This window comes from Bombina bombina, chromosome 8 (assembly GCF_027579735.1).
Source record: "Bombina bombina isolate aBomBom1 chromosome 8, aBomBom1.pri, whole genome shotgun sequence".
In the NCBI taxonomy this organism is placed as follows: domain Eukaryota; kingdom Metazoa; phylum Chordata; class Amphibia; order Anura; family Bombinatoridae; genus Bombina; species Bombina bombina.
In genome coordinates, this window is record NC_069506.1 from 142,164,154 (window position 1) to 142,308,332 (window position 144,179).

The 144,179-nt window shown below is 38.0% G+C and overlaps 1 protein-coding gene across 1 annotated transcript; it reads left to right on the top strand.

Moving 5' to 3' along the window:
• The first annotated feature begins 42,426 nt into the window (after positions 1–42,426).
• Positions 42,427–109,165, top strand: LOC128638046 (serine/threonine-protein kinase SBK2-like). Its single transcript, XM_053689917.1, has 4 exons — positions 42,427–42,558; positions 78,291–78,468; positions 80,035–80,237; positions 105,301–109,165. The coding sequence occupies exons 2-4, from the start codon at positions 78,294–78,296 to the stop codon at positions 105,862–105,864; spliced, it is 942 nt and encodes a 313-aa protein (XP_053545892.1). The 5' UTR covers positions 42,427–42,558; positions 78,291–78,293; the 3' UTR covers positions 105,865–109,165.
• The last annotated feature ends 35,014 nt before the right edge of the window (positions 109,166–144,179 follow it).

A 144,179-nucleotide genomic window follows, 5' to 3' on the forward strand; every position in this document is an offset into this window, starting at 1 on the left:
TGTTTCGAAACCAGAAATTTAATATCAGCTTTAGTGGCTGGGATCAGATCATCCGTATCTATTGGTGAGCTAGCATCTGAGTCAACCTCTTCTTCAGTAACCACCGCCTGCTGGTCAGGGGGTTTCTCTCCTTTAGAGGACTTGAAAAACAAACTAGCTGCAGCAGTTTTCCCTGATGCAGTGGTCTTATTTTGTTTCCTGGCAGACATGTTTGAATGTATTGTAGATAAATTCTTGTGTCACCTGAGTGCTTCACATCTATGAAAGTGAGTATCTTATTTGGGGTGAGAACATTTCTTAACTGAAGACGACAGAGCAGCAAAGGTAGAGACAATGCTGATTATAGTTTTTTTAGAAGGAGATCACTTTATAGGATAAATAACAATATGTATTCACATAAATTAGGAGATAGTGCTAATTTGATCTCATATGATATTCTGTAGCATGATCACTTAGCTATTGTGTATGGACAAGCTCATGTATCCCCTGTCTTCTTGGGGCCCACCATTATTCCTCATATCGCCTAAATGAAACCGGATTCATATTTAACTTCACTCCAGATCTAAGGGCAGTGAGTTTGAATGCTGTGTGTAGTAAGAGTCCTGAAGTGGTATAGAGAGATAAGGCTAGATAGGATTTGACTCTTTTGCTTACAGCAGTGGATTCCCTTACATATAAAGCGCTAAAGGTTAAAGGTTATTGCACAGTTAAAAAGCTGTGTCAGCCTGATCATTGGCTTAATATTGTCTATTTGAGTCCAAATAGCCTTGTATATTCACATCCCCACACCGTAGTGATTTTGTGGCTCCCTCTTCATACCTTTGTTTTCTGGTATGTCTCTGCGGCCGCCCACCACTCTCTCTGCAAATATTATGACCCACATGTCTGCCGACTCTATGCTCCGGGTCTCTCCCTGTTACTGGCTTTATTATAGAGCCTCCGCTCACATCTCCAGTCGGATCTTGTATAGTATCTGTTTGGGGCAGTGATCCACTCCCAGCCTACAGCTTTTAAGCGATTTTAGCAGATGTAGCTTGTCTTTATCTTATAACATGCACGGAGTAATGCGATCAAGCTGCCATCTCCGTTCCCCTCCAACATGTTTCCATTTATAAAGGGACATGAAATTCCAAATTTTTCTTTCACAATTCAGATAGATCATACAATTTTAAACATCTTTCCAATTTACTTATATTATGAAATTTGCTTCATTGTCTTGGTATATTTTGTTAAAGAAGCAGTAATGCAGTACTGGGAGCTAGCTAAAAGCCAATGACATGAGGCAAATATGTGCAGCCACCAATAAGCAGCTTTTGAGCCTAACTCGGTATACGATTGAACCAAGGATATAAAGAGAACAAAACAAATTAGACAATATTAAGTAACTTGCGGCTAGATTACAAGTTTTGCGGTATGAGGGGTGCGGTGCTAACTTGCACGTTATTGTCACCGCTCACTTACCTACAGTGCTGGTATTACAGGTTTTCATAATCCCGGCATTATTAGGCAAGAAGTGAACGTAGAGCAAAATTGTGCTCCATACCGCACTCCAATACCACCGCTGCTTAAGTCAGCGGTGAGCTGGTTTTACATGCTTGTGCACGATTTCCCCATAGACATCAATGGGGAGAGCCATCTGAAAAAAAGCCTAACACCTGCAATAAAGCAGCGTAAAGCTCCGTAACGCAGCCCCATTGATTCCTATGGGGAAACTAAATTTATGTTTACACCTAACACCCTAACATGAACCCCGAGTCTAAACACTCCTAATCTTACACTTATTAACCCCTAATCTGCTGCCCCCTACATTGCTGCCACCTACATTATACTTATTAATCCCTAATCTGCTGCCCCCAACGTCGCCAACACCTACATTATACTTATTAACCCCTAATCTCCTGCCCCAATGTCGCCGCAACCTACCAACACTTATTAACCCCTAATCTGCCGCTCCGGACATCGCCGCCACTATAATAAACATATTAACCCCTAAACCACCACGCTCCCGCATTGCAAACACTAGTTAAATATTATTAACCCCTAATCTGCCACCCCTAACATCGCCGCTACCTACCTACATTTATTAACCCCTAATCTGCCGCCCCCAACGTCGCCGCCACTATACTAACTTTATTAACCCCTAAACCTAAGTCTAAGCCTAACCCTAACACCCCCTAACTTAAATATAATTAAAATAAATCTAAATAAAAATTGCTATTATTACCAAATAATTCCTATTTAAAACTAAATACTTACATGTAAAATAAACCCTAAGCTTGCTACAATATAACTAATAGTTACATTGTAGCTATCTTAGGGTTTATTTTTATTTTACAGGCAAGTTTGTATTTATTTTAACTAGGTAGAATAGTTACTAAAAAGTTATTAACTATTTACTAACTACCTAGTTAAAATAAATACAAATTTACCTGTAAAATAAAACCTAACCTGTCTTACACTAACACGTAAAATTACACTACAATTAAATAAATTAAAGGGACAGTAAACCTTAAAAAAAATGTTATATAATTCTGCACATAGTGCAGAATTATATAACATTACATTAGCCAAACGTTTTAAATCATAATATTGCCTTTTTATTTTTAAAAAATATTGCCGTTTTACAGACCCGCTCTATGGGCTCTGCTGAGCGGGTCTGTTGTTTTTACTGAGCGCATCGGGCCAGCTGTATAGTCACAACCCGGCCCGACCGCGCCATTAGACACAATGCAGCTCGCTCCCGCTGTCAGACAGAGCAGGAGCGAGCTGCATTGTGTCTAATGGCGCTGTCGGGCCGGGCTGTGACTATACAGCTGGCCCGATGCGCTGAGTAAAAACAACAGACCCGCTCAGCAGAGCCCAGAGAGCGGGTCTGTAAAACGGCGATATTTTTTAAAAATAAAAAGGCAATATTATGATTTAAAACGTTTGGCTAATGTAATGATATATAATTCTGCAGAATTATAAAACATTTTTTTTAAGGTTTACTGACCCTTTAAATTAATTAAATACAATTACCTAAATTACAAAAAAAACACATTAAATTACACAAAAAACAAAAACAAATGATCAGATATTTAAACTAATTACACCTAATCTAATAGCCCTATCAAAATAAAAAGCCCCCCAAAATAAAAAAACCCTAGCCTAAACTAAACTACCAATAGCCCATAACAGGGCCTTTGTGGGGCATTGCCCCAAAGAAATCAGCTCTTTTACCTGTAAAAAAAACATACAAACAACCCGCCCAACAGTAAAACCCACCACCCACACAACCAAAACCCCAAATAAAATCCTACCTAAAAAAACCTAAGCTCCCCATTGCCCTGAAAAGGGCATTTTGATGGGAATTGCCCTTAAAAGGGCATTTGGCTCTATTGCTGCCCAAACCCTAATCTAAAACTAAAACCCACCCAATAAACCCTTAGAAAAACCTAACACTAACCCCCGAAGATCCACTTACAGTTTTGAAGACCGGACATCCATCCTAAACGAAGCCGATGAAGTCCTCAGTGAAGCGGCAAGAAGTCCTCAACAAAGCCGGGAGAAGTCTTCATCCAAGCCGGCAGAAGTGGTCCTCCAGACGGGCAGAAGTCTTTATCCAGACGGCATCTTCTATCTTCATCCATCCGGCGAGGAGCGGGTCCATCTTCAAAACATCCGGTGAGAAACATCCTCTTCTTCCGATGACTAAAGACGAATGAAGGTTCCTTTAAATGACATCATCCAAGATGGCGTCCCTTTAATTCTGATTGGCTGATAGAATTCAATCAGCTAATCGGAATTAAAGGTGAAAAAATCCTATTGGCTGATGCAATCAGCCAATAGGATTGAGCTTCATTCCTATTGGCTGATCCAATCAGCCAATAGGATTGAGCTTGCATTCTATTGGCTGTTCCAATCAGTGGCGGCGATGTTAGGGGCAGCAGATTAGGGGTTAATAATATTTAACTAGTGTTTGCGAGGCGGGAGTGTTGCGGTTTAGGGGTTAATATGTTTATTATAGTAGTGGCGATGTCCAGAGCAGCAGATTAGGGGTTAATAATTAATTATCTTTGGGATTAGGCTTAGTTGTGCCATCATGTATAACTCCCAGCTACATGTGCATTTTAGTTTTACCATTACGTTTTTAAGATCTTCAACTAAATTAAATTGCAGACATCTCATCTGATTGCATGGTTAAACTTTTTTATCTAGCAGATCTTCTTTACTTTTTTGTGCCTCTTGATAATTATCTGAGCGTGGACATTGCGCCTCCTAAAAGGACCCATAGCCCAAGACCCTTATCATAAGCATCCCACACTGGGGCCCCCACTACAAGACACACAACCTAAACTTAAAGGGACATGAAACCCAAATATTTTCTTTCATGATTGAGAAAGAGCATGCAATTTTAAACAACTTTCTAATTTACTTCTATTATTTAATTTGCTTCCTTCTCTTGTTATCCCTTGCTGAAAGGTTTATCTAGGTAAGCTCAGGTGCAGCAAATAACCTAGGTTCTAGCTGCTGATTGGTGGCAGCATATATATACCGATTGTCATTGACTCACCCATTTGTTCAGTTAGAAACCAGTAGTGCATTGCTGCTCCTTTAATAAATTATACCAAAAGAATAAAGCAAATTTGATAATAGAAGTAAACTGGAAAGTTTAAAATGGTATGTTCTACCTAAATCATGAAAGAAAATTTTGGGTTTCATGTCCCTTTAAGCCTAACTTAAAATATGATTCATTTCAACCTTAAGACCTCCCAGAAACCCCAAAACTAAAAAACAATAAGGTAAAAACTAATTCTATTGGCTGATTGGAATTTTCAAATCAACCAATAGGATCAATGACCATTCCTATATGCCTATATTAAAAAAAAATCATCCAATAGGAAGAAAATAATGTCCAGAACAGCTGCATACATTTGAAATGAAAAGAGGCAGAATGTGTTAAGGAACAGCATGACAAGGAAGTTATGCTTTGCTGGAAATAGATATGCGACAACAGCAGCAAAGGAGGATCCAAATTCTGCACAACTGATAAAAGGTGAAGGTTGGCGTTTTTTGTAAGTTAAGTATTTGTTGTGGTTTTGGTAATAGTAACTTATTTAGGGCTAGATTATAGTGGAGCGCTGTTTATCACTCTCGCTCACGCATTAATAAAGGGACATAAAACCCAATATTTTTTCTTTCATGATTCAGATGGAGCATGCAATTTTAAACAACTTTCTAATTTACTTCTATTATCAAATTTGCTTCATTCTCTTGATATCCTTTGCTGGAAAGCATATCTAGATAGGCTCAGTAGCTGCTGATTGGTGGATGCACATAGATGCCTCGAGTGATTGGCTCACTCATGTGCATTGCTATTTCTTCAACAAAGGATATCTAAAGAATGAAGCACGTTAGATAATAGAAGTAAATTGGAATGTTGTTAAAAATTGTTTTCTTTATCTGAATCATGAAAGAAAAATGTTGGGTTTAATGTCCCTTTAAGTCCGTTAGCAGTAAGTTTTTTGCGCATGTTGGGTAGCATGCATATAACAAGTTGAAAGTAAAGTTTTCTGGACCTGATTTGAAAACGTGAAGTTTATCATTACTTTAACACACCAAGACCTAAAATTAAATAAAAATGCTATTAACCCCTAAACCACCACAACACCATCAGTAAGAATTCCTATTGCTATTAAAGTCCTTATTACCACCAAACCCACCAAACATTGGTTCTTTAAACAACCAAGAGGAATAAAGCTAATTTTATTAGCCGATTTGAAAGTTCAGATTAACCATTAGGATTGGGGATGTTTCCTATTGGATAAGTAAAAAAAAAAAAATATCTAGTGGGGAAAAAAGAGCCAAAGCAGCTGTATACAGTGTAAAATGGCAGAGAAGAGTTTAGTTTGTGGGGTCTTAGGTTATGGTTCATTTCAGGTGGAGGTGTCTTGTAATGGCGGTATAAAGCAGTGGGTCTTAGGATAGTGGGCAATTTAGGTGAGGGTGGTGGGTTAGGATGAGCTAAATCCCAATGACATTATTGGTTTATTCATTTTGTTATTTCACTAGATCTAGGGAGGTTACAATAGTTACATTTTGGCAGGATCAGACATTATTGGCAGGTCTCCAAATGCTAGAAATACAAGATAAATAAGAAAATACAAAATTTGCTCAACAAAGTAAATCATATGGTCACTGGGAATTTGGTTTTATTAGCAAGCATTTCTAACTTATTTGTATCACTATGGTGAGATAAACCATAGAGCTAAACCTTTTTCTGGTTGTTTATATAGCATGGTTTTTATAACAAAACAGTACCCTATCAATAGCACTCATTCATCCACAACACGCATTTATAAATCAACTTTATACCAGAAGTATTCATTTGGTATAGGTTCAGCAAAACTACACTACAAGCATTAGTTACTTCAACTAGGCCTTTATCAACAACATTTATCAAATACCGGCATGACCTCACATAACCAAAGGACTGGATCACAATCAATCAATGAATAATATTTGGCATGTTTACTGCTGCAGATAGGCTGTTTTCAATGTTCACGCAATCATAATCAGTCATGTTCATTGTTTATTACCGGACTTTTTTCATTATGTTTTTTGGGGGGGAAATGGCAAAATAATTAACATGTGCCAGTCCTATTTTTCTGATCACAATCAAAATGATTGATACTTAACACATTTGCAGGGCCATTTTTCCCTTATCAAAGTCAACAGCTTAAAAGACTGATAAAACCCTGACAACACTTTTCAACATATTACTGTTTTCCCCAAAAGTCTTCTAATGTAAATAAAATGACCGCCTCTTTACAAGATGATGTTATGAAGCAACCTTACACAAAATGCTTCCTGGTCGATCAGTAAAAGTAACAGTAAGCAGCCAATAGAATGTGAGTTCAATCCTATTGACTGATTGGATCAGCCAATAGGATTGAAGTTCAATCCTATTGGCTGATTGGAACAGCCAATAGAATGCCAGCTCAATCCTATTGGCTGATTGCATCAGCCAATAGGATTTTTTCTACCTTAATTCCGATTGGCTGATAGAATTCTATCAGCCAATCAGAGTCTAAGGGATGCCATCTTGGATGATGTCACTTAAAGGTACATTCATTCCGAAGAAGCCGTCGATTGAAGAGGATGCTCCGCGCTGGATGTCTTGAAGATGGAGCAGGTCCGCGTCGGAAGGATGAAGATAGAAGATGCCGTCTGGATGAAGACTTCTGCCCGTCTGGAGGACCACTTCTGCCTGTCTGGAGGACCCCTTCTGCCGGCTTCATTGAGGACATCATGCCGCTTGGATGAAGACTTCTCTCGGTAAGTGAATCTTCGGAGGTTAATGTTAGGATTTTTTTTAAGGGTGTATTGGGTGGGTTTTATTTTTAGGTTAGGGCTTTGGGCAGCAATAGAGCTAAATGCCCTTTTTATGGGCAATGCCCATCCAAATGCCCTTTTCAGGGCAATGGGTAGCTTAGTTTTTTTAGTTAGGCTTTTATTTGGGGGATTGGTTGTGTGGGTGGTGGGTTTTACTGTTGGGGGGTATTGTATTTTTTATTTACAAGTAAAAGAGCTGATTTCTTTGGGGCATTGCCCCGCAAAAGGCCCTTTTAGGGGCTATTGATAGTTTAGTTTAGGCTAGGGGGTTTTATTATTTTGGGGGGGCTTTTTTATTTTTATAGGGCTCTTAGATTAGGTGTAATTAGTTTAAATATCTTGCAATTTGTTTTTTATTTTTGTAATTTAGCTAATTGTATTTCATGTATTTAATTTTATTTAATTTAGGTAATTTATTTAATTGTAGTGTAGTGTTAGGTGTTAGTATAATTTAGGTTAGGTTTTATTTTACAGGTAAATTTGTATTTATTTTAGCTAGGTAGTTATTAAATAGTTAATAACTATTTAGTAACTATTCTACCTAGTTAAAATAATTACAAACTTGACTGTAAAATAAAAATAAACCCTAAGCTAGATACAATGTAACTATTAGATATATTGTAGCTACCTTAGGGTTTATTTTATAGGTAAGTATTTAGTTTTAAATGGGAATAATTTAGTTAATGATAGGAATTTTATTTAGATTTATTTAAATTATATTTAAGTTAGGGGGTGTTAGGGTTAGGGTTAAACTTAGGTTTAGGGGCTAATAAATTTAGAATAGTGGCGGTAATGTTGTGGGCGGCAGATTAGGGGTTAATAAATGTAGGTAGGTTGTGGCAATGTTAAGGGCAGCAGATTAGGGGTTAATAAGCATAATGTAGGTGTTGGCGATGTTGGGGGCAGCAGATTAGGGGCTAATAAATATAATGTAGGTGGCAGCGATGTCCGGAGTGGCAGATTAGGGGTTAATAAGTATAATGCAGGTGTCGGCGATGTTGGGGTGGCAGATTAGGGTTTAATAAGTGTAAGATTAGGGGTGGATTAGGGGTGTTTAGACTCGGGGTTCATGTTAGGGTGTTAGGTGTAAACATAAAATGTGTTTCCCCAAAGGAATCAATGGGGCTGCGTTACTGAGATTTACGCTGCTTTTTGGCAGGTGTTAGACTTTTTCTCAGCCGGCTCTCCCTATTGATGTCTATGGGGAAATCGTGCACGAGCACATACAACCAGCTCACCGCTGACATAAGCAGCGCTGGTATTGGCGTGCGGTATGGAGCTCAATTTTGCTCTACACTCACTTCTTGCCTTTTAACGCCGGGTTTGTAAAATCCTGTAATACCAGTGCTGCAGGTAAGTGAGCGGTGACAAAAAACTGCAGGTTAGCACCGCACAGCTCATAACGCAAGACTCGTAATCAAGCCGTTTATTTTCGTTGGTGCATTCATTTGTTTTGTTTTTTCGTTAAAGCAAAACGATTATTTGATTTCTTGACGAATGTGCATTTGTCCGAAAAGGAATGTGAATCTCTGTATAGTTTGTGAAAAGGTGTTTGACTGCAAAGAGCTATAATGTATACATACATGTCTAAATTTGTGTATGTATGTATGTATATATACACACAGATATATATATATATATATATATATATATATATATATATATATATATATAAACATCAAAGAAAGAAAATCCAGCGAACCAACTTGAAAACAAACTTCTTCTTTATTAGACATCAGGTACAAAAAATCCACACTTCATCATAAAATAGAAATAGCTTGTGTCTCCAGATTAAGCCGTAGCCGGTCTTACGCGTTTCGGCTTAGAAATGCCTTAATCATAGACCATACTGCTACATCCGGCGTTAACCCTTAAATAACCAAAGGAAAATTAATCACAAGGGTCAACAGCTGTTTCTGGGCATACAAGCTAATTGGGACATTTCAAATTGTAAACATCAAGTGAATGTTACTTGTTTAATTCTACACAGTAAATGAACATAGACCTTTAGCTGGAGTGGTCTCTCGCTAGAAACTTTATAATGGCAATGAGAGTTATACTAGAGAGAGCATCATTGAAAAATAAATACATGGATGCCAAACATCAAACAATTCAATTCAGGAATATCAAAGCCTTAACACTTTAACACAATAGTCCCTAGTATAACTTGGCTATTCAAAACTAAATATGTGTCACGGGGATAATATTAAACTTATAGCACTGATAATTCCAGTAATTTGATTAGTTCTGTACTGATCTGTATAAGACCCTATTATCATATTGGATGATCTTATGTTAGATTCCTTAGTATTATAAAATTAATGTTATTTTAACCCCCTGCTGACTAGATTTGTTCATGTTAAAGTGTCCTCTTTAAATAGGTATCCTTGCTATACAGTGTACCAATAACCCTATCACAAAACCAGGACCCTAATAATTGGATACACTTAGAACTATTAATAGTGCGTTGTGTCACTTTCAATTAGAATTGCCAATGATTAATTATATCTCCTGTGGCATTGAATCCCTGCGGACGTCTGGTCCGCAGGGTGAAGATCCAAAATGCCTCCCTATGCAATAATCTGGCAGTTCTGTCTCCCCCACGTGGAGTATTTCTTATAAGTTCAATAACTTGCCACCTAAATGTTTTGACCACTTTATTATGTATTGTTATGAAGTGATGAACCAGATCAGAGACATCTATATCCTTTTCAATGTTATTCAGGTGTTCTCTGATCCGGAACCTCACCTCACGGGTCGTGCAACCCACGTACTGTTTGTTGCACTCTGTACACTCTACTACATATATAACATATGTGGTTCTACAGTTTGTGCAGTTAGAGAGAAGAAACACCCTTTGTGTGACCCTAGACTGAAAGCGATTAGTCACACTTGTATGACTGCAAGCAATACAAGCCGTGAAGTGGCACTTAAAGTGCCCTTTTACTGACAGCCAACTGCTCCCACTCGTGTTTGGTTTCTTGAGCATGCTCGGGGCTAAGATGTTGCCTATGGTTCGTCCTCTTTTTGGGACAAAATTACAGCCTTCTTCTACAAAGCATTTGAGACCTACATCACCCATTAACACTGAAAAATGCTTTTCTATGATACCACATATTTCTCTGAATTGTGGACTGAAGGTAGTAGTGAAGGTGGGTCTATTTAAATCAAAAGTTCCACTTTGGTTTATACCCTTCTTCTGGAGCATACTGGATCGCTCCATTCTATTAACCTCCACATACGCCCTCTTTATTATTTTCGGGTGATAGCCTCTTTCAAGCAATTGTGTCTTGAGATTGATAGCTTCCCTCTGAAAATCAGAGTCAAGGGAGCAATTTCTCTTTAGTCTGATCATCTGTCCTTTTGCCACTCCGAACCCAGTATGTCTTGGATGACTGGATTTGGCATGCAAAATTGTATTAGAGGTAATAGGCTTCCTATATAGAGTTGTTGTTACCTTCTGATTAATTGTATCACCGGTAAGAGCAACGTCCAGGTATGGAACTGTCAGTTTCTCCCAAGCAAACGTGAACTGCAAGTTCACTGTGTTTTTGTTAAGATATTCGTGAAATTGCACAGCTTCATCCCTGGACCCAGTCCACACGAAAAGCAAGTCATCAATATACCTCTTGTATGATTTGATCTTGCTTCTCTGTGTATTCATTTCTCCAAAGACGTGGGACCTTTCCCACCAGCCCATGAAAAGATTTGCATAGGCTGGGGCGAATTTTGCACCCATCGCGGTCCCACGCCTCTGGAGAAAGAAATGATCCTCAAATTTAAAGTAATTGTGACTCAAGAGAAATTGAAGCACTCTTAATATGTAAGCCTTTAAGTTCTCATCATAGTTGCTATACATGTCTAAAGAAAATCTGATAGATTCTTGACCAAATTCGTGAGGAATACACGAATAAAGGCCTACCACATCCACCGTAATCCATGAACAGTCTGTATCCCAAATGACTTGTTCCAGACTGTTCAACAGATGGGTGGTATCCCTAAGGTAGGACGGCAACTGCAGAACCAATGGTTGCAGGAGGGACTCAATCCAAGAGGAAATCCTCTCGAATAGGGACCCAATGCCTGAGACAATGGGTCTCCCCCTCACCTCCTCCAAGGTTTTATGCACCTTGGGGAGGTGATGGAAGATCGGGATGGACGGTGTCTTTACATTTAAATATTCATATGTATCTTTGTCAATGAGACCCTCCTGCAAACCATCATCTAGAAGGTCCAATAACTGTAATTTGTAAGTCTGTGTAGGGTCCCTGGGGAGGGTTTGGTACACTGTTGTATCAAGGATTTGTCTTTCTGCTTCCTGTATATATTTTGCTCTGTCAAGCACCACAATGCTGCCCCCCTTATCCGCCTGTCTAATGACTATTCCATCTTTCTCTCTGAGAGAATCTAAAGCTAGTTTCTGTTGATGGGTCAGATTTGGGGGGGCAGCCCTGTGGTATCTTGACAAGAGTATTAGATCATCCTCTACCAACTTGTGAAAGGCCTCAAGGAAAGGACCTCTTTCTTTGGTAGGATAGAAAACTGAACGTGGTTTATAACCAATATGTTCAGTCTTCACAAAAGAATTCAAATCACCTGACTCAAAGAAAAGATCCTGTAGAAGCTGGAAATCACATGCTTCCGTGAAATCCATTGTATCTATTATATGGGGTATGTCCTCATATGTCTCTTGTGTGGTTAAAGAGGGGGTCTGATCCTCCCCAGTGTTCCCCCTTGTCAAAAAGAACTTTTTAAGTGTGAGATCTCTCACTAACTGATTCACATCCGTAATCGTCTCAAACAGATCAAAGGGAGCACTGGGGACAAATCCTAACCCCATACCTAAGAGGGAGATTTCATCCTCACTAAGTATAGTTTCAGACAAATTAACAATCTTTATATTTTGTACTTGTTGTAACGACCCCTGCCTCTCCTGCCCCTTTGGGCTCTTCCTGCGCCTCTTCCTCTTCCCCCTCCTCCCTCTGTTTCCATCCCCACCTGTCCTAAAGGGTGCTGACTAGAGCTATGTGGTTTTAGACATGGCTTAATGGGAGCACTACGTACAGAAAAATCACTCTCTTGATTACTAAGAAACTCTCTGCATCTCACTGAGGTTTCTGCTTGTATTGTGTCTCGCTGACTGTTTCTAGTAACAATAGGTTCAAACCTAGGTTGAGCCTGTTCAGTAACTGCTCTTTGTGTTTTAGGTTTGTGTTTTATTGTTTACCTAGTTCCTTCTTCTTCTGACTGTTCACTTGAACCACTCTTAGCTACATAGAGATTATATTCCTGGTCACTGGCATCAGAATCAGAGAAGGTAACTCTCTTATCTACACTTGCAGTTTTAGATCTATTGGTGTTATTGGGCCCTTTCTTCTTTGATCTATTTTTCCTTTTTGAAATATGCCAATCATAGACCCTATTATTCATATAATCGTCGTTATCACGATTAAACTTCCTGAGCTTGAAGTTGTCTAACTCTGTTCTGAACAGATCAACACTCTCCTTCAACATCTTATCCAGCTCATCATAATTAGGGTGCTCTATGTACTCATTAAGTTGTAATTGTATGGCCTCTAAATCCTCTCTGACTTTAATTAACTGCTTATCCTTAATTCTGATAATAATGCCCATCAAAACTTTAGAGCATTCTGTAAGTGCTCCATTCCATTCATTTACTATTTCAAAATCATCTACTTGAAACGTGGGGAATTTGTTTAATCTAAGTCCCCTGGGTATCAGTTCAAGCAGTAGATACTTTTCAAGTGATTTCTTGTCCCACCAGATACGATATTCTTTTTTAAGGACTTTCTCCATCTGTAAAAAAATATCACTGATATCAAGAGTCTCATGTTGTCTAATAAAAGTATCTTCTAGTGTGAGTCTGCATTTGTCAATGTCCATCAATGATTGTTGTGAGAAAAAACTCATAATGTTGGAGTGTGTGTGTACCTGGGTCTAAGAGACACTCTTAATCTCTTAAACCTTAACTGTAAAGTGCGCCAAAGTTCTCAGGGAAATTAGGCTGATCCCACGCAGGGAAGAAAACACACAATTTAGAAACAAACTTAAGCAAAAGTCAATCCACTGCTCGAGGGCTCCAAGCCACAGTATCCTCTGTCACAGAAATTATTATTAAGGACGTTACACCGGGTATTACTGCATCACCAGCACCACCTTTTCCACTTAGGCCGACAAACACTCTGGCTAAAGGGACTGAATAAATCTTATGGACAGTATATCAATGTGGCTGTAATACAGCGTCCTCACCTATACCACGTCCATTGCTTCTAGTCCGCCTTCGTTTGCCCAGTTGTGTATCGGCTGTATCCCTGCCTCCTCAGGGATGCCACCAACCGCGGCTCCGATCTCCAATCAGCTGTATCCCTTGCTCCTCAGGGACGCCACCTAGAGCGGCTCCGATCTCCGTTCGCGGTGCGTGGTGTGCCTCCTTCCCGTGTCCTCCTGTGATGACGTCAGACGCTATGCGTATTCACTGACCGCGCACCTCCAAGAATGGCTCCAGCCGGAACGGGGGAATCAATAAACATCAAAGAAAGAAAATCCAGCGAACCAACTTGAAAACAAACTTCTTCTTTATTAGACATCAGGTACAAAAAATCCACACTTCATCATAAAATAGAAATAGCTTGTGTCTCCAGATTAAGCCGTAGCCGGTATAATCTGTTTGTTTTCAAGTTGGTTCGCTGGATTTTCTTTCTTTGATGTTTATTGATTCCCCCGTTCCGGCTGGAGCCATTCTTGGAGGTGCGCAGTCAGTGAATACGCATAGCGTCTGACGTCATCACAGGAGGACACGGGAAGGAGGCACACCACGCACTGCGAACGGAGATCGGAGCCGCTCTAGGTGGCGTCCCTGAGGAGCAAGGGATACAGCTGATTGGAGATCGGAGCCGCGGTTGGTGGCGTCCCTGAGGAGGCAGGGATACAGCCGATACACAACTGGGCAAACGAAGGCGGACTAGAAGCAATGGACGTGGTATAGGTGAGGACGCTGTATTACAGCCACATTGATATACTGTCCATAAGATTTATTCAGTCCCTTTAGCCAGAGTGTTTGTCGGCCTAAGTGGAAAAGGTGGTGCTGGTGATGCAGTAATACCCGGTGTAACGTCCTTAATAATAATTTCTGTGACAGAGGATACTGTGGCTTGGAGCCCTCGAGCAGTGGATTGACTTTTGCTTAAGTTTGTTTCTAAATTGTGTGTTTTCTTCCCTGCGTGGGATCAGCCTAATTTCCCTGAGAACTTTGGCGCACTTTACAGTTAAGGTTTAAGAGATTAAGAGTGTCTCTTAGACCCAGGTACACACACACTCCAACATTATGAGTTTTATCTCACAACAATCATTGATGGACATTGACAAATGCAGACTCACACTAGAAGATACTTTTATTAGACAACATGAGACTCTTGATATCAGTGATATTTTTTTACAGATGGAGAAAGTCCTTAAAAAAGAATATCGTATCTGGTGGGACAAGAGATCACTTGAAAAGTATCTACTGCTTGAACTGATACCCAGGGGACTTAGATTAAACAAATTCCCCACTTTTCAAGTAGATGATTTTGAAATAGTAAATGAATGGAATGGAGCACTTACAGAATGCTCTAAAGTTTTGATGGGCATTATTATCAGAATTAAGGATAAGCAGTTAATTAAAGTCAGAGAGGATTTAGAGGCCATACAATTACAACTTAATGAGTACATAGAGCACCCTAATTATGATGAGCTGGATAAGATGTTGAAGGAGAGTGTTGATCTGTTCAGAACAGAGTTAGACAACTTCAAGCTCAGGAAGTTTAATCGTGATAACGACGATTATATGAATAATAGGGTCTATGATTGGCATATTTCAAAAAGGAAAAATAGATCAAAGAAGAAAGGGCCCAATAACACCAATAGATCTAAAACTGCAAGTGTAGATAAGAGAGTTACCTTCTCTGATTCTGATGCCAGTGACCAGGAATCTAATCTCTATGTAGCTAAGAGTGGTTCAAGTGAACAGTCAGAAGAAGAAGGAACTAGGGAAACAATAAAACACAAACCTAAAACACAAAGAGCAGTTACTGAACAGGCTCAACCTAGGTTTGAACCTATTGTTACTAGAAACAGTCAGCGAGACACAATACAAGCAGAAACCTCAGTGAGATGCAGAGAGTTTCTTAGTAATCAAGAGAGTGATTTTTCTGTACGTAGTGCTCCCATTAAGCCATGTCTAAAACCACATAGCTCTAGTCAGCACCCTTTAGGACAGGTGGGGATGGAAACAGAGGGAGGAGGGGGAAGAGGAAGAGGCGCAGGAAGAGCCCAAAGGGGCAGGAGAGGCAGGGGTCATTACAACAAGTACAAAATATAAAGATTGTTAATTTGTCTGAAACTATACTTAGTGAGGATGAAATCTCCCTCTTAGGTATGGGGTTAGGATTTGTCCCCAGTGCTCCCTTTGATCTGTTTGAGACGATTACGGATGTGAATCGGTTAGTGAGAGATCTCACACTTAAAAAGTTCTTTTTGACAAGGGGGAACACTGGGGAGGATCAGACCCCCTCTTTAACCACACAAGAGACATATGAGGACATACCCCATATAATAGATACAATGGATTTCACGGAAGCATGTGATTTCCAGCTTCTACAGGATCTTTTCTTTGAGTCAGGTGATTTGAATTCTTTTGTGAAGACTGAACATATTGGTTATAAACCACGTTCAGTTTTCTATCCTACCAAAGAAAGAGGTCCTTTCCTTGAGGCCTTTCACAAGTTGGTAGAGGATGATCTAATACTCTTGTCAAGATACCACAGGGCTGCCCCCCCAAATCTGACCCATCAACAGAAACTAGCTTTAGATTCTCTCAGAGAGAAAGATGGAATAGTCATTAGACAGGCGGATAAGGGGGGCAGCATTGTGGTGCTTGACAGAGCAAAATATATACAGGAAGCAGAAAGACAAATCCTTGATACAACAGTGTACCAAACCCTCCCCAGGGACCCTACACAGACTTACAAATTACAGTTATTGGACCTTCTAGATGATGGTTTGCAGGAGGGTCTCATTGACAAAGATACATATGAATATTTAAATGTAAAGACACCGTCCATCCCGATCTTCCATCACCTCCCCAAGGTGCATAAAACCTTGGAGGAGGTGAGGGGGAGACCCATTGTCTCAGGCATTGGGTCCCTATTCGAGAGGATTTCCTCTTGGATTGAGTCCCTCCTGCAACCATTGGTTCTGCAGTTGCCGTCCTACCTTAGGGATACCACCCATCTGTTGAACAGTCTGGAACAAGTCATTTGGGATACAGACTGTTCATGGATTACGGTGGATGTGGTAGGCCTTTATTCGTGTATTCCTCACGAATTTGGTCAAGAATCTATCAGATTTTCTTTAGACATGTATAGCAACTATGATGAGAACTTAAAGGCTTACATATTAAGAGTGCTTCAATTTCTCTTGAGTCACAATTACTTTAAATTTGAGGATCATTTCTTTCTCCAGAGGCGTGGGACCGCGATGGGTGCAAAATTCGCCCCAGCCTATGCAAATCTTTTCATGGGCTGGTGGGAAAGGTCCCACGTCTTTGGAGAAATGAATACACAGAGAAGCAAGATCAAATCATACAAGAGGTATATTGATGACTTGCTTTTCGTGTGGACTGGGTCCAGGGATGAAGCTGTGCAATTTCACGAATATCTTAACAAAAACACAGTGAACTTGCAGTTCACGTTTGCTTGGGAGAAACTGACAGTTCCATACCTGGACGTTGCTCTTACCGGTGATACAATTAATCAGAAGGTAACAACAACTCTATATAGGAAGCCTATTACCTCTAATACAATTTTGCATGCCAAATCCAGTCATCCAAGACATACTGGGTTCGGAGTGGCAAAAGGACAGATGATCAGACTAAAGAGGAATTGCTCCCTTGACTCTGATTTTCAGAGGGAAGCTATCAATCTCAAGACACAATTGCTTGAAAGAGGCTATCACCCGAAAATAATAAAGAGGGCGTATGTGGAGGTTAATAGAATGGAGCGATCCAGTATGCTCCAGAAGAAGGGTATAAACCAAAGTGGAACTTTTGATTTAAATAGACCCACCTTCACTACTACCTTCAGTCCACAATTCAGAGAAATATGTGGTATCATAGAAAAGCATTTTTCAGTGTTAATGGGTGATGTAAGTCTCAAATGCTTTGTAGAAGAAGGCTGTAATTTTGTCCCAAAAAGAGGACGAACCATAGGCAACATCTTAGCCCCGAGCATGCTCAAGAAACCAAACACGAGTGGGAGCAGTTGGCTGTCAGTAAAAGGGCACTTTAAGTGCCACTTCACGGCTTGTATTGCTTGCAGTCATACAAGTGTGACTAATCGCTTTCAGTCTAGGGTCACACAAAGGGTGTTTCTTCTCTCTAACTGCACAAACTGTAGAACCACATATGTTATATATGTAGTAGAGTGTACAGAGTGCAACAAACAGTACGTGGGTTGCACGACCCGTGAGGTGAGGTTCCGGATCAGAGAACACCTGAAAAACATTGAAAAGGATATAGATGTCTCTGATCTGGTTCATCACTTCATAACAATACATAATAAAGTGGTCAAAACATTTAGGTGGCAAGTTATTGAACTTATAAGAAATACTCCACGTGGGGGAGACAGAACTGCCAGATTATTGCATAGGGAGGCATTTTGGATCTTCACCCTGCGGACCAGACGTCCGCAGGGATTCAATGCCACAGGAGATATAATTAATCATTGGCAATTCTAATTGAAAGTGACACAACGCACTATTAATAGTTCTAAGTGTATCCAATTATTAGGGTCCTGGTTTTGTGATAGGGTTATTGGTACACTGTATAGCAAGGATACCTATTTAAAGAGGACACTTTAACATGAACAAATCTAGTCAGCAGGGGGTTAAAATAACATTAGTTTTATAATACTAAGGAATCTAACATAAGATCATCCAATATGATAATAGGGTCTTATACAGATCAGTACAGAACTAATCAAATTACTGGAATTATCAGTGCTATAAGTTTAATATTATCCCCGTGACACATATTTAGTTTTGAATAGCCAAGTTATACTAGGGACTATTGTGTTAAAGTGTTAAGGCTTTGATATTCCTGAATTGAATTGTTTGATGTTTGGCATCCATGTATTTATTTTTCAATGATGCTCTCTCTAGTATAACTCTCATTGCCATTATAAAGTTTCTAGCGAGAGACCACTCCAGCTAAAGGTCTATGTTCATTTACTGTGTAGAATTAAACAAGTAACATTCACTTGATGTTTACAATTTGAAATGTCCCAATTAGCTTGTATGCCCAGAAACAGCTGTTGACCCTTGTGATTAATTTTCCTTTGGTTATTTAAGGGTTAACGCCGGATGTAGCAGTATGGTCTATGATTAAGGCATTTCTAAGCCGAAACGCGTAAGACCGGCTACGGCTTAATCTGGAGACACAAGCTATTTCTATTTTATGATGAAGTGTGGATTTTTTGTACCTGATGTCTAATAAAGAAGAAGTTTGTTTTCAAGTTGGTTCGCTGGATTTTCTTTCTTTGATGTTTATTGATTCCCCCGTTCCGGCTGGAGCCATTCTTGGAGGTGCGCGGTCAGTGAATACGCATAGCGTCTGACGTCATCACAGGAGGACACGGGAAGGAGGCACACCACGCACCGCGAACGGAGATCGGAGCCGCTCTAGGTGGCGTCCCTGAGGAGCAAGGGATACAGCTGATTGGAGATCGGAGCCGCGGTTGGTGGCGTCCCTGAGGAGGCAGGGATACAGCCGATACACAACTGGGCAAACGAAGGCGGACTAGAAGCAATGGACGTGGTATAGGTGAGGACGCTGTATTACAGCCACATTGATATACTGTCCATAAGATTTATTCAGTCCCTTTAGCCAGAGTGTTTGTCGGCCTAAGTGGAAAAGGTGGTGCTGGTGATGCAGTAATAACCGGTGTAACGTCCTTAATAATAATTTCTGTGACAGAGGATACTGTGGCTTGGAGCCCTCGAGCAGTGGATTGACTTTTGCTTAAGTTTGTTTATATATATATATATATATATATATATATATATATATATATATTTATAAATATGTATTTATGTGTGTACATATGTTTTTAAGTATTTATGTGATTTGCTGTATATATACTGTACATATTTCACATTCCAATGTTCTTCACTTACGGGAATATGCTATTTTTATTGTACATATACATATCTATATAGAACTACATATATATATATATATATATATATATATATATTCCTATAGATATGTAGGTATAGATATCTATTTTATATTAACATTACCATATATATATATATATATATATATATATATATATATAATAAAAATGGGGAAAAAATTCTATATGAAGAACATAGGAATGTAAAATATGCGTAAAGCCCTTCGGTTTTGCGATTTAGGTCTAACACGCGTGAAATAGTATAATTTAATATTTGATATGTTATGTTTCAAAAACAGAGATTAGCAATTCTTCATGTACTCTAAGCCAACACCGCGTGAGACCTAAATCACACAACAAGATTAGTGTTATGAACATTTTACATTCTGTACATAGAAAAAACTCCTGTAGAGTTAGCGCATATGCAAAACCTGTTATGATTTTTCTTCTGCGCTCTCCATTGACTTCTATGGGGAGAATACGTTAAAGCGATTGCGATGTCTCAAAGTCCTTTGGTAAGCGCACTAGCGAAACTTTTACTTTAAACTTGTAATACAAGCGCAAACCAACACGCACAAAAAGATTACTTCTAGTGAAGTTTACACTCGAGTTGAAGCACTAAATAAGTAACATTACAAGTTTAGTTCTTCGACTGGAAGCACTAAACTTGTAATATAGCCCAAGGTGTTTACAGTTCGAAAATGTTTTAAATAAATAATAATAAGCTCTTTTACACCAATAAAAATGAACAAAGTCGATAACCCCACAAACATGCTTACTCATTATACCGATAATTCCCCTATTCATCCCATAAAGAGACACACTCACTTATCTCTGTGATTTTCAGCACAACAGGTTAATTGCACACATCACTTATTATTATCATTACACAGTATCAAAAGGCATTAATCAACATGCCGGCCCTTTAAAACTGTGATGTAATCACTAAACTATTTTGTTTGTTGTTAATCAGGTAACTATGAAAGAGTGCAAGAGTAACAATACACATAATGATTTAATGTTGTTTTTGGGAGGTAACGAGAGCTGCAAAAAGGACACAGCTTCCCTTTAAAGGGACAATTTTCTGCCCTTGAATTTGTTCCCAATGATCCACTTTACTTGCTGGAGTGTATTAAATTGTTTACAAGTATTTTCATTACCCTTATATTGGCATTTGAAATAGTTTATTTAGCCTGTGGTATCCCCACTCATCCTGAAAGTTTTTGGCCTCAAGGCCAAGCTGTAATAACACAGCCAATAGAATAAATTACACTCCCAGTGAGTTATAGAAGAGATAAGGTAATAAAATGTTAATTTTCCATTGTTCCCTCAAATTATTGGTGATTGGTTTATGGACAGATATAAGATAAAGAAACATGTACAGTATATGTACACAATGTGATAAAGTAATGAGATCTGATTATACCTATAATCTCAACCTATTTTATTAGGTTGTGGCTTCAAAACACAAAATCAGCTAATTCATATTCACAAATAAACCTTAAAAAAGAAAATCTAATAAATTTTATACTCTGCAGCTGGTAAAAAAAAGTAATTGGAAACACATTAAGGGAAAAACAATTTTATAGTGTACTGTCCCTTTAAGCTCACAAACAAAGTCATTAATAAATATTTTAAGCTAAAATTTGCCAAAGACCTCTCCCCTCAGGAGTATCACAAGTGATTCAGTTGACTTAAACACAGCCATTTACCTTTCAAGTAGAGCGTGTCCTTTGTAGAAATGTTTCAATTTACTACTGTTATTAAATTAACCCCATTCTCTTGCTATGCTTCGTTGGGAAGTATACCTACTTATATAGGCTCAGGCCTATTAATGCACTACTAGGAGCTAGCTGAGGTTGGTAACCACCTATATATGCCTATCGTCATTGGCTCATCTGATGTGTTCAGCATGTTCTCAGTAGTGTATTGCTGTGCTGCAGGTGGCTTTAGCTATGTGTTTAAGCACTTTTCAGTGGTCAAACATATTGCTATTTGCAAGCAATAGCTTAGTAATAAAAATATCTGACACACTTTTTGAACTTTTATGTTCCTTTAAGCCAACATTCTACCAAGTTAAGTATTATTAAATTTTAAACAACCTTCTAATTTCTTCTATTATTACATTTTCTTCGTTCTCTTGGTATCTTTTGTTGATTATCAGGAACGTAAGCTCAGAGTGTGCATATGTCTGGAACATTATATGGCATGTAGTGATGTCGCGAATAGTTCACCGGCGAATAGTTCCCGGGGAACATAGCTTGTTCGCGTTCGCCGCGGCGGGCAAACATATGCGATGTTCGGTCCGCCCCCTATTCGGCATCATTGACTAAACTTTGACCCTATAACTCACATCCACCAGACACATTCCAGCCGATCAGCAGCAGACCCTCCCTCCCAGACCCTCCCACCTCCTGGACAGCATCCATTTTAGATTAATTCGGAAGCTGCATTCTTAGTGAGAGGAGGGACAGTGTAGCTGCTGCTGATTTAATAGAGAAATCGATAGCTAGGCTAGTGTATTCAGTGTCCACTACAGTCCTGAAGGACTCATCTGATCTCTGCTGTAAGGACAGCACCCCAAAAAGCCCCTTTTAGGGCTAGAGCATCAGTCTGCTTTTTTTTTTTCCCTGTGTAATCTAATTGCAGTTGCCTGCCTGCCAGCGTGTGTGTCAGGCTCACAGCGTATACTGTGCCCACTTGCCCAGTGCCACCACTCATATCTGGTGTAACAGTAGTGTACATTTAAAAAAACAGCACTTTTTTGACTGTGAAATAATAGCAGTCAGTGGAGGGGGGGCGGGATTGTGGGCGGGGATGTCCGGGGGTGGGCACGGACGCGTGCGTGCACGGGAGGGCGGGCGCGTGCACAGGGAGGAAGCGGGTGGGAACCGCTACAGTACAGAAAAAGTTGGTGTAAAATTTAAAAAAAAAAAAGGAATAAAAATTAAAAAAAAAAAGATCAGGCAGGTGGTGGGGGTTGGTCTGTGGGGGGGAGGAAGCTACACTACAGAAACCCCCCCCCCCCCCCCCAGAAAAAACTACTGCCAGTACCCAAGATGGCCGCCAATAAGGCAGATGGGGAGGGTTAGAGAGCTGTTTTGGGGGGATCAGGGAGGTTGAGGGCTAAGGGGGGGATGCTACACCACAGCATATGTAAATATGCTAAAAAAAAATAAAACATTTTTAAAAACCTTTTATTTTAGTACTGGCAGACTTTCTGCCAGTACTTAAGATGGCAGGGACAATTTGGGGAGGGGGAGGGAAGGGAGCTGTTTGGGAGGGATCAGGGGGTCTGATGTGTCAGGTGGGAGGTTGATCTCTACACTAAAGCTAAAATTAACCCTGCAAGCTCCCTACAAACTACCTAATTATCCACTGCTAGCCATAATACACGTGTGATGCGCAGCAGCATTTAGCGGCCTTCTAATTACCAGAAAGCAACACCAAAGTCATATATGTCTGCTATTTCTGAGCAAAGGGGATCCCAGAGAAGCCTTTACAACCATTTGTGCCATAATTGCACAAGCTGTTTGTAAATAATTTCAGTGAAAAACCTAAAATTGCGAAAAAATTTAAGTTTTTTTTAAATTTGATCGCATTTGGCGGTGAAATGGTGGCATTAAATATACCAAAAATGGGCCTAGATCAATATTTTGGGTTGTCTACTACACTACACTTAAGCTAAAATTAACTCTACAAGCTCCCTACATGCTCCCTAATTAACCCCTTCACTGCTGGGCGTAAAACACGTGTGGTGCGCAGTGGCATTTAGCAGCCTTCTAATTAACAAAAAACAACGCCAAAGCCATATAAGTCTGCTATTTCTGAACAAAGGGGATCCCAGAGAAGCATTTACAACCATTTATGCCATAATTGCATAAGTTGTTTGTAAATCATTTCTGTGAGAAACCTAAAGTTTGTGAAAAAGTGAACAATTTTTTTTATTTGATCGCATTTGGCGGTGAAATGGTGGCATGAAATATACCAAAATGGGCCTAGATCAATACTTTGGGATGTCTTCTAAAAAATATATATACATGTCAAGGGATATTCAGGTATTCCTGACAGATATCAGGGTTCCAATGTAACTAGCGCTCATTTTGAAAAAAAAGTGGTTTTGAAATAGCAAAGTGCTACTTGTATTTATTTCCCTATAACTTGCAAAAACAGCAAAGAACATGTTAACATTGGGTATTTCTAAACTCAGGACAAAATTTAGAAACTATTTAGCATGGTTGTTTTTTGGTGGTTGTAGATGTGTAACAGATTTTGGGGGTAAAATTTAGAAAAAGTGTGTTTTTTTCCATTTTTTCCTCATATTTTATAATATTTTTAATAATAAATTATAAGATATGATGAAAATAATGGTATTTTTAGAAAGTCCATTTAGTGGCGAGAAAAACGGTATATAATATGTGTGGGTACAGTAAATGAGTAAGAGGGAAATTACAGCTAAACACAAACACAGCAGAAATGTTAAATTGCCCTGGTCCTTAACCCCTTAATGACCGGACCATTTTTCAATTTTCTTACCCTTAATGACAATGGCTATTTTTACATTTCTGCAATGTTTGTGTTTAGCTGTAATTTCCCTCTTACTCATTTACTGTACCCACACATATTATATACCGTTTTTTTCGCCATTAAATAGACTTTCAAAAGATACCATTATTTTCATCATATCATATAATTTGCTATAAAAAAAATACAAAATATGAGGAAAAAATGGAAAAAACCACACTTTTTCTAACTTTGACCCCCAAAATCTGTTACACATCTACAACCACCAAAAAACATCCATTCTAAATAGTTTCTAACTTTCTAAATTTTGTCCCGAGTTTAGAAATACCCAATGTTTACATGTTCTTTGCTTTTTTTTCCAAGTTATAGGGCAAAAAATACAAGTAGCACTTTGCTATTTCCAAACCACTTTTTTTCAAAATTAGCGCTAGTTACATTGGAACACTGATATCTTTCAGGAATCCCTGAATATCCCTTGACATGTATATATTTTTATTTAGAAGACATCCCAAAGTATTGATCTAGGCCAATTTTGGTATATTTCATGCCACCATTTCACCACCAAATGCGATCAAATAAAAGAAATTGTTGATTTTTTCACAATTTTTTTCACAAACTTTAGGTTTCTCGCTGAATTTATTTACAAACAACTTATGCAATTATGGCATAAATGGTTGTAAATACTTCTCTGGGATCCCCTTTGTTCAGAAATAGCAGACATATATGGCTTTGGCGTTGCTTTTTGGTAATTAGAAGGCCGCTAAATGCCGCTGCACACCACACGTGTATTATGCCCAGCAGTGAAGGGGTTAATTAGGGAGCTTGTAGGGAGCTTTTAGGTTTAATTTTAGCTTTAGTTTAGTGTAGTAGACAACCCCAAGTATTTATCTAGGCCCATTTTGGTATATTTCATGCCACCATTTCACCGCCAAATACGATCAAATAAAAAAAACTGTTGGGGGCGGAGCCGACCAGCGCCAAAGATGGTCGTGTGAGTGAGGAGCTCCGTGTAGATAACAACTATTACATCTACAGTTAGCGACATCTATGCCTATAACTCACTGAAACTACCCCATACCGGTAAGCTGCACACGGCAGAGTTTGGAAAGGAGACCGGAGGTTCAAAGGAGGAAGGTGCCGTCACTATTTTGGGCAATATAACAGAGCGACATATGCGGCCTGCCCTCCCCACCTCCGCTACGCTACTAAACTCCCGCAACCTTCACAAACGGGCACTGATACGATCGGTGGCCTTACTACTACAATCAGAGAGCTGGAAGTTTGCGGTCGGACCCAGTGAAGATCAAAAGACTAGCCGCAGAAGCAGGTATACATTAACAATATGGGACTTTGACATCAAACAAAGGGCGCGAAAGACGCCATATTGCCTTGTTTGCTGACACAGCCGTGACCGACAATCAGAGCATATTACACAGGATGCCTGCATGAGTGAACGCGCAAGGAGCTTACAGTATGTGAATATCTTATAACATGTTTTTAAACACACTGTGGGTTACAACACTGGGACTCTATATTCCACATTGCGTTCAAAGAGCTTAAGCTTTCACATATTTCCTTCAGGGAACTTCCATTATAGCTCAGAGAAATCACGCCTTTTAGCAGCAAAGTCCGGTGTTTACACTCAGCAACAAAAGACATTTTACTTATATGATAAACATGTCATCAAAACGCCTTCCAAGAGCAGACAAATCTTCTAAAGGTGGGAGTACTCCTAACCCTAGATTACATAACTTTTTCAAGCCAAATGACACGGCTTCCACAGAGCCTAAAGAAGGGGAGGAGAATACCACTGATACCACAGAATCTGAGGTGGACATGGAGACGCAGGCCCCGCTAACAAGAGCGGACCTGCAATCTTTGCCGACTAAAGATGACTTTACAGCTCTGATTTCCCACGTCACCCAGATTATGAAGTCAAGTATAGCAGAGGTCAAAAAAGAAGTCAATGAGATTGGGAACCGCATAATGGTATTAGAAGAAGATGCAGAGCAGACTAACTCACTCCTTGACCTGCATGCTAGGCAGTCCTCTCACCAACAGACTCTAATAGCACAGCTTCAAGACCAGGTAGAGGACCTGGATAATAGAGGGCGCCGCCAGAATGTTAGGTTAAGGGGTATACCAGAAATGGTCAAATCAGAAGCACTTCTTCCCTACTTGCAGAGACTGTTTAACTCTATCACCAACAATAAGGAAGAAGTTGACTACCCCCTGGATAGATACCATAGGGCACTGAGACCGGTCCCCAAGGAAAACGCACCGCCTAGGGATGTTATTATTAAGTTTACTAGCTTCAGGGATAAAGAAAACATCCTTTCTGCCGCCAGACAAAGACACCCTATCTCATTTGAGGGTCACACCATCCTTTTCTTTGCGGATCTCAGCCCCATGACACTCTCTAGACGAAGAGAAACAAGATATCTTACGCTGCATCTAAGAGATCTAGGGATACCATACAGGTGGGGCTTCCCCTTTTGCTTGAAAGTAGTTAAAGGAAACACTACAGCAATATACAGAACACAGGAGGACATTGATCACTTCTGCTCGCAGCTGAGCATACCAAAACCCACTTTACCAAGTCTGAGGACTGGGACTGATAACAAAATGAACACTAATGAGGCATTACCGAAGTCCCCACTCACCGGATGGAATAAAGTGGTCAAGAAGACAAAGAGTAAAAACCAGGAGAGAGGACACACCCTTTCTCCAACACATGCAGATCCCACTTGACAATATAATGTTTATTTGGTGTTACATTATAGTTAAGGGAAGTAACCCTAGTTGGTAAGATCACTGAAAAGGTATATTCTGGACATGTTTAGGTTTATCCTATGAATTGCCCATAGTAGTTTTTTTCAGCTAGACACTGCTGCAATATAGGCCAGTTTAAAGTTTGTTAGTTGCAAAACTGTTTAAACAATGCGATTTTAAATATGCAGGTTGTTATTTCACGTCACAAAGTGACTTGAACCCCCCCCCCCCCGTGTTAACATTCAGTTTGAGACCTTTAGTTGGAAGAGATCTCTTATTGTTTATTGTTCAATGTATCAGAGTATTTTTTTGATTGCAATTTTTTTGTTGTTTCAACACAGACCCTACAGGACCTTCAGATGCTTTGCTCTTTCCCTTCCCTTCTCTCTTCTATTCTATCCTGCTTCTCTCTCCCCCTCTAGGTTGCTACACATGCTAAAGACTGGGGTACACAGACCGTCTGTCCGGATGATAACCTGTGAGTATGACTTTGTTCAGCTTCACTGTATGGATACACTGTTGACACTTAGCTACACTTTCCACAGCACAAATGGTAGATAACAAAATTAAACTAATTTCCCAGAATGTTAAGGGGTTAAACTCGCCCACTAAAAGATCGGTAGCTTTATCGAGTTTTAAAAAGATGGCAGGGGGAATAATATTCGTCCAAGAGACGCACTTTGCTAGAGATAAAATACCCCACTTTCACAACAAAGAATTTCCCGTAGGCTATTTTGCATCTAACATACAGAAAAAAAATGGAGTGGGCATATTATTTAAAAAAAAAATACCCTTCCAATTACTACATAAAGTGGAGGACGTAGAAGGTAGATGGATCATTCTAGTAGGCAAATTATACCATAAGACTATTACTCTAGTTAACGTATACGCCCCAAATCATAAGCAGGGAAAGTTTTTTCAAAAATTGACTAATGTAATACTGGCAGAATATAAAGGGGCATTGATTCTCGCAGGAGATCTCAATGTAGCTATTGAACCTGACATAGACTGCTCAACTGGTCGCAGCCCGGTTGCCCCAGCATCAATCCGCAAAATCTGCACGAATCTTAGGAAACTGACTCTGTTAGACTCGTGGCGAACAAGCCACCCAGGACAAAGAAACTTTACCTTTTATTCCCACCCCCATAAGAGTTACTCCCGTATTGATTATGTGTTTACAGACCAAACAACATACAGCTTAGTTTCAGACTCCAATATAGAGACTATCAGCTGGTCTGATCATGCTGCGGTTAGCATAGACCTTAGATGGTCGGAGAAGCCTCTTACACCTTATATCTGGAGGTTAGACGAAACACTCTTACATAAGCCCATAATAGTGGACAAAATCACAACCTCTATGAAAGAATTCTTTGGCTTCAACCCACATCAACACACTTCTTGCCTAACAACATGGGAAGCCCACAAAGCGGTAATGAGGGGAGAGTTTATTAAACAGAGGGCCATACTCACTAAAAAATACCGCACAGCATATATGGAAGCTGTGACCACCTTGCAATCGACTGAAAGCTTACATAAGACCAACCCCATGGACCCTTCCCTAAGTCAGCAGCTTCGGTTAGCTAGAAGAAATCTTAATCACATATTATACAGGGAGGCTCAGGATAAGGCTTTTTACATCAAAAAAGTATATTATGCGGAATCAAATAAGGCAGGAACTCTCCTGGCTAGGCTGCTGCGCACAAAGAGAAATAATTCATACATACACAAGATAAGAGCACCGGGGGGTGAACACATACAAGATTCTAGGGGGATAGTTGAAGGTTTCAAAACATACTATAGAGACCTGTATAATCTACGAACACCGACCTCTTTAAACAGGAGGGAAGACCAAATTACATACCTGAATGAGATAGACCTCCCAACATTGCCGCCCGAAATCAGGGAGGAACTGGAAAACCCCATCACACAACAAGAAGTAGTGGTGGCAATCAATAGTCTACCAGGACATAAAAGTCCTGGCCCGGATGGTTTTTCTAATGCTTACTATAAGCAATTTAAGGACATATTAGCCCCACACTTAACTAGCCTATTCACCGCGATAGATGAAGACACAACATGGTCTAAACAGATATTAGAAGCACACATAGCGATTATACCCAAACCAGGGAAAGATAACACTAGAGTAGAGAATTATAGGCCCATATCTTTATTAAATTCAGACATAAAGATTTATACAAAAATCCTGGCCAGAAGATTAAACAAAATCTTACCCCAACTTATACATGTAGATCAATCGGGTTTTGTTCCCGGCAGGGAAGCCAGGGACAACACTATACGTACAGTACACCTCATAGAACATGTAAATAGAACTAAAGAACCAACAATTTTCATTTCCACAGATGCCGAAAAGGCGTTTGATCGCCTGGATTGGGGGTTTCTTGAGGCATGTTTGATTAGGTTTGGCTTTGGAACCAAAATGATAGCCAGAATTTTTAGTGTCTATAACAAACCCTCTGCTAGGGTGAAAGCCAATGATACTCTTTCAGATAGTTTTCAGATATATAATGGAACAAGACAGGGGTGTCCACTGTCCCCGCTCCTGTTCGCTTTGTCCATGGAAGGGTTAGCGGCACATATTCGTGACAATGATAAGATCCACGGGATTAAAATAGGCCCGAATGAATATAAACTTACATTATACGCGGACGACGTACTTATATCTATGACATCACCGAACACATCACTCCCACACTTACTATCTGAATTTAAAAAGTATGGAGAGATCTCAAATTTTTTAATAAATCCGCAAAAATCGGAAATCCTTAACATAAATATGAACATTGAAAAATTCTCACTCTTAAAACACATTTGCCCATATAAATTACAAACTCTCCAAATTAAGTACTTAGGTATTGCACTAACACCCTTAACATCCCAACTCTACCAGCAAAATTACGTACCCCTGTTACATAGATTAAGATCGGAATTACAAACTTGGCGAGATAAACCTTTATCCTGGTGGGGTAGGATACAGGCTATCAAAATGACCATACTGCCACAAATCTTATACATCTTTCAGACAGTTCCGGTGTCCCTTCCTAGGGCTTTCCTGTTTAACATCCAAAAAGACATTAACTTATTCATATGGGGGAAGATCAGGCCCAGAATAAATAAGACGACTATGTATAGACCTTTGGGTAGTGGGGGTATTGGGGTCCCTAACATAGAGAGGTACTATAACGCGATAATAATCCAACGAGTATTGGATTGGCACGGTAAAATAGAACAAAAGGCATGGACGACTATAGATTCTCATCTCTTGAGAGCCCCGACCCCAGGGGCACTGTGCTGGATATCCCCAGGAGCTAGACCACCCTTAGTTGAAGCCTCAGGGCTGTACACACATATCTTTGATAAATGGGACTCGTTAAGGGATTCCAAGTTAGGCATATCCTCCAGGGTCTCCCCGTTAGCCCCTATCTCATACAACGCAGAATTTTTGGGAGGCCTTGAGTTTCACAGACACACTAGAGGCGAACTGGGATACACAATACCATTTATAAAATTGACCACTAATGGCACATTAAAACAAAGACAAGATTTGGAGGTAGTAGAGGGGGGCAGTTTCTCCTCCTGGCTAAAGTATGCGCAACTGAAACATTTGATTCACAACTCTAAATATAAAACGGACCTATTAAGACCCACCACAAGATTTGAGAAATTGTGCTTACTAGAGATAATACCTAGAGGAACCCTATCAATAGCGAGAGGATTATTGGAAGACACACTGATTAACTCTCTCCCTTCATACACCACACGTTGGCAGGTAGAATTGGGGACACCCCTAACAACTCAGGACTGGGAGAACATATTTTTTAACACTCGCAAATCTTCTGCAGCGCCCAAAATTCTCGAACTTAATCACAAGATCCTGACTCGCTGGTACTTAACCCCTGAACGCTTAAGACATATTTATCCTACCGTAGATGACAAATGCTGGAGGGGGTGCGGGGGGAGAGGCACTATGTCGCATATTTGGTGGCAATGTGAGAAAATACAACCTTTCTGGTTAATCATTGAGACGGTATTTCAGTCTATCATTGACATATCTTTTGTGTTGACCCCTGCAACGGCATTGCTGAACCATAGACCAGAGGGAATGTGCAAAGTTAGATGGAAACTCTTGCAAATAGGACTAAATAGTGCAAGGGATTTGATAGCTAAGAGGTGGAAATCCACTACACCTCCCTCTAGAACAGAATGGATCCAGAACACTACCATGCTCTTATCACAGGAGGAGTATGTGTACTTTCGAAAGAAACTGCTTACTAGATTTTATGATATTAAGTTTTACTGGGAAACCTACCTGGGTACACAACCGGACTCCTAAACTCGAAACACAGCTTTCTCTCTTGTCCAGAGAGACCCACCCTTGCTTATTAAAACCCTATTTAACCCCTCTTGTCTCTGCTTTCCTTCTTTTTCCTTTTCTTTCTATCCTGCCCCACTTTGTTTTCCCCTTCTCTTTCTAACTGTAGGGTCCTGCTACAGATCTCATATTTAAGTTTTAAATTTTTCCTTAAATTTATGTATAAGTTTATGTAAATGTCCTAATTTTTGAATTTTTCTTTTTTCCTTTTTTTTTTTTTCTATATTATTCATTTTTTGTTAATGGAAGGACACGTAAACAAGTTAATATGTTTTAATAAGCTATAAGTGTATGGTGATTGTAAACTATACATATGGTATCAGTACAATGTTAATAACAAATGCTTGAAGTGATGAGTAGGTCATTTGTTTTCGGCAGTGAAACACGTGGACTAATTGAATGCACTGATATAAGTATAATCACAATTTCGCTTTTGTATGTTACACTGTACCTTCTTTGTTATGCGCAATATTGTAAAATCTAATAAAAATATTGTTAAAAAAAAAAAAAAAAAACTGTTAAATTTTTCACAATTTTAGGTTTCTCACTGAAATTATTTACAAACAGCTTGTGCAATTATGGCACAAATGGTTGTAAATGCTTCTCTAGGATCCCCTTTCTTCAGAAATAGCAGACATATATGGCTTTGGCTTTGCTTTTTGGTAATAATAAGGCCGTTAAATGCTGCTGCGCACCACACTTGTAATATGCCCAGCAGTTAAGGGGTTAATTAGGTAGCTTGTAGGGTTAATTTTTAGTTTTAGTGTAGAGATCAGCCTCCCACCTGACACATCCCACCCCCTGATCCCCCCCATGATCCCCCTCAAACAGCTCTCTTCCCTCCCCCACCTCACAATTGCCATCGCCATCTTAAGTACTGGCAGAAAGTCTGCCAGTACTGAAATAAAAAGCATTTATAATTTTTTTTAATTTTTTTTCATACAGTGTGCAGTGATGGATCCCCCTTACCCCACAACCTCCCTGATCCCCCCCATACATTTCCCTAACCATCCCCATCTACCTATTTGCCGCCATCTTGGGTACTGGCAGCTGTCTGCCAGTACCCAATTTGCCCCCAAAAATTGTTTTATTTTACTTTTTTATATTAAAAATGTGTTTTCTGTAGTGTAGCAGGCCCCCCCTGAACAATCTATATACCTCCCCCTCCCAGATCCCTTACTAAACAACTGAGATACCACTTAATCAGCATCAGTTTGTTTTTTTTACTTAACTGCATATTTTGCGTGCGCGCGCACACGCCCGCACACGCCGCCCACCGCCCCCCCCTGGCTGCAACCGCACACAAGGCAATATCCGATCCTGAATGATTGGAAAGTAAGAAACATCACAACAAGCTCCAGGAAGCTGCTCCCACCCACCAATGTAATCGAATGATTTGCAATCAATAGCCGATGCAGAGAGGGCCACAGAGTGGCCCTTTCTGCATCGGTGGGTAAAATAGGGGATTGCAGTGATGCCTCAATATTGAGGCATCACTACAATCCCTTGGAAGCAGCTGGGAGCGATCATGATCGCTTCCAGCACTTCAAACAACAGAGGACGTGCCAGGTACGTCAATTGTCGTTAAGCGGAGTTTTTTCTATGAAGTACCTGGTACGTCCTCTGTCATTAAGGGGTTAAGGGAAAGAAATTGAAAAATGGCCTTGGTTCTTAAGGGGTTAAAAAAAAAAATAGAAATTTGACTGTGAAATAATAGCAGTCAGTTTCCTTCACACGTGTGCGTTTCAGTGCCTGCCAGGGCACAGTGTCACCCCAGTGCAACTCATATCTGGTGTAACAGTAGTGTACATTTAAAAAAAAAAATACAATTTTGACTGTAATAGATTGAATAGCAGTTAGTTGTCTGCAAGCGTGTGTGTCAGGCCTACAAAGTCTACTCTGCCAACTTCTGCCAGTGCACAGTGCCACTCATATCTGTTGTCATAGTAGCTTGCACGCATAGTACCACTAATCGAAAAAAAAAAATTACAGGCAGAGGCAGGCCACCCCACAGGGGCCGTCTTGGTGCTGTGATTCCATTTGGCCCTAGAATAATGCCCAGTGTTCAGAGGCCACGTACCCTGAACTCGAAAAGTTCTGAGGACATAGTTGACTGGCTAACACAGGACACCCAATCTTCTACAGCTTCCGCTCGGAACCTTGACGCACCATCCTCCTCCAGCTTAGCTTCGGGCACCTCTCAAGTTACCACTCGCCCGCCTGCCGCCACCACCAACACTAGCACCACAGCCGCTTCACTTGATCTGTCAGAGGAGTTATTTACACATCAGTTGGAAGAAATGAGTGATGCGCAACCATTATTGCCAGAGGATGTAGATAACAGGGATATGTCTCAGTCAGGCAGCATTACACACATGGACGTACGGTGTGATGATGATGATGTTGTACCCGCTGCGGGAGTTTGGTCTGTCACTGTGAAGCGGGCGTAACCCTTACACTACCTGATCGATACAACATCATACCTGATGTTTTAAAACACGTTATTCCAAACAATTTAGGAATGTTAGGTGATGTATGCCCTTTATGGATTAAAACCAGACTCTGCATCAACTATGTAATTTTCCATGGGAGTTTTGCCATGGATCCCCCTCCGGCACGCCACAGTCCAGGTGTTAGTCCCCTTGAAACAACTTTTCCATCACTATTGTGGCCAGAAAGAGTCCCTGTGGGCTTTAAAATTCGCCTGCCTATTGAAGTCTATGGTGGTTCGCCCATTCGCGAACATTTGCGGAATTTCACGTTCGCCGTTCGCGAACGGAAAATTTTATGTTCGCGACATCACTATATGGCAGCTGTTTTGCAAGAATGTTATCCTTTTGCAAGAGCACTAGAGGGCAGCACTATTTCCTGCCATGTAGTTCTCCAGTCACCTGCCTATAACACATTTTATAACAAAAAATAAATTTGAAAATTTTTATATTGTATGCTCTGTCTGAATAACAAGAGACATTTTTTGGATTTTTAATTCCTTTAAGTTTTGTTCAAAGCAATAATAATTATGCATTTTTTGCTCTATGGAATATGTGAAATACTTCATTAAAATCTAGGTACACTACAACTACATCTCCACCCTAATCTATCACTTTAGTTAGCCAAAGAAGTGATTAGGTTGACAAGATCAATGGCGCTCTATTCAATCCTGTAAGTTTCTTTTATGTATCACGCGATTATGTACTGTTAAGGGCTTCCTTCATTTTTTCAACGCTTAAGTTACCAGAGTCTTCCTGCAAGTATTTTTCTTTATGAAGAGTAGCTATAAAAAAATCTGTAGCAGGGATCATTATAGACCATAAAATGTCATACATCTCAACATTTGTGGCTAGGTATCTGGGAACCTAGAAGGTTGAGAGGTGCCAATACTATTTTATGGGTGGAGCCATGTTGAAATGGGAGGAGTCACATGTGGATAACGGGTGGGATCATGGGCATCTCTAGTTAGTCGGTGGGTGTTTCAAGGTAGTTTGTGGCCAGGACTTTTATGCAAATAGGGCCATATTGCTGTCTCAAAAGGGCAGCGTGACAGAGCTCAGAATTAGGAACTGTCCCTCTGAAATAGGCAAACTTGGGAGGTCTGAAATGCTGACTACAAAGTTAAGCATTAAGGGTGCATGGGATACTGTTGAGGACTTTAACTTCTACTATCAAATTCTAAATGTATTTATTTTTCTTTAATCCCCCTTTTTGCCACTTTTCCTCTCTTCTTTCACTGCTTAACCCCTTAATGACCGCAGCACTTTTCCATTTTCTGTCCGTTTGGGACCAAGGCTATTTTTACATTTTTGAGGTGTTTGTGTTTAGCTGTAATTTTCCTCTTACTCATTTACTGTACCCACACATATTATATACCGTTTTTATCGCCATTAAATGGACTTTCTAAAGATACCATTATTTTCATCATATCTTATAATTTACTATAAAAAAAATTATAAAATATGAGGAAAAAATGGAAAAAAACACACTTTTTCTAACTTTGACCCCCAAAATCTGTTACACATCTACAACCACCAAAAAACACCCATGCTAAATAGTTTCTAAATTTTGTCCTGAGTTTAGAAATACCCAATGTTTACATGTTCTTTGCTTTTTTTGCAAGTTATAGGGCCATAAATACAAGTAGCACTTTGCTATTTCAAAACCACTTTTTTTCAAAATTAGCGCTAGTTACATTGGAACACTAATATCTTTCAGGAATCCCTGAATATCCATTGACATGTATATATTTTTTTTTTAGAAGACATCCCAAAGTATTGATCTAGGCCCATTTTGGTAAATTTCATGCCACCATTTCACCGCCAAATGCGATCAAATAAAGAAAATTGTTCACTTTTTCACAATTTTTTTCACAAACTTTAGGTTTCTCACTGAAATTATTTACAAACAACTTATGTAATTATAGCATAAATGGTTGTAAATGCTTCTCTGGGATACCCTTTGTTCAGAAATAGCAGACATATATGGCTTTGGCTTTGCTTTTTGGTAATTAGAAGGCTGCTAAATGCCACTGCGCACAATACGTGTATTATGCCCAGCAGTGAAGGGGTTAATTAGGGAGCATGTAGGGAGCTTCTAGGGTTAATTTTAGCTTTAGTGTAGTGTAGTAGACAACCCCAAGTATTGATCTAGGCCCATTTTGGTATATTTCATGCCACCATTTCACCGCCAAATGCGATCAAATAAAAAAAAACGTTAATTTTTTCACAATTTTAGGTTTCTCACTGAAATTATTTACAAACAGCTTGTGCAATTATGGCACAAATGGTTGTAAATGCTTCTCTGGGATGTCCTTTGTTCAGAAATAGCAGACATATATGACTTTGGCGTTGCTTTTTGGTAATTAGAAAGTCGCTAAATGCTGCTGCGCATCACACGTGTATTATGGCTAGCAGTGAAGGGGTTAATTAGGTAGTTTGTAGGGAGCTTGCAGGGTTAATTTTAGCTTTAGTGTAGATATCAGCCTCCCACCTGACACATCCCACCCCCTGATCCCTCCCAAACAGCTCCCTTCCCTCCCCCACCCCACAATTGTCCCCGCCATCTTAAGTACTGGCAGAAAGTCTGCCAGTACTAAAATAAAAGTTTTTTTTTGTTTTTTTCTAAAAGAAAAAAAAAAGCATATTTACATATGCTGTGTTTAGGATCCCCCCTTAGCCCCCAACCTCCCTGATCCCCCCAAAACAGCTCTCTAAGCCTCCCCCTCTGCCTTATTGGGGGCCATCTTGGGTACTGGCAGCTGTCTGCCAGTACCCAGTTTGCACACAAACAAATGTTTATTTTTTTATTTTTTTTTATTTTTTTTGCAGGGCACCCCACGGTCCCCCACGGACCAACCCCCACCACCTAAATGACTCCTAAGGTTTTTTTTTACATTCTAAGTCCCACTTTTATTTTGTTTTGGGACACATTTTTCTGTAGTGTAGCGGTTCCCACCCGCTCCCTCCCAGTGCACGCGCCCGCCCCCGCCCCCTCGTGCACGTGCGCGCGCCCGCGCGCGCCCCCGGACTCCCCCGCCCACGATCCCGCCCCCCTCCACATGACCAGGGCCATCGATGGCCGCCACCCACCTCCCACACCGGCTCCCACCCACCAACGATACCGGCCATCGATGTCCGGTGCAGAGAGGGCCACAGAGTGGCTCTCTCTGCATCGGATGGCCGTAGAAGGTTATTGCAGGATGCCTCCATATCGAGGCATCACTGCAATAACCGGAAAGCAGCTGGAAGCGAGCAGGATCGCTTCCAGCTGCTTTCCACACCGAGGACGTGCAGGGTACGTCCTCAGGCGTTAACTGCCTTTTTTCTGAGGACGTACCCTGCACGTCCTCAGTCATTAAGGGGTTAAAGGGATACTAAATCCAAATCTTATCTTTAATTTAAATAATTTTAATAATTTAGATAGAGCATACAATTTTAAGCAACTTTCTAATTTACTCCTACTATCAAATTTTCTTTGTTCTCTTGGTATCTTTATTTAAAAAGCAGAAATTTAAAGCTTAGAGGGAAGCCTGTTTTAGGTTCAGAACCCTGGATAGCGCTTGTTTATTGGTGGATACATTTAGCAACTCAATAAGCAAGCAGAACCCAGGTTAATAGAAGTAAATTATAAAGTTGCTTAAAATTACATGCTCTATATGAATCATTAAAGAAAAAAAATTGGGTTTAGTGTCCCTTTAAAGCATTGGACATATAAAATAGGTACTACCCTTCAAATTAAGCCCCCCCCCCCCCTGGCAGTTTTGGGATTTGGCAGTTCTGTATTAATAAATTGCGGGGCATATCACATCAAATACCTCTTAACACCACAATTATTGCATAGTATGTAGCCTTTAGTCTTTATGTGCTTAATATATTATTATTATTCCTCTAGTTTAGTTTCATTGTTGTGGTAAATAACTGTTGCTTAAGAAATTATTCCTGAAAAAATAGGAAAATAGTAAAGCAATATTTTTCTTCCAAATCACAAAGAAGAAATATGAAAAATGTAATTTTTCTGTATAGATAATAGGTGCACAAAAAAAGTTCTGTTACTTTGTATTGTTCTCACTCGTCCCTAAGAAAAACCATGTGATAAATGTGAAGTCGTATGTTTTCTCCTGAAGATTTCAACTTCAAACTTCTCCCTAAAGAAACATTTGGTATTTTAATATCTGTACCTTAGCTAATTTAGCACCTCTATATCATTTTCTCATTTGTTCATTATACTGTCTGCTGAGGTATTGCTATACATTAATTTAAAGAGTCCAAGAGTCGCACTGTGTGACTTACAGAAGGTTTATTTAGATAATTATAGATAATTTAATCAACAAATATTCTTATTTGTTTATTTTACCTTCTGCTGAGATATTAATATATATTTAATTTAAGGGGTCCACGGGTGACACTGCCTGAATTGCAGAAGGTTTATTTAGATAATTTCAAATAATATAATCAACAAATATTATTATTTGTTCATTATGCCTTCTGCTGCGGTATTGATATATATTTCCTTTAAATGGTCGAAGAGTGGCACTGCCTGAATTGCAAGTTTATTTAGATAACTTGATCAAAGCATATTCTTATTTTTAAATTATACCTTCAGCTGAAGTGTTATTATGTATCCTTTAAGAGGCTGGACTCACTTTAGCGTTGATATTACAGGTTTTCATAAACCCGGCGTTAGCAGGCAATATTGCAGCGTTGAGCAAAATTGAGCTCCATATCGCACCCAAATACTAGTGCTACTTTGAGCTGGTTTTATGTGCTCCTGCACGATTTCCCCACAGACATCAATGGGGAGAGCCGGCTAAAAAGTGGGTGAGAGAGTGAGCGCTAAAAGCTAAAAAGGCTAAAATGACAGTACAATTTATTAAAACAATTCCAATCTGCAAAATTAATAAAATATAGTTACAATGGTTATAGTTACAATTTCTAATTATGTTCTATAGTGTATAAACGTTATTGCACTATTGTTTTTTTCTTGTTTAATTGCAGATTAAGAATATTCCTTGTTTTTAGATTTTTATTTTTATTTTTGGATTTTATTTTTTTATTTTATATTTTTCACTTTTTGCTTTTGATATCACTGCACTGATAGGATTCAATATTTGAAACTAGACTTTTGCATTGACTGTTTTGGTTATTTATTTGGATATTTGCATTTTTTATCTTTTATGGTGTATTTTCCACTCCTCCACGACACATTGAAGGTGGACTGATCATTATTTAGCAGCGCTTTGGATATTTACCATTGGACACTTTGGACTTCATTTATTTATTTATATTGGACACTTTTTTGTTGATATTTGACACGCTCCCTTTTTTTATTGTGCCACTATTTTTTACTCACATCTAGTCATTTTTTTGCTACATATACCACAGGATTGGTTATTAACCCACTATTTGTATTTAACCTTTGTATTATTTTATCTTTGCTGTGCATACTATCTTATACACTATAACCTTGGTACAGCACGTGTATTGTAATTGTATAGACTTAGCATGGATTCATGTAGTTTTTAGCCATTGTAACTATATTTTATTAATTTTGCAGATTGGAATTGTTTTAATAAATTGTACTGCTTTTAGTCATTTTAGCCTTTTTAGCTTTTAGCGCTCACTCTCACACCCACATTTCCTATGTTATCTTCTAGTCCGCTAGGGGACTTTTGATAGTGAGATTAAGGCGCTCTAACTAGCGCTCGGTTTATGACCTCTATCTTTCCGAAGAGCCGGCTAAAAGAAAACCTAACACCTGCAATAAAGGAGTGTAAAGCTCCGTAACGCTGCCCCATTGATTCCTATGGGGAAAATTTTTTTATGTTTACACCTAACACCCTAACATAAACCCTGAGTCTAAACACCCCTAATCTGCTGCCGACACCTACATTACACTAATGAACCCCTAATCTGCCCCCCCCCGATACCGCCGCCACCTACCTACACTTATTAACCCCTAATCTGCCGCCCCCAATGTCGCCGCCACCTACATTACACTTATTAACCCCTAATCTGCCGCCCCAACATCGCCAACACCTACATTACACTTATTAAACCCTAATCTGCCGCCCCCAACATCGCCGCCACTATACTAAAGTTATTAACCCCTAAACCTAACCCTAAATCTAGCCCTAACCCTAACACCCACTAACTTTAATATAATAATAACTATATACTCACTTGTAAAATAAAACCTAAGATAGCTACAGTATAACTAATAATTATATTATAGCTAGCTTAGGTTTCATTTTTATTTCACAGGCAAGTTTGTATTTATTTTAACTAGGTACAATAGCTATTAAATAGTTATTAACTATTTACTAGCTACCTAGCTAAAATAAATACAAATTTACCTGTAAAATAAAACCTCTGAGGATGGACTGACCTTGGGACTGTCTCTACTTTGGGAACATTTGATAAAGGTGCCAGTACAGCACCGAAACTTCATCCAATTTCCCTTTGTATTTTAAATTATACATTAAAAGATATATATATATATATATATATATATATATATATATATATATATATATATATATATATATATATATACTTTTTATACTTGTTTGAGGACGGGGAGACTATGAAAGGTCACAATAATAAAATAGAAGTTTTGATAAGACCCAGTGAGTGCCTTCCATCTATTTGAACTGTGTATGTGTCTTGGAGTGCACCCTGGGCAGACCAGGCTACCTTAGCCTATTAAGGGACTACCAGGAGTGTTATAAAGCACATTTAAAGCCTATATATAAGTATATATATATATATATATATATATATATATATATATTTGTGTGTGTATCTGTGTGTATGTGTGTGAGTGTGTGTGTGTGCAAAAGGTTTTGTTAATTTTAAAAAAAATAATCTGTTTTAATGTGAAAATATCAGGTTTCAAATTCCTTTAAAATAATTGCCACAGTTTGAAAGTAGGTATGTATTTAATTACTGGTTAAGTAACAAATAGAGTACAAGTAAACATGCCCACCAATCCTCTAATTAAACGGACAGTAAACTATTAAAATTATATATTTTACCTTTTATTTTGATTTTGAAAATATTTATTTATCAGGTTATTTTGAAATGTAAAAGGCATTTGTGTGCAATACTGGCCTGGGGGATAGAAGCCCTCACAGCTCTATTAGTGACCATGTCTCTCCTCACAAGCAAAAAGATTTTTTTTTTCCTAAGTGTAATTGGCAGTTTAAAAAAACATAACACATTTTAAAATACCCTCTTTTAAATGTAAAAAAAAAACTTTAACAATTTCTTATTGTTTAACAAAAAAATAGTAAAGTGTAAGGCTATTTGGAAAAAAAACAATGTTTTAGAAATTTGTAAAATGTTAAATTATATATGAATTTGCTCAATGTAGTGATGAAATGTATTGTTGTTGCTTATGTTTTATTAATATGGTGTATGCAATATGTGATAATCCCAAATGTTTAGAGAAAAAAAATTGAAGAAATGATCATGATTCCAAAACAAATTGTCAAAATACAACAACTAGACTAATCTATGTAAAATAAAATCAGCCTATAGAAAAACTCCATATTTTTTCTACAAGCAAAACGGCATAGAAAGCTACAAAGACGCTACATATACTATGTCATGTTGAAAGAATATTCCCAAAGTGCAGAGTTAAGAAAACACAAATTCTGTCAACAGAAGGTTATAAAACAGCTGTTAGTTGAAGTAGCCCTTCAATATAATATAATATCCAGTTTAATATAAGGGTAAAATGAAAAAAAAAAAATGGATGTTTTTTTCTGTCTGGTGGCTGATATTGAAAGAGAGGTAATCTTTACAAAGTTTAAAAAATTTCACACATTTATAAATTTATGTCATATTAAAAAAATAATCTAAAAACCATAAAACAAAAATATCTGACTAAAAGTGTTATTTATGTATGTATTTATTTTGTAGGGGATATAAGTCAAGGTGTTTTCTGAATTGCTTATAAAATTTAGACATGCTATATATTTTGACATGATGGTCTACATTTCAATTAAATATACATTCAAAATAGTTTGAAAGCTTGTCCCTAAATATTGCTTTTACTAAAGTATATTGTGAAACTCTCAACCACTTATTTTATTAAGATTTATATATGAGCATATGATTTGCAAACTAAAGACCATCAAGCAAATTATTAATTGGCTGAGATAAATTTGGCACTATTGATTTTTTTGCAGCTGGAAGCACATGCATTTCACTAAGAGGTATGCAGATCTAACAATCATGTTAAAGTGACTAGTGCAAGATCAGACAAGGAGAGTTGACATTGTAATTTGAGTTGTCAACACATCTCAAACATGATACTAACCATTCAGTCAAAGGCAACGCTGGATTTCTTTCTATGGTCTGTACGTGACATATTGCTCTGAAATATATCACAAATATCATGAACAGCAAGATGGTGAGCCAAAGATTAATAGCAACTCATAACTATAATTTACTAACAGTAATTAGAAATAAATAGTAAACAATATGTGAAATGTTTATATATATTTTTAAACCATTTAAGCAATTCACTTTCAAATATGCATTGAAGGAACTACTGCACACAATTGGTTAATGTTGCATGGAAAAGGACACAGGGTGAATTTAGTCTCATGGGCAGGGGGCGGTGCTGGGCAGTAGCCTTAGTCCCTGGGTTAAGCTGGCAGGAACCCAGAATGAACACTTTAGAAAGATAGATTGAATTCACTCTCTGAACCAGACGCAGAACAACACAACCCAGCCAACAGCACGGCCCCTGAGACTCAAGAGGAAGGTGAGCAATGTGATTGCATACATACAGCTTATATAAATACATACATCATGTTCTTGGCTATCTAAGCATCTAAATGTCACTAACATTTGAGGCATACTGCAGTATCTTATATTTTGAAAAGTCTGACAATTGTACACAAGCATTAACCCTTGTAACTGCGTTTTACCATATGGAAAGTACAAAATGGTTGATTTTATTGTTAATAAAATGTATGATTATTAAATATTTTGTGCTATAAAGTATTTGCAGCATGCATTGTACTGTTCAAAACACATATATGGCTTCATCATAAAAATATATTGGCTCAGTTATTAACTGGGAAAGCAACTAAATTATCGAAAGCCTGTAGATTATTGTTCGCTTTTTTATTTAGTATTACCTGTATTTGTGTATAGTATTTTGTATAATATATTGAGTATATAGTTGAAATGTATTGTAATAATTTATTACAAATTTTAATAAATAACAAGGTAATGTCATTTAGAAATATATAAAATGGTGTTTAAAATTAACTAGCTCTATTTAAATAATATGGTTAGCAAAGTGGTTTCAAATATTGTGTTTAATGTGTAAATGATGACAGCTAAAGAAGTAAAAAAATAAAATGTGATTGATCCAGACCAATTCAAATTTGATTTTACTATTTTGAGGACAAGAAATGCACTCAATATTTTGTCACATTCTTCTATACTTCACTACTATAGGGACTGTGTATATAAAAACACTAAAAAAATCTCTATAGTACATAGAAATGAATATATATATATATTTGATTACATAGGAAGTGTTATAAATTCAATTATTGACTATGAATAAAATAGATTAATATGTATATCAGTAGACTATACATGGAAATGGTACCATGGTAACAGTGCGTTTCAAATATCATTAACAACAATTTTGCAAAATACACACAATTAGAAATAAAATGCTTCTGTAAAATGTATGACGCTTGATTGATAACATTTATGATTCACCTTACCGTGAAGCTGTGCGCTACATGTGCACATTTGTATTCCAATTATGGTCTCTCGTTTATGTCTGCTGTAAAATAAGGTGCATTTTAGGTTGAATGCAGTGCATGTGCAGGAGTCAAATGTAGGTGTACATGACACAATTATTTTTAACGTAATTTTTTTTTAAAATGCATATAATGTTAAAAACACTTTTTAATGGTATTTGTAATGTACAGCTATAAATGCCAAAATACCACTTTTATGTCCCTTTAAGGACTGCACAGAAATAATTTAAAAATATCTTCCTACCAATTGTTTTATGAATATTGTAATGCCACAGAGAATGAAATGCTTCTTTAAAATGCCAATAAGTTTTCTATACTTTTTCCACAGCTATAAAAAAATATTCCACACCTATTTCTGCATTGAAAAACCCTTGTCATACAATTAAAAATCATGTGATGCAGCTAGTTAATTTTTTATATACTTATGATAAATGAAAGTTTTTATTAAGGTAATATATGTTATCAATTATGTCAAAAAAAATATCAAAAAACTGTCAACAAAGACGTATACCTAGGCAATAGTGTGTATATTGTGTTACCATAGGCTTGTAAGAGTTTACACTCAAGGAAAGGTACTATGAACCTTTGCCCCCCCAGCCCTGATATTGTGTGACACCTGAGCACTGTGATATGCCAAGGTGCCTAAAAACCCTGTCTGAAACGTATTCTATTTGGTACTTTTTAAAATGACAGACTTATATTTGCATCATATTTATATATAACTATATACTGATGTATAGTATTATTTATATATATATATATATAATATATATATATATATATATATATATATATATATATATGTATATATATATATATATATATATTTATTTGCATGCACTCCAAACAATAAAAAAAAAATCTTAGTTAAGTCACCAGAAGGAATTTGACTATGCTTTGTTATGACTGTTCATCGATAATAATAAGAAATACAATTTTTTTTGCTAATTATTAAATACTACCATCAAATACATAATGGGAACAATCCAGTAGTGAGCTATTATGTGAAGCCATAACCAGTCAAATAAGGTCACCTTCTAGAACAGTGAGTGCACCATATACACACATTTAATATAGGAGAAGTGGGACTTTCTCCTTCCAATTTTAAAAATGAAAGTTACTGCTATTTATGCTTTCTAATCTAAATTATGGTAAATATCTAAAATTGCATTTTCAGATTACCAAAGAAAACTGTCTGTTTGTTAGGTTTTGTTTCATCTCTGATATATTTTTACCACTTGTGTTTTTTTTTTATTATTATTTTATTATTTTTCATTGATTAAAAGGGTTGATTTTAGCTTGGCTAAATCGGGCCATGTATTTAACAATGCATTTTAGCCAATTTGCATGAATGCATATAAAGGTTAACAGCACAGCTTTTCATTTTAATATATAAAATGTAGAAAGTTGGGAACTGTAGAAATAATAAAATAATTATTTTAAACATAAGGTGTTGTTGATACAAATTTATTCATATACAAATTGAGAAATTGTATTAAAACATTTTTTTTGTACTATTTGGTAAATTAAGCTTTTTAATTTTATAATTGTTAATGTAAACGTGTAGTCTGGGTATACATTTGCAATGAACGTGTTATTTAATTCTAAAAGTTGTGATTTAAGACCACAGCAAATTTGGTAATAAAAACAAAGCTCAACCCAGCAGGGTGAATTAGTGTACTGAAATTGTGAAATGCTTTTTTTTTTTTTTTTTTTTCTTTTGCTTAAATATCTTCGGTTTTTTTTTCAAATTAAATCTAACTTACATTGATTGAACATAAAACTGCTTGTATTACATTGCTTAACTAAATTTTATTAATGTTAGATATATAATTTTCTAAATATTGCGTTTTCCTGCATCTCCTTTTGAATATGAAATGCAATTTGAATGTTGAGAAACTTTAAAGGGACACTGAACCCAAATTTTTTCTTTTGTGATTCAGATAGAGCATTACATTTTAAGCAACTTTCTAATTTACTCCTATCATCAAATTTTCTTTATTCTCTTGGTATCTTTATTTGATATGCAAGAATGTAAGTTTAGATGCCAGCCCATTTTTGGTGAACAACCTGGGTTGTCCTTGTTGATTGGTGGATAAATTCATCCACCAATAAAAAAGTGCTTTCCAGAGTCCTGAACCAAGAAAAAAGTTTAGAAGCCCTCTTTTTCAAATAAAGATAGCAAGAGAACGAAGAAAAATTGATAATTAGAAAGTTGCTTAAAATTGCATGCTCTATCTGAATCACAAATGAAAAAATTTGGGTTCAGTGTCCCTTTAATTTGACCATGTGAATGATTATTTCAATATGCTAATTGTAAACTTGGTGAAAATAAATGTATATGTCTGGTAGAATAGAAACAAACAGAAATGTAACTTTGTTATATTACATGGATTTAAGAATATATTTTACTATCAATAATATGATGGACACCTGCAAGAAAAAAGCTTGCAAGTGTGAATCTCTGTTTATACAGGGCTAAAGGGTCTATCTTCAATTTGTCATTACCATCATGCAAATGATGCATGGATATATTTGATGACAGATAAACTAGAAGGTCATTTATGGTGTTAATACCGACTAGCGCAATATGGGGATGTTACTATTTATAAATGGTATGGTTACTTCCCTATTAAAAAAAATGCATATGGCGCTTCTGTTGGTTTAGAAAGATATAGTGAATAACATAATTAAGAGTTGTACCAACATTTTTGAAATACACTGATTATATCTCTTTATTTTAATAAAACAAATTTTGAAAACAGGTTTAAATGACTAATATATATTAGCAGGATGGAAAGCATTTAGCAATAATTTAGTTTTTTTTTTTTTTAAGAAACTGTATTTGATTTTATTTAAAGATATTAAAAAAAAAATGCAGTGATGATGCAAACTGATCAAATTATACAAAACCAGATATGACACACTTAGCATAGATTTATTTTCCTTCTAGTAATGACCTTGTTATAAATAAATGGTTCATATCTAATGCACGGTGTAAGCATTCATATTATTTAATGAACCAACAGCTGTTCATACACTAGGTAATGTTGTACACACAGTTTTATGAAAACGCCCAACAATGATAATTAATTATACTGTGAAATGTGAAAAGGAAAAAAAAAAGTAACTGTACTAAAACTGTTATAAATATTGGGCCTAAATTATATACATTTTATATCATCTGAAAATAATGTATATTTAGGTTTAATGTAAAGATGCACATGTATGTCTTTAAGAGTTAAAAGAGAATACACAACAAATAAACAGATTGAAATAATAATGAACTGACTAAAATGATTTCACTGTTAAAGGGATAGGAAAGTCAAAATTAAAATTTGCAAGAATCAGATAGAGCATGTGATTTTAAGACACTTTTAAAATTACTTCTATTGTCAAATGTGCTTCGCTCACTTGGTATCCCTTGTTGAAAAAGAATACGCACATATCCTACACTAATGGGAGCTAGCTGCTGATTGGTGCCTGCAAACATTTGTCCCTTGTGATTGGCTTACTGGATGAGTTCAGCTAGCAGCCAGTAGGGCAATGTTGTTCCTTCAGCAAAGGATAACCAGATAAGGAAGCAAATTTGATAATAGAAGTAAACTGGAAACTGATAAAAATCTGTAGAGTATAGCATATAGTAAAATTCACACTTTAGTAAATATCCAAAAGTTGCACTGAAGAAATTTATGCTTCATTTAGTGAAGAATGCTGCAGAACACAAGTAAGCAGAATAAGATACTAAAAATGTTGCATGCTGTATGACCGATTTGCAAAAGAGGTCAGAAGTGCTTTCATTGCTTTACAACTGTATATCTGTTACTTATAGTGAATTACACACTACTGCAACATTATTCTCTTTATCATGTTTTTATATTTCAGATTGATTTATTCCGCTGTACTTTTGATATTGCCTTGTCAAAACATTGCATGCAAGTTATTTGTATTTATAGAAAAACACAAAAAGCATTTTAAATAACTTTCTGGTTTACTTTTATATATATATATATATATATATATATATATATATATATATATATATATATATATATATATATATATATATATATATATATATATATATATATATATATATACTTGAAAGTGATGCAGCATAGCTGTAAAAGCTGACTAGAAACTACCACCTGAACATGAAAAGAGGAAGATATTTTACTACAATTCCTTAGCAGTCACAATCCATTGGAATGGAATTTTCAGCAGCCAGTCAGGATTCTAGTCCCAGGACTTGCAAGGGAGAGTATATCTGGCATGTGCAGGCACAGTCAGTCTATTGTGAGAATTAAAGGGACAGTCAAGTCCAAAATAAACTTTCATGATTCAAAAAGGGCATGTAATTTTAAACAACTTTTCAATTTACTTGTATCACCAATTTTGCTTTGTTAAACCTAGATAGGCTCATATGCTAATTTCTTAGACCTTTAAGGCAGCCACTTATGTGAATGCATTTTGACAGTTTTTCACCACTAGAGGGCGTTAGCTCATGTGTGTCATATAGATAACGTAAAGTTACCTAGGAGTAAGCACTGATTGGCTAAAATGCAAGTCTGTCAAAAGAACTGAAATAAGGGGGCAGTTTGCAGAGGCTTAGATACAAGGTAATCACAGAGGTAAAAAGTGTATTATTACAAACATATTGGTTATGCAAAACTGGGGTATGAGTAAAAAAAGGGATTATCTATCTTTTTAAACAACAAAAATTGTGGAATTGACTGTCCCTTTAATTAAAATCTCATGAGATCACAGAAAAACAAAGCATGACCTCAGCATTGCTGCTACTCATTGGCTTTTTTTCTCAACTGCAGCTGGACGGTAGCTAAAGGATAACTGTTCAGCAAGCACTTAATATTGTGAGATGAAGAAATTTTGAGGTAAAATATTTTTCTTTTTTACATAGAGATGTTCAGGTAATATTTTCTTGTTAGCTTTTTACAGTTATACTGAATTACTTCCAACAAAATTTAACATATACGTATGTCCCTTAAAGGGACAGTATACACTCATTTTCATATAACTGCATGTAATAGACACTACTATAAAGAATAAGATGCACAGATACTGATATAAAAAATCCAGTATAAAACTGTTTAAAAACTTACTTAGAAGCTCTCAGTTTCACTCTGTTGAAAAGGTAGTTGGAAAGCCCACTGCAAGTGGGAAATAAGACCCCCCTCCCCCTTCTTTTGCATATGAAAAGACCCTTTACACAAACAGGAGCAAGCTGGAATAGGTAGCTGACGGTATTCTCATAAAACTTTGGGGCTTGGTTAGGAGACTGAAAATCAGAGCAATGTTATTTAAAAATAATCATCTACAAAACATTTATGCAAAGAAAAAATGAGTGTATAATGTCCCTTTAAAAAGAAAATCAGTAAAATGTGTGTGCATTTTGATGTATTTGTTCTGAGATTTATGGTATGCAGAATGTAATGCATATTTAGAAAACAGTCTCATATTTATACATAAAGTGCAAGAGAATAAGTATTCCAGCTGGACAGCTCTCTACTCTCAAAGTTACAGTTTTCACAGCAATTACACATCTTTTTGCAGCAGCATCTTAATACTTGTTAACTGTGAACTGCACTTAAATCCTTCAAGCTTAGAAAAACATTTGTTCTACAGATGCTTAACATTCTTACATGCTCCAGTTTTGGACAGAGAGAGACAAATATTTAGAGAGTATGAATAAATGTCACATATATCAATTTTATATTCATTGTGTAAAACACAGAAAACTTGAATTTTTATTGGCATGATTTTTAGTTTTGTGTTAAATTGATCCTTTCTAATGAGAAGTAAAAAAAAAAGCCTAATTTTCCTTCACGGGCTCAGCATGTGTTGCATCTCTACAGATATTGATATTTAAAGGGACATACAATCCTAATTTCTTCTTTCATGATTCAGATAGAAAATACAATTTTAAACAACTTTGCAATGTACTTCTTTTGTCAACATTTCTTCATTTTCTTGTTGTCCTTTGTTGAAAAGAAGTAAGCTAAATTCATTTTAATGTACTTATAAGCAGGTATGTGCATTTTTCTTATACCTGTATATAAAGCCTGTTTTATGTTGACCAAAATCTTAGTAAATATGGCAGAAAGTTCACAGTTTAATCCCAATTACAAAAAAAGCCTTCTGTAGTGAGAATTTTTAATAATGATAACTGCTACTGCAACTTGCTATTCTGTCATTTCTATCCATAATTAACTTATTACATATAGCTTTTTTTTTAAGTAACCTACAATAGCTACTGTATTTTGTTCCAAGCAAATTAGACTCCATGTAAATGATCCTATAATCCACACATTAATATTAAATGTTAAAAAATCCTGCTACTTAGACAATATTGTAAAAAATATATGCCAGAAGCACTTAACCAGCTGTTTGTCTGCCCATGTTACCCTCTAATTAACACTTACAGCACCTGCTGTGATATCTCCCCTTGGCATCAGTGCAGAGAGAATACATTAGCTGATACACAGAGAGGATAACTGTGTGTGCACAAATCATGACATATTAGTGGCCATAAACACTATAGCACATTTGTTTTAAGAAATTAACAGCTCAATTAAATACTTAGGATTGGTTCATTGCATATCATAAATAATATAGAGGCAAAATGGTTGTGATTGATGCTCTTATCAATAAAAAAAATTAAGTTCTTAGTTTTGTTCTTGTCATGGCTCCCAGTAAGCTTGACCTCTTAATATATATATATATATATATATATATATATATATATATATATATATATATATATATATATATATATATATATATATATATACACATATATATATATAACATTAATTTTAATTTTTTTAAGCTATTAAAAAAATAAAAATAATGTATTACTTATACAGGCTGGTACTCTCAATCTCCAGCTATAGTGAACTGCTCCCTGTATATAGTATACTACAACAAGCTGTTTTCTGTATGCTGTTCCCTTCCACAAACATATAGCTGGTAACAAAGGATTGTGTTCTACAAGAGATATACTCAAACCATTCATCCAAAATGCATATAAGACTAACCCTGCACAAAGACTATTTATGTGCAACGCATTTCTCAGTCTGATGATTGGTTCATCAGACTGAGAAACACGTTGCAAATAAATATTCCTTTACAGAGTTGATAGCTCCAGTATTTCTTTGTGCAGTGGTTGTATAATATGCATTGTGTATGCATGGTTTAAGTATATCTCTTAGAAGGAAAAAAGGTTATTCTGGGATGGCGCTCTACAAAGGGGAGCTTAGAGATTAAACACAAAAAATTGTAAATTGATATTTCTAATGGAGGCTAATAGCAATAAACTGTTCCGTAATATAATAAAGCAGTCTTTAAATAGATACAAATAATAAGATCAAATCTCATAACAGTGATGATATTTATTACATAAGTTATTGTAACAATGGATTAAAATTGATGATGCCGGCATCTAAAAACAATCATAAATGTGCGGTAAGAAATCGCAATGTATATATAGGTATATATGTTCATCTAGAACAAATAAAAATGAGATACATAACAAATGTTTAAAAACCTGTATCGTCCTGTTTATATCGAAACAGTGTCCAAGGAACAATTGTTCTATACAAACTTGATTGAAACAATGAACTCCGGAATGTGTGTGTTCTTCTCTCCTCGGTATTGAAAGTTATTGCAACGGTCTCTGCAAGCGGTGGAGGATGCAATGATCCCCGTGTGAGCACAAACAGGTCCGGGTTGTAGTTCAAAGGGTATTCCGGTGTAAATTACCTTTTGATGTTCCCAAGGGTGCAATAACGATCCGAGGTTTAAAAGGGATATTTGTTATACAGATGGATAGGCAGGGCCGGATTTACATCTCAGGTGGCTGTAGGCACAAAAACCTGAAGCGCCCCCCCCCCCCCACACCCCCCCAGAAAAAAAGTGGAAAAAATGAGGACTTTTTTTTATTATTATTTAGGACAACTAAAAATAAATATTAGATGTAAAATTACATTTTCCCTTTTATGGAGATACACAAATACACACACCAATTGCAATATTTGTTGTAATGGAAGCTACACCAAAAATCAATATTCACTTGACTCAAATGGCCATACAATTTCTATTATGTATAACAAAAACAAATCATGTTAAACTTTTAATGCAAAATATTCTAAAGAAACCCCTATTTAAAGGGACATAAAATGTGACAGTTTGCTGGGCATTTTATTATTGCACTAGTGCTTGCACAGAAGTGTGTTAGCCTCTTGCAAAAGAGTTAAACACATAGTCAATGTCAGTTCTGAGACAGCAATACACATCTGTGCAGACCCAGATGGGCTCATAGGACATGTTTATTGACAAGCCATTAGTGTATTGCTTTTCTGGAGATGACTTTGACTAGTGCTTAACATTTTGTTGGAGTTAAACACAGTTTTGTGTAAATAATAGCAATATTAAAACTAGCAGCATGCAAGCTCATCACCATCAACAACCTGTGCAGCCAGTGGAAGAAAATATAAAATGTAGGTTTTTTTTCCACTACATGAAAAAAATCTTGTAAACTCTGATATTTTTGGTACAAATACACACAGATGTTACATTTATTTTGTTCTGAAATATAAATATCATATGATGTTGCTCTCAAAGGAAAACATAGAATGTTGTAGATTATATGTAATCCAGGGGTCAACAAATGTGTTTAAAATTAGAACTTAGAAATTCAATTTACCACAATACAAAAATACCACACTTACTTGATAAAAGAACAGATTAACAATTTTTAATGTGATGTGTGTGTATGTGTATATAAATGTGTGGGTGTGTGATGTGTGTGTATGTGTATATATATATATATACACATACATATACATACATACAAACAAATATGCCATGTGAGTGGTTTACACACATACACATTTTACAGCCTTACAGTCTACAAACTTTGTTGTCAAAGTGCCCTAAAGGCTGTAAATCACAATTGGCAACTTGTAATAAAGAGCAGAGCAGCTAGTCCCACATAACCTCCACACCTCCAAGGCCTTTATAGAACAACAAAATTCATCCTGAAGCAGAATTTAAACTCCTGGCTATAAAAACGGAATACAGCACATAACAAGTGAATACACTGCAACACTCTCTGGTAGCCAAGGGGTTAAAGTTCTCTGCTTGTTATGTTTTCATTCTAGGCAGCATTAGAAGCCTTGTACAGTCCTAACCTGTTCTGAAGCTTTCATTCCTCAACAAAAAGTTTCTGCACCACATCAGCATGGAGCTTGGCTGTGTGAGGCAACAGAAGTACATAAAATAAAAGTGAAACTAAACATGCCTGGTGAAAATGGGAGGGGTTTAGTTTTAATCTTTGCCCCTCTCTCCTTCATGGCTCCCTCAACTGCTGTAACATATTCCAAATGAAACGCTTGACTTTGTAGGCACCTGGCAGCACAATTCTTACTAAAATAAATGCCCTCATAAAAAAAAATAAAAAAAAAAAATTGTTTTTTTTTAAATTACTGACAGGCAGGCGCCCCTCACTGCAAGGCACCTGTAGGCACATGCCTACTGTGCCTAATGGGAAATCCGGCCCTGTGGATAGGTATGAGTAGGTCCCGGGACAGGGATTACACATATGGAGCCAGCTTAAACCAAGTTTTTAAAAGCTGCTCGATGTACCTGTCCTATCTACTTACGTCTCCAATCTGTTATTGACAAATCAGTTAGTTGGTATTGTGCACAGGAGCAGTCGGCAAATCTACGCGTTTCAGCCGCCAGGGGCCTTTATCAAGATTAAGTATATCTCTTGTAGAACCCACTGCATTATTACTAGCTGAACATTTGCAAAGGGAACAGCCAGGGGTGGAACTACAGGGGGGGCAGAGGGTGCAACTGCAACTGGGCCCCTGAGGGTGGGGGCCCAGCTTAATTTTTTTTATTTTTTTCCATTAAAAAACGTTGACCTGCCACTGCCTGCACTGATATCATGTGAGTGTGACATGATGCTTCACTAGTGTCTCTGACTACAGGGGTTAGGGTTTCTGTTTTACCCATTGGTGTTTATGTGTGTGTATGTATGTATGTGACTGTGTGTGTATTTATGCATGTATGTGTGTGTATGTGTGTGTATGTTTGTGAAACCAGCAAATTACAGACCTTGTTACTACAGCATGGGGGGGGCGGGGGGTAAACAGTGTCACTATACAGTATCACTATATACAGTATGGGGGGCTGGACTATGTCACAGACTACTGTGGCCACTATATAAAGTACTGGGGCGTGTAGGGTCAGGCCAGCCATCTCACCGGCAGATTACAGACTGTCACTAACTCACTATATACAGTACTCGTGGGTTAAACAGTGTCACTATATACAGTAATAGGGGGTCAGACCATCTCACAGACTGTGGGCACAGGGTACCTCCTTTTGAAGACATGTAATCTGATTCACATTTTTTTTTCTGTGTTAAGTGTAAAAAAAAAAAAAAAAGATATGAATAAAATTCGTCTTTTGTTTTGGTGTGTGTGTGGGGGGGGGGGAGGTTTGCCTTCTTAGATTCTTGCACCTGTGGTTTCTAGTAACGCCTCTGGGAACAGCATACAGAAAACAGCCTGTTGCTGTGCTCTATATATAGTGAGAAGTTCACCGGAGTGCCAGTCAATTAGAGACCAGTTTGTGCTTATTGCACCATTGTTTTTGGTGCCATTAAAAAGCATGAGTCCTTTTCTTCTCTGAATTTCACATATTTGAACTTTACAAGTTTATGCTATGTGGTGCCCCTTTGTTCCTTGTGTCTTCTTTGTTCTCAAATTCCTGCAAAATTAAAAAGGCATACTCCTGACTTTACAAGCCTAACCCTGTTTATTTCTACACAGTCTTTGTCTAATCACTGTATATGTGCCTAATTGGCCTTAGCAAAGGAGATAAGATAAGAAGGTTTTAAAAGGATACTACAAAACAATGCAAAGTTTGCTAAAATGACAGTTAAAATACTTTTAAAATTATTATATAGTATTATATATGAACACTTTTTGCAATATACTGTGTACTTGCTTATATATATATATATATATATATATATTTATTAATTAAGTCTAAGTATAAATTAACAAAAGTTTTATATCCATTTTTCCTGTTTTTTACACACTTATAAAAATGCAAAGTGAAATAAACTAATGTAGTATAATATTATTATATTATATTATTATAGTATTCATATGTTAATAATCAGGAAATTACATCATTAAACAGAGATTTTATGAGGTGCAGAAGACCATATTTTTTTCAGATGCACTCAGGTTGAAATGTAGTGTACTATGCACTAAAACATCAATTCAAGTATTGAAAGCAAAGTATATCATGTATGGAGAAGAAATCTAGGTTGGCAGTAATTATTTGTCAATAATCAGCTTCTTGTCTTGAACTGAAAAAAAAAATGACTCCAAATTACTCCAAATGACAGTTTTTAGCCTTAAATGGACATTATAGTCAAGCTTTAAATTAGGGGAAACTAAGTGGTGGCCCACAAACCAAATGTGGCCCTCTGCACAATGTTTTGTGGCCCCTAGGAAAAAGGAGAACGAAGGGTATATGCCATAGCTTTTATTGTCCCAGGGAAAAGGAAAATAAAAATGTGTAGGCATTGGGGAATTCAAGTGATTGTGCAAACAAGGCTTCTAGAATACTGATCTGGGGGGCCCAAATGTTTAAGTAATCAGTACTACAAAGAATCATAGCTTTCAATTTTAGTCTATTTTAATTTTGTTTTCCACAATAAATCTTTTCATTGATAACTGCCAACTCTGAACAGACAATTTGGGTTAAAGGGACACTGTACCCAAATGTTTTCTTTTGTGATTCAGATAGAGCATGCAATTTTAAGCAACTTTCTAATTTACTTCTATTATCAATTTTTCTTCGTTCTCTTGATATCTTTATTTGAAAAAGAAGGCATCTAAGCTGAGGAGCCAGCAAATTTGTGGTTCAGTACCATGGACAGCAATTGTTTATTGGTGCTGCCCAATCAGCAAGGACAACCCAGGTTGTTCACCAAAAATGGGCCGGCATCTAAACTTAAATTCTTGCTTTTCAAATAAACATACCAAGAGAATGAAGAAAATTTGATAATAGGAGTACACTAGAAAGTTGCTTCAAATTGCATAAAAACTGAAATGCACAAGACTATAATGCCCCTTATGTTTGCCTTTTAAATCCCTACACGATACCAACTTTATGATACATAATATATATGTAATATTAATCATAGCATTTTATTTACAGAGTAATGTCTCAAACCACCTATCTTTTTTTTTAACATATGATGTAAGTTAAATTTGGTATTGTGTAATGAGATCTGCATAGAAAATTGAACTGTAAGATGTGATACAAAGCCATCCATCTCACTGCGTTACACTGAAATAAAATACACGTGCTCACTTGCCTATCGGCCTTCTTGAGAATTCTATTTCTTGCAGCTATGCATAATCTAGATAGTGAAAAACCAAAGTAATATGTGTAGCATAACTATTTATTAATTTGTAATTCATGCTAAATATTTATCCAATAAAGTAAACATTGAATATTAGATACATTGCATTAAATGCATAATTATAATTAATGCCAGTGACCAAAAGATAAGGAATAATTTGAGAATGTATTCTATGCATCCCTTAGAGTGCATATTTTTAAATTAAAGAATTACTTGCTCTAATTCAATAAAGCATATCATTTTAAGACTATCAACCCTGAACCTCTATGTGTTTAACCCACGCAAAGGGGCTGATCCAATCAGCAGCACTAGTTACACAGCTGGGTCGTGCAACTAGTTCGATTGATTGGGTCAGTGGCAGCTTCTGCTCCGGACCAGCAGTGCTCTAATGAGCATTATTTTTTTACTATAAGAGCCCTTTAAAGGGACACGAAACCCACATTGTTTCTTCCATGAGTTAGAAATAGGATGCAATTTTAAACAACTTTCCAATTTACTTATATTATCTAATTTGCTTCATACTCTTGATATCCTTTGTTTAAAAGCATATCTAAATATGCTCAGTAGCTGCAGATTAGTGGCTGCACATAGATGCATTGTGTGATTGGCTCACTTTTCTTCAACAAAGGATATCTGAAGAATGTAGCAAATTGAATAATAGAAGTATAATAGAATGTTGTTTAAAATTGTATTCTCTATCTGAATAATAAAACTAAATGTTTGGGTTTCATGTCCCTTTAAGTTCTGCTTTTATAACTGATCAAGTGCTGGAGGTATAGTAGAATATACTATATATATCTAATATTAATCTTTAAAATGATGAAGGTAGTTTTCCTATCATATATTAGAGCATACAATTTTAAATAACTTTTTCAAATTTGCTTTATTTATTTGGAAACCTTTATTGAAGAACAACTAGGTAGGCTCATAAGAGCTCAGGAGTGTTCACGTGTCCTTAGTACTCTATGGCAGCAGTTTTTTGCAACATTATTTGTAGCTTTGTTATACAGTGTTGCAAAACACTGCTGCCATAGAGTACTTAGTAATTTTTCATTTTAAAATTTGATTTTAAAGGTATATGAAATTGAAAAAAACATGTTACCTTTAAAATTAAGCTCATATATTCTTGTTTTAAAGTTTCCTTGTTGTCTCGCTATATTGTATTACATTTTTAAATTTTTTGGTAATCCCCAACCTCCCCGTGGGACTCATTATGCAGGCTCTACCTGGGTAGGAACATGGCGGCTATAATTGCCAATGCGCATGCGTTTATTCAGCATGCAACGTCAAAAGCAGAACTGCTGTGGCTGGATTATATCAAAATAAAGTAGCATTGCATATATGCGAGGTTCATGAGCAGTGGTGATGCAATATCGGTAAGTATAGCAGTGTCACTCAAATCTTTTCCCCCTGGACTAATGAGTAATTAATTAAAAGAATACATAATATTAGTACATATTTTAAACATAGAATATTAATTCGCTAAATGACGCATGCTGCATCTTCAACTGGTGTTTTGCGCATGTCTTACATTTGGAATCCGAGCGTCATTTAGCAAATTAATATTATATACTGAAAATATGTACTATTATTATGTATGAGTCCAGGGGGGAAAGATTTGAGTGACACCGCTATACTTACCGATATTTGGAAAAATTTAAAAATGTAATAGCATATAGGGCTCGATAATTGAAAGCTCTCTGGTGAGATTATTAAAGAATGCTCGCCAGTCCTTCTATTTCCCTAGTGTAATTATCTAAAGCCACTTTTGACCCTGAAAACAGAGTGTCTCGCTAAGGGGCGTATACTGCATTTTCATATGAAAAATGCACAATTAAATTTGTATTTTAAACATCATACAAAACAAATATTTGAACCATTCACACAAAAATAAGCAGGGAAAAATTGTATTGTTAAGGTGCATCAAAAATCGTAACAAAATTCTTTACCAAAAATTGTATGTTAACAAAAAAGTTAAATTTGTATGTAATTTACACAGGAATACATCAAATTAAATATGCACAGTGTAAATTTTAATTGTAGTACACCAGAAGTGCAAAAATCACACAGAAATATGAACTTATAAATACAAAATGCAAAGCGTAATTGTTGTTTTTTAGTAAAATGGGGTGAACATGGGCGTATATGAAAATGTCTCTCTAATCCAAGCGTAATTCTATAAAGATTTTCGCACTACAGATTTCACAGTTTTTTCTTGCCAACTAAAAGGTTGGCAAACCAATAGAAAAACAAATGCATACTAAAATATAGGCAAATGTAAGGTGCTATAAGCAGAAAGCAGCGTAATGTGACTCACATTACGCTGCTTTCTGCTTATAGCACCTTACATTTGAAAAAAATGAAGTATATTAATGCTGTGTGAGCCTGACAGACACAGGCCTGATAGAAAATCTAATTAGATTACACTAGCAAAATTATTTAATTTTTTTTTTTTAATTTAAAATAATGTTATAAACGGATATTAACACTGGTGGCTGGCACAGAGCAATGAACCAGAGTATATGCTGTGTGACACAGGCCTGATAGAAAATGAAAAAAAAATTAGATAGAATCAGCCAATCAGATTCAAGTTCAATCCGATTGGTTGATCCAATCAGCCAATCGGATTGAACTTGAATCTGATTGGCTGATTCAATCAGCCAATCAGAATTTTCCTACCTTAATTCCGATTGGCTGATAGAATCCTATCAGCCAATCGGAATTCGAGGGACGCCATCTTGGATGACGTCCCTTAAAGGAACCGTCATTCGTCGGGAAGTCTTCTGCCAGGATGGATGTTCCGCGTCGGCGGGATGAAGATGGATCCGGAAGAAAGAAGATTCAAGATGCCGCTTGATAGAAGACTTCAGCCGGATCATGGACCTCTTCAGCTCCCGCTTGTATCAAGACATCAGACGGATCATGGACATCTTCAGCCCCCGCTTGGGCCAAGACTTCAGCCGGATCATGGACATCTTCAGCCCCCGCTTGGGCCAAGACTTCAGCCGGATCATGGACATCTTCAGCCCCCGCTTGGGCTTGGATGAAGACTTTGGAGCCTGGACGGATCGGTGATACCCGGCGTGGTGAAGATAAGGTAGGGAGATCTTCAGGGGCTTAGTGTTAGGTTTATTTAAGGGGGGTTTGGGTTAGATTAGGGGTATGTGGGTGGTGGGTTGTAATGTTGGGGGGGTATTGTATGTTTTTTTTTACAGGCAAAAGAGCTGTTTTCTTTGGGGCATGCCCCGCAAAAGGCCCTTTTAAGGGCTGGTAAGGTAAAAGAGCTTTTCTATTTTAATTTTAGAATAGGGTAGGACATTTTTTTATTTTGGGGGGCTTTGTTATTTTATTAGGGGGCTTAGAGTAGGTGTAATTAGCTTAAAATTGTTGTAATATTTTTATAATGTTTGTAAATTATTTTTTATTTTTTGTAACTTAGTTCTTTTTTTATTTTTTGTACTTTAGTTAGTTTATTTAATTGTAGGTAATTGTAGGTAGTTTATTTAATTAATTTATTGATAGTGTAGTGTTAGGTTTAATTGTAACTTAGGTTAGGATTTATTTTACAGGTAATTTTGTAATTATTTTAACTAGGTAGCTATTAAATAGTTATTAACTATTTAATAGCTATTGTACCTGGTTAAAATAATTACAAAGTTGCCTGTAAAATAAATATTAATCCTAAAATAGCTACAATATAATTATTAGTTATATTGTAGCTATATTAGGGTTTATTTTACAGGTAAGTATTTAGCTTTAAATAGGATTAATTTATTTAATAAGAGTTAATTTATTTAGTTAGATAAAAATTATATTTAACTTAGGGGGGTGTTAGTGTTAGGGTTAGACTTTAGGGGTTAATAAATTTAATAGAGTAGCGGCGAGGTCCGGTCGGCAGATTAGGGGTTAATACTTGAAGTTAGGTGTCGGTGATGTTAGGGAGGGCAGATTAGGGGTTAATAATATTTATTATAGGGTTATTGAGGCGGGAGGGAGGCGGATTAGGGGTTAATAACTTTATTATAGTAGCGGTGAGATCCGGTCGGCAGATTAGGGGTTAATAATTGTAGGTAGGTAGCAGCGACATTGGGGGGGGCAGATTAGGGGTTAATAAATATAATATAGGGGTCGGCGGTGTTAGGGGCAGCAGATTAGGGGTACATAGGGATAATGTAGGTTGCGGCGGTGTACAGAGCGGCAGATTAGGGGTTAATAATAATATGCAGGCATAAGCGATAGCGGGGGCGGCAGATTAGGGGTTAATAAGTGTAAGGTTAGGGGTGTTTAGACTCGGGGTACATGTTAGGGTGTTAGGTGCAGACTTAGAAAGTGTTTTTCCCATAGGAAACAATGGGGCTGCGTAAGGAGCTAAACGCTGTTTTTTTTCAGCTCAAACTGCCCCATTGTTTCCTATGGGGAAATCGTGCACAAGCACGTTTTTGAAGCTGGCCGCGTCCGTAAGCACCGCTGGTATTTAGAGTTGCAGTGTCGGTAAATTATGCTCTATGCTCCCTTTTTGGAGCCTAACGCAGCCATTCTGTGAACTCTAAATACCAGCGGTATTTAAAAGGTGCGGGGGGAAAAAAGCACGCGTAGCTAACGCACCCCTTTGGTCGCAGAACTCTAAATCTAGCCGTATGATTTAATATGGGAAAATGCAAGGTTCTACATTTTGGAAGTAAAAATAAGCAGGCAATTTATTATTTAAATGGGACAAGACTTAGCCAAACAGAGGAGGTAAGGGATTTGGGAGTAGTAACAAGCTAAAGATGAGTGCACAATGCAGGGCAACAACTTCAAGGGCTAATAAGATACTAGCATGTATTAAAAAAGGCATTGATTCAAGGGAGGAAAGTATAATTCTGTCACTATATAAATCCCTGGTAAGACCGCACCTTGATTATGGAGTTCAGTTCTGGGGACTGATCGCATAAAAAGATACAGCAGAACTAGAAAAAGTTCAGAGAAGGGCCACAAAGCTAATAAGGGGAATGGAGAATTTAACCTATGAGGAGAGGCTAGCCAAACTGCGTCTGTTTTCTTTTAAAAAAAAAGGCGCTTGAGAGGTGACATGATTACTTTATATAAATATATTCAAGGCCCACATATAGAGATGGCAGAAGCTCTGTTTATTCCAAGAAAATTGTTTGTGACAAGATGTCACTATTTAAGGTTGGAGGAAAGGAGATTTAATCTCCTGCAATGGAAACATTTTTTCACTGTAAGAGCAATAAAATTGTGGAACTCATTACCAAAGGAGGTAGTGAATGCTAATACCATAGATACATTTAACACTTGTTTGGATACATTTCTGTCTAGAAACAGAATTCATGGATATGATTGCTTGGATTAAATGAGTCACCTTTTAGTGGGATTATTTAAGCTTAACTGGAGTTTTTTGTAAGTATTTTACTTTATATTTGTATAGGCTGAACTTGATGGACTTCGGTCTTTTTTCAACCTCATCTACTATGTTGCTATGTTACATGGGGCAAAAAGATAACTCAGTAGTTGGATTTTAAATATAAATATATATATATATATATATATATATATATTTAAAATAGATATATAGGAATAGACATACTTTACTTCAACATTATCATATATATATAGAACTATATATTTAATAATAATAATTTTAAATAATTCTAGGAGTGTAAAATATGCACTCTAGGTCTAAAGTGGTGTCGGGTTAGCGCACATGGAGAATTAGTTATCTTAAGGAGCTTTATGAAAATATTAAGTATAAAATATTAAAAATTTTAATAATAATTAAAAATTATTATAGATGCACTTAAAAATTCCTAATATTTCATAGAATATATATATATATATATATATACAGTATATATATATGTGTATATATATATATATATATATATATATATATTTACAATATCTAAAATAATGTTTAATAATAATAATAATAATTATTATTATTATTAATTTTGAACATTGGCATGAGTGAGATATTTTTGTTATATGACGGGATATATGCATCACTACTTTTAATCTTAAGGAGCTTTATGAAAATATTACGTATAAAATATTATTAGATTATTATTATTTTTATTATTATTCTTTATTTATAAAGCACCAACAGATTCTGCAGCGCTGCCCATGGGTACAAGGATAAAAGTACAACGGAAAAACAATACAATAAAAGACAAAATTTTACAGATAAATACAGGGGGAATTGAGGGCCCTATTCCCATGGGAACTTACAATCTAGATGGGTGGGAGGATGGGAAACAGGAGGTGGGGACTGCAAAGGCGAGAACAATATTAGTGAGGAGATAGATGAGGGCTACTGTTAGGTAAGCGAAGTTCATTTGTTAATGAGTCGGGTGATAAGCTTTCCTGAACAAAAAGGTCTTTAGGGAAAGTTTAAAGAAGGAGAGATTAGCAGAGAGTCTGACTGCTCGAGGAAGTGCGTTCCAGAGGGTTGGTGCTGCACAAGAGAAGTCCTGTAGTCTAGCATGAGATGAGGTGATGGTAGAGGATGCAAGGAGCAGGTCATTGTTGGATCTTAGGGGGCGAGCTGGAGTATATTTGTTGATGAGTGAGGACAGGTAGGGTGAAGCAGCGTTGGTGAGGGCTTTGTAAGTCAGAGTGAGAATTTTTTATTTAATTCTGATGTGAATGGGGAGCCAGTGAAGGGACACACAGAGAGGTTCAGCAGAAACAGAACATCGAGAGAGGTGGATTAGCCTGGCATATGCATTTAGGATGTATTGAAGGGGAGAGAGGCAGGAGAGAGGGAGGCCAGTTATTAAGTTATTACAGTAGTCAAGTCGGGAAATTACCAGGGAGTAGATTAGCTGTTTAGTAGTTTCATCACTCAGAAACGGACAAATTTTGGAGATATTCTGAGGGTGGTTGCGGCAGGATGAAGAGAGCAATTGGATGTGGAGAATGAAGGACAGAATTAAATCAAGTGTGACTCAGAGGCACCAGACTTTGGGTGATGAGGAGATAGTGGTGTCGCCAACAGTGATGGAAAAAATAGAAACTGGAGTAGATTTAGAGGGGGGATTAGAAGTAGTTCGGTCTTGGACATGTTTATTTTTAGGTGGTGAGAGGCCATTCAGGAGGAAATGCCAGATAAGCAGTCGCTGATGTGAAAATTGACAGAAGGAGAGAGTGCAGGGGTGGAAAGGTAGATCTGGGTATCATCAGCATAGAGGTGGTAGTTGAAGCCATAGATGTTGATAAGTTTACCCAGTGAAGAAGTATAAATAGAGAAGAGTAGAGGACCCAGGACAGAGCCTTAAAGTACTCCAACAGACAGAGGCAATGGAGAGGAGGAGTCACCAGCAAAGGAGATAGAGAAGGATCTGTTAGAGAGATAAGAGTGAATCCAGGAGAGGACAGTGTTACAGAGCCAAAGAGAGCTAAGAGTCCATAGGAGAAGGAGATGGTCAACAGTGTCAAAGGCAGCAGAGAGGTCAAGTAAGATGAGTATAGAGTAGTAGCCTTTGTTTTTAGCAGAAAGGAGATTGTTAGTAACCTTAGTGAGGGCAGTCTCAGTTGAGTGTTGGGGACGGAAGCCAGATTGCAGGGGGTCGAGCAATGAGTTGGAGGACAGGAAGTGGGTTAGGTGATTGAAAACCAGTTTTTCAAGGATTTTTTAAGCTAGCGGGAGCAGTGATATGGGGCAGTAGTTTTCAGGAGAGTTAGGGTCAAGGGAGGGTTTTTTGAGGATGGGGGTGATCTTTGCATGTGTGAAGGAGGCAGGGAATGAGCCGGTAGAAAGGGATAGGTTGAATATGTGAGTAAGAGCCAGAGTGAGGGTGGGAGACAGAGAAGGTATTAGATGTGAAGGAATAGGGTCAAGTGGACAGGTAGTGAGGTGTGAGGAAGACAATAGGGAAGCCACTTCACTCTCAGTGGTTAGTCGGAGGTGCAGAGAGTAGCATAGGGGGTGACTGGGAGTGAAGTTGGAAGATTGCAGGCTTGTGTTGGGATGTTTCTTCGAATGGTAAGTGTTTTATTGAAAAAGTAGTCAGCCAGGTCTTGAGCACTGAATGCAGATGAGGGCGGTGGTGCAGGTGCGTAGAGGAGAGAGTTGAAAATGGAGAAGAGTCTTTTAGGGTTTGAGGAGTGAGTGGATATAAGAGAAGAGAAGTAGGTTTGCTTAGCTAAGTGAAGGGCAGAGGTGTAAGAGTAAAGAATGAACTTATAGTGAAATCAGGTTCAGAGCGGGATTTCCTCCAGGCACGTTCAGCAGTGCGGGAGCATTTTTGTATGTGGCGTGTTTGCTGGGATTGCCAGGGCTGGAGCTGACAACGTGAAACTTTGCGAAGTTGGGGCAGAGCAAGAGTGCCAAGTGCATAGGAGAGAGTATTGTTATAGTGGGTTATAGCAAGGTCAGGGCAGGATATTGTGGAAGTGTGGGGGAGGCGTATTTGAATAAGGTTGGAGAGTTGAGGAGGGTCTACAGTGTGCAGATTTCTACAGGTGCAGAGCGAGGGGGGAAGTAGGTTTAGCCTGTATATTAAGATTAAAGGTGAGCAGATGGTGGTCTGAGATGGGAAATGCAACATCAGATAGAGAGCAGAGATAGGAGAATACAAGATCAATAGAGTGTCCATCGTGGTGGGTAGGGAATAGGGTGGATTGTGAGAGGCAGAAGGAGTTAGTGAGCGAGAGAAGTTTAGAGGCAGCAGGGGCAGATGGGTTGTCAATGGGGATGTTGAAGTCCCTCAGAATTAGAGTAGGTGTATTTGTAGAGAGAAAGTAAGAAAGCCAGGCAGCAAAGTTGTCAAGGAATTTGGAGGTTGGTCCAGGGGGACGATAGATAACTTCCACTCTGAGAGAGAAGGGGGAGAACAGGCAAATGCAGTGGACTTCAAAGGAAGAAAAGGAGAGAAAATGGAAACGGAGATAGGTACTGATAGGAGCAGGAGGGGGATAGTAAGATGCCAACACTGCCACCATATCTCTCACCTGGCCTAGGTGTGTGGCTAAAGTGAAGACCACCATGTGTGAGAACAGCAATGGAAGCAGTGTCAGAGGAAGATAGCCAGGTTTCAGTAATTGCTAAAAGGTTGAAAGCGCTGGAAACAAACAGGTCATGAACAATTGTAAGTTTGTTACAGACAGAGCGAGCATTCCAGAGGGCACAAGAAAAGAGAGGGAATAAGCGCTGTGGGTTAATGGAGATGAGATTGTTAGTATTGCGTGACCTAGAGTTTTTGCAGTGGGAGACAGAGTGAGAGTGTAAAAGTGTGGTAATTGCTGCAGGGCCAGGGTTAGGAGAGACATCACCAGCAGCATGCAGTAGTAGCAGTGAGAGTGACAGAAGATGAGAGTGAGATTTTTAGGAGCCCGTATGACTAGACACAGAAGAGTTAGAGGGGGAAGTGTTTCTAAGGAGACAGAGTAGTTCATGAGAGGACAGCATAGGGGATGAGAGAAGGGAGGGTGAGACATGGATAGTGTGGGGATTGTTGTTATAGGGTCATGCAGTGAGTTTTAGGAGAGATGCACTGTAAAAATGCTAACTATTACATAATATATATATATATATATATATATATATATATATATATATATATATATATATATAAATAAAAATACAGTGTGTATATATATATATATATATATATATATATTACAATATCTAAAATAATTTTTAATAATTATTATTAGTATTAAATTTAAATATTGGCATGAGTGAGATATTATGTGATGGTATATATGCATCACTACTTTTGATCTTATTTATAAGCATTTGCTTTTGCTATATAATTATGTGATACATTTGAATAAGAAGTAACCATCTGAGTTTCATGTAATTATTTTTCCAGTGCAGCCTTAATCACTAATATAGGGCATCTATTATTTTTAGGAGCTCCTTTTCTTTTCACTTGTTATTATAATATCTAAAATTACCCATTCAATTACTTAATAGTTCCCATGTCAATACACCAATATAACAATGTTCCCAAAAATAATATCTACTATCAAGTCTCCTTTTTAAACATAATAATATTAAAGGACCACTCAATGCAATAGAATTACATAAGTAACAAGTACATAATAAAAAAGACAATGCAATAGCACTTACTCTGACTTTCAAATAAGCAGCAGATTTTTTTCTGACAAATTTATTTTTTCTCCCATTTTATGTCCCCCTGTATCATGTGACATATATCAGCCAATCACAGACTAGTTTACATATACACTGTGAGCTTGTGCACTTGCTCAGTAGTATATTGTTCCCCATAAAGTGTGAATATAAAAAGACAATATTTGATAATGGAAGTAAATTGTAAAGTGTCTTAAAACTGCATGATCTATCTGAATCCTAAAAGTTTATTTTGACTTGAGTGTCCATTTAATTTTTTATTTCAAAATAGTATTCTCTATATGACATTATAATATAATGTTATCTATTTATTATAATTACCTATTCATTATCACAACATCACAATCTCCTTAAATTATATAGTGATTGCATTGCCTATTTAATGGCAATATATATATTCCTGTTTCATGCACTCACCACCTAGTGTAACTTTTCTTCACATGCCCAGGTGCTCCGTTAAATGCATATAAAAAGTTTCAAAGAATTCAGGCACTCACAGGTGTTGATAAAGTTCAATACATTTATTAAATACCATGCAAAAAAGTATTTTATATATATATATATATATATATATATATATATATATATATATATATATATATATATATATATTGCAAAAATTACAATAAGAGGGAAAAATTGGTAAAATTTACAGGAAGCAGTGAATGAATTTGAATACATTAAATATTCAGTACAAAATGATTTAGCATCTCCATGTTTTACATGTGACTTGTTATCAAACATTTAAGTTAAAGGGACAGTAAAGTCATAATTAGACATTAATGATTATAACAGAGCATACAACTTTAAACAATTTTCCAATTTACTTATCCTATAATCTAAAAGGCCAAGTGTGTTTGTCCGAAGCTGTCATGCGCAGTAGAGACAGCACAAGGACAAACACACCTGGCCTTAGAGTCTACCTGATCTGTTGCGGCATAGTGATGGGCGGATGTAGGCGTGTCCGGGCGCGAGCGGACGTGGTCGGGTATGAGCAGGGGCATGGTCGGGGATAGCGGGGCTGGGGAGAGAGACCAAAAGAGAGGGGGGAGAGAGCAAAAGAGAGGGGGGAGAGAGCAAAAGAGAGGGGGGAGAGAGCAAAAGAGAGGGGGGAGAGAGAGAGCAAAAGAGAGGGGGAGAGAGAGAGCAAAAGAGAGGGGAAGAGAGGGGAAGAGAGCAAAAGAGAGGGGGTAGAGAGAGCAAAAGAGAGGTGGAGCGAGAGAGCGCAAAAGAGAGGTGGAGCAAGAGAGTGCAAAAGAGAGGGGGGAGAGAGCATGAGAGAGAGGGGGAGAGAGAGAGCACAAAAGAGAGGGGGGAGAGAGAGCGCAAAAGAGAGGGGGAAGAGAGAGCGCAAAAGAGAGGGGAGAGAGAGAGCGCAAAACAGAGGGGGAGAGAGAGAGAGAGAGCGCAAAAGAGAGGGGAGAGAGAGCACAAAAGAGAGGGGGAGAGAGAGAGCGCAAAAGAGAGGGGAGAGAAAGAGCAAAAGAGAAGGGGTAGAGGAAGCAAAAGAGAGGGGAGAGAGAGCAAAAGAGAGGGGGGAGAGAGAGCAAAAGAGGGGAGAAAGAGCAAAAGAGAGGGATGAGAGAGAGAGCAAAAGAGAGGGGGAGAGAGCAAAATAGAGGGGGGGGGAGAGAGCAAGGGGTGGGACCAATGTACTGCAAAAAATGGCCGCGTGAATAGGCTTTAGGACTAGTATTACTTAATTTGCTTCCTTATTCTGTTATCCTTTGCTGAAAGGATTATCTATGCAAGCTCAGGAGCAGCAAATAACCTAGGTCCTAGCTGCTGATTGGTGGCTGCATATATATACTGATTATCATTGGCTCACCCATTTGTTCATTTAGAAATCATTAGTGTGTTGCTGCTCCTACACAAATGATATCAAAAGAATGAAACAAATTTGATAATAGAAGTAAACTGGAATGTTTAAAATTGTATGTTCCACCTAAATCATGAAAGAAAAATGTTGGGTTCATGTCCCTTTTGACCATGCATATGAGAGTTATGAGCAGTTGAAGTAGAACTCTTGCTATGTTTGACTATGACTACGCTACAATGTATCTATAAATAATCACATTCTCCCACTAAAATATATCTATCCCCACCTTTACCTATCCATTTCACTGCAAATTCATGTATCAAATACTAGCTATTTAATCTCTTCTTGATAGCCTTTCACTATTTAAATAATTACATACAAATTAAACTCCTCTTTGGCCCTTACTAATACATTCACGTGGCCCTCTATATATTTCCTAGCTGATGTAAAAAGTCTAGTTAAGAAGCAGAAGTCATAAGAAAACTGCTTCCTAACCTCTCAGCAACCCTAAGGTGGCGGATTTAAACGGCACCAGATTAATTTGTCTGGGGTGATCGACAGGGGGGTGCTGCACAAGCAGTTGAATGGTCAATAATAAATGTGAGCAGTGGACACTATGAAATTCATTGACCACTTACTGTGAACACAGACTGACAGGTTGCCTAGTTGGGAACCTTGTTTACAAGCTACATGATAAAGTGAGTAAAAGACGGAGGTATTAAATCTGCATTTCTTTCTTTGTGAAAATATAACAATATATCCATAAGACTACTTGACTGGAAGAGAAAAGGCTCCTCTGTCATATTTAGGTTATATAACCCATTTATGTCACATGGTTGATAAGAAAAATGGTGATGGCTCCTCACTCCCTATAACAATAAATGTGCACAGATGTGAGCCTTCAACTATGAGAAATAGACGTGGATGTTTACAGAAACTTACTCACTGACTACTTGCTATAATTATAAAATGTGGTGGGTTTAAAATTACACAAATGTGTTATAGTTTTTATTATGGTAAAAAAAATACCTATATAAAAAATTATTCTCAATGTGCTAGTTTGTTTTATTATACTCCATTGGATTCTTTTTTTTCAAATGCCAATTTTATATTTTGTTTTTTATTTTCATTACATTCTTATATATACAACAATCTATTTCAAGATAACCCAATGGAATTCTCACTTTTCTTTCTAATGACTCTACCAGAAGGTTAATTATTTCACACATTTAATACAGTAAATCATAACCAATTGACCTTCCATTAGATTTTCAGTCTAGTTATCATGAGTATGGCTGCCAGGCTTGTCAGTCTGACTCGTCACTTATATCAGCTATTCGGCTTCCTTCCCTGAGTTCTCATTTATTTGAGAATTACATTTTAAATATATTCCCTCAAGTACAAATGTTATATCTCCATTCATTCTTCATACATCTTCCTCTTGTATTAACTACTGCAACTTAAAATTTTACTCCATGCATTACCTACTGATTTGATTTAACATCACTGCTTATTCCCTCATACTTACATAGCTTCAAATCATCCTTTACAAAATGTTGTTTGTAGAAGCGTATTTTAAATCCTAGTCATCCTTTTCCCTTTAAATGCAGTACCAGTCGAAGGCATTAACCTATGCACAAACCCTTTTTGTTTCCTCTCTTTTCTCAACCTTCCTCCACGATCTTTCACAAGAAGAGCACTCAGTGCTTTTTGGCAAAAAGGGAAGTAGATATAGGACTTGCTTTTCAGCACTAATGCCATAACAAATACAATAAGATATTTGTAATGTGCCTGGATCACACATAAAGCTATCCTGATGATTATTCCTAGGGATTTTAATGGGCAATTTCTAGAACCAAATCTGTGTATACAAATATTCATTGTGTTCAAACGTATACGTCTTATACAGCACCTGGGTAGCACTTGGGGATTGGTGGCTAAATGTAGTCACCATTTAGCAAGCTCTACCCAGGCTGCTGAACCAAAAATAGGCTGGCTCCCAAGCTTATATTCCTGCTTTTTCAAATAAAGATACAAAGAGAATGAAGAAAAATGTATAATAGAAGTAAAATAGAAAGTTGCTTGAAATTACATGCTCTATATGAATCATGAAAGAAAAAAAATTGTGTTTCATATCCCTTTAACACATAGGGCTCGATTTATCAAACCCCTACGGCTGTAAGTTCTCACAAGAACTTGCTCGCCGTAATTTATCAAGCAGCGGTCACTAGACCGCTGCTTCCTTAAGCTCTTCGCCACCTCTAAGGTGCTGAAATTCAATCTCCGCGGTCGAGTCCGACCGAGGAGATTGCCAGCTCCTGCCCGCGCGTGATTTGCTGTGCGTGGGCAGGGGGCGGGATTGCAGGCGAGTGCAAAATTGTGCTTGTGTGAAATGTTGATTACCTGTGGGTAATTTTGCCCCGCCACAGGCGAGCTGAGGCGTATAGGGGCGCGTATACGTGCCCCTGTACGATTCAGCTTTGATAAATCTAGCCCATAGTCGTGGCTAGTGATTCCATTTGCCCAGATTATATTTACAGATACATTGAGCTGTCTTCTTCTGCATGTCTGAAATCACTTAACATTTCACTGCTGTACTTTTCATTATCACAGTCAGCAATTGGCTTAAAGACTTTGGAAACAAAATCTGGCAAATCTAGACAACCTCTTGTTTCATAAAGAGGGCAATGTGACTGCCAAAAAGAACTAAAGAGTGTAAATGGCTTCCAAACCTAAATGTTGTAAATATAGAGTGTTAATTGCTCGCCTACCATGTGTTTGCTTTTAAAAGACAACTGTGGAAGTGATTACTCTCAAAAAGATGGTCTGTTTTATACCTTTCATCAGAGAATTACACTGTTCATTATTTTTAAATTTGAATTGTATTACATTTTAATTATCATGCTTTCTTCTTCCTAGTTTACTGTAATATAATTGCCATAGCTGTCTGTTTGCTGATAAAACAAACTCTAGTAAGTGAAAAATAGTATTAAACTTTACCTAATATTATTGAGATTCCTGTTCTCTTATCTACTCTTGTCAATGCTCAAATTAAAGATTAAGGGGCCAAATTATAAGTGGAGCGCATATTTGCACTTTCGCAAGCACAATATTAGCGCCCCACTCAGTAATACCGGTGCACGCAAATGTGTGCTGGTGTTACTAGTTGAGTGCAATGCAAACACGACTTCGCATTGCAGGGACGCTTTGTGCTCATGAGCGCTTCCATAGGCTCCAATGGGATCCTCATTCTCATGCTGTGAGACACGGCAGAAAACCTAGGCAGCAAAGGGGGTAAGTCGAGAAGCTATGGGCAACAAATTTGAAATATATGAATATATACATATATATTTATGTGTTTATATGTGTATATATACATATTAACACAGAAATATATATGTACAGTATAATATAAGCATATACATATATATTTTAAGGAACAACACATTCCCCATAGACCGTAATGTAAAGACAGTTTTTCAGTGCTGTTTTTTTTCTAACACCCCCATCCCCCTCACTTTAAGCCCTTAAAACTGCTTTGCGCATTTATATTAAAAATAAATAAATAAAGATGCTACCATTTTTATATTTTATCAAGGAACCTTACAGTTTATTTTGTGCGCAATTGGGGGACATTTTTAAAATTAACCAGAGGTCTGACCTCTGGTTAATTTTCTGAGCGCTAATTACTACCACAAGTTTGCAATAGCATTAACCATCCATTTGTAATGACTGGTTATTTATCATGCGCTCGAAAACGGGCAAATTTGCCCTTTTACAGGAGTATGATAAATTAGAGCCCCACTTGTAATCTAGCCCCTAATTGTAGGTTTATTTTGTATTTGTAGATAGTGGGAAAAAGATAACAGTAAACAACAGAGGGAAAAGACTATAGAGAATATGTAGCATGCCATGACATTTAAACATACTTTAGAGCGTACATCATTGAAAAAGTGGTAAAATATATTATTAAGGATAATACCAATACATAACTCTTTGAAAATACAGTTTGTTTTTCAGTCTTAAAGGGACAGTCAAGTTAAAATTAAACTTTCATGTTTCAAATAGAACGCACAATTTTAAACAACTTTCCAATTCACTTCCATTATATAAATGTGCACAATCTTTTTATATGCACACTTTCTGTGGCACCAGCTCCTACTGAGCAATGTGCAAGATACACAGGATATATATATATATGCACTTTGTGATTGGCTGATTGCTGTCACAAGGAAAATGTAACTAACTGACATTTGTCAGAAAAAAATCTACTACTCATTTGAAATTCAAACTAAGTGCTTTTGCATTGTCTTTTTATTATACATTTATTGATTATGCAATGCAACTGTGTTTAGTGGCCCATTAAGACAATGTGTTTTTTGCATGGAAAGGCAAGTAGCTTGATGTCATAATTTGGCTAATGCTCAAAGAACCACAAATGTGATTTGAGTCTTTACTTTACAAGCAAATGTGTTCATTAGGGATGAGAGAATATTTAAACAATGACATTCACATGGCAGAGTGAAAGTCACACTGGGCATTTGTTTCTGAAACCAAGTGTTCCTCTAGAATGAAGGTACCAAAACTATCCTAGAATATTACAGTTTGCTATATCAAATGTTACAGGATCATGCTAGAAACAAAAGGTTTTAAAATTAACATAATTTAAGAGAAAAAAAATGTTTAAATAGCAAACAGTCTCCTTTGTCCCTTTAGGAACACAGCCTCTATTGTAAGGTTCCATTTCCATTTTCACTACACAAGTTCCCTCTTTATGTACATACATAGGCCTCTAGTTATCAAGCTGTCAACCGCAAATACGCTGGAATTCCGCATCGTATTTGTGGCGAGCCTGATTCGCCTTAGTTATCAAACCCTAGAGACTGGCAAAAGTAGGAATATAGTGATGTAACATACGATTAGCCGGACTCAGTCCGACACAGATCGATGCTTACGTCACTCCTTCATGTTTTTCCGAAACGCAAGTTCGGCACAATCTGACTACTTTTGCTAGTTATCAAATAACTAGCAGGTATGCTCACCACTTTTCCGGCCCAGCGTACCTGGTTTTCAATCCGCTGCCCTGGAGGCGGCGGATGCCATAGGAATCAATGGGAGTCTGAAAGCAGCGAAAGTTTATGTTCGCTGCTGCCCGATATCCCATTGATTTCTATGGTAGTGTCTACACCTAACACCCTAACATGTACCCCGTACTTGATCGGGTTGAATTCCGGCGATTCCTGTCCGCCTCATCAGAGCAGGTGGACAGGGTTATGGAGCAGCGGTCTTTAGAAGCCGTAGTCATAGCCAGGCTATGACTATGGCTTCATGCTGAAACGCGTAAGCCCTAATATGCTTTACTCTTCCTAAACTCATTTATACTATGATACTGTTGTCCTGTATACATTTTTAATGATATAGAATAAATCGATGTTTTAACCCAGCAGTGGTGCTTGCTCTCCATTTTTTGCTACAATGTCTATATATGTATACATATGTATGTATGTGTTTATATGTGTATATAAGTCTGTAAATACATGTATACACATATACTTACATAAATACATATATAGACATATATATATATATATATATATATATATATAAATATATATATATATATATATATATATATATATATATATATATATATATACACATATCCATCTTTAGCCATGTACATTGGGGCAAAAAAGTATTTAGTCAGTCACCAATTGTGCAAGTTCTCCCACTTAAGAAGATGAGAGAGGCCTGTAATTTTCATCATAGGTATACCTCAACTATGAGAGACAAAATGTGGAAACAAATCCAGAGAATAACATTGTCTAATTTGGAAAGAATTTATTTGCATATTATGGTGGAAAATAAGTATTTGGTCAATATCAAAAGTTCATCTCAATACTTTGTTATATATCCTTTGTTGGCAATGACAGAGGTCAAACGTTTTCTGTAAGTCTTCACAAGGTTGTCACACACTGTTGCTGGTAAGTTGGCCCATTCCTGCATGCAGGTGGTGTTTTGGGGCTGTCGCTGGGCAACACAGACTTTCAACTCCCTCCAAAGGTTTTCTATGGGGTTGAGATCTGGAGACTGGCTAGGCCACTCCAGGACCTTGAAATGCTTCTTACAAAGCCACTCCTTCATTGCCCGGGCGGTGTGTTTGGGGTCATTGTCATGCTGAAAGACTCAGCCACGTTTCATCTTGCCCATGCCCTTGCTGATGGAAGGAGGTTTGCACTCAAAATCTCATGATACATGGCCCCATTCATTCTTTCATGTACACAGATCAGTCGTCCTGTTCCCTTTGCAGAGAAACAGCCCCAAAGCATGATGTTGCCACCCCCATGCTTCACAATAGGTATGGTGTTCTTTGGTTGCAACTCAGCATTCTTTCTCCTCCAAACATGACGAGTTGTGTTTCTACCAAACAGTTCTACTTTAGTTTTATCTGACCATATGACATTCTCCCAATCCGCTTCTGGATCATCCAAATGCTCTTTAGCATACTTCAGATGGGCCTGGACATGTACTGGCTTAAGCAGGGGGACACGTCTGGCACTGCAGGATCTGAATCCCTGGCTGCGTAGTGTGTTACTGATGTAGCCTTTGTTACGTTGGTCCCAGCTCTCTGCAGGTCATTAACTAGTTCCCCCCATGTGGTTCTGGGATGTTTGCTCACCATTCTTGTGATCATTTTGACCCCACGGGGTGAGATCTTGCATGGAGATCCAGATCGAGGGAGATTATCAGTGGTCTTGTATGTCTTCCATTTTCTAATTATTGATCCCACAGTTGATTTCTTCACACCAAGCTGCTTGCCTATTGCAGATTCAGTCTTCCCAGCCTGGTGCAGGTCTACAATTTTTTTTCTGGTGTCCTTCGACAGCTCTTTGGTCTTCACCATAGTGGAGTTTGGAGTGTGACTGTTTGAGGTTGTGGACAGGTGTCTTTTATACTGATAACAAGTTCAAACAGGTTCCATTAATACAGGTAATGAGTGGAGGACAGAGGAGCCTCTTAAAGAAGAAGATACAGGTCTGTGAGAGCCAGAAATCTTGCTTGTTTGTAGGTGACCAAATACTTATTTTCCACCATAATATGCAAATACATTCTTTCCAAACCAGACAATGTTATTGTCTGTATTTGTTTCCACATTTTGTCTCTCATAGTTGAGGTATACCTATGATGAAAATTACAGGCCTCTCTCATCTTCTTAAGTGGGAGAACTTGCACAATTGATGGCTAACTAAATACTTTTTTGCCCCACTGTATATGTATATATCTCAATGTTAAAACCCTTTGCCTGCCTTTTTTTCTAAAACCTGACATTGCATATCTTTGAGCCCTTATAATTTTATGTGCAATATTTTTTTTAAATAATTTTTATTAGAGAGTGTTATTAGGAGTGTATGTAACTGTACTTTGTAATGTATTTTTGATGTGTTTTGTAACACTTTTTAGTTTCATGAGACAGTTAACCAGAGCCCTGGAGTTGCGGTAATCAGTCTGACTCAATCTCATTTACTTTCATTTCGTAATACGAGAGATAAGCCCAACGAGCACAAACGCCTGTGATGAACCCCTTATCACTCGTGCTCAAACATTTGCGCTCCACTCATAAATTGTATTTTGTTTTTAATGTCCCTTTAAGAAATCAAAGATAAGTGTAAAATGCAAACAAAATTGTATAAAAGAGAGAAATAATGCAAAAATATAATTCGTCAAAAATAATAAAGGAGCTTTTTTTTTTACTTCATATTTTAAGTGTGGACAACTGTAAACAGCCATCTGTCAACGCACTGAAGCAAATCTCTTAATTCCTACTGTAAAAATGAGTATTCTGTACGATCCCTAGAGGGTCACAGCGATTTACTAATTTTAAGACCCCTCCATCCCCCAACAGGTTTTTTAGCCTTAAAGTGAATACAGGGTTTTCAGTCCTTTGGCTTCACATGAAGAGAAGCAAGTCTAATAGTCTGAGACAAATTTCAGTCTAGATATTATATTTCTGTGTAATGCCTTCAAAACATACTGTGAGATTTTCAGTTCTCTGTGTAATAAACACACTATAAAGACAGAGTTTTGCTTAAGACCTGAATCCTTTGGGTAATTTAGCGCATGAAAGTGGAATGTGCCAACGTAAACATTTTCCTGCAACATGGAACAAAAATAACCTGCAATAATTCCATGGCAAGGGAGAGCTCATTGCTTCTGCTCGCATGCTGAGTCTGACATTATAATTTATAGGACTCCTTTGCCTCAATTACTTTATACTTCATTACATATTGTAAAGTGTTTGAATAATTGTTTTAAAAAATAGAGATCATTTATAAAAAGCAAAAATTACTACTTATAACTGAAAAAATGTAACTGACAATAACCTATACAATATGTAACTTAAATTTAAATTCAGTTAAATACCTTGAAATATGCTAAATCTTTTTTTAACAAATGTGATATGTTTTAATGTATTTAATAGAAATATTTCAAATACCTATGTTCTTCAATTAGAAGAAAATGCTGTTTATGTTTTTTTAAATATCTGTCTATATAGATCTATATATGCAAAATATATCTATATATATATTCATGTAGACATAGATATATATTTATTTCACAAATTATATATATTTGAAAATAAATAGAACATTATCTACTAAGTGAAGAACATAGATATTTGAAGTAATGCACCTTTGGATTTAGCGCTTGACCTATAGCTAGAAGAGGCTTTTCTTAACACGTCTCATAGAAGTCTAAAGGGAAAGGAAGTTGTCGCGATCGCGTTATCCAATTTCCAGATGTTAGGGCGTCTGAGTCTTTCACTCAAGCTATAACCTTTTACTTTTAACTTGTAATAGCAGCGCAAACCAGGCAGCGGTATTGGTTTTCCTTGAGCAGTGTTAACACTCAATAGCACTAAAATGGTTGCGCTCCACCCTTTGGGCCCGATTTATTAATATGTGGGCGGACATGATACTCTGTAGCGGATCATGTCCACCCCACATTGATAAACGCCGACGGCATACACGGTCTGAATTTATCATTGCACAAGCATTTTGTGTGAAATTCTTGTGCAATACCGCCCCCTGCACACTCACGGCCGATCGGGATGATTGCTGTCCGCCGCCTCAGAAGTGGTGGACGAGTTAAGGAGCAGCGATCTTTAGACCGCTGCTTCTTAATTTAAGTTTCTGGCAAGCCTTAAGGCTTGCACAGAAAAAGCAGCATACCCTGCTTCTTAAATTGGCCCCTATGTGTTTAATCCCCACAAAGAGAAAAAGTAAAAAAGTACAGTTAAAGTAATGTTCAGGACCTGCAGAGCACTTCTGGTCCCAAGTGAAAAGCTGTCACTGATCCAAGCGGTGTGGTACTTTAACAGTGTGTTTAACCCCTTTACAGGGTTTAAACACATAGATTTGCAGCATCACTTGTGATAAAACGATATGCTGTAGAAAATTAGAGCATTTCGTTTTAGCACTATAATGGCCCTTTAAAGACACAGTCTACCCAATAATTTTTATTTTTTAAAAACATATATAATCCCTTTATTACCCATTCCCCAGTTTTGCATAACCAACACAAATTATATTAATACACTTTTTACCTCTGTGATTGACTTGTATGCAAGCCTCTGCAGACTGCCCCCTTATCTCAGTTCTTTTGATAGACTTGCATTTTAGCCAATCCATGCTGACACTTATATAACTCCATGGGAGTAAGCACGATGTTTATCTATATGACAAACATGAACTAGCACTATCTAGCTGTGAAAAACTGTCAAATGCATTGAGATAAGAGGCAGTTCAACGGCTTAGAAGTTAGCATATGAGCCTACCTAGGTTTAGCTTTCCACAAGGAATACAAAGAAAGCAAAACAAATTTGATGATATGAGTAAATTGGAAAGTTTTTTAAATTTTATATTGTATACCCTATTTTCATAATAAAAGTTTAATTTTGACTAGGCTGTACCTTTAAGTAACTAATCCTATTAAGTGCATTTTTATTCATTAATTCATTCATGAATTTAGATTCTTATACCCTTCAATTTTTTTTCCACTTAGAAAGTATTTATTTTTTTGTTTTAATCAGAATGCTGGATCAAAAAGTCTGACACAAGGAATTATAATTATAAAATGATGGTATCTGTTTTAGATTATTGATATTTAAAATGCAAACATTCTGTGTATTAGTGTTGTGCTTTAAACCCTCTGAGCAGTGTCCTCATGTCAAACCTACACACAATCACTTGACATCAGGAGATACAGAACGGTCTTTTAATAATACTTTTAAAATTATTAAACGTGTTTTGTGTTTTACCTTTAGGAGATGTCAAACATGAATTTAAACAGTGGGATGGAGGCAGCTACAATGCTGGAGGAAATGATGGAGCTGACTGCTCAGAACCTGGTCAGAATGGAAGTAGCAGACCACTATAAAGTAATTAAGGAGCTTGGAAAAGGCAAATATGGACAGGTGGCACTGGTAATCCACCGCCAAAGAGGTAATCCAAATTTTCAAATAATCCTTGTAAATGTTAAAGGGACATGAAACCCAAATTTTTTATTTCATGATTTAGAACTAACATACAATTTCAGACAACTTTCTAATTTACTTTTATTATCTAATTTGCTTCATTGGGGCCGATTTATCAAATGTCTGTCCGACATGATCCGCTCAGTGGATCATGTCCGACAGAAATCGATGAATTCAGACAGCATATGCTGTGTGCATTTAACACTGCTTGTGCAATGCCACCCCCTGCAGATTCGCGGCCAATCAGCCGCTAGCAGTGGGTGTCAATCAGCCCGATTGTATGAGATCGGGTGGATTGATGTCCACAACCTCAGAGGCGGCAGACCAGCTAAGGAGCAGAGGTCTTAAGACCGCTGCTTCATAACTGCTGTTTCTGGCGAGCCTAAAGGCTCACGCGGAAACAGGGGCATCAGGGGCCATTCGGCCCTTGATAAATCGTCCCCTATGTCTTGATATCCTTTGCTGAAAAGCATATCTAGATAGGCTCAGTAGCTTGCGGATTGGAGGCTGCACATAGATGGCTCGTGTGATTGGCTCACCCATGTGCATTGATATTTCTTCAACAACGGATATCTAAAGAATAAAGAAAGTTAGACAATAGAAGTAAATTTGAATGTTGTTTCAAATTGTATACTCTATCTGAATAATGAAAGAAAAATGTAAACAGCAGTCTTCTCAAGTTAGGGTATGGTCACATCATTAAAGGGACATAACACCCAAACATTTTCTTTCATGATTCAGATAGAGAGGCCCATTTAACAAGCTCCGTATGGAGCCTAAAGGCCCGTGTTTCTGGTGAGTCTTCAGACTCGCCAGAAACAGCAGTTATGAAGCAGCGGCTCCATAACCTTGTCCACCTGCTCTGAGCAGGCGGACAGGAATCTCCACAATTCAACCCGATCGTGTATGATCAGGTTGATTGACACCTCCCTGCTGGCGGCCGCGAATCTGCAGGGGGCTGCGTTGCACCAGCAGCTCTTGTGAGCTGCTGGTGCAATGCTGAATACGGACAGCGTATTGCTCTCCGTGTTCAGCGAGGTCTTGCAGACCTGATCCGCACTATCGGATCAGGTCCGCAAGACCTTTGATAATTCGGCCTCAGAGAATACAATTTTTTAAATTTTCCAATTTACTTCTATTATCAAATTTGCTTCATTCTCATGTTATTCTTTGTTGAAGAGATATCTAGATAGGTAGTGTGCATATGTCTGCAGGACTACAAAACTGCTGCCATAAAGTGCTGCAGACACGTGCACACTCCTGAAATTTTAAATGGTATGTTCTATCTGAATCATGAAATAATTTTTTTTGTTTATCTTGGGCATTGCACATAAGAGGTGCTTGGGTTTAAGAAACTAGGCATTTATTTATGTGAATTAGGTTCATGATCCAAATTGCATCCAACACAAACTTTATTCTGTAAAAAAAAAATGTTTTACTTTTTTATTCTTTCTTTACTGAATTTCTGCCTATTGTATGCTATAGTATGTAAGAAATAACAGTTATAATAACACATTTTGTTTTGGTTTTTAAGGAACCCCCATGGCCCTAAAACGCCTTCCAAAGAAAAATACTAAACAGCAAAACTTCCTGTATGAATATTGTGTGGCACTTTCCCTTTCGACCCACCCCAACATTATTGGCATGTTCGGTATTGCATTTGAATCTGCAGAACACTATGGATTCTTGTATGAAGCTGCTCTGCAGAGGGATCTGATCTCCATAATTAAGCCAAGGGTAAGGATTATGGAATTATTTAGGAAATAATATATAATAAGAGATATTTATTAATATATTGCAATCTTTCTGTTATTGAGGTAAAAAAAAGAAATACAATTTTCTAGTTGGCATTCTTTTGCTTTATTTAACAGTATTCCAGTTCCTCTGAGCTCCTAGTGCAGTGAGTATAGTTTTTTACGCATTATTGAAAACTTAAAGGGAAATGAAAACCACAATTTTTTTTTCATAATTCAGATAGAACATGTGATTTTAAAAAACTTTTCAATTTACTTCTATTTAATTTGCTTCATTCTCTTGGTATTCTTAGTTGAAAGGCATGCCTAGATATGCTCAGGAGAATTACTGCTTATTGGTAGTTGCAAATAAATGTCTCTTTTTAGTTGTTCAATAAATATGTTCAGCTAGCTCCAAGTAATGCATTGATGTTCCTTCAACAAAGGATACCAAAAGCATGAAGCAATTTTGATAATAGAAGTAAATTGGAAAGTCATTTAAAATGCTCTATTTGAATCCCAGAAGAAAACATTTGGGTTTCATATCCCTTTAAGGAACATCACATTTGAATTTTATACAGCTGATTAGTTAAAAATGCATAGGAATACACAAAAGATAAATTTTCAGTGCATTCTGTGAGAACCTACATCACACCTTACAGCAGGGGTATCAAACTCAAAGTATCTGGGGGCCACTGGCCAAGTGTTTCTCTCCCATGGGGGCCACTTGAACTGAGTAAGTGTTCCAGAACTAGATATACTAGGAAATGGAAGTGACATTTAGCCACATAGTAGTGCATGGTGGGAGTTGTAACCCACAATAGACATACACAGTTGTCTATATTTATCTTGTGAGTGTCAAGTGAAGTGATCATGGAACTGTATAACAATGTAAAAAGTTACATTTACCCAACGCAGTGCGTGGTGGGAGTCTACACTGGACACTTGTCTTTATATTTATCTTGTGAGTGTCTGTATAGAACATCAACTAGTTACACCTCTTAGAACCCTAAAAAAATTGTCAGACAACCATGTTAAATTAAACCAAATGCAACTCCAAAGCCATCATTAAGTCCACCTAAAAAAAATCTCAGATAGGCATGGGGAGGTTTTGAAACAATATAAAGCAATTTTAGCATTTTCAAAGGCAGGTGTTAGTGTATCAGAGTAAAATATTCTAAATAGGGGTTCCAGGTGGGTGTCAGGGGTGATATGCATCCTATCATTCCACCAGCACCCCTTTTTACTACTGTACACCCATAGTGCACAGGTATCATCTTCCCTGAATTACCAAGGTAGTGCCTTTTTTACATCACTGAGCTTTAAAGGAGAGAAGTAAAGGAGAATGGGAATTTTAAAAAGATAGGAATGTCAGTAACCCCCGGATCTTACTTAGTTTTGTAGTTAACTTTTTTCACCCCAAAATCTAAAAAATTCCTGAAGAAGTGAATACAAAGGATTATTTGAGTTTCCAACTACTTGGTAAGTAAAGTAAAATTAATTTTAAAAAATTAATAAAAATACACACTATTGCTTTCTGGTAAACTTTAAGAGGTAAACCTGAAAATAACCCAACACATTTTGATAGCCCTGCAGAAAAAATATTCTATGGCCTCTATTTATCAAGGTCTGTCGGACCTGATCCGACAGTGCAGATCAGGTCCGACAGACCTTGCTGAATACGGCGAGCAATACGCTCGCCGTATTCAGCATTGCACCAGCAGCTCACAAGAGCTGCTGGTGCAACGCCGCCCCCTGCAGACTCGCGGCCAATGGGCCGCCAGCAGGGGGTGTCAATCAACCCGATCGTACTCGGGTTGATTTCCGGCGATGTCTGTCTTTGTGACCGCTGCTTCATAACTGCTGTTTCTGGCGAGCCTGCAGGCTCGCCAGAAACACGGGGCATCAAGCTCCATTCGGAGCTTGATAAATATGCCCCTATATGTGCATATCATCAAAACCATCAACTTCTAAAAGGACTCATGAAGAGCATAAAAAATGTCCAACCCCAGAGTCACATAAAGGTCCCATGTGTTAAAATCGCTAGTTATGTTGACTAACTGAAACACCCACGGGTATAGAACTAGAGTATATAGAAAGAGATGAGTTTACACATGAATAATAAGGGATTAAACTTTATTAAATAAATACACAGATACAAAGCAGGATGATGCTTATATAAATACCTTATTCAGATACCACTGTAAACCTCACAGAAAAAGATAAAATACCATCTGCAAGAGCCACAACCCAGGAGACCACTGAAAAATAAAGAGTGTGTCTGTGATCCCGAACAACTTATTAACACATCACTGTATTGATAATTTAATAAAATATATATTAAAAATAAATACTTATGTTGATTGAGGTCACTTTTTGGAGTATGATCTGTAAGGGAAGGTCTTTTATCATGGTGTGTGTTATCAATTGGTGTCTAAAGCTCATAAACAAAAAGAACCAGACAGAAATATTAAAAGGGAAAGCAATGAACAATGGTTTAGTCATGTGTATTGATTTATGCTTTGCTTAATGTACTCTACCCTGAAAGTAAGGACAAAAGATATTTCAAAAATAGCCAACCTCCTTATCATCATCTTTTTGAGGCAAGTCCAAGGGAGGCTAGATCAAGAAGCTGTAGTCCAGTGCACGTTTGTGCAGCAAGCCATGGCAGTATCTATCTGTAGAAATGATTGTAAGCTCCAATGAGCAACCAAGATTAGCATCCATAACCAACCTTACCTGCCAAAACATGGTTTAATGCAATTATACGGCATTAAAGGAGAAATATAATCCTAGTAAATATTGTCTACTATTTTGACATGAGTGCTATAAACTCCAAATGGAATGACTTAGCCTCTAAAACCAAAATTTAAGCACATCAAATCTATACCTAGAGTCTGGGTCTACTTTGAGCTAGGGTGCTGCTATGAGCAACCAAGATTATCATCCTTACCCAACCTTACCTGCCAAAACATGATTAAATGCAATAATAAGGCGTTAAAGTATAAATTTAATCCTAGAAAATATTGTCTACTGTTTTGACATTAGGGCAATAATCTCCGTCTCTAAAAATAAATTTTGGTATGCAAACAAAATATTTTCAAAACTAATAAAGAGAAAAAGGCATCACTTAAATTATCATATAACCCCATAATGTTAACATTAATACTAAGGTGATTAATGTTTGTACATCAATGTAAAACATAACATTTATTAACTAATCATTTAAAAATTTGAAATATTTTAAAGAACAATAATGGAAAATATACAACAGACCCTTGAAAGACTTAACAGACTTAATAAAGTCACTTTTTTGTTCTGGAAAATCCCTAAAACAACTGATAAAAAATCAAAGAGTGCTTAAATAAATGCCTGAATAGGGAGCCCAAACTTAGTCTACAAACTTTGAATATGAAAAATATCAAATGTTAATTCACTTACCAATGCCTCATCCCTGAAGCACCGTAATAGGGGAAAAGTGTCTGTAGAGTAAGTGTAGCAGCACTAGGAGTAGCTGTTTTGAAGTTCTATTTAGTGGCAGCTTGCCTATCTAATTTTTCTTCTTGGGGGTTGACTCTGGAGTTCATGTATTCTAGAGAGCTTGATCAGGCCTCTTTACCTGCCTACACTACATTGCAAGATCTAATTTGGATGCCTATGCACAGACTTCCCTCTCTTGTTTTTACTAATTAAATAGACCAAGTATGTGTTGAGGTTGCACAGACTATGGCACTCACTAATGATTGCTCCCCACATATCCCCCACTCATTTAATGTGGGGTCTGATGGATAGCAATCAATCAGCTTAGACGGCTCTGGATTTGCTATCAGTTAGTGATCTTTATGTGGTTGTAAAGCTAATTACAATATCAGATCTGATTTCCTTACTTGGATTTTCTAGGGAATTTCATAGGTGTGTTGTTTATTATCTTCTCTGCAATTGTGGGCTTTTCCTAATGCTTTCCTTCATTCAATAATGGAGGAGTACTGGAGCACAGTTGTTCAAACCACTATCTTTCCACTATATATGCATTTTGAATTGTCTCCCCCTTTCCTCTGCACCTTATATCCAGACTTGGGAACAAGAACTTGGGGAGGTCATAGACCATATGGAGTGGCTAAACAGGATTGCTTTTACCAAAAAAGTGATCCACTGTGTAAATTGCATATGAAGATTCTGCTTAGATGGCATTTCATAAAGTTTTCTTAATTAATTCAAACAGATGCTAGAGAGATTGTAGAAGCTGAGGCTCAACCACACATTTTAATGAGAATGCACAATCATTTGGCCACTTTGAAATGTTGGTCTTTGGAAATGTCATATACTGGCCCAAGACTTTAGCCCTATACATGTGACTGGACTTTTCCACCAAGTCCTACAAGGTACTCATCTGGTTTCAACAGAAGGTACGCATTTGCATTTTGCTGGTTGTCAGATTAAGGTTGTGGCTGTAATAGAGTTTACTTGAAGTAAGGAGGAACACAATTTTAATATGCTGGGCAAGTTAGATCTTTTTTGTTGAAATGTGTCATTTATTGGACGAACATAAACTGGGTTCGAATCAAGCCTTTGAACCATTTTTAATATGTGTAGATATGTAGGATTCCAGGAATCTATAGTGGGGGTAAATTATGGAAAGTCTAGTTCTCAGTGGCTTTTGTCGTTGAGAAGAGATATCTGAGATTTAGGGAGTGTGAAACATATTGCTAACATGAGAGTGTTTTTTTCTCCCTACACTCTCATATTTACATAGCTATTAAGAATTTGTAAAAAAAAAAAAGTAGTCCACACTTTAGAGATTTGTCACTTAATTTTAACACCGATAACTTAAAAACTAAACAAAAACATTTAATACCAGCAAGGAACCAAACCTCAATGAAAGGAATCAATTTATGTAAACTTTGTAACATATTGGTCAAATATATGCACTCCTTGCAAACCTCGTTTCACACAATTTGAATCACTCATTAAATTGTTAAACACTCTCAAATTGATCTTTGAGATATTTAACAAAATATTAGCCCCCAAAATGATAACCTATTAAGGGCCAGATTACAAGTGTAGTGTTATTTAATGCTCCCGCTTGAGCGTTAAATGCGCTAGAAGTAAGCTTTATGAGTTGAAAGTAAAAAAATGTTGCTCTCACGCTAACCCAGTGATTGCAAAAAGCCGAAGTTAGAATATTTCGTACACGCGCGTATTTCCCCATAGAAGTCAATAGAGCAAATAAAGTGGAATAAAAACTAACATATGCGCTAACCTGACATAAAAATATGAATATTTCACATTCCAATGTTCTTCACATAGAAGAAAAAGCTCTATTTATTCAGAAATACATATTTCAACATATATCTGATGATATTTTGGTACAATATATATCTATACCTTTAGGTCTCTACTGCGCATAGGCACTGGTCATAAAGGGGTTAAGGTTTAATAGAACAAAATATATTAATTATATTTTTTCAAACTTGGGAAAAGAAACAAATTAACCTGATAAATCCTCATTTGTTAGTATCTTCTTTGCATTATTACTATTAGCCTTTACCTATAAAGTGCAAAAAATTGTCTTTGCAATCAAGCAAAAAGGAAAATAAAATAAATCACAGGCCTAGTTATATATTTCATATATAAAAAAGCTTCTAATACCCTTGTCATAAAAAATGTTTTATCATTCATATTCAATGATACAGGTTTTTTTTTATCCAGTTGTAATTAATCAGTGCAACGTATAACATCCAAGTGAAAGATATAACACCATCATGTCAAGCAAAAATAAAGACAAAATTTAAAAACAGAATCACTGAGTTGAAAAAAGGATCACCCCCTTCTAAAATTACTTTTAAACTCAATCAGGTGTAGCTAATCACCTTCTCAACCACACAGACAAAGCCAATTGACCTTCAACTGTGATCAGCTGTGGGCATATTGATTAGCTCAGTATGAAAAGAGCTTTCCTAGAGCATCTCAGTCCCTGGTAGGACAACTGAAGCAAACAAACAACTATGGCTGGCAAGGCACTGTCAAAAGATCTCCAGGATAATGTTGTGGACAGGCACAAGTCAGGAGATGGATACAAGAACATATCAAAGGCTTTATCAATGCCTAGAAGCACAATGAAGTCGATTATTAAGAACAACACAGACCCTCTCTGGATCAGGACATTGCAAATTGGACGAAAGAGTCAGGAGGAAACTGGTCAGAGAGGCTACCAAGAGGGCCACAGCAACTCTGAAGCAGTTGCAGGAATTTATGACAAAGAGTGGTTATTGTGTGCATGTGACAACAATATCACAAATTCTTCACAAATGTGGCTTGTATGGGAGGGTTGCAAGAAAAAAGCCACTCCTCAACAGAGGCCACATGCAGTCACGACTGAGCTTTGCCATAACACACCTAGGAGATTCTGAGGCCACATGGAAAAAGTGTTACGGTCAGGTGAGACTAAAATTGATTTCTCCAACATTGGTGTGTCCGGTCCACGGCGTCATCCTTACTTGTGGGAATATCTCTTCCCCAACAGGAAATGGCAAAGAGTCCCAGCAAAGCTGGCCATATAGTCCCTCCTAGGCTCCACCCACCCCAGTCATTCTCTTTGCCGTTGCACAGGCAACATCTCCACGGAGATGGTTAAGAGTATGTGGTGTTTAGTTGTAGTTTTTTATTCTACTATCAAGAGTTTGTTATTTTAAAATAGTGCTGGTATGTACTATTTACTCTGAAACAGAAAAAGATGAAGATTTCTGTTTGTGAGAGGGAGATGATTTTAGCAGACAGTAACTAAAATCGATTGCTGTTTCCACATAGGACTGTTGAGATGAAGTAACTTCAGTTGGGGGAAACAGTTAGCAGACTTTTCTGCTTAAGGTATGACTAGCCATATTTCTAACAAGACTGTGTAATGCTGGAAGGCTGTCATTTCCCTTCATGGGGACCGGTAAGCCATTTTCTTAGTCTCAAACAGAATAAAGGGCTTAATATGGGCTATAAAACTGGTAGACACTTTTATGGGCAAAATCGATTGTTTTATTTGGACATTTTATATATGTTTATGCTGATAATTCACACTTATAAACTTGGGGAACGTTTTTAACGTCAGGCACTATGTTAGACACCTTTTCCAGTCAGGAAGGGCCTTCCCAGTTGTAGGCTGAGCCTCATTTTCGCGCCATTACTGCGAAGTTGTTTTTGAGAGCAAGACATGCAGATGCATGTGTGAGGACCTGAAAGTAGTTGGAAAAGTTCCTAGAAGGCGTCATTTGGTATCGTATTCCCCTCTGGGCTTGGTAAAGTCACAGCAAAGGCTGTATCTGGGACTGTATAGGGGTTAAATCTGTAACTGGCTCCGGTTTCGTTATTTTAAGTGTTAAAGCTCTGAAAATTGGTGTGCAATACTTTTAATGCTTTAACATTATGAAATTTTGGTAATTTTTGAACAATTCCTTCATATTTTTTCACATATTCAGTAATAAAGTGTGCTCTGTTTAAAATTTAAAGAGACAGTAACGGTTTTGTTTTAAAACGGTTTTTTAAAGAGATAGTAACGGTTTTGTTTTAAAACGGTTTTTGTGCTTTATTGACAAGTTTAAGCCTGTTTAACATGTCTGGGCCTTCAGATAAGCTATGTTCTATATGTATGAAAGTCAATGTGTCTCCCCCTTCAAAATTGTGTGATAATTGTGCCATAGCGTCCAAACAATGTAAGGACAGTACTGTCACAGATAATGAAGTTGCCCAAGATGATTCATCAGATGAAGGGAGTAGACATGGTTCTACATCATCTCCTTCTGTGTCTATACCAGTTTTGCCCACGCAGGAGGCCCCTAGTACTTCTAGCGCGCCAATGCTTATTACCATGCAACAATTGACGGCTTTAATGGATAACTCCATAGCAAATATTTTATCCAAAATGCCTGCATATCAGAGAAAGCGCGATTGCTCTGTTTTAAACACTGAAGAGCAAGAGGGCGCTGATGATAATAGTTCTGTCATACCCTCACACCAATCTGAAGGGGCCACGAGGGAGGTTTTGTCAGATGGGGAAATTTCAGATTCAGGAAAAATTTCTCAACAGGCTGAACCTGATGTTGTGACATTTAAATTTAAATTAGAACATCTCCGCGCACTGCTTAAGGAGGTGTTATCTACTCTGGATGATTGTGACAACTTGGTCATTCCAGAGAAATTATGCAAGATGGACAGGTTCCTAGAGGTTCCGGTGCACCCCGACGCTTTTCCTATACCCAAGCGGGTGGCGGACATAGTGAATAAGGAGTGGGAGAAGCCCGGCATACCTTTTGTCCCCCCTCCTATATTTAAGAAATTATTTCCTATGGTCGACCCCAGAAAGGACTTATGGCAGACAGTCCCTAAGGTCGAGGGGGCAGTTTCTACTCTAAATAAGCGCACTACTATTCCTATTGAGGATAATTGTGCTTTCAAAGATCCTATGGATAAAAAATTGGAGGGTTTGCTTAAAAAGATTTTTGTACAGCAAGGTTACCTTCTACAACCCATTTCGTGCATTGTTCCTGTCACTACAGCAGCGTGGTTATGGGTCGAGGAACTAGAAAAGTCGCTCAGTAGAGAGACTCCATATGAGGAGGTTATGGACAGAGTTCACGCACTTAAGTTAGCTAACTCTTTTATTTTAGATGCCGCTTTGCAATTAGCTAGATTAGCGGCGAAAAATTCAGGGTTTGCAATTGTGGCGCGCAGAGCGCTTTGGCTAAAGTCTTGGTCAGCGGATGTATCATCCAAGACAAAATTGCTTAACATCCCCTTCAAGGGTAAAACTCTCTTTGGGCCAGAATTGAAAGAGATTATTTCAGACATCACTGGGGGAAAGGGCCACGCCCTCCCGCAAGATAGGCCTTTCAAAGCCAAGAATAAGTCTAATTTTCGTTCCTTTCGTAATTTCAGGAACGGACCGGCCTCTAATTCTGCATCCTCTAAGCAAGAGGGTAATACCTCACAGACCAAACCAGCCTGGAAACCGATGCAAGGCTGGAACAAGGGTAAGCAGGCCAAGAAGCCTGACGCTGCTAACAAAACAGCATGAAGGAGTAGCCCCCGATCCGGGACCGGATCTAGTGGGGGGCAGACTCTCTCTCTTTGCTCAGGCTTGGGCAAGAGATGTTCAGGATCCCTGGACACTAGAAATAGTTTCTCAGGGTTATCTTCTGGAATTCAAGGAACTACCCCCAAGGGGAAGGTTCCACATGTCTCACTTATCCTCAAACCAAATAAAGAGACAGGCGTTCTTACATTGTGTAGAAGACCTGTTAAAGATGGGAGTGATACACCCAGTTCCAATGACGGAACAAGGAATGGGATTTTACTCAAATCTGTTCATAGTTCCCAAAAAAGAGGGAACTTTCAGACCAATTCTGGATTTAAAGATCCTAAACAAATTTCTCGGGGTACCATTGTTCAAAATGGAAACCATTCGAACGATTCTACCCACCATCCAGGAAGGTCAATTTATGACTACCGTGGATCTAAAGGATGCGTACCTACATATTCCTATCCACAAGGAACATCATCAGTTCCTAAGGTTCGCCTTTCTGGACAAACATTACCAGTTTGTGGCCCTCCCATTCGGATTAGCCACTGCTCCAAGGATTTTCACAAAGGTACTCGGGTCCCTTCTAGCGGTTCTAAGACCGAGGGGCATTGCAGTAGTACCATACTTGGACGACATTCTAATACAAGCATCGTCCCTTTCAAAAGCAAAGGCTCATACAGACATCGTTCTGGCCTTTCTCAGATCTCACGGATGGAAGGTGAACATAGAAAAAAGTTCTCTGTCCCCGTCAACAAGAGTTCCCTTCTTGGGAACAATAATAGATTCCTTAGAAATGAGAATTTTTCTGACAGATGTCAGAAAGTCAAAACTTCTAAGCGCTTGTCAAGTTCTGTTCCACGTCCTTCCATAGCTCAGTGCATGGAAGTAGTAGGGTTGATGGTTGCAGCAATGGACATAGTTCCTTTTGCGCGAATTCATCTAAGACCATTACAACTGTGCATGCTGAAACAGTGGAATGGGGACTATACAGACTTGTCTCCAGTGATTCAAGTAGATCAGAAGACCAGAGATTCACTCCGTTGGTGGCTAACCCTGGACCACCTATCCCAGGGAATGAGCTTCAGCAGACCAGAGTGGGTCATTGTCACGACCGACGCCAGCCTAGTGGGCTGGGGCGCGGTCTGGGAATCCCTGAAAACTCAGGGACTATGGTCTCGGGAAGAGTCTCTTCTCCCGATAAACATTCTGGAACTAAGAGTGATATTCAATGCTCTCAGGGCTTGGCCTCAGCTTGCAAAGGCCAGGTTCATAAGATTCCAATCAGACAACATGACGACTGTTGCGTATATCAATCATCAAGGGGGAACAAGGAGTTCCCTGGCGATGAAAGAGGTGACCAAAATAGTACAATGGGCGGAGGATCACTCCTGCCATCTATCTGAGATCCACATCCCAGGTGTGGAAAACTGGGAAGCGGATTATCTGAGTCGTCAGACTTTCCATCCGGGGGAGTGGGAATTCCACCCGGAGATCTTTGCCCAGTTGACTCAATTATGGGGCATTCCAGACATGGATCTGATGGCGTCTCGTCAGAACTTCAAGGTTCCTTGCTACGGGTCCAGATCCAGGGATCCCAAGGCGACTCTAGTGGATGCACTAGTAGCGCCTTGGACCTTCAACCTAGCTTATGTGTTTCCACCGTTTCCTCTCATTCCCAAGCTGGTAGCCAGGATCAAACAGGAGAGGGCCTCGGTGATCTTGATAGCTCCTGCGTGGCCGCGCAGGACTTGGTATGCAGACCTGGTGAATATGTCATCGGTTCCACCATGGAAGCTACCTTTGAGACAGGACCTTCTTGTTCAGGGTCCATTCGAACATCCAAATCTGGTCTCCCTCCAGCTGATGGCTTGGAGATTGAACGCTTGATTCTATCAAAGCGTGGGTTTTCAGATTCTGTGATAGATACTCTGGTTCAAGCCAGAAAACCGGTAACTAGAAATATTTACTATAAGATATGGAAAAGATATATCTACTGGTGTGAATCCAAGGGATTCCCATGGAATAAGATAAAAATTCCTAAGATTCTTTCCTTTCTGCAAGAAGGTTTGGATAAAGGATTATCTGCGAGTTCTCTAAAGGGACAGATTTCTGCTTTATCTGTCTTACTACACAAACGACTGGCAGCTGTGCCAGATGTTCAATCATTTGTTCAGGCTCTGGTTAGGATCAAGCCTGTTTACAGACCTTTGACTCCTCCCTGGAGTTTAAATCTAGTTCTTTCTGTTCTTCAAGGGGTTCCGTTTGAACCTCTACATTCCATAGATATTAAGTTGTTATCTTGGAAAGTTTTGTTTTTGGTTGCTATTTCTTCTGCTAGAAGAGTTTCAGAGTTATCTGCTCTGCAGTGTTCTCCGCCCTATCTGGTGTTTCATGCAGATAAGGTGGTTTTGCGTACTAAGCCTGGTTTTCTTCCAAAGGTTGTTTCTAACAAAAATATTAACCAGGAGATAGTTGTATCTTCTTTGTGTCCGAATCCAGTTTCAAAGAAGGAACGTTTGTTACACAATTTGGACGTAGTCCGTGCTCTAAAGTTCTATTTAGAAGCTACAAAAGATTTCAGACAAACATCTTCTCTGTTTGTCGTCTATTCTGGTAAAAGGAGAGGTCAAAAAGCGACTTCTACCTCTCTTTCCTTTTGGCTTAAGAGCATCATCCGATTGGCTTACGAGACTGCCGGACGGCAGCCTCCTGAAAGAATCACAGCTCACTCCACTAGGGCTGTGGCTTCCACATGGGCTTTCAAGAACGAGGCTTCTGTTGATCAGATATGTAAGGCAGCGACTTGGTCTTCACTGCACACTTTTGCCAAATTTTACAAATTTGATACTTTTGCTTCTTCGGAGGCTATTTTTGGGAGAAAGGTTTTGCAAGCCGTGGTGCCTTCCGTTTAGGTAACCTGATTTGCTCCCTCCCTTCATCCGTGTCCTAAAGCTTTGGTATTGGTTCCCACAAGTAAGGATGACGCCATGGACCGGACACACCAATGTTGGAGAAAACAGAATTTATGCTTACCTGATAAATTACTTTCTCCAACGGTGTGTCCGGTCCACGGCCCGCCCTGGTTTTTTAATCAGGTCTGATGAATTATTTTCTCTAACTACAGTCACCACGGTACCATATGGTTTCTCCTATATTTTTCCTCCTGTCCGTCGGTCGAATGACTGGGGTGGGCGGAGCCTAGGAGGGACTATATGGCCAGCTTTGCTGGGACTCTTTGCCATTTCCTGTTGGGGAAGAGATATTCCCACAAGTAAGGATGACGCCGTGGACCGGACACACCGTTGGAGAAAGTAATTTATCAGGTAAGCATAAATTCTGTTTTATTTGGCCTCAACACCAACCGATATGTCTGGAGGAAATCCAATACAGCTCCCCATCCAAATAACACCATACCTAGAGTAAAGTATGGAGGTGGTAATATCCTGTTATTGGGGTGTTTCTCTGCAACAGGCACTGGAGCACTTGTCAGATTAGAAAGGAATAATGGATGGGGCAAAATACTGTCAAATTCTTGAGGAAAATCTGCTGTCCTCTGCTAGGAAGTTGTCAATGGAAGAAGGTTTACAATCCAACAAGACAATGACCCAAAGCACACAGCAAAATGACCAAACAGTGGTTGAAGGAGAAAAAGGTGAATGTCCTTGCATGGCCTAGTCAGAGCTCAGACTTAAATTCCATTGAATATCTGTGGCATGACTTGAAGACTGCAGCCCACAAACGTTCGCCATCAAATGAAATGGAACTGGAGCAGTTCTGCAAAGAAGAGTGGGCAAATATTGCACATTCTAGAAGATGTGCAAAAATAGTAGAGACATATCCCAACAGACTAAAGGCTGTAATTAAAGCAAAAGGTGGTTCAACAAAATACTGACACAAGGGGGTGATCCTTTTTCCAACTCAGTGATTCTGTTTTTGAATTGTCTTTATTTTTGCCTGACGTGTTGGTGATATATCTTTCACTTGGATGTTATAAGTTGCACTCAGTAATTACAACTGGATAAACAAAAACTGTGTCTGTCTTAATTTCAGGCTGCAAAGCAACAAAATGTGATTATTTTCAACGGGGGTGATTCTTTTCAATACCCACTGTATGTCTGTAAATACATAAATACACATATAAGTAAGTACATAAATACATATGTACACACATATAAACATACATACATATATACTATATATACATACAAATACATATTTAGACATGTGTATATCTATGTATCTCATTGTTATGAGACCTCATATCTTTGAGCCCTTATAACTTTTGTAGCAGTATTATTTTTTAATATTTTTTTATTCCAAGGTCTGTTTTTATTAAAGGTTTTAAAGAAAAAAAAGAAAAAGGAAAACAATACAAAATGTATCAGCATATACAAACTTGTGATACATCCCAAGTGAAATAACAATAATGACAAAAAACGTATGTTTACACGTGGGTTGAGATAAAACAAGGAAGGAAAAGAAATAGCGAAAAAGATAAGAAAGTTACCTGTAAATAAGGTAATAGTCTATGTGTTAGTCCAGCATGTTTATATAGTATATGCTCTAAGGGAAATCTGAAGGAGTGAAGAAAAGCTAGGTCTCCATTGGCGTGTTAGGAGAGAGTGTTGGGGGCCCGTCAACCTGTGAGAGTGTGGTGTGTTTTTTAATGTACTGCTCCCAAGCATCTTGTGCAATGATATAATGGTCTCTATTATTTAATCTGAATGCGCTGTATTCCTCCAACTCCAAGAGGTCAGTGACCATATTCCTCCAATGTATAAGGCTAGGGGGGTCTGGGGACTTCCAATTTTTAGCAATGAGTGATTTAGCGCTATTTGTGAATATGCGAAAAAGTATAAGGTATGGCTTGGAGGGGAGTTTAATGTTTTTATTTAAAAGGAACAGCAGTGGGTCCCATGGTAGTGTTTTCTGAAAAATCTTTTCCATTTCACAGACAACATATCTCCAAAAAGAATTAATGGCATTACACCACCACCACATGTGGCCCATGCCACTGCCTATGTGTCCACACCGCCAACAGCGGTTATTAGTCGAAGGGTATAGTGTATGTAGGCGACGTGGGGTGAGGTACCAGTTGTGTAGGATTTTGTCATTCATTTCTAAAAGACGAGCAGATGATGAGGAGGATTTGGTATTAATGAATATGGATGAAGCCATCTGTGGGAGGATGATAACTCCCAGCTCCCGCTCCCAGGACTCCACGGAGGCGGGAAGGCTGCCGGGGGGGGGGTGGGTGAGAATGGAATATATTTTGGATAAAGTGTGATTTAGTGTAGATGTAGCTGAAAGTAGATGCTCAAGTTTAGTTCGAGGTCTCAATAGATTAAGGTGTTGTTTGTGGGTCGTAATGTAGTGATGTACCTTCCTATAAGTGAACCAGTGCTGGGCCCAAGAGAAGCCCATCTCCACTAACTGTGGGTGAGGACGGAGGCTTTCATTATCAGAAATGTGATAGATGGATATGTCTGAGCAGGAAGCTCTCGTTCCAAGGGGTCCCTCACAATCAGTTAGAGAAAACTCGTGATTATATATCAATGAGGTCAGAGGGGAGGGTCTGGATGAAAGATAAGGATTTTCCTTATTCGCCTTTTCCCATTGGGTCAGAGTTTCTTTAGTGATAGGGTTGTCTGAAATGTCCGGCCCGTCTCCCCCCCTCGGGGACCAACAACTAGACTCTAGTACTAAACTAGGGTTCAAAGATTTCTCAAGAGCGACCCATCTTTTTTGGGTCTTATGAATTCTCCAGTCGAGTATTCTTTGGATAAAGACTGCTCGGTTATACAAGTTCAAATTTGGGACGCCCAGGCCCCCATGTATGCGGGGGCTCATCATAGTTTTATTATTGATTCTAGAGTGTTTTCCCCCCCAGATAAAGGAATTAAATATTCGCTGGAGGCACGCCAGGTATCGAGACGGGAGGGGGATAGGAAGGGCCTGTAGTAAGTATAGAATTCTCAGGAAGGCGGTCATTTTAATTGCATTAATTCTGCCCATCCAGGATAGGCACCTGGAGTGCCAGGAAGACAGGTCACGTTCCAGCGAAGTCTTTAGGGAGGCAAAATTTAGATGAAAGACCTTGTCTAAGTCGTCAGTAAGATATGTGCCTAAATATTTCAGGGAGGATGGGCATTGGCGGAAGGGGCAAACGGATCTAAGGAGCTGTGAAATGGAGGGTGTCAGGGAGACTAGTAGGAATTCTGACTTGGAGTGGTTTACGAGGAAGTTGGTCAGGCTGTGGAAGAGTGTGAGTTCGTCTAGTAGTGCAGGAATAGATTTGATGGGGTCTGTAAGTGTGAAGAGTATGTCATCTGCGAACAGAGACAACTTATATAAGTCATCCCCGATCGAGATGCCCCGTATCTCTTTATTTTGCCGGATTTTGGTAGCGAAGGTTTCTAGGAGGCAGACAAATAACAGGGGTGACAGGGGACACCCCTGTCTAGTGCCATTTGATATCTGGAAAGGGGTGGATAATATACCGTTGATTCGAATTCGTGCACTAGGGCCATTGTACAACGCAAAAATTCTATGGAGCATGAGATCTCCAAGGCCGAAAAATTGGAGGGTGGCTCTGAGGAAGGACCATCCGACGCGGTCGAAGGCTTTCTCCGCGTCGGTGGATAGGAATAATGTGGGAAGGTTACACTTCCTAGAGTGCCAGAGGAGATGGAGGTTGCGGACCATATTGTCCCTGGCTTCTCTGAAGGGGATGAAGCCGACTTGATCTTGGTGGATCAAGGAGGGGAGATATCGATTCAGTCTGGTTGATAAAATTTTAGCATATATTTTTATGTCTGCATTCAGCAGAGAAATCGGCCTGTAGTTAGGGATAGAGTCGGTGGATTTGTTAGGTTTAGGGATAACAGAGATGTGTGCTTGAAGGGACAGAGAGGGGAAGGAGATTCCGTTGTCAATGTCTAAAAAATGGGCAAGGAGGGGGGATGCCAATATATCAATAAATTTGGAGTAGTACAAGTGGCTAAAGCCGTCTGGGCCTGGGGCTTTCCCAGGGGGGAAAGAGCGTATAGCGGCCTGAACTTCTTTTAAGGTGATGGGGGAGTCCAAGTCGGATTTCTGGTCTGCGGAGAGGGTAGGAAGGTCAAGGGAAGTTAGGTATTCAGTGATAGCAGATTGAGATGGTGGAGTCGTGTTTTTGTGTAAATTGTAAAGGCCCTCGTAATATGTTCTAAAGTTGTCGGCAATGTCAGATGAGGAATTCCAAGTTTTACCTTTAGGGTCTTTTATGGACATAATGTAACTTTTTGTAGATTTATTGCGTAAGAGTTTCGCCAGAAGCCTGCCCTGTTTGTTTCCCCCCTCGTAGAATCTTCTTTTTTGAAATAGGGCCCTACGTTTAGCCTCTCTACCCAGGAGGAGATCTAGTTGTTTCTGTTTGTGCTGAATATGCTTGAGTAGGGAATGGGACTTTGGGTGTCTCTTATGCGAGTCTGTTAGCTTTTCTAATTCTTCTAGTAAGTTTTTAAGAGCTAATGAGTTTTGTCTATCTCTATCCGCCTTGATGGCAATCAGGTCCCCTCTAATAACGCACTTGTGGGCTTCCCATATATTGAGGGGTGAAACCTCAGGGGTGGAGTTTAGGCTAAAGTATTTTATAATCTTGTCATGTATATGTAGTCTAGTCATGGGGTCAGACAATAGGGATTCGTCTAGTCTCCATGTGCGGTCGCATCTCTGAGATGTGGGCCAGTTTACTGAGATACTAATCATGGCGTGGTCGGACCATGTAATAGGATGGATATCTGAGGTTTGGACTAAGGCTAGACTGGTGACATCTATCATCAAGTAGTCAATGCGAGAGTAGCTTTGGTGGGGATAGGAGTAAAAGGAAAAGTCCCTTTCTTGTGGGTGGAATATTCTCCAAGCATCGTGTACTTTTAATTTTGTCAGGGACGACTTAATGAATTTTAGAGTTTTCTGGGGTATGGAGGAGGAGCCAGATGAGCAATCTACACTGGGGTCGAGGGGGACATTAAAATCACCCCCTAGGATTAGTGTGCCCTTAGCGAGTTCAGAAATTATATTACATGCTTGGGTAAAAAATCGTGTGTGGTTGGAGTTAGGTGAGTATACGTTGGCAATGGTAATGACCTTATTAAAAAGTCGCCCAGTGATAACCACCAGTCTGCCCTCCCTATCTCTGTATATGTTAGTGGGGGTAAAGGGAAACTGTTTTCTAATCAAGATCCCCACCCCATTTTGTTTTGAAGTGTGGGAGGAGAAAAATGCCTGACCAAATCTTCTAAAAGACTGTATGGGTTCCCTGCCTTTTCGGAAGTGTGTTTCTTGTAGTAGGATGATATCGAATTTTAGTCTTTGGTAGTCCCTCATAGCTGCGGTCCTTTTCTGAGGAATGTTAAATCCCTTAACATTATGTGAGGAAATCTTAATAGATCTAGGGGATCTATCCATGTCTATATGTGGTGAGGGAAGCTATGAATAATTGTGAAGGCGTGAAGAGTACAGGAGCATGTTGAGTTTGGGAGTGGAAGTGTATAATGTGTAGGTAAGTGTCCCTAGACAGTATGGAGTGATGTTGTGTAGAATTACCTGTCGTCGCCGAAGACCACGATAAGGTAGTGAAGAGTAGAGGCATAAAAGCGAGTGAAAAGCCTTAGGAGATCAGATGATGGTAGGACAGCACTAAAGATATCAAAGCTGGAACAAACTAAACAAGAGAGCATATGGTTAACAACAGTATAACAGTTGAAGAAAACCTGAGTCAACAGTAAAACAAAAGAACAAAAAGAAAAAACATAAAATAAGCCACATTTAAAAATGTTGTGGCCTGGATAAGGTTGTAAGAACATCATCCGTGGGGGAGGCATGATGTTGGGTAACCTTTGAGGGTATTTAATAATTTGTATTAGAACTAATGGCATGTTCAAAATAATGAATATAACTCTAAGCTCAGTTGGGTTAGTGGGTATGGGGAGGTAGGAACCGAGCATCAAACATACAAACAATATCAACCTAAAAAAGTCTATGATGTATCAATGTCCCAAAGCATTTCCGGGAGACTTGAGATATTGAGCACCCCGGGGAAGGCCTTTTGTTTCATGGGGCCAAAGTGAGTAAGTGGGAAGTTGAGGTGTTAGATTGATGGTAATTATAAAGTCAAGAACAGTAAGGTGCCCTTGGGATCAGGGATCTGCAAGTGAGGAGGAGGGACCTGTCTTGCGCCTTTTAGGTGCTACTTTGGACCAGTTGAGCCTCTGTTCTTTAGGGTATCCATCCTCAGGTGCAGGCGCACGGAGAGAGTTATCAATGACTTTCTCGGATGGAGGTTCGAATGAGAGGTTAAGCTTTTTAGAGATGCTTTCTAGATCCGAGAAACTTTTATAGATGATCTGACTTCCATTGTGTGAGATGATGAGACTGAATGGAAAGCCCCACCGGTATCTAATGTTATTGTCTTGTAGAGTTTTGGTAATGAAGCGAATCTCCCTTCTTCTTTGGACCGTTTGAGGGCATAGATCCTGGTATACTTGTAGAGAATGGTTATGAAATTGTATTGATCGTCTGGTCCTGGCAGCCTGCCAGATCTCCTCTTTGGTGGTGAATTTGAGGAATCTGAGGATTACATCTCTGGGAGGGGCAGGAGGTTTAGCGGGGGGTCTCAGGGCCCTGTGTACCCTCTCAATATCTTCGTCTTTGAGGGGGGAGGTATGAGGTAGGAGGTAATGAAAGAATTCTTTGACATAAGTTTTGAGTTGGTCAGTAGAGATGTCTTCTGGAATTCCCCTTAGGCGAAGGTTATTCCTCCTTCCTCGATTTTCGAGGTCTTCGATTTTATCAGACAAGGTCTGAATCATAGAGTCATGTATAGAAAGTTGATGGGTATTAGTGCTGACCATGGTATTGAGTTGTTCTTGGCCTTCTTCAACATATTCTATTCTGGATCCCAAGTCATTGAGGTCTTTTTTAAGATCCTTTATTTCGTCTTTAATAAACTTCTTCAGGGATTCTATATCAGATTTTGAGGGGAGGCCCGCTATCTGGGACTGTATAGATTGAAGCGGGTCGTGTGGGGCGTTGTGGTCAGGGCCCACTGCGGGTTGGTCCGAGGGTTGTGTATTCTCAGTGGGCGCAGGGTCATGAGGGTGAAAGAATGATGAGACAGAGGGACCCAAGGGTTGTAGTTTTGTTAGTTTGTCAGGTTTATTTCCCTTCTTGCTTGCCATTATAGCCAGGTGTGGGTATTGAGAGTTCAAGGTGAATGGCGGGGGCAATGCTAGCCCTGATTAGGCTGATAGATGAAAGATAGACTGACAATATCACTGTAGGTTGTAGGATTTTTGAGAGGTATGGTGGCGTTACACCAAGAGGCTATCGTAATTTATTACTGTCCTCAGGGGTAGATGACAGTGGGTGTTGCGGTCGTTCTACAGTGAATTACAGGATTGTAGTGCTTTAAAGTTCATAAGCTAGCATAAAGTCCCCTCGTGGTCTGGGCCTTTCAAAAAATTAATTTCTGATGAGCGCAGCAAAAAGCACTGCTGACTAGGTGTTTGAATGTCTTCTTATGCATAGAATAGTCTTTATATGCCTTATGTGCGGCCTGTGGTGGCTGTTCCCTCACTCTGGCTTTATCTGGAAATAAGCAGTCTGCTTGTGCGTTATTTCATGGTGACTTGTAATTTGTGCTATAGGGGTATTGCTTGTTCTCCCCTCTAAGTATGCCCAGCAGCGTCACAGTGAGTATGCGACAGGGTAGGTGAGCGCAAATGTCGGGACTCACCACGTGGGAAGCAGGAGTCAGCCTCCGGTAGCGAGATCTCCCCCAGTGCAGTGCCGGCTAGACAGGTCAGCTGTGCTGTGATGTTTCTCTTAATGCTCGTGTAGGTAGGTATCTGGGTGAGAACTGGCCCGACAGCCCGCAGCAAGCAACAAGATCATGCAGGACAAGCAAGTTGGGCGGCAAGATGGCGGCCGCGGCTCCCGCTTCAGATGTCCCGAGCACTCTGCCCGGTGTTCCCTCTTCTAGCCCGGGTAGTGTATGGGTAGCCGGAGCAACTGAGAAAGGGTTAGATTGAGGTTCGAGTGAGGTAAGGTGATATAGATGCCAATTTGGTAGCTCAAAATTAGATGGTGTTATTATGAGTGCAGTTAACCAGAGCTCTAAGGATGTGGTAATTATTCTAGCGATTGCACTCAAGAGATCGTGTTTACTTTCAACTAAACCCGAAGAGTGCAAACACCCGTAATAAACCCATTATCGCTTGCGTGTAACTGTTAGCGCTCCAGTCACAATCTGGCCCTAAATCAATCAACACATCATCACAGTAAGTGACTCCTTCTCCTCAATAATGATACTACTTAAAATAAGTACCATTCAAAATACAAATATAACAAATGAACCGTCAAAATCACCAGCTGTCCCTAAAAACCCCAAATCAGGTGTGTATCTATAGATGACTCAAAGGTTTCAATTGAGACTGGGCCCACAACTTTAGGGGGGGGGCATATGGGCTCTGCAAACAGTACTTACATCACTCCACCTGCATCATGTCTGGTCCCACTCTACACCCCACAGGGTTCACTTTGTGAAGAAAGTGTAAGTATTTGCCTTTACAATATGGTGGCACATTTCCAAGATGGCCACCACCGTGTTGCTGTACAGACAAAAAAAAGAAACCACATTTGTAAGGAAAGTCTGAACATATCAAACTAAACATGGAGACAGGTTGACTCAGATTCATAGAGAAACAGCTCCTATGTGGCTGCTGGCTGAACTTCAGATGATTGCAAACAGCCAGAAAGGATGCTGTTGAAATTGGGGGCCACTCCACAGACTTTGCCCTGGGGCCCAGCAAGGTCTAGTTACGCCCCTGGCTATGGTTACAGGATTAAACAAGCATTAATAAAGTATGTATAACAACATTGCAAAATAATACCACATCACTGTATTCACTCCGGGAACTCATAAGCAATTGAGACAGTATCAGTGCACATCAAGTAATTCTGATAGTTTTAAAGGAGGAAAATGTCACTATAGTTTACTAGTCAGGGGTGAAAACCTGTTAGTCCAATGAATTTTGTTTATAAGGGAATTTCTTATTGACTTTTGCAATTTCTTGTTGGGCTAATAGACATTTCCAGCACTACCTTTAGTATACCAGCAGCATGTACTAATATCAACATACAAATAGTAGAACATACAAAAACTTTATTCAATTCATAAATAAACACTCTGATTATCTTTTCTTTCTTCTTTTCATAATTCTAAACTGCAAAGCTATTTTATTATTTAAAACAAACCATGAAGTCAATGTTTTTATTGAAATGTAAAGTGAGAATGCTGAAAAAGCAAACGTAATATGAATAGGTTCATTCTTTTTTTTTAGGATTTTTTGGCTGAAGATAGACCCTGAAGCAGTTTTCAGTTAGATTGGATTTAAAGGGACACTGAACCCAATTTTTTTCTTCCGTGATTCAGACAGAGCATGCAATTTTAAGAAACTTTCTAATTTACTCCTATTATCAATTTTTCTTCGCTCTCTTGCTATCTTTATTTGAAAAAGAAGGTATCTAAGCTATTTTTTAGTTCAGAACTCTGGACAGCACTTGTTTATTGGTCGGTTAAATTAATCCACCAATCAGCAAGAACAACCCAGGTTGTTCACCAAAAATGGGCCGACATCTAAACTTACATTCTTGCTTTTCAAATAAAGATACAAAGAGAATCAAGAAAATTTGATAATAGGAGTAAATTAGAAAGTTGCTTAAAATGTCATGCTCTGTCTAAATCACAAAAGAAAAAATGTGGGTTCAGTGTCCCTTTAATGTGGCTCAATATGATCTGATACGTTTCCAAAAGTGGATTTAAATGACTGGTTTATGATTTATTTGGCTGTTAACCCATTCAGTATCCTCCACATGAAGACTAAAATATAGGGAATGGATGGATACATTTTCAAATTATATATAACATATATACAGGACAAAACAAATAGGGCCATATTACGAGTGGCGCATTATCAGTTACTCGTCAGTGAAAAGGGGTTTATCAATGGTGATTGCACACGTCGGCTTTAGTGCTTGTACTATAAGTTGAAAGTTAACATAATCACTTGAGCGCAATTGAAGTTTACGTGCGTTTGGGGATAGCACGCCCCCAGAGCTCTAGTTAACTGTTTTGCGAAAAACACATAAAAAAATACATATAAAAGTTACACTCATAATAACACTATCTAAAAAAATTATTTAAAAAAATTGTACAAAAAAGTTATAAGGGCTTTATGTATTTATATGTGCATATATGTCTTTGCATATACCTATATATAAATTGTGTATATATATATATATATATATATATATATATATATATATATATAGCTAGATAGATAAATATTGTATCAAAATAACATCAGATATATGTAAAAATATGTATTTATTAATAAATAGAACATATTCTGCTATTTGAAGAACATTGGAATGTGAAAATAGTCATAATGCGATTGAGTTTGCGCGTGAGCATGGTGTTAGATTCCCAACCCCTTTTTTTGCTCCATTGACTTCTATAGGGGAATATATTAAATAATTATTCTGAGGATATTTCTACTATAATGATGTGTGTGTGTTTGTGTATGTATCTATGTGTATATATATATATATATATATATATATATATATATATATATATATATTGTATAAAAATAAATACAATAAAATATTAAGTATCAATATAGAACATGTTTCTATTTTTAAAGGAATTATTATTACTGTTTTACTTTTATGAGAATGTTTTAATTAATGTGTTTTAAAATTATTAAACAAATTTATTTGATAAAATTTCAGGTTAGTTTGGCTGAATGTCTAAAAAATATGTTTTGTAGATTATTAATTTAAGTTAAAAAAGGTTCAAAATTACAGTATCAATTTTAATATTTTAAACACAAATATTTTCTTACTATAAATGTTAATTATATTATTCTATTTAAAAGTTTTGCTTTTTTAAGTATTATTTAGATCAGTAAATTCAAGAATGTTTAAAAGTTTATTGCATTAGATTGAAATAAATTATTTTACTTCTGGAATAGTTGATATAGTTGTTAAAATTGCAAAGAATGTCTCAAATAAATATAATTAAAATTAGCTTTTATTTTTATTAAGAAATTAAATAAAGTTCCTGTAAACAAAAATGTACTCTCTAAACAATATTCTCAAATGAAATGATATAAAATATGATGTAATTAACGTTTAAAAAAAATTGCCATGCAGGTGGATTAAAGTTTTCCTTTGTTGTATTCTAATTGTCACTGGTAATATAATATTTTTTGCCATGGAATCAATTAATTTATTTTTTAATTTATGTTTATAAAATATACACCTTGTAAAAAACATTGCAGTTGTCACCCTTCTCAAGTTTACCTTTTATCTTTTCTTTTATATGACTAATCAAATATGGGGTACAATTATAAAGTACATATACATAACTATTGTTATAAAAACTCTCAGTTGCTAAAATCTCATCACAAACATGAGCACTTATAAGATGACTCACATTGCAAACAGATATTTTAGATCAATAAATCTTTGTGTATGATAATTATTATATAGGTAATTGCAATTCAGTAGAACAATAAGGTCTTTTTAAGTCAGATGTTTAATATTAGGATTCTTCTTCTCATTGTTCATAAAATAATAATTTACTGTTAGACAAGCTGCTAGGCAATAACTAAATAAATTATATATATATATATATATATATATATATATATATATATATATATATATATATATATATATATATATATATATATACACACAGGTAGCCCTCAGTTTACGCCGGGGTTAGGTTCCAGAAGGAATGGTTGTAAATCAAAACCGTTGTAAATTGTAACCCAGTATATAATGTAAGTCAATGGGAAGTGAGGGAGTTAGGTTCCAGGCCCCTCTCAAAATTGGCATAAGTAAGACCTAATAAATTATTTTTAAAGCTTTGAAATGAAGGCTTTAAATGCTAAACAGCATTATAAACCTAATAAAATAATCACACAACACAGAATATATAATTAAACTAAGTTAAATGAACAAAAACATTTGCTAAACAGCATTATAAACCTAATAAAATAATCACACAACACTTGCATTTTTCTGCAAACAGTTCTTTCTATGCATTCCAATCTGGACTGCTTTATAGACAGCAAGATCTTGTTCCTTTGCAAGCTGCTCAATAGCTCAGGTCTGGTTAAACTGATAAATTTCAGCTTGCTTGGCTTGCATATCTTTGCTGCAACACAAGCGGACAGCTCCACCTACTGGCTATTTTAATCAATGCACTGCTTCTCAATGCTTTTCAATAGCAGTCACATGACTGAAAAAAAGGTTGTTATTCTGAAACGGTGCAAATTGAACCGTTGTAAACCGAGGGCCACCTGTGTATATATATATATATATATATATATATATATATATACACACACACATCTGTGTGTTTATGTGTGCTTTATTTTATGCAAAGTAAACAGCAATAATTTCACTTCACTCCTTTAGTCAAGAAATAACATTTCATAAAGTATGTTGCTGGTGTATTAGAAATAAACAGACATAATATCCCCTATCATGTATTTAAAAACACTTATGTTTCAAACACTAAACAAGCATTTGCCATAAAATATGTCATGTAAAGTATAGATTTAGTAGAACAAAATATATTAAATTTATTTTTTCAAACTTGGAAAAAGAAACAAATGAACCTAATAAATCCTCATTTGTTAGTATCTTCTTGGCATTAATACTATTAGCCTTTACCTATAAAGTGCAAAAATTGTCTTTGCAATCAAGCAAAAATGAAAATAAAATAAACCACAGGCATAGTTATATATTTTATTTATAAAAAAAAAGCTTATAATACTTTTGTCATAAAAAATATTTTATCATTCATATTCATTGTTACATTTTCTTTCTCTAAAAGCTAAAATTTTTGTTTTGTTTTATTTTCTTCAATTTGCTTTAGGAAGGAATTCAGGAACAAGCAGCTAAACAGTGCACTAAACAACTTGTAAGTGCCCTAGAGTTTATTCATAGCCGAGGACTGGTCTATCGTGATGTCAAACCTGAAAATGTCCTTCTCTTTGGTCGGGACTGTCAGCGTATTAAACTCACAGATTTTGGTTTAACTCGTCCTAGAGGTACAATGCTAAAGCTTGTATCAGGTATCATCCCATACACAGCTCCAGAACTGAGCAACACCCGAAATGGAGAAGGAGTGCCAATTGATTTCTCCCTTGATACTTGGGCATTTGGTGTACTTCTCTTCTGCCTGATTACAGGGTATTTCCCTTGGGAGAAAACACTTCCATGTGACCCATTCTTTGAAGATTTCATTGTTTGGCAAGAAACTGGAAGCACTGAAGACCTATCTCGACACTGGAAAAAAATAACAGCAGAAGCTATGGACATGCTAAGCAAATTGATGGCTCTAAATCCAACTGAGAGGAGTCCTGTTAGCAAGGCATTAAAATATTTAGATTGTCCTTGGAGAGTAGACAACTGGAGAACAATTGAAGGACTGGAATGATTGAGTCTATAAAGATGGAAGACCCACGTCCAAAAAGTTGAGGCTTTATGCATGAGTTGATTGCTGTTTAAGCATTGACTTGTAATATGATTTCTTTCTGCCTTCAAATACATATATTTCCTCTGCAATATTTTTTTTCCATTCCTAAATATTCATTATTTTTGCCAGCCAATCTTAAGTCCAACATCGGCCAAATATAATGCATTAGGGAATCAAACATAACTGTCTCAGTATCTCATGATGTCAGTCGTACTGTACATTTCTTTTACATAATTAGTAGAACTTTTAACAGGCAAAGTGAGCAGTCTACAGTATTTGCTCTCAAAGCATATTAAGCTGTATTTTTTTTTAAATATTAGCTATGCATGTTTTCAGTGAAATATATTGTATTAACAAAAGCAATATGCCAAGATATCAGGCAACTCAATACTACGACAAATGCAATTCAACTTTACTTCAGTCTTAGTTTTATGTTTATGTGTAGTTCTACATGTTTCTTTACATTCATTTTCTTGCAATAGACCACATATAATCACACATACAAAAAGAGACTGAAAATGATGCACAGTGATATAAACCCAAAGGTTAAACCTGTAAATAAGTTAACTTCAACTGATGAAAATACCTCTATCATCACTTACAATCAAGTGTAGAACTTCATTGAAATAGTGACATCCTCCAGAATAGTGAAAACAATAACTGAAATGACTGAATGCTATGCCTGTTTATTTGGATTTAAATTATCTCTTTCACATGAGCTCATTTTTGAATGAGAATGGATTATGCAATTGAGCTAAGAGACCTCAATAACTTCATTTAATCTGTCATGTTTTAGATAAGTTAAAAACAAAGGGGTTAATACCAATCCTTACCAAAAAATTTTTTTTTTAATATAGAATACGATCTAGCCATAAATTACATTTCTTTTGGTTGCAGAAGCAATACTACACACTGAGTTATATTTCCCAAGAAGAATTTGCCAAACAAGCTTGCAATCAACTAGCTGTTAAATAAAGTCTGTCTATCATTTTTTAACTGAAGCATTCATTAGATGCCAGTCTCAGAGCCCTTTAAGACTAAGATTGGTACATGGTTTGCTTAGCAACTATCAGTGCATATTGGAATGTTAATTTGAGGCTAATGGGCATATTTATCATGATGCGAGCGGACATGATCCGATATTGCGGATCATGTCCGCTGCACATACGCTCTCTGCATTTATCATTGCACTAGCAGTTCTGGTGAAATTCTGGTGCAATACCGCCCCCTGCAGATTCTCAGCCAATTGGCCGCTAGCAGGGGGTGTCAATCAACCCAATCATATTCGATCTGGTTGGTTTCCGGCGATGTCTGTCCGCTGTCTCAGAGCAGGTGGATAGGTTATGCCTGAAGGCTCGCCAGAAACACGGGGCATCAAGCTCCATTCGGAGCTTGATAATTCGGCCTCTTAGTATAAGTCCAATAATTGTGTTACCTCATCTTTATTTGTATGAAATGCTATCTATTCTCTTTGGGCTCAGCAATTAAATTACTTTATTTTATTTTTATTTTGTTCATGCCAATCAAATCTGTCACCTTAAGTCACTTACAGTTCAATGCACTCTTCAGAGAAAAACATATCCACAATGTATGTACAATCCAACATACTCTTCAGTGAAAAATCTCCACAATTCCTATATTTTCCTAGGGAACACAAATAGCTCAAATGTTTAGTAAACCTGCAATATATGGGAACATAAGAATTAGAATTTGTTTTAACTGTAAAGTTCTTTAATTTATTAGTGTACATCATCTATTAAATAATTAGTTTTCCCTTCAAAAATAGACTGGAACTCTTTAGATGGTGTGCTTACTTTACAACAGTGTATTAAACACTATGGTATATTCATTAACAAGTCAACATGTTATTTAGATCTGTCTTATCTGTAGGTGCTTACAAATGATGATATAAGACCTGCATGAATTACTGGAGAGTGCATTGGATTATTTGTGAATATAGGGGTTTATCTCAAAGCACACTTGGAGCCTGATGATCAAAAAAATATTTGGGTGCTATTATTTACCATTATATTGTAATGAAAGTGGGGCCTATCTATCCATATGGAGCTTGAGGGCTGTGTTTCTGGTGAGCATGAAGCAGCGGTCTCAAGACCGCTGCTCCATAACCTGTCCGCCTGCTCTGAGGAGGTGGACAGACATTGCCGCAATTCAACCCAATCTAATACAATTGGGTTTATTGACACCCCCTGCTAGCGCCCAATTGGCCAAGAATCTGCAGGAGGCGGCATTGCACCAGCAGTTCAGAAGAGCTGCTGGTACAATGCTGAATGCAGAGAGCGTATTGCTCTCCACATTCAGCGAGGTCTGTCTGACATGATCCGCAATGTCGGATCATGTCCGACAGACCTTTCATAAATAGGCCCCAGTGTCTCTTTTTCCCATCTAGCACCTTCCATAGTGATAACGATAGTTCAGAAAGTAGCATTTTCCTTTCTTTAAAGTGTTAGCTTCCTCAATGTATTGATGGGACTTTTTAGATTATCTTGCCAGAGCAGGAAGCCTTTAGATCACTGAACCCTTGGTGAGATACCTTTCAGGGCTTGCAAGAAAATTTAAATATTTTATTATTTAAAATAAATATTAAAGGCCAGTAATTTGTTGTTCTAGAAAGAACCTAAAATTATTGTGTTAGTAAATGTTCACTTTATTGATGTTGATGTATGACTTGGAATTTTCGTTAGGGCTTTAGGCAATTATTTGCTACACAATTAACAGCTTGTAAAATGAGGGAGGATTGAGAATATTAGCTTGAAAAAATGAACCAGTTTATTCCTGATTTTACTGATATTTTAAATACAAGATGATGCATTGTGTTGTGTTTTGTTCTGAAACCATGTGTTTCTCTTATATTCTGTTTAAATGGGTTGTGCAATTATGTTCTATAACCATGGCAAAATATATTATTTTATGTTGAAGTAATATTTTTTTTAGCAATATGAAATACAAACTAGTACTGTTTATGGATATATATAGTCAAATACTACAATGTACATTATTAATGCAGTGGATCAATATAATAATTAATGTGTCATTAAGCATATCATTAGAACCTTAGAATCAATAAAAAAATAAAAAGATATGAAATGACCTAGCTACAAAAAAAATAAAAAATAACTTTGCATCTTAAAATCATAACCAGGATGTGGATTTGTAGTATTATAAAATATTAAATTTATATTGAAAATTATGTAAACCAGTTGCTGCTTATATATTTATATAACAATAAATTATTTTAATTTAATTTTGTATTTGCCTGAAAACTTTCCTTGCTACTACCACACACACCACGCAAACATGCACATACAACTGTATTATTTATTGTATTTCTTTTGCAATGTCTCAGATCACAGTGCTCCGTGCAGTTGGTTAGCACATAACATACGCCTAGATTACGAGTTTTGCGTTAGAGGCTATGCGGTGCTAACGAGCAGTTTTCTCTCACCGCTCACTTACATACAACGCTGGTATTACGAGTTTTCAGAAACCCGTCGTTAAAAGACAAAAAGTGAGCGTTGAGCAAAATTTTGTTCCAAATCTCACTCCAATACCAGCGCTGCTTAAGTCAGCGGTGAGCTGGTGTAACGTGCTCGTGCACGATTTCCCCATAGGAAGCAATGGGGAGAGCCGGCTGAAAAAAAGTCTAAAACCTGCAAAAAAGCAGCGTAAAACTCATTAACGCAGCCCCATTGATTCCTATGGGGAAATAAAATTTATGTTTACACCTAACACCCTAACATGAACCCCGAGTCTAAACACCCCTAATCTTACATTTATTAACTCCTAATCTGCCGTCCCCAACGTCGCCGCCACTATAATAAACATATTAACCCCTAAACTGCGGCACTCCCGCCTCACAAACATTAGTTAAATATTATTAACCCCTAATCTGCCACCCCCAACATCGCCACTATATTAAAGTTATTAACCCCTAAACCTAAGTCTAACGCTAAACCTAACACCCACTAACGTAAATATAATTTAAATAAATCTAAATAAATATTCCTATCATTAACAAAATTATTCCTATTTAGAACTAAATACTTACCTATAAAATAAACCCTAAGCTAGCTACAATATAACTAATAGCTACATGTAGCTAGCTTAGGTTTTATTTTTATTTTACAGGCAGGTTTGTATTTATTTTAACTAGGTAGAATAGTTATTAAATAGTTATTAACTATTTAATAACTACTTAGGTAAAATAAATACAAACTTACCTGTAAAATAAAACCTAACCTAAGTTACACTAACACCCAACACTACACTTTAATTAAATAAATTAACTAAATTAAATACAATTACCTAAATTAAATTAAATTAGCTAAAGTACAAAAAAACAAACACTAAATTACAGAAACTAATAAACAAATTACAGAAATTTAAACTAATTACACTTAATCTAATAGCCCTATTAAATTAAAAAAGCCCCCCAAAATAAAAAACCCTAGCCTAAACTAAACTACCAATAGCCCTTAAAAGGGCCTTTTGCTTGGCATTGCCCCAAAGTAATCAGCTCTTTTACCTTTTAAAAAAAATACAAACAACCCCCCCAACAGTAAAACCCACCACCCACACAACCCCCCCCCCCCCAAATAAAATACAAGCTAAAAAAAACTAAGATATAGTACAGATGACTAACAGCGCTCACCTACTTCCTTATAGCTCCTGGGTAGCTCCTTGGATTATTTTTATATTAGTAAAAAAAACTAAGCTCCACATTGCCCTGAAAAGGGCATTTGGATGGGTATTGCCCTTAATAGGGCATTTAGATCTTTTTTACAAGCCCAGACCCTAAACTAAAAAAAAAAAAACACCCAATAAACTATTAAATAAACCTAACACTAACCCCCGACGATCCCCTTACAGTTATTAAAGTCCCGCTTGAAGGATCCATCCAGCTGGCAAGAAGTACTTCCACGTCATTTGGCCCTTATATTGACAATGTACATGGTCCCTCCTAAACAGTTGACACCCTCCGCTCAGCGCTAGCAAATATAATTAAGGGAACATCGCCATAATATTAGCTGCAGCCATACATAATGAATTTTGTTTAACCACCTGTCCTGCCTACCACATTTGGAAGTATACACTCACAACATCATTTCTACCATCCTTCCTGATAGATCCAGATAGTGATACCCCACACCCAGGTGCACGTCATCATAACAAGTCTATATCTTATTAGGTCTAACCCTTCACTCTCCAGGCACTTTGGTTCATAATACTAAGTATTAACAGTCTAAATACAACAATTGTCCTGATATACTTCTAATTACACTCAGGACTTGCTACTCACAAACTACCCCCTATATGTAATTCCTTCCATAAACACCCAAACCTTCCCCCTTCCTTCCTCAATCCATTTCCCCTCCTCCCTCCCCTCCCTCCTTTCTTTCCATTCCCTCCCTACTTCATGCCTTCTAGAATAAATGCACTCAAACCTATAAGTCATTACGCCGGAAAAGGAGATACTTCCCCTATTTGTTACTCTCTTTAAGTTCTCTAATCCTCCCGAGAGGTGCTGATATAATCAGATATATTTGTCACTTTTTGCTGACCATATTGAAAAGAACTTCACAACCTCCTAACTATCTGCATACTTGTCAATTTCTCTCCTCTTCCTTTCTTCTCTGTCCTTTTTCCCAACTCTTCTTTTTTTTTCTCTCCCCCTTCCCCCTTTTTTTTTCCCCCTCGCCCATAAAATGCCTTCCAGACGCAGTAGATTCCAAGACCACTCCCTTCAATTGACCTCCATAAATGCAAAAGGACTTAACAGCCCGGGCAAGAGGTCTATAGCGATTAGGGAATTAAATAAGTTAAAGAGCCAAATTATTATGTTACAGGAGACTAATTTCCAAAAAGGTAGGGAACCACAATGGAACCCCCAACAATACCCCATAACTTGTTTTGCTTCAGGCCCCCCAAAAAAGGGTGGGGTGGGAATCCTGATCCACAGATCCCTTCGTTCTCATAGTGGGCCTTCTTTTTGGTCAACAACTCACACTCCTAAATATTTATGCTCCTAACCCAACTCAGAACAGCTTCTTCAAAAAAATTAGAATTTACTACTGGACCATGCTAAGGGTATAATACTCTTGGCCAGAGATTTTAATCTCTCATTCGATCCACTGTTGGATGCCTCGAGGGGTTCCACCAATGTACCCAAGACTGTACTCAGGGCGGTGAAGACCTCCCTGAGCAATCTTTCACTACATGATGTGTGGAGAACACTACACCCAAGTGTGAAAGACTACACCTTCTAATCTTCCCCCCATAATTGTTACACGAGAATAGACCACATATTTACAGATGCCAATGGACTTTCCCTTACCAATCAATGTGAAATAGGTAACATAACGTGGTCAGTTCACGCCCCAATCACCTGCTCCATCCTTTGGCCAGATCTTCCAATAACACCAAGAACATGGAAACTAGATGACACACTATTAGATAATCCAACCATTTTTAAAGAAATAAAAAAAGACCTAGTCGAATACTTTTCATTTAATATTTTCAGTTAATATGAATACCGCCTCGTCGACCTTACTTGAATGGGAGGCGCACAAAACCGTGATGCGCGGTTTATTTATCAAACATCAAGCTAGGTTTAATAAACGATCTAGGGAAAAGCACACCTGCCTTCTGGCTCAGGTCAGTACACTTGAGAACATGCACAAAAGAGATCTGACTAATGACACTCTCAAACATAACCTGATAAAAGTGAGAACAGAACTCAATCACTTTCTAACAGAAGTCCACCAACGAAATGCCTTATACCTCAAACAATATTATTATGAGGGAGGTAATAAACCAGGGAAAATCCTAGCGAGAAGCCTTAGTAGGAAACAGTTAGCAGCTTACATCCACTCCCTAAAAACAAAAGACAGACAGCTCATTCATAGTAGCAAACAAATAGCCTCCACTTTCCGGGAGTATTATAGCTCACTATACAACATTGATAACCCTGTGTTAGCCCCCCAGTCACTTAATAATATATCTAATCTTAGGGAAAACACTGACAACTACTTTCGAGACCTTAATCTTCTCTCCTTAAATAATGAAGCGAAAACTTAACTAGAGTCACCAATCACAATAGAAGAACTGCAACAGGCCATCAAAGACACACTGGCTGGCAAAAGCCCAGGTCCAGACGGCTACACCGCCAGATATTATAAGAGGCTTGGGGGTGTTTTGTCCCCTCACTTGCTTGCACTCTTTAACAACTTAAGAGACAACCCCACCCTAACCAGGACCCTCCGGAGGCACACATCACAGTAATTTCCAAGCCAGGTAAACCAGCCACATGCCCCGAGAACTTTTGACCTATCTCAATAAATACTGACATGAAAATATTGGCTAAAGTCCTAGCCAATAGATTAAATAAGTGTTTACCAAGCTTGATATCTAAAGACCAAGTGGGCTTTATTCCCAGATGGGAAGCCCAAGATAACACCATCAAACTCTTACAATTAATAAATCATGCCAAGGTCACAGACACGCCCCTGGTCCTTTTTGCGACCGATGCAGAAAAGGCCTTCGATAGAGTTAGATGGTCCTTTTTATGCAGAGCAATGGAGGAAATGGGAATTCCAGAACCCTTCTTGAATATGTCTATGGCCTTATACTCCAACCCAAATGCTAGAATAAGAGTGAATGGCACACTCTCCGATTCTTTCAACATTTACAATGGCACCAGGCAGGGCTGTCCTCTGTCTCCATTGCTTTTTGCCATATCTATGGAAGCCCTTGCCCAAAACATTAGGAATAACAATGATATTAGAGGGCTTGTGGTGGGAGAGACAGAGCATAAACAGACTCTTTATGCTTACGATGCTCTGTTTACACTCACAGAAGCGGAAACCTCCATTCCGGAACTTCTTGATGAACTGGACCGGTATGGCAGGATCTCAAATTTCCAATTAAACATCACTAAATCGGAAATTTTAAATATAAACACCAACCCGAAGTACATACAATACCTAAGAATTAAATATAATATCCCCATAGCACAACACAAATTGAAATACCTAGGGATCTATTTGATGCCCTCTTTGCAAGACTTATATAAATTTAACCATATCACATTAAAAAATGAAATAATACGAGACTTATCGATCTGGAAAAATAAGCAACGTTCATGGCTTGGCAGAATCGGTGTTCTGAAAATGAACGTCCTACTGCGAATCTTATACCTACTACAGACCCTACCCATATTATTACATGACGGATAAATTGATCAGTTACAAAGAGCATTTGAGCAGTACATATGGATAGGTTCTAGGCCTAGAATACCAAAAAAAAAACCCATGTATCTCCCTAGAGACAATGGAGGGCTGGGGGTCCCATGCTTGCAGGCATACAAACACGCAATTCTGCTCCAACATATAGTTGAATGGGCTCATAACACCAACAGTAAGACACGGATACAGATTGATAGGCAAATTTTTAGACTAAACAATGTAGCTACAATGGCATGGACTTTGCCCCAAAATAGACCAAAAAATGTGCACAAATATCTTGTTACAGCTGGCATCTTGTCAGAATGGGATAAAGTCCTGGCCACTAGCATGCATATATCATCCATACACACTCCACTCACACCACTTATTGAGAACGTAGAACTCCCATACCATCGTCTGGGAATTTCTATTAGTTATATTGTAGCTAGCTTAGGGTTTTTTTTTTATAGGTAAGTATTTAGTTTTAAATACGAATAATTTTGTTAGTGATAGGAATATTTATTTAGATTTATTTAAATTATATTTAAGTTAGTTGGTGTTAGGTTTAGGGTTAGACTTAGGTTTAGGGGTTAATAACTTTAATATAGTGGCGGCTGTGTCTGGCGCGGCAGATTAGGGGTTAAAAATTTTATTTTAGTATTTGCGATGCGGGAGGGCCTTGGTTTAGAGGTTAATAGGTAGTTTATGTGTGTTAGTGTACTTTTTAGCACTTTAGTTATGAGTTTTATGCTACGGCGTTGTACCATAAAACTCTTAACTACTGACTTTTAAATGCGGTAGGACTCTTGACAGGAGAGGGTCTACTGCTCACTTTTTGGCCTCCCAGGACAGACTCATAATACCGGCGCTATGGAAGTCCCATAGAAAAAAGACTTTACAAAGTTTACGTAAGTCGTTTTGCAGGAAAAGCCAAAGAAGTGTGCGGTGACAATAAACCTTCAAGACTCGTAATACCAGCTGGTGTAAAAAAGCAGCGTTAGGACCTGTTTACGCTGCTTTTTTACCCTAACGCAAAACTCGTAATCTAGCCGATAGTTTGTCCGTCTGTATGTATCTATCTATCTGTGCATACACACATCCTTCACAAATAGTCATATAGGATACATTGCGTGGATACGAGTGTGAGTGAAAACCTTTTTGTAACTCTTTGACTCAATTTCTAGATCATTTTGCCACATGGCTACTTTATTTCCTTTCCTCAAACTTCCCTGCCCTCATTCTAGGGGATTTCAACCTCACCATTGACAACCCATTTGCCCCAGCTGCAAAAAAACTTCTCCAGCTCACTTCTTCTTTTGGTCTGTCACAATTAATGGACTCTCCCACTCACAAAGATGGACACTGACTCCCCTCATTTCATTTTCAGCTATCGATACATTCTCTCAAGCTTCACAAATTCCCCTTTTTAACTTTATGACCCTCAACTCTTCACTTGCAACATCACAGCACTACCTACAACTCTCCTTCCATCTAACCCTCACACCAAACTCCACAGAAGCATTAAAGGGACAGTCAAGTCCAAAAAAAAATATCCATGATTCAAATAGAGCATGTAATTTTAAACAACTTTCCAATTTACTTTTTTTTTTTTTTTTTTTTACCAATTTTGCTTTGTTCTCTTGGTATTCTTAGTTTAAAGCTAAAACTAGGAGGTTCATATGCTAATTTCTTAGACATTGAAGGCCGCCTCTAATCTGAATGCATTTTGACAGTATTTCACTACTAGAGGGCGTTAGTTCATGTGTTTCATATAGATTACATTGAGCTCATGCACGTGAATTAACTGAGGAGTAATCACTCGTTGGCTAAAATACAAGTCTGTCAAATGATCTGAAATAAGGGGGCAGTCTGCAGAGGCTTAGATACCAGGTAATCACAGAGGTAAAATGTGTGTTGGTTATGCAAAATTGGGGAATAGGTAATAAAGGGATTATCTATCTTTTAAAACAACAAAAATTCTGGTGTTGACTGTCCCTTTAAATCACAAAATCAGCTACATCTCTCAAACACTCTCTAACCTCTGTTCTCTTCCATCTCCTCCTTTTCCTGCCCTGATTGATCTATTAGTCACTGCACCTTCACTCTTTCATCGGTTCTTGACAATTTGGCACCTCCTACTATACCTAGGAAATCATGCGCTCATCCTAAACCTGCTCTGACATGTTACCTAAGCATATGTCCCCACACTGCTGAGCAAAAATAGAGAAAATCTCAATGTTCAGCTGTCTTTGTCTTTCTTCACTATGAGTTTTTCTTGAACTCCTACTACTCAGCACTTAACCTCGCTGCGCAATACTACTTCTCTACTCTCATCTCAACTATTTCTCCAAACCAAAAACGTCTGTTATCTACTTTCAATACCCTTCACTGCCTACCCCCACCTCTTACTACAACTTCTCTCTCTGCTCAAGATTTTGCCAGCCACTTCAACAAAAAATGTATTCCATCAGAAACAAAATCATCTCTCGACATACTGCCAGTCTCCAACCCTCTCAATCACTCAAAATCATCCAAAAACCCCAAATTCAGTTTCTTTGCCCCTGTTACTGAGGAAGAAGCTTCTGCCCTTATATGTTCCTCTCACCTAACTACCTATACCCTCAAACCCATCCCCTCACAGCTACACCCCTCCCTGTCTCCTACCCTTACCCCCACCCTCACACACATCTTCAGCCTCTCCCTCAGCACTGGTACAGTTTCCTCATCTCTTAAACATGCACTCCTTCTACTCCTCACACCAAACTTCACAGAAGCATTATGTCATTAGATCAGCAACAGCTTGCTAATTCCCTCGAACCTCTCCTCTCATTCTTCTCCTCCTTTTCCTGCCCTGACCAATCTGCCACTATAATTCCACCCTTAATTCTGTCCTTGACAATTTGGCCCCTCTTACCATAGCTCGGAAATCACACACTCATCCTCAGCCCTGGCATACTCCACTGACACGGTAACTACGCAGATGTTACTGTACTGCTGAGCGGCCCTGGAGAAAATCTCGGAGTTCAGCTTATTTTCTTCATTACAAATTCATCTTGAACTCTTACTATTCTGCCCTTAATCTCTATAAGCAACATTACTTCTCTTCTCTTATCTCTATTCTTTCTTCAAACCCAAAACGTCTGTTCTCTACTTTTAATACTCTTCTCCGCCCACCCCCACCTCCTAATACAACTTCAATATCAGCTCAAGACTTTGCCAGTCACTTCAATAACAAAATTGACTCCATCTGAAACAAAATCAGCTCTCAACATACTTCCATTCTCTCACCCCCTTAAATACTTGCAATCAACCACATCCCACATAGCCATAAACTTAGCTCTTTCTCCCCTGTTACTGAGGAAGAAGTTTCGGCACTTATACTGCGCTCTCACCTCACTACCTGTCCCCTTGAACCTATCCCCTCACAGCTACTCTCCTCCATCTCTTCTACCCTTACCCCTATACTCACACACATTTTTAACCTCTCCCTCAGCACCGGTATATTTCCCTCATCTCTGAAACATACTCTGGTCACACCTATCCTGAAAAAAACTTCCCTTGATTCAACCTCCCCATCCAACTACCGCCCTATTTCCCTCCACCCTCTTGCCTAAAAACTTCTTGAAAAGCTAGTATATGCACGCCTATACAAGTTCCTTACATTAAACTCCCTCCTTGACCCACTGCAATCTGGATTGTGTCCCCATCACTCCACAGAGACAGCAATCGTTAAGGTTACCAACGACCTACTTACAGCAAAATCAAAAGGTCACTTCTCTCTGCTTAATCTCCTTGATCTGTCTGCAGCATTTGATACTGTTGACCACCCTATTTTGCTCCAAACCTTCCAATCCTTCGGCATTTGTAACCGAGCCCTCTCGTTGTTCTCTTCCTGCCTGTCAAACCGTACCTTTAGTGTAGCCTTCTCTGGGGCCTCCTCTGTCCCGTCACCACTTTCTGTCGGGGTAACGCAAGGCTCTGTGATAATTTTATCTCACTAAACTTCAGAGATTTATAATAAAAAATAAAATAAATGGAATGTAGCTCTATTCTTGTAAACAGCAAGTAAATATAACTTAATCTACTAGCATGCACAAGGTGAGCATTTACTTTTAGTAATTGAAATGAAAAGTATGGATTATACCTCTATGAATGATAAAAGTAAATCTTATGTGAGAAACTTATTAAGCTTCTAATATATAAGCAATGATTCCTTAATATTATGACCAAAGAAAAAATGAGAAAAAATCCTTTATATTCAGGATAAGTAATGAGTTGATAAAGTTCAAATCTTGATAAAGTAATGTTCAAGTAACTTTCCTTAAGTTTCACGCACTCACACAAACACTCTAAAATATATATACAATGTTCCAACACACACGCAATATTGACCAGCAAGGAGGAGGTTAATTCATTGTAATACAGCTCAGGTAAGTAATGACACTTAGCGTTATATTAGGAAACCTTAAACTTTGTATACAATACGATACCAATACCAGCGTGGTGATAAGATCAGATTTTGCCAGAAGCGATGATGAAGCGTGGAGAGCGGAATTAACAGCAGAGTAAGTACTAAACCGGAGAATATTAGAGAGCGGCGTTCCGGTAGCAGCTTGTGTGAGTGCGGCTTCAGCTGCGTGATTGAGTTCCGGTAGCGTAGGAATATGATTAGAAGTCTCAGTCCAAAAGGAATCAGGAAAAAAGTGCAGCAAACTTTGAGATACAAACAGCCTTCAAAAATAAAAATACTTAAGACCTGAAAGGGAAAAGTAAACTGCTTGGAATGAGCAGTAGCACAGGATGAGAGAATCCACTTTAATTTTCAGGCACTGAGTAATGGAAAAGCACTTCCTTAAATAGGAGGAAGTGCTGATAGTCAGAAAGTCTTAAAGGGATATCACATCCCCCCCTTCTCAGGGAATCACCCCCGGGGATTCCAGACCAGGTTTAAGGGGGTAACAATGATGGAATGCCTTCACCAGACGAGGGGCATGAACTTCTGAATGAAGATGCCAGGAATCATCCTCTGGACCATAACCCTTCCATCTGATGAGATATTCTAATCTTTGTCGTCGAATCCTAGAATCCAGTATTGATTCAACTTCAAATTCCTCTGGAAGATCCACTGAGATAGGAGGCGGAAGATCAACTGTCGTGCGTGTCATTGAATCAAAAGGTTTCAATAATGAAATATGGAAGGTGGGATGAAACTTGTAGTCCTTGGGTAACGTGAGCTTGACCACATTGGGATTTATTATCTGCTCCACAGGGTAAGGTCCCAGAAATTGGTTAGCCAGTTTCTTGCTAGGGACCTGAAGTTTGAGGTTTTTAGTAGAGAGTAATACTAGGTCACCTATTTTATATTCAGGTCCAATCGAATGTTTCCGATCATAGTATTTCTTTTGGTATTCCTTAGCTTCGGCTAGATGTTTTTTCAATACTCTCAATCGATCTTGAAGCTTGGAAGAAAAATCTAAAGCTGAAGGGGAATTCACTGTTTTGTGGGACAAGGTTATAGTATTAGGATGGTACCCATAAGTTGCGAAGAAGGGGGATGTTTTGGTTGAGGAACAGAATGAATTATTATGAGTAAATTCAGCCATAGGAAGGTAAATTAGCCAGTCATCTTGTAAATGTGAAATATAACAACGTAAAAAGTGTTCAATGGTCTGGTTGAGTCTTTCTGTCAACCCATTTGTCTGAGGATGAAAAGCAGTTGTATAGCGATGATCAATTTTCAGTAACTTACACAAAGATCTCCAGAAGGAAGAGGTGAATTGGGTACCCCTATCAGTAATAATATTAGAGGGTAAACCGTGTAGTCTTACAACCTGATCAAGAAATACTTTGGCTGTAGTCATGGCAGTTGGTAATCCCTTAAGTGGAATAAAATGAGCCAGTCTTGTTAAATGGTCAACTACTACCATGATAGTGTTATATTGTTGTGATGCAGGTAACTCCACTATAAAATCCATGGCAATAGTACTCCATGGTTTATCTGGAATAGGCAGAGGTCTAAGTAACCCTATGGGTTTTTTATGTTCAATTTTATTTCTAGCACAATTCTCACACCTAGAGACGTAATCATAAATGTATTTATTCATCCCTGGCCACCAAAACTTACGCCGGGTAAGTTCAATGGTTTTCTGTATCCCTGTGTGACCAGATATGGTGTCATCATGGGTATGTGTGAGAATGGAAGACCTTAATTTCTCAGGTATGTATAACTTTTCTTCATGATAGAAAAGACCTGTAGTAGGATCTTTGGAACAATTTTGTAATGGTATTGAATCATGTTTTAGAGCAGTGTAAATCTCTTCTTCTAAGGGTGTTAAAGTACCTATTATCTTTTCTGGAGGGATAGTGAAGTTAGGTTGTTCATGAGGAAGTAACTCATAAATACGAGAAAGTGCATCTGCCTTTGTGTTTTGACTCCCAGGTTTATAAGTTATTAGAAAGTTAAAGCGATCTAAAAAGAGTGACCACCTTGCTTGTCTAGCTGTTAAAGTCTTATTCTTTTTTAAGTATTCTAAATTTTTATGATCAGTATAAATAAGGAATGGAATTACTGATCCTTCTAGTAGGTGTCTCCATTGTTCTAGAGAACACTTAATAGCAAGGAGTTCTTTGTCTCCAACACTATAGTTAGCTTCAGCACAAGTCAACGTTCTTGAATAGAACGCAATGGGATGAACTTCACCTGTCTCCTTATTTTGTTGGGAAAGAACAGCCCCTATGCCTGTATTGGATGCATCAACTTCCAAAAGGAACTGTTGATCAAATTTAGGCAGTGTTAGTATTGGAGCTGTTGTGAACATTTCCTTAAGACTATCAAAAGTCTTCTGGGCTTGTTCAGACCACTTAAAGCGCTGTTTTATACTAGTTAATTGTGTTAATGGTTTTATCACTGAGGAGAAGTTTTTTATAAATTTACGGTAATAATTTGCGAAACCAGTAAATCGCTGTAACGCTTTTACTGTAGTGGGTTTAGGCCAGTCTTTAATTGCGGCTACTTTTTCAGGATCCATTTCTATTTTGTTTGGGGTAATTATATAACCCAAAAATTTTATTTTAGAGACATGAAAAACACATTTTTCTAGTTTTGCATATAACTTATGCTCCTTGAGACGAGTAAGAACCCACCTAACATGTTTTTCATGTTCTATGGGAGATTTTGAATAAATCAGAATATCATCTAGATATATGATGACACAGATATCCATTAGATCATGAAAAATCTCGTTGATAAAATGTTGGAAGGTTGCGGGAGCATTGCTTAAACCAAAGGGCATTACGTTATACTGGAAAAGACCATAGCGGGTTCTGAACGCGATTTTCCATTCGTGCCCTTCCTTTATGCGAATAAGATTATAAGCGCCCTTTAGATCTAATTTCGAGTAGATTGTGGCCTCATTTAATCTTTCGAGTAACTCTGGTATGAGAGGTAAAGGATACCTATTTTTAATTGTTATTTCATTCAATGCCCTGTAGTCAATAATAGGTCTTATTGTCCCATCTTTGTTGCGTACTAAAAACAATCCTGTAGCAGCAGGGGATGTTGAGTGTGAGATGAACCCTTTTCGCAAGTTTTCATCTAAATATGATCTTAGATATACCAATTCTTCTTGCGAAAGAGGGTAAATCTTACCATGTGGTATTTGAGATCCCGGTATTAAATCAATGGGACAGTCAAATTCCCTATGTGGTGGGAGGTTTTCTGCCTCCTTGAGGTCAAATACCTCTGCCAGGTCCTGATAAATTTGAGGTAGCTCATGTTCTATAGTAGAGATTACCTGATAGGGAAAACAAGTCTTTATACAATAATCAGAGTCAAATTTTACTTGTGGTGATGACCAGTCAATATGAGGATTATGTATTTGTAACCAGTTAAAACCTAAAATAATAATATGCATGTAGATAGGTATGAGGTCAAAAGTAATATATTCGGAATGTCCATGGTCAGTTGTTACGAGTAAAGGGATTGTCTGATGAGTAATGGGGCCCTGTTGTATAATAGAACCATCAATAAGTTTAACTGAAACAGGATGTGTCTTGACAACAGTTGGAATTTTATTGAGCTTAACATATGCTATATCTATATAGTTTCCTGATGCCCCAGAATCAATCAAAGCGTTAGAGCGCACGTTTTTCTGATCCCACTGTAAAGAAAAGGTGAGAGTGAGATGGGGGTTTTGAGAAATGTGAAAAATATTTTGATTGAAACTACCCTTACCCTTTTTCTGTCTCAATAGAGATGGACAATTTGTGACGGAGTGGTCTTTTTGTCCACAATAAAGACAGAGATTTTCTAATCTACGTCTAATTTTTTCCTCTGGGGTTAGAGGACCCCTTATAGTTCCAATTTCCATAGGAACCTGGTTTGAAACAGCTTTTTCCATGGTTGTAAAACAGGGATATGAACGTCTGGGCACAACTTCATAGGAAGCTTTTTCAGCCTTTCTTTCACGTAACCTTCGGTCCAAAGTGGTGCTTAATTTCATCAACCCATTCAGTGTGTCAGGCATCTCTAATCGTGACAATTCATCTTTAAGGGATTCAGAGAGACCCAATCTGAATTGATTCTTTAAACTGATCTCGTTCCATTGAGAGTCATCTTTCCACATTTGAAATTCAGTAATATATTCTTCAATGTTTCTTTTCCCCTGTTTCATAGCTCTTAATTTATTTTCAGCTGTTATTTGAGTGTGGGAATCCTCATACAAGGTAGTCATAGCTAGAAAAAATTCTTCAAGTGAATCCAATATTGAATGTTCACTCTCAAAGAATCTATTGGCCCAGGAGCGTGGCTCCCCCTGTAGGAAGGAAATAGTGGTACAGACCTTTATCCTTTCACTATGGTATGTTTTAGGTCTAAGTGAGAAAAGAAGTTTACATGCACTTTTAAAATCCCTGAATTCGCTGCGTTTGCCAGAAAATGGTTGTGGGTATTGTATGTGAGGTTCAGCAATTCCTGCTTCTTTCCCTGACATACAATCTTTTATTAAGATTTTGAGAGCTTTATTTTCAGTTTGTACCTCTGTTAAGGCTCTAGCAAGATATTCTAATTTCTGATGAATTTTAGAAAATTCATTTTTAATTTCATTAGGATCCATCTTCCAAAATAAAAAAAAAAAACTTATTTTTAGGCCTGAAAATTCTGTGATAATTTTATCTCACTAAACTTCAGAGATTTATAATAAAAAATAAAATAAATGGAATGTAGCTCTATTCTTGTAAACAGCAAGTAAATATAACTTAATCTACTAGCATGCACAAGGTGAGCATTTACTTTTAGTAATTGAAATGAAAAGTATGGATTATACCTCTATGAATGATAAAAGTAAATCTTATGTGAGAAACTTATTAAGCTTCTAATATATAAGCAATGATTCCTTAATATTATGACCAAAGAAAAAATGAGAAAAAATCCTTTATATTCAGGATAAGTAATGAGTTGATAAAGTTCAAATCTTGATAAAGTAATGTTCAAGTAACTTTCCTTAAGTTTCACGCACTCACACAAACACTCTAAAATATATATACAATGTTCCAACACACACGCAATATTGACCAGCAAGGAGGAGGTTAATTCATTGTAATACAGCTCAGGTAAGTAATGACACTTAGCGTTATATTAGGAAACCTTAAACTTTGTATACAATACGATACCAATACCAGCGTGGTGATAAGATCAGATTTTGCCAGAAGCGATGATGAAGCGTGGAGAGCGGAATTAACAGCAGAGTAAGTACTAAACCGGAGAATATTAGAGAGCGGCGTTCCGGTAGCAGCTTGTGTGAGTGCGGCTTCAGCTGCGTGATTGAGTTCCGGTAGCGTAGGAATATGATTAGAAGTCTCAGTCCAAAAGGAATCAGGAAAAAAGTGCAGCAAACTTTGAGATACAAACAGCCTTCAAAAATAAAAATACTTAAGACCTGAAAGGGAAAAGTAAACTGCTTGGAATGAGCAGTAGCACAGGATGAGAGAATCCACTTTAATTTTCAGGCACTGAGTAATGGAAAAGCACTTCCTTAAATAGGAGGAAGTGCTGATAGTCAGAAAGTCTTAAAGGGATATCACAGGCTCTGTCCTCAGTCCCCTTCTCTTCTCAATCTACACGTTATCACTAGGTTCCCTAATTAAGTCTCATGGTTTCCAATATAATTCTATGCCAACAACACCCAATCTACTTCTCTGCACCAGACCTATCTCCTTCCTTGCTATCCCATGTTATTAATGGTCTTTCTCACATCTCTTCCTGGATGTCCTCTCACTTCCTCAAGCTAAATCTCTCCAAAACTGAGCTCCTTATTTTCCCCCTTCTTCCAAAATCTCCACCCCTGATCTTTCTATAACTGTCGAGAACTCCCTCATTACTCCTACCCCGCATGCCCGATGTCTTGGGGTCACATTTGACTCAGATCTTTCTTTCACTCCTCACATTCAGTCCTTGGCTAAAGCCTGCCGCTTCCACCTTAAAAAACATCTCTAAAATTAGACATTTCGTTACACAAGACACAACTAAGATTTTAATCCACTCTCTCATCCTTTCCTGCCTCAATTACTGCAACTCTGTCCTCTCTGGTCTCCCCAGCTGCCCCCTGGCTCCTTTACAATCCATAATGAATGCCTCTGCCAGGCTCACCTTCCTTACATGTCGCTCATCATCTGCTGCAACTCTCTGCCAATCCCTTCACTGGCTTCCTCTTGCCTCTAAGATTAAACACAAAATTCTCACTCTGACATACAAAGCCCTCAACTGCACTGCTCCCATATCTCAGACCTTGTCTCCAGATACTCTCCCTCCCGTCCCCTTTGCTCTGCTCTTGACGTCCTACTCTCCTCCTCTCTTGTTATCTCCTCACACTCCCATTTGCAGGACTTCTCCAGACTGGCTCCGATCTTGTGGAACTCTCTGCCTCGCTCCACAAGACTCTCCCCTAGTTTTGAAAGCTTTAAGCGCTTCCTAAAGACTCTACTGTTCAGGGATGCATACAACCTACACTAACCTTTCTTTATACCAGTTCCTCTCCTCCATTGCTATCCCCTTGAACCCCCTCAGCATGTAAGCCTAAGAGTCCAGCTGTTTGTAGATCACCTTCTTAAGAGCTGACTACAACAGTGCGACTCTTGGCAGGGCCCTCTACCTGATTGATCCCTATAAATATTTTGTTGTACTCTGCCTTTGTTTATAGCACTGTGGAATCTGTTGACACTCTACAAATAACTAATAATAATAGTGTGCTTTCTCTGCCCCTCTAGCACTTTATGTTCGGGTACCACAGAGTTGTTTCCTTGACCCCCTTCTCTTTTTAATCTATACATCATCATTAGGTTCCTTAATAAACTTACATGGATTTCAATTTTATTTGTATGCTGATGACACTGAAAGCCACCTTTCTGCACCAGAACTATCCCCTTTCTTGCTAAATTGTGTCACTAACTGTCTTTCTCTTATTTCAGCTTGGATGTCATCTCACTACCTTAAGCTAAATCTTTCCAAAACTGAGCTTCTTATTCCCCCCTTTTTCCATAATCCCACCCCCAGCTTTCTATAACTGTTGATAATAGCATCATTACCCACCCCACATGCTCAATGTCTTGGGGTCACGCTTCTCTCTTTCAATCTTCACATCCAAGTTTTGGCAACTCCTGCTGTTTCCACCTTAAAAACATCTACAAAATATGCAATTTCCTCACACAGTGCAACTCTTGACAGGGCCCTCTTGCCACTTGTTCCGTATAAATATTACATTGCATGTCAGACCTTTGTTTATAGCTCTGAGGAATCTGTTGGTGCACTACAAATAACTGATAATAATAATAACCATCTTAATTTGGACAAATTTTAATTACAAGCTCTTTCTATGGTAAAGAACTGAGAGTTTGGTAAATTATATTATCCTGAAATAAGTGGTATAGTAGCTACATCCCTGGGACTACACATTTAATCTTTACCATGGTGGTAATTATTTAATTGTTTACAATCTGTGTGGAGGTGACACATGGGTTATTACATTCATTACACAATGCAAAGTTTATTATTCCTAGCATATCCAAAGTGAATTTATTGAAGGTGATCTGGTGAAATTAGAGGAATAATTGTGCAAATGTTTGCATCAACTTTACAAGTAACAACCACATTACATGGGGGCAGAGCATGTAATGTAACATACAAGTATATTGATGAGACATATAAGTAAAATGTGATAGTAACTTAAAAAAAAAAAATTACATGTATTCTAAAGCAGAGGTCCTATCACATATCACCCTTATTTATGATTTACCAGTAGACTTCTATCTGTGTGATGCCATAACATACTTAAAAACTGGAGAAAAAAAAATCCAAGTATCAAAACAATGTAGGGGAAAGAACACATTGCACAATCAAGGTCGAGACACAATCAAGGTCACTGAATTTTTTTGTTTTTTTAACAGAAATGTAACAGAACATAGATTGGAATGCACTAAAGTTACAAACAATTATAAATCTTCAACACATGGTGAAAGGCATTGAAAGGTATATAGGTGTAATAAGTAGTGATGGCTAATAGGACCATCTATATCCAAAATAACGAGTGGCTTTTTGGAGGAAATATTGTGCAAGCATCATGGTGGGGTTATGCTTCTTTATAAATGACTTGAATTAGACAGGTCACAAAGGTGGATTATGGTGGAGTTCATCAAATAAAAAAAAAGCCATTCAATTTAACACATCTTAAACAATAAGCTTGGAGAAGATCATCTGCTGTAAGTATAAAATCTTTTTCAAATTGTATAGTAATGTAACACAGCTCAGACTGAAATGTCCCAAACTTACAAAAAGACTTACATCTGATTTTATGTATGGTTAAAAAAAAAGCAAATATACAGTAAAAATCATGGTTTGTTCGTATATACACATTTAAACCAGCATCTTTGGTCTTCTAACAGAATACTTCTGCATATGAAATTGTTATGACAAGTTAAACTAGAGTTTATAAATTGATCAGAATGCTCCTGAGATATAAGCCCCCAAACATGCCTTCAGGGTCTCAAGAGTAGCATTGGCTGCAGGAATATAAGATTGCATGGGCAATCACTCATGAAACTCCACCATCTGCTCTGGCACAACCAGTTGCATGAGAGTAGGGCTTGTCAGTCATCTCAGATGAATGATTCTGAGTTGTCTCACATCTGAGCTTGTGGACACATTAAGAAGCAGCGGTCATATGATCAGTGGTTTTCATCTTTCGGTTGCAGGCTTGCATGAGCGAGCCTGCACTGAAATGGCCCTGAATTTTCTTATGCAGTTCATAAATGGAGCCATAGGGGCCTATCTATCAAGCTCCGGATAGAGCTTGAGGACCGTGTTTCTGGCGAGTCTTCAGACTCACCAGAAACACCAGTTATGAAGCAGCGGTCTAAAGACCGCTGCTCCATAACCTGTCTGCCTGCTCTGAGCAAGCGGACAGACATCGCCGCAATTCAACCCGATCGAGTACGATCGGGTTGATTGACCCCCCCCCCTGCTGGCGGCTGATTGGCCGCGATTCTGCAGGGGGTGACGTTGCACCAGCAGCTCTTGTGAGCTGCTGGTGCAATGCTGAATACGGAGAGTGTATTTCTCTCCGTATTTAGCGAGGTCTGGCGGACCTGATCCGCACTGTCAGATCAGGTCCGCCAGACTTTGTTAAATAGAGGCCATAATATCTCTTTTCTATGTAAAAAGTCATAGGTTTAAACATAGTTCAGGTTGTAATGAGATGACAAAAATTGCAAAAAAATTGTAGCTTTTAAAGTACAGTTGAGTGTTTCTGTGGTTCCTGTATAAAGATTTGGGTTTGAGTAACTTAAATATTAAAAAAATCTAAATAGAAATTAAATGGCATAACATTTACATTATTGTCAGAAATTAGGTTGTCACCAAAAGGTGAAAAAGCAGAACATTTTCAGGTTTCAGTTTTCTCTTGCTGGAATATAAAAACTTAATTTGCCCCCATAATAATAATGGAACTTTCTGGTGTTAAACAAAAAGCTTATGGGTAACATGGTATAGTTATTTTCTTATATGCAGCCTATGGGAGAGTAGAGATTAAAGTAATGGTAAACGTTCCCCTTTAAATAAACAGATCCGGAATGTTAGCAATATTTGAGATGGATTAAGTTCATCAGCTGAAATGAAGATGTGCTTTAACTTACTTTTTAATGTCGTGCTGAAATTCAAATACCCCGCGCTCCGGCCGCCTACTTCTAAAGCAATTTTTTTATGTGAACTAACAGCTTTAACTATTCTGAAATCGGCGCCAATTGGAGAAGAGTTCAAACAGTTAGCTCACAAAAAAGAAGTGGGCCACTTTAATTTTAGCTCTATATTAAAAAATAAATTAAAGCATATCTTCATTACAACTGATTAATTAAACTTCATCTAAAATATTACTAACATTCCAGATCTGTTTATACAAACTGGAAAGTTTACCATCATTTGTGTATGTGTGTGTGTGTGTGTTTGTGTATGTGTGCGCATGCGTGTGTGTATGTGTGCGAGCACTCACAAATTCATAAATTATCAGAAAACTTATCATAGTAAAGTCATCATAGTAAATTAAACATGAAACTGCTGTAAAGTTTGCATTATTTCTACAAGCAAACAAAATCACTCAATTTTATATCCATTTTACAACTGTTACAAAAGTGGCTTCATTCCAGGGAGCAGTGAAATAAAATGTATTAATAACAAGAATCGTGTGACCATTTCGGTCACGTATATTAAGTGCTACTGCTAGTGAAATGATGTCATAACAATATGGCACCACCTGCTCCCTTTTGACAGAGAGCTCAATGGCTTCCCCAAGGAATTCCCAGATGCCTGGCTTGGTGAGAGAGATCGCTCTGGGTTTAGTGACTGCTGTTGCTGTAAAATGTGCTCACTTTGTGTTCCAAAAAGCACAGTTGTGGTCACTTAGTAAGAGTTGCCTTTGACTATGCCTCTTAGCATATTCCTCTCGTCATACAACAGAAATGTTATTTGGGGTCATTGTTTATATATGAGTAAGTAGCAGAACATCATTCTTGTAGATACCCAGGCACACAGCTGTCACAAAAGCATATATGTGCTTTATTTACTGTGTAAAATTGTACTTGAATATTCAAAATAATATATAAATATTTGAAGTTTCATCTTTATTATCAACTTAAGTTAAAGGGACATGAAACACACATTTTTACTTTCTTGATCCAGGTAGAGTATACAATTTTAAAAAAGTTTCCAATTTAATTATATAATAAAATTTGCATTGTTCTCATGTTATCATTTGTTGAAGAGCTATCTAGATAGGCATTGTGCACATGTCTGAAGTACTACATGACACTTAATAGTGCTGCCATCTAGTGTTCTTGCTATACCTGTAGCAGACCTTGGGTACTTTATTTCCCAAGTCACAGGTCAACGCAGCAGTATTTCTGCTAGGGGGTCTCTCTCCATTAAAACCTTGGGACAGCAGCTGAATAGTAGGTCTGCCACTATAGCAATCATTTCTGAGACCAGGGTCAAGCCAATGGCTATATCTCCCCCCAACTAGTACTGGTCTCAGTGGGCCAACTGTAAAATATTCAAAATAATTCATAGAATATATCTATATTTTTGACAATATGTTTAATAATTTTTATTAATTTTAAAAAAGATATTTTATATGTAATATTCCAATAATGCGTCTTAAGATTGCAAAATCTTCATGTGCACCGGCTGCGTTAAATCTAAATCACGAAACCCAATGTGCAAAACACATATTTTACATTCATAAATAATGTACTTTTTAATATTAATATATATATATATATATATATATATATATATATATATATATATATATATATATATATATATATATATCTATATCTATATATATATATATATATAATAACGTTCATGTAAAAACATAATTTATGCTTACCTGATAAATTCACTTATTTCATGGTGTTGAGAGTCCATGATCCATTACTCTTCTCTACCACTAGGAGGAGGCAAAGATTTCCAAACCCCAAGCGTCCTATAACACCCCTCCCAGCTCACACATACCTCAGTCGAATGTAGAGCCAAGCACAGTGAGGTAAGACAAAAGAAAACTGAGACAGCTGCCTGAAGAACCTTTTTACCAAAGGATGCTTCAGAAGAAGCAAAAACATAAAAATGGTAGAATTTTGTAAAAGTATGCAAAGAAAGCCAAGTAGCTGCCTTGCAAATCTGGTCAACTGAAGCCTCATTCTTGAAATCCCAAGAAGTGGCAACTGACCTAGTAGAATGAGCAGTAATCTACTGTGGTGGAGGCTGACCTGCCTCCAAGTAAGCCTTGTGAATCAACCAAGAGACCAAGGAAACAGTAGAAAAATTCTGACCCTTCCTCGGACCAGAAAAATGAATGTACAAAAACAAAGTAGAATTTTGTCTAAAGTCCTTAGTAGAATCAATGTAATATTTCAATGCCCTAACAAAGTGCAAAGAATGCAAAGATCTCTTTGAAGCATTCTTAGGATTAGGACACAACGAAGGAACAACAATCTCTCTGCTAATGTTATCTGAAGAATAAACTTAGGCAAAAAAATCAAAAGAAGTCTGCTTTATCCTTATGAAACATCAGATAAGGTGGTTAACAAGAAAGAGCAGATAACTCAGAAACTCTACTAGCAGAAGAGATATCCAAAATAAAAAACACTTTCAAAGAAAGTAGTTTAATATCCACCTTGTGCATAGGTTTTAAAGGAGGAGCCTGCAAAACCCTTAACACCAAGTTAAAGAGACAGTAAACACATAGGGGCCTAGTTATCAAGCCGTCAACCTCAAATACGCTGGAATTACGCAGCGTATTTGTGACGAGGCTGATTCGCCTTAGTTATCAAAGGCTAGAGACCGGCAAAAGTAGAATTTAGTGACGTAAGCTTCGATCCGCCGGACTCAGTCCGACACAGATTGATTCTTATGTCACTCCAGATGTTCCACACACAAGTTCGGCACAATCTGACTACTTTTGCTAGTTATCAATAAACTAGCAGGTACGCTCTGCACTTTTCCGGCCCAGCGTACCTGGTTTTCAATCCGCCGCCCTGGAGGCGGCGGATCCCATAGGAATCAATGGGAGTCTGACCATAGCGAAAGTACAAGTTCGCTGCTGCCAGACATCCCATTGATTCCTATGGGAGATGTCTACACCTAACACCCTAACATGTACCCGAGTCTAAACACCCCTAATCTGTCCCCCCTACACCGCCGCAACTAAATAAAGTTATTACCCCCTAAACTGCCGCTCCCGGAGCCCACCGCAAGCTACTCTATACATATTAACCCCTAAACCGCCGCTCCCGGAGCCCACCGCTACGCAAGCTACCGCAAGCTACTCTATCCATATTAACCCCTAAACCGCCGCTCCCTGACCCGCCGCAACTATAATAAATGTATTAACCCCTAAACCGCCGCTCCCGGACACCGCCGCAACCTACATGATACCTATTAACCTCTATCCTGCCCCCCCTATACTGCAGCCCTCTATAATAAAGTTATTAACCCCTATCCTGCTGATCCCGCACCTCGCCGCAACTAAATAAATAGTTTAACCCCTAAACCGCCGCTCCCGGACCCTGCCGCAACCTATATTAAATTTATTAACCCCTATCCTGTAAGTGTAAGTAGCTTAAAATTGTTGTAATATTTTTTAAATGTTTGTAACCTATTTTTTTTATTTTTTGTAACTTAGCTTTTTTATTTTTTGTACTTTAGTTAGTTTATGTAATTGTATTTAATTGTAGTTATTTGTATTTAATTTATTTAATTTATTTAATGATAGTGTAGTGTTAGGTTTAATTGTAACTTAGGTTAGGATTTATTTTACAGGTAATTTTGTATTTCTTTTAGCTAGGTAGTTATTAAATAGTTAATAACTATTTAATAACTATTCTAACTAGCTAAAATAAATACAAAGTTGCCTGTAAAATAAATATAAATCCTAAAATAACTACAATGTAATTATTAATTACATTGTAGCTATCACACGGCTAGATTTAGAGTTTTGTCGGTAAGGACCCGCGTAGCTAACGCCGGCTTTTTTCTGGCCGCACCATAAAAATAACTCTGGTATTGAGAGTCCACAGAATCGCTGCGTTAGGCTCCAAAAAAGGAGCGTAGAGCATTTTTAACGCCACTCCAACTCTCGATACCAGAGTTGCTTACGGACGCGGCAAGCCTCAAAAACGTGCTCGTGCACGATTCCCCCATAGGAAACAATGGGGCTGTTTGAGCTGAAAAAAAACCTAACACCTGCAAAAAAGCCGCGTTCAGCTCCTAACGCAGCCCCATTGTTTGCTATGCGTAAACATTTCCTAAGTCTGCACCTAACACCCTAACATGTACCCCGAGTCTAAACACCCCTAACCTTACACTTATTAACCCCTAATCTGCCGCCCCCGCTATCGCTGACCCCTGCATATTATTTTTAACCCCTAATCTGCCGCTCCGTAAACCGCCGCTACTTATATTATCCTTATGTACCCCTAATCTGCTGCCCCTAACACCGCTGACCCCTATATTATATTTATTAACCCCTAATCTGCCTCCCACAACGTCGCCTCCACCTGCCTACACTTATTAACCCCTAATCTGCTGAGCGGACCGCACCGCTACTATAATAAAGTTATTGACCCCTAATCCGCCTCACTAACCCTATAATAAATAGTATTAACCCCTAATCTGCCCTCCCTAACATCGCCGACACCTAACTTCAAACATTAACCCCTAATCTGCCGACCGGAGCTCACCGCTATTCTAATAAATGTATTAACCCCTAAAGCTAAGTCTAACCCTAACACTAACACCCCCCTAAGTTAAATATAATTTTAATCTAACAAAATAAATTAACTCTTATTAAATAAATTATTCCTATTTAAAGCTAAATACTTACCTGTAAAATAAACCCTAATATAGCTACAATATAAATTATAATTACATTGTAGCTATTTTAGGATTAATATTTATTTTACAGGCAACTTTGTGATTATTTTAACCAGGTACAATAGCTATTAAATAGTTAAGAACTATTTAATAGTTACCTAGTTAAAATAATAACAAAATTACCTGTAAAATAAATCCTAACCTAAGTTACAATTAAACCTAACACTACACTATCAATACATTAATTAAATACAATATCTACAAATTACTACAATGAAATAAACTAACTAAAGTACAAAAAATAAAAAAGAACTAAGTTACAAAAAATAAAAAAATATTTACAAACATAAGAAAAATATTACAACAATTTTAAACTAATTACACCTACTCTAAGCCCCCTAATAAAATAACAAAGCCGCCCAAAATAAAAAATGCCCTACCCTATTCTAAATTACTAAAGTTAAAAGCTCTTTTACCTTACCAGCCCTGAACAGGGCCCTTTGCGGGGCATGCCCCAAGAAGTTCAGCTCTTTTGCCTGTAAAAAAAAACATACAATACCCCCCCCCCAACATTACAACCCACCACCCACATACCCCTAATCTAACCCAAAAGCCCCTTAAATAAACCTAACACTAAGCCCCTGAAGATCTTCCTACCTTGTCTTCACCATACCAGGTTCACCGATCGGTCCAGAAGAGCTCCTCCGATGTCCTGATCCAAGCCCAAGCGGGGGGCTGAAGATGTCCATGATCCGGTAGAAGTCTTCATCCAAGCGGGGCAGAAGAGGTCTTCCATCCGATTGAAGTCTTCATCCAGGCGGCATTTTCTATCGACATCCATCTGGAGCGGAGCGGCAGCATCCTGAAGACCTCCGACGCGGAACATCCATCCTGGCCGACGACTGAATGACGAATGACGGTTCCTTTAAATGACGTCATCCAAGATGGCGTCCCTCGAATTCCGAGTGGCTGATAGGATTCTATCAGACAATCGGAATTAAGGTAGGAATATTCTGATTGGCTGATGGAATCAGCCAATCAGAATCAAGTTCAATCCGATTGGCTGATCCAATCAGCCAATCAGATTGAGCTCGCATTCTTTTGGCTGTTCCGATCAGCCAAAAGAATGCGAGCTCAATCTGATTGGATGATTCAATCAGCCAATCAGATTTTTCCTACCTTAATTCCGATTGGCTGATAGAATCCTATCAGCCAATCGGAATTCGAGGGACGCCATCTTGGATGACGTCATTTAAAGGAACCGTCATTCATCGTTCAGTCGTCGGCCAGGATGGATGTTCCGCGTCGGAGGTCTTCAGGATGCTGCCGCTCCGCTCCAGATGGATGTCGATAGAAGATGCCGTCTGGATGAAGACTTCAATCGGATGGAAGACCTCTTCTGCCCCGCTTGGATGAAGACTTCAATTGGATGGAAGACCTCTTCTGCCCCGCTTGGATGAAGACTTCTACCGGATCATGGACATCTTCAGCCCCCCGCTTGGGCTTGGATCGGGACATCGGAGGAGCTCTTCTGGACCGATCGGTGAACCTGGTATGGTGAAGACAAGGTAGGAAGATCTTCAGGGGCTTAGTGTTAGGTTTATTTAAGGGGGGTTTGAGTTAGATTAGGGGTATGTGGGTGGTGGGTTGTAATGTTGGGGGGGTATTGTATGTTTTTTTTTACAGGCAAAAGAGCTGAACTTCTTGGGGCATGCACCGCAAAGGGCCCTGTTCAGGGCTGGTAAGGTAAAAGAGCTTTCAACTTTAGTAATTTAGAATAGGGTAGGGCATTTTTTATTTTGGGGGGCTTTGTTATTTTATTAGGGGGCGTAGAGTAGGTGTAATTAGTTTAAAATTGTTGTAATATTTTTCTTATGTTTGTAAATATTTTTTTATTTTTTGTAACTTAGTTCTTTTTTATTTTTTGTACTTTAGTTAGTTTATTTCATTGTAGTTATTTGTAGATATTGTATTTAATTAATGTATTGATAGTGTAGTGTTAGGTTTAATTGTAGGTAATTGTAGGTATTTTATTTAATTAATTTAATGATAGTATAGTGTTAGGTTTAATTGTAACTTAGGTTAGGATTTATTTTACAGGTAATTTTGTAATTATTTTAACTAGGTAACTATTAAATAGTTCTTAACTATTTAATAGCTATTGTACCTGGTTAAAATAATTACAAAGTGGCCTGTAAAATAAATATTAATCCTAAAATAGCTACAACGTAATTATAATTTATATTGTAGCTATATTAGGGTTTATTTTATAGGTAAGTATTTAGCTTTAAATAGGAATAATTTATTTAATAAGAGTTAATTAATTTCGTTAGATTAAAATTATATTTAACTTAGGGGGGTGTTAGTGTTAGGGTTAGACTTAGCTTTAGGGGTTAATACATTTATTAGAATAGCGGTGAGCTCGGTCGGCAGATTAGGGGTTAATAATTGAAGTTAAGTGTCAGCGATGTTAGGGAGGGCATATTAATGGTTAATACTATTTATTATAGGGTTAGTGAGGCGGATTAGGGGTTAATAACTTTATTATAGTAGCGGTGCGGTCCGCTCGGCAGATTAGGGGTTAATTATTGTAGGTAGCTGGCGGCGACGTTGTGGGGGGCAGATTAGGGGTTAATAAATATAATACAGGGGTCGGCGGTGTTAGGGGCAGCAGATTAGGGGTACATAAGTATAACGTAGGTGGCGGTCGGCAGATTAGGGTTTAAAAAAATTTAATCGAGTGGCGACGATGTGGGGGGACCTCGGTTTAGGGGTACATAGGTAGTTTATGGGTGTTAGTGTACTTTAGAGTACAGTAGTTAGGAGCTTTATAAACCGGCGTTAGCCCAGAAAGCTCTTAACTACTGACTTTTTTCTGCGGCTGGAGTTTTGTCGTTAGATTTCTAACGCTCACTTCAGACACGACTCTAAATACCGGAGTTAGAAAAATCCCATTGAAAAGATAGGATACGCAAATGACGTAAGGGGATCTGCGGTATGGAAAAGTCACGGCTGAAAAGTAAGCGTTAGACCCTTTTTTGAGTGACTCCAAATACCGGAGTTAGCCTAAAACCAGCGTTAGGAGCCTCTAACGCTGGTTTTCACGGCTAATGCCAAACTCCAAATCTAGGCCACAGTGTTTATTTTACAGGTAAGTATTTAGTTTTAAATAGGAATAATTTATTAAAGTATAGTGTAGTGTTAGGTGTAATTGTAACTTAGGTTAGTTTTTATTTTACAGGTAAATTTCTCTTTATTTTAGCTAGGTAGCTATTAAATAGTTAATAACTATTTAATAGCTATTGTACCTAGTTAAAATAAATTGAAAGTTACCTGTAAAATAAAAATAAATCCTAACATAGCTACAATATAATTATTATTTATATTGTAGCTATATTAGGGTTTATTTTAAAGGTAAGTATTTAGTTTTAAATAGGATTAATTTAGTTCATAATAGAAATATTATTTAGATTTATTTAATTAATATTTAAGCTAGGGGGTGTTAGGGTAAGTGTTAGACTTAGGTTTAGGGGTTAATAATTTTATTACAGTGGCGGCGGTGTAGTGGGGGGCAGGATAGGGGAATATAAATGTATTATAGGTGGCAACGGTGTAGGGGGGGCAGGATAGGGGTTAATACATTTAATATAGGTTGCGGCGGGGTCCGGGAGCGGCGGTTTAGGGGTTAATACATATATTATAGTTGCGGCGGGGTCAGGGAGTGGCGGTTTAGGGGTTAAACTATTTATTTAGTTGCGGCGAGGTGCGGGATCAGCAGGATAGGGGTTAATAACTTTATTATAGAGGGCGACGGTATAGGGGGGGCAGGATAGGGGTTACTAGGTATAATGTAGGTTGCGGCGGTGTCCGGGAGCGGCGGTTTAGGGGTTAATACATTTATAAGAGTTGCGGAGGGGTCTAGGAGCGGCGGTTTAGGGGTTACTAACTTTATTTAGTTGCGGGGGGCTCCGGTATAGGGGTAGAACAGTGTAGTTTAGTGTGGGTGCTTAGTGACAGGCTAGCAAGAAAGCTGTAAAAAAGCCGAAGAGCAGCGAGATCGGATGAGTGATAACTCTCACAGGGGCCTAGTTATCAAGCCGTCAACCTCAAATACGCTGGAATTCCGCAGCGTATTTGTGGCGAGGCTGATTCGCCTTAGTTATCAAAGGCTAGAGACCGGCAAAAGTAGAATTTTGTGACGTAAGCTTCGATCCGCCGGACTCAGTCCGACACAGATCGATTCTTACGTCACTCCAGATGTTCCGCACACAAGTGAGGCACAATCTGACTACTTTTGCTAGTTATCAAAAAACTAGCAGGTACGCTCGGCACTTTTCCGGCCCAGCGTACCTGGTTTTCAATCCGCCACCCTGGAGGCGGCGGATCCCATAGGAATCAATGGGAGTCTGACCATAGCGAAAGTACAAGTTCGCTGCTGCCAGACATCCCATTGATTTCTATGGGAGCTGTCTACACCTAACACCCTAACATGTACCCGAGTCTAAACACCCCTAAGCTGTCCCCCCTACACCGCCGCAACTAAATAAAGTTATTACCCCCTAAACCGCCGCTCCCGGAGCCCACCGCAAGCTACTCTATACATATTAACCCCTAAACCGCCGCTCCCTGACCCCGCCGCAACCTACATTATACCTAGTAACCCCATACTGCCTCCCTAATACCGCTGCCCTCTATAATAAAGTTATTAACCCCTATCCTGCTGATCCCACACCTCGCCGCAACTAAATAAATAGTTTAACCCCTAAACCGCCGCTCCCGGACCCTGCCGCAACCTATATTAAATTTATTAACCCCTAATCTGCCCCCTACACCGTCGCCACCTATAATACATTTATTAACCCCTATCCTGCCCCCCACTACACCTCCGCCACTGTAATAAATTTATTAACCCCTAAACCAAAGTCTAACACTAACCCTAACACCCCCCTAACTTAAATATTAATTAAATAAATCTAAATAATATTTCTATTATGAACTAAATTAATCCTATTTAAAACTTAATACTTACCTTTAAAATAAACCCTAATATAGCTACAATATAAATAATAATTATATTGTAACTATCTTAGGATTTATTTTTATTTTACAGGTAACTTTCAATTTATTTTAAATAGGTACAATAGATATTAAATAGTTATTAACTATTTAATAGCTACCTAGCTAAAATAAAGATAAATTTACCTGTAAAATAAAAACTAAAAATAGTTATTAACTATTTAATAGCTACCTAGCTAAAATAAAGATAAATTTACCTGTAAAATAAAAACTAACCTAAGTTACATTTACACCTAACACTACACTATACTTAAATAAATTATTCATATTTAAAACTAAATACTTACCTGTAAAATAAACCCTAACGGCTAGATTTAGAGTTTTGTCGGTAAGGACCCGCGTATCTAACGCTGGCTTTTTTCTGGCCGCACCTTTAAAATAACTCTGGTATTGAGAATCCACAGAATGGCTGCGTTAGGCTCCAAAAATGGAGCGTAGAGCATATTTAACGCCACTGCAACTCTCAATACCAGAGTTGCTTACGGACGCGGCCAGCCTAAAAAACATGCTCGTGCACGATTCCCCCATAGGAAACAATGGGGCTGTTTGAGCTGAAAAAAAACCCCTGCAAAAAAGCCGCGTTCAGCTCCTAACGCAGCCCCATTGTTTGCTATGGGGAAACACTTCCTACGTCTGCACCTAACACTCTAACATGTACCCCGAGTCTAAACACCCCTAACCTTACACTTATTAACCCCTATTCTGCCGCCCCCGCTATCGCTGACCCCTGTATATTATTTTTAACCCCTAATCTGCCGCTCCGTAAACCGCCGCTACTTACATTATCCCTATGTACCCCTAATCTGCTGCCCCTAACACCGCCGACCCCTATATTAAATTTATTAACCCCTAATCTGCCCCCCACAACGTCGCCTCCACCTGCCTACACTTATTAACCCCTAATATGCCGACCGGACCTAAGCGCTACTATAATAAAGTTATTAACCCCTAATCCGCCTCACTAACCCTATAATAAATAGTATTAACCCCTAATCTTCCCTCCCTAACATCGCCGACACCTAACTTCAATTATTAACCCCTAATCTGCCGACTGGAGCTCACCGCTATTCTAATAAATGTATTAACCCCTAAAGCTAAGTCTAACCCTAACACTAACACCCCCCTAAATTAAATATAATTTTAATCTAATGAAATTAATTAACTCTTATTAAATAAATTATTCCTATTTAAAGCTAAATACTTACCTGTAAAATAAATCCTAATATAGCTACAATATAAATTATAATTATATTATAGCTATTTTAGGATTAATATTTATTTTACAGGTAACTTTGTAATTATTTTAACCAGGTACAATAGCTATTAAATAGTTAAGAACTATTTAATAGCTAAAATAGTTAAAATAATTACAAATTTACCTGTAAAATAAATCCTAACCTAAGTTACAATTAAACCTAACACTACACTATCAATAAATTAATTAAATAAAATACCTATAATTATCTACAATTAAACCTAACACTACACTATCAATAAATAAATTAAATACAATTCCTACAAATAAATACAATGAAATAAACTAACTAAAGTACAAAAAATAAAAAAGAACTAAGTTACAAAAAATAAAAAAATATTTACAAACATTAGAAATATATTACAACAATTTTAAACTAATTACACCTACTCTAAGCCCCCTTATAAAATAACAAAGCCCCCCAAAATAAAAAAATGCCCTACCCTATTCTAAATTACTAAAGTTCAAAGCTCTTTTACCTTACCAGCCCTGAACAGGGCCCTTTGCAGGGCATGCCCCAAGAAGTTCAGCTCTTTTGCCTGTAAAAAAAAAAAGTACAATACCCCCCCCAACATTACAACCCACCACCCACATACCCCTAATCTAACCCAAACCCCCCTTAAATAAACCTAACACTAAGCCCCTGAAGATCTCCCTACATTGAGTCGTCTTCACCCAGCCGAGCCAAATTCTTCATCCAAGCGGAGCAAGAAGAGGTCCTCCATCCGGTAGAAGTCTTCATCCAAGCGGGGCAGAAGAGGTCTTCCATCCGATTGAAGTCTTCATCCAAGAGGCATCTTCTATCGTCATCCATCCGGAGCGGAGCGGCAGCATCCTGAAGACCTCTGACGCGGAACATCCATCCTGGCCGACGACTGAACGACGAATGACGGTTCCTTTAAATGATGTCATCCAAGATGGCGTCCCTCGAATTCCGATTGGCTGATAGGATTCTATCAGCCAATCGGAATTAAGGTAGGAAAAATCTGATTGGCTGATTGAATCATCCAATCAGATTGAGCTCGCATTCTATTGGCTGATCGGAACAGCCAATAGAATGCGAGCTCAATCTGATTGGCTGATTGGATCAGCCAATCGGATTGAACTTGATTCTGATTGGCTGATTCCATCAGCCAATCAGAATATTCCTACCTTAATTCCGATTGGCTGATCGGAATTCGAGGGACGCCATCTTGGATGACGTCATTTAAAGGAACCGTCATTCGTCGTTCAGTCGTCGGCCAGGATGGATGTTCCGCGTTGGAGGTCTTCAGGATGCTGCTGCTCCACTCGGGATGGATGACAATAGAAGATGTCTATTGGATGAAGACTTCAATCGGATGGAAGACCTCTTCTGCCCCACTTGGATGAAGACTTCTACCGGATGGAGGACCTCTTCTTGCTCCGCTTGGATGAAGAATTTGGCTCGGCTGGGTGAAGACTACTCAAGGTAGGGAGATCTTCAGGGGCTTAGTGTTAGGTTTATTTAAGGGGGGTTTGGGTTAGATTAGGGGTATGTGGGTGGTGGGTTGTAATGTTGGGGGGGGGTATTGTATGTTTTTTTTACAGGCAAAAGAGCTGAACTTCTTGGGGCATGCCCCGCAAAGGGCCCTGTTCAGGGCTGGTAAGGTAAAAGAGCTTTGAACTTTAGTAATTTAGAATAGGGTAGGGCATTTTTTCATTTTGGGGGCTTTGCTATTTTATTAGGGGGCTTAGAGTAGGTGTAATTAGTTTAAAATTGTTGTAATATATTTCTAATGTTTGTAAATATTTTTTTATTTTTTGTAACTTAGTTCTTTTTTATTTTTTGTACTTTAGTTAGTTTATTTCATTTTATTTATTTGTAGGAATTGTATTTAATTAATTTATTGATAGTGTAGTGTTAGGTTTAATTGTAACTTAGGTTAAGATTTATTTTACAGGTAATTTTGTAATTATTTTAACTATTTTAGCTATTAAATAGTTCTTAACTATTTAATAGCTATTGTACCTGGTTAAAATAATTACAAAGTTACCTGTAAAATAAATATTAATCCTAAAATAGCTGTAATATAATTATAATTTATATTGTAGCTATATTAGGATTTATTTTACAGGTAAGTATTTAGCTTTAAATAGGAATAATTTATTTAATAAGAGTTAATTAATTTCGTTAGATTAAAATTATATTTAACTTAGGGGGGTGTTAGTGTTAGGGTTAGACTTAGCTTTAGGGGTTAATACATTTATTAGAATAGCGGTGAGCTCCAGTCGGCAGATTAGGGGTTAATAATTGAAGTTAGGTGTTGGCGATGTTAGGGAGGGCAGATTAGGGGTTAATACTATTTATTATAGGGTTAGTGAGGCGGATTAGGGGTTAATAACTTTATTATAGTAGCGTTCAGGTCCGTTCGGCAGATTAGGGGTTAATAAGTGTAGGCAGGTGGAGGCGACGTTGTGGGGGGCAGATTAGGGGTTAATAAATATAATATAGGGGTCGGCGGTGTTAGGGGCAGCAGATTAGGGGTACATAGCTATAATGTAGGTGGTGGCTCTTTGCGGTCGGCAGGTTAGGGGTTAATTATTGTAGGTAGCTGGCTGCGACGTTGTGGGGGGCAGGTTAGGGGTTAATAAATATAATATAGGGGTCGGCGGTGTTAGGGGCAGCAGATTAGGGGTACATAAGGATAACGTAGGTGGCGGTCAGAAGATTAGGGGTTAAAAAATTTTTATTGAGTGGCGGTGATGTGGGGGGGCCTCGGTTTAGGGGTACATAGGTAGTTTATGGGTGTTAGTGTACTTTAGAGCACAGTAGTTAAGAGCTTGATGAACCGGCGTTAGCCCAGAAAGCTCTTAACTCCTGGCTTTTTTCTGCGGCTGGAGTTTTGTCGTTAGATTTCTAACGCTCACTTTAGCCACGACTCTAAATACCGGAGTTAGAAAGATCCCATTGAAAAGATAGGATACGCAATTGACGTGCGGTATGGAAAAGTCGCGGCTGAAAAGTGAGCGTTAGACCCTTTTTTTAATGACTCCAAATACCTGCAGTAGCCTAAAACCAGCGTTAGGAGCCTCTAACGCTGGTTTTCACGGCTACCACCAAACTCCAAATCTAGGCCTAAGATAGATACAATATAATTAATAATTACATTGTAGCTATTTTAGGATTTATATTTATTTAAAAGGTAACTTTGTATTTTTTTTAGCTAGTTAGAATAGTTATTAAATAGTTATTAACTATTTAATAACTACCTAGCTAAAAGAAATACAAAATTACCTGTAAAATAAATCCTAACCTAAGTTACAATTAAACCTAACACTAGACTATCATTAAATTAATTAAATAAATTAACTACAAATAACTACAATTAAATACAATTACATAAATTAACTAAAGTACAAAAAATATAAAAGCTAAGTTACAAAAAATAAAAAAATAGGTTACAAACATTTAAAAAATATTACAACAATTTTAAGCTAATTACACCTAATCTAAGCCCCCTAATAAAATAACAAACCCCCCCAAAATAAAAAAATTCCCTACCCTATTCTACATTAAAAAAGTTCAAAGCTCTTTTACCTTACCAGACCTTAAAAGGGCCTTTTGTGGGGCATGTCATCTTCCAAGCGGCGCTGAAGAAGTCTTCTATCCGGGCGATGTCATCTTCCAAGCGGGGTCTTCAGTCTTCAATCTTCATCCCACCGACGCGGAACATCCTTCTTTCCCGATGGACTACCAACGAATGAAGGCTCCTTTAAGGGACGTCATCCAAGATGGCGTCCCTTCAATTCCAATTGGCTGATAGGATTCCATCAGCCATTCGGAATTAAGGTAGGAAAAATCTGATTGGCTGATTGAATCAGCCAATCAGATTGAGCTCACATTCTATTGGCTGATCAGATCAGCCAATAGAATGCGAGCTCAATCTGATTGGCTGATTGGATCAGCCAATCGGATTGAACTTCAATCTGATTGGCTGATTCAATCAGCCAATCAGATTTTTCCTACCTTAATTCCGATTGGCTGATAGAATCCTATCAGCCAATCGGAAATTGAAGGGATGCCATCTTGGATGACGTCCCTTAAAGGAGCCTTCATTCGTCGGTAGTCCGTCGGGAAAGAAGGATGTTCCGCGTCGGCGGGATGAAGATTGAAGACCCCGCTTGGAAGATGACATCGCCCGGATGGAAGACTTCTTCAGCGCCGACTGGAGGATCACTTCATCGGATGGAAGATTTCTTCAGCGCCCCTTGGAGGATAACTTCTGCCGCTCTGGATCTCCTCTTCGGTTCCATCGCTGCTCGGCTGAGTGAAGACGACTCAAGGTAGGATGATCTTCAGGGGATTAGTGTTAGGTTATTTTAAGGAGGGTTTGGGTTAGATTAGGTTTACGTGGGTGGTGGCTTTTAATGTTGGAGGGGTTGTATTTTTCTTTTACAGGCAAAAGAGCTGAATTCTTTGGGGCATGCCCTACGAAAGGCCCTTTTAAGGGCTGGTAAGGTAAAAGAGCTTTGAACTTTTTTAATTTAGAATAGGGTAGGGCATTTTTTATTTTGGGGAGCTTTGTTATTTTATTAGGGGGCTTAGATTAGGTGTAAGTAGCTTTTTACAGGTAATTTTGTATTTCTTTTAGCTAGGTAGTTATTAAATAGTTAATAACTATTTAATAACTATTCTAACTAGCTAAAATAAATACAAAGTTACCTGTAAAATAAATATAAATCCTAAGATAGCTACAATGTAATTATTAATTACATTGTAGCTATCTTAGGGTTTATTTTACAGGTAAGTATTTAGTTTTAAATAGGA

Coding starts and splice junctions, on each gene's coding strand:
- LOC128638046 (XM_053689917.1), top strand. CDS start 78,294: ATGTCAAACATGAATTTAAACAGTGGGATGGAGGCAGCTACAATGCTG. Junction 78,469..80,034: donor GGTAATCCACCGCCAAAGAG/GTAATCCAAATT, acceptor TTGGTTTTTAAG/GAACCCCCATGGCCCTAAAA. Junction 80,238..105,300: donor TCTCCATAATTAAGCCAAGG/GTAAGGATTATG, acceptor AATTTGCTTTAG/GAAGGAATTCAGGAACAAGC.